The 144,179-nt window shown below is 42.1% G+C and overlaps 3 protein-coding genes and 2 pseudogenes across 4 annotated transcripts; 1 reads left to right on the forward strand and 4 right to left on the reverse strand.

Moving 5' to 3' along the window:
- Positions 1–10,235: 10,235 nt before the first annotated feature.
- SYTL1 (synaptotagmin like 1) lies at positions 10,236–75,170 on the reverse strand. Its single transcript, XM_075264435.1, has 15 exons — positions 75,102–75,170; positions 61,313–61,511; positions 47,248–47,396; positions 47,072–47,171; positions 32,305–32,350; positions 29,194–29,236; positions 28,775–28,863; positions 28,563–28,670; positions 23,937–24,103; positions 20,944–21,046; positions 18,542–18,703; positions 17,037–17,115; positions 16,630–16,729; positions 16,278–16,483; positions 10,236–10,674 (listed from the first exon to the last, which is right to left on the reverse strand). Exons 2-15 carry the CDS (start codon positions 61,429–61,431, stop codon positions 10,535–10,537), a joined length of 1,611 nt encoding a protein of 536 aa, XP_075120536.1. The 5' UTR covers positions 61,432–61,511; positions 75,102–75,170; the 3' UTR covers positions 10,236–10,534.
- On the reverse strand, positions 12,151–12,259 carry LOC142196358 (5S ribosomal RNA; annotated as a pseudogene).
- LOC142196430 (5S ribosomal RNA) lies at positions 14,497–14,605 on the forward strand (annotated as a pseudogene).
- Positions 75,171–102,789: 27,619 nt separating the features above from the next.
- On the reverse strand, positions 102,790–108,780 carry TMEM222 (transmembrane protein 222). Its single transcript, XM_075264417.1, has 6 exons — positions 108,642–108,780; positions 107,119–107,203; positions 105,721–105,752; positions 105,542–105,638; positions 105,263–105,390; positions 102,790–105,152 (listed from the first exon to the last, which is right to left on the reverse strand). Exons 1-6 carry the CDS (start codon positions 108,761–108,763, stop codon positions 105,065–105,067), a joined length of 552 nt encoding a protein of 183 aa, XP_075120518.1. The 5' UTR covers positions 108,764–108,780; the 3' UTR covers positions 102,790–105,064.
- A 10,348-nt stretch (positions 108,781–119,128) lies between these two features.
- Positions 119,129–137,076, reverse strand: WDTC1 (WD and tetratricopeptide repeats 1). Of its 2 annotated transcripts, none has more exons than XM_075264430.1 (16): positions 136,948–137,076; positions 134,824–134,943; positions 132,667–132,750; positions 132,535–132,581; positions 131,391–131,502; positions 130,932–131,119; positions 130,654–130,836; positions 130,465–130,556; positions 130,089–130,204; positions 126,149–126,224; positions 125,892–125,976; positions 124,022–124,195; positions 123,698–123,933; positions 121,124–121,286; positions 120,560–120,752; positions 119,129–120,243 (listed from the first exon to the last, which is right to left on the reverse strand). In XM_075264430.1, exons 2-16 carry the CDS (start codon positions 134,872–134,874, stop codon positions 120,034–120,036), a joined length of 2,010 nt encoding a protein of 669 aa, XP_075120531.1. In that variant the 5' UTR covers positions 134,875–134,943; positions 136,948–137,076; the 3' UTR covers positions 119,129–120,033. The 2 variants fall into 2 exon arrangements, with proteins under 2 accessions (XP_075120531.1, XP_075120530.1); XM_075264429.1 differs by having other exon boundaries at positions 119,130–120,243; positions 121,124–121,289.
- Positions 137,077–144,179: the final 7,103 nt, after the last annotated feature.

Raw genomic sequence — 144,179 nt, forward strand, 5'->3', positions numbered from 1 at the left:
CTGTCAGCCCTCCTTTTACCAGGCTTCCTTCCTCAGTAATGGCCATAAGGAAGCCTCACCTGTGTGCATCTGGGACTAAGGGAAAAAAAAACCTGTAGTAGACTAGAGGTGTGGACTGGAAGGCTCCCACTACCAGCCTGCCCTCCAGTCCAGAAAAACCAGCCCATGATATGGAAAACAAAAGAGCTCTAGCAAACTACGTTCTGCTAGAGCAGAAATTATCGCTCTGGGTTTCCTTTATCTCACCTGGCTGAGGAAACCAGGTGAGATATACACCCTGTCCACCACTTTACCATACACTTTACCACAATATATATCTACATTGTCAGCCTGAAGGGCCAATGGCGCACCACAGGAACTTGTTTTGGGGCAACCCAACATTTTCCTGCTAATAGCCTACACCACTGCTCCTTCACTGAAACCTTACATACGTGTCAACTATCCTGAGAATTTTCCCAGCATTGTAATCCCCCATAGTACTGTACAGGCATAAATAACTATTTGGCTGGTTCCCCACACAGTATAGTATGCTCCAAAGTGTCCCCCTGCACAATATAATGCTCTACAGTAGCCACACAAAGAATAATATGCTCCACAGTGCCCCACAAAGTATAATATGCTCCACAGTGAACCCCACACAGTATAGTATGCTCCACAGTGAACCCCACACAGTATAGTAGGCTCCAAAGTGTTCCCCTGCACAATATAATGCTCTACAGTAGCCACACAAAGTATAATATGCTCCACAGTGGCTCTTGCACAGTATAATATGTAAAACATTGGCAATTGCATAGTATAATTCTCCACAGTGGCCCCTACACAGTATAAAATGTTCCAAAGTGCCCCCCTCCACACACACACACACACACACAGTATAATGCTCCACGGTAGCCGCTCAAAGTATAATATGCTCCACAGTGACTCCAACACTAAATAATATGCTCCACAGTGGCCCCTGCACAGTATAATTCTCCACAGTGGCCCCCCACAGTATAATATGTTTCACAGTTGCCCACTCACAGTTTAATATGGTCCACAGTGACCCCTGCATAGTATAATGCTTCATTGTGGCTCCTTCACAGTATAATAGGCTCTATAGTGGCCCCCACAAGTATAATGCTCCACAGTGGACCCCTATGGGTTATATATTATTATATGGTTATACCCCCATATAATTCCCACACCTCCTACACTTGTCAGTGTCCCCTTCATCCCTTCTTGTCACTGTCAGACCCTCTTGATGCTTCTGTTATCCTTGACCTATTACTATCCCTTTGTCAGTGTGGCACCCGCTAATTACCCTAATCCCTTCCACCTGTCAGTGCCCGTGTAACTCCTCACCAGTCAGTGCCCTATCACCCCTCACCTGTCAATGTCAGCACTCCCATCACCCCCTCAGTTACCCTCTCCCTGCCACTGTCAGACACTGTCATCCTGCTGTTACCCCCATCAGTGTCAGTGCCAACCTTTCCTTCTCCTGTGCAACCAACTGTCACAACAGTGGCCCTGCCCCCTTACAACAAAAAACGGCTTCTTCAGAGTGGTGTCATTTTCATGGGGTCGCAATATTACAAAATCTAATTTGCCCGGTAAAACCATTTAAGCCTGTGGTTGGATTTGATGTCAATGTGTGAAAAAAACATGTAAACACTATTTTATTGAATAAATTTACATTTTACACGACTTCTAGCGTTGTTTTTACATTTGAGTAATATTTCACAGTGAGATGATTGAAGGTGTGTTTTATTACATATTTTATTTCCAGCAACATAACCCTTCCCCTCAATAACCCTTCCCCTCATATTTCAAGGTTGCACCTGTTTGACGCTTTCTTTTATTGTGATGTCTATAAACTTTTAACTGAGACAATCCAGTCTTTTATTCCAATAAAAAACAACGTTTTATGTTTCTGCTTCTCAATACATGTAGTCTGGTTTACTCAGGCCAGCAATACCACAAACAATATAGTATGTAATACTGATTCATGAACCTCAAACTGTTAATTCTTATTCGTCCTGTGGCACCACATATGGGTCTGTAGCCCCGTCTTCAATACCCTTTAGGACCGGCCCACCTAGGGACAATTAGAATAATTGATGGTATTCATTCAGACATAGTGATTTCTGAAAATAATTGTTTGTTTAAAAAAAAAGAAATTCTGTCAAGTTAATTAAAAATTTTTAAAACATCAAGGAAACAGGACAGGCTGTCCCGTCAGACAGAAAGAATCTGTTTTATTTCCCCAAAAAGAAAGGCTGCAGTACTCCAGGAATCCCGTCTTGAAATCCATTATGAGTTGGAGTTGAAATTTCCAGCTAGAAGATTTGAGCTTGGTTCCAGGTTTAAACTGTACAAATTAGATCCTGGGGAATGTGAAGCCCGGGAAGAGCCAGACAGAGTCGATCCAACTGTTAAAAAATTCTCTAGAAAATCCTTGTTTTCCAGCAGATGTATTTAAGATATATTCTTAAACCTCCAATGGATCGCAGAGCTGATATTTTTCTTAATAAAGCATGTGTATCCTTAGCAGCATTATCTAAAGTCACCATGACAGCCGTTCTTGTGTCCAGGGCTCTGAGATTATGGTTAAGCCAGTTGGGACGAGACATTCAAGATGGTGTTCCAAGGGAAGAACTAATGGAGCAACTTTACTCCCTTAGGCTAAGGCCCCACGCACTGCGCACAGAAATGGCGAATTTTTAACTTCTCATTATCAGTTGTGATTTCATTTCTGGAAACTAAATAAATGCAACACTGAAGGGTTAAAAATGCTCGCTTGCACCACTTGATAAATCCCATCAGTGGAGTAATGTCCAAAATGGGGTGACATGTCTGCGGACTCCACTTTATTGGCAATTCAGGGGCTTTGCAAAAGTGGCATGACGTCCAAAAACCAAACTGTGCTCCAAAAACCAAAATAGTGCTCCTTCCCTTCTAGGTCCAGCTGTGCCCAAACAGCCGATTATATCCACATATGGCATTAAGTACGTTATCCGGGGTACACCAGTGTCATACATGTGGGCATACACCGCTATTTAGGTACACAGAAGGGCGCAGATGTGAAGGAGCCATATGTGCTTTAGGTGTGCAGATTTAGATTCTACATTTGCAGAGACCCTAAAATTGCCTCTACAAAATGGGGTCACTTCTTGGTGAATTCCAATTTACTGGCACCTCCAGGGCTCTGCAAAAACAACATGGCGCCCAGAAAGTCCCTCTAAATCTGCACCCCAGAAGCTAAACAGTGCAGTGCTCCTTCCCTTCTGAGTCCTGCTGTGCACCCAAGCAGCAGTTTACACCCATATATATAATTTTGTGCCCCTCGGGATGGCCCACTTAATAGTTTTAGGAGTGCAGGTCTCTGACAACACAAAGTGGGTGCAACGTATTGGGCACCGAAATGGCATATTTCTTTAAAAATTTAAATTTTCATTTTGTACATTAATTTTTGGGAAGCATTTTAGGCTCAAAATGATAATACTCCTTGATTCATTCCTTGATAGGTGTAGTTTCTAAAATGGGGTCACTTTTGAGGGGTTTCCACTGTATTGATACTTTAGGGGCTCAGCAAATGCGACATGGCACCAGAAAACTATTCCAGCAACATCTGCTTTCCAAAAGCCAAATAGCGCTCTTTCCATTCTGAGCCCCACCATGTCCCCATACAGCAGATTATGGCCACATATGGGGTATTGCCGTGTTAAGAAGAAATTGTGTAACAAACTGTGTTTATTTTTAAATTCTTTAACTACTTAAAAAATTTAAAATATGGCGCTAAATGGACAATTTATTGTAATTTTTTGTTTTTATGTCCCAACTAGCTGTACCCGCGACCCCACCCACCCTTGCGCGGCCCGTTGTCCCCGATGCCCCTTTCCTTGCGGCCACCGTGGGCCTCTCCCACACCCTGGTGGTGGGGGGGGGGACCCCACAGCCCGCTTCTGTTTCCCCGGCTCCCTCCTAACTACCTAAGCGCGCCCTTGGCCCCCCCACCTCCCACCCATGCCCCCTCCCCCCTTTAGAGCCTACAGTCACCTTGCCAGCCCTGCGCCCACCACTACCCACCTGTGACACCAGTGATCCTCCCACCCACCCCCATTTAACCTGTGGAATCAGCCTCCCCCCTACTCACCCTCAGCTCTCTGCTCCCAACCCCCCTCCCCAATCAACACTTGAACCCCCCCACCTCCTCCCACCCAACACACCAACTGTTGAACCCCCCACCTACCCCAAGGAACGTGCCGTTGACAGAAGTCGCAGCACTCACCTTGTAGATGCTGGTGAGGTCTGCGTATGGTGACCGCAACATGAGCCGGCAGCAGCGGGGAGTTTGGCAAGACGTCTATGTTGTGGTCCGCACAGTACGCGGGTACGGGCAGCTCAGGGCTGGAGGCGTGTTCGCGTCGCTGCATGTTATGCCGGCATGGGGGGAGTGTGTGGCTGGCCGGCATGTTAGCGCTGGGAAGACCGTGCACAGATGGCTGTGTGGTGGAGGCGCCGCCATGTTGAGTGAAGTGTCCGTGCGTGCTGGCCACGCCCACATATCAGTGTCAACCTATGGAGCCGCTGACCTGTTTCCCTATCCTGCCCACACAACAGCCTCCACCAATAGGAGCTGCATGTAACAACCTGCGTTGACGTCATGGCAGGGACGACTTGGAGCGGAGACAGCTTTTGAGGGTCGCGGTGGCGTTTTGGGGTGAGTGACACTCTTTTAAGGTAGCCTATTACTCCTTCCTGGCCAATATGTAGGTGTGTGTGAAATTTCTAAGAAATCCAATCAGCCGATCGGGTGTGATTGAGTAACAAACATCCAAACTCACAAACTTCACATATATAATATTAATATGATGTTAATAAAATCTGTGAAACAGCTGTGAGGCCAAAATGCTCATTCTACCCCTAGATAAATTCTATGAGGGTTGTAGTTTTCAAAATGGGGTCACTTTTAGGGGGTTTCCACTGTATTGGTACTCTAGGGGCTTTGCAAATGCGACATGGGACCTGAAAAATATTCCAGCAAAATCTGCCTTTCAAAAGCCAAATAGTGCTCTTTCCATTCTGAGCCCCACCATGTACCATATGATTATGACCACATATGGGGTATTTCTGTGTTCAGGAGAAATTGTTTAATCAATTTTAGGGTGATTTTTCTCTTTTATCCTCTTGTGACAATGAAAAATTTGGTGCTAAATTGACAATTTATTGGAAAAAAAGTAATTTTTCATTTCCATGTCCCAATGTTAATAAAATCTGTGAAACAGCTGTAGGGTCAAAATGCTCAATATACCCTTTGATATGTTCTGTGGGGGGTGTAGTTTCCAAAATGGGGTCAGTTTTAGGGGGTTTCCACTGTATTGGTAGTCTAGGGGCCAGTGGCGTAACTAGGAATGGCGGGGCCCCGTGGCGAACTTTTGACATGGCCCCCCCCCCTCCCTCCTGACCGACACCGAAGACCTTGACCGATCGCCCCCCCCCCCACGCCGCATTCCTGCGCGCTCTATTATGTCCCTCAGTGGCCCCTGCACCCAGTATTATACCCCATTGTGGCCCCTGTACACGGGATTAGGTCCCATAATGAACACCCATGAACAATTATTATACTGTACTCTGGGGTATTTTCAGACCCCAGAGTATAATAATCGGAGACTGAGGCGAGATACAGACATAAAAAAAAAGTTACTTACCTGTCTCCGGCTCCGCTGCAGTCTTTGGTGGTGTTGGCCATCTTTAATAATGCACGGATGTCACATGACACAGCAATTGCAAGCAAGTCTGAATACAAACTGTGTAGAGTACTGATCCATCTACTGACATTGACCTCCCCCTCCTCCTAATACACAGATATCAGGACACTGACTTGCCCCTCCTCCTAATACACAGATATCAGGACACTGACCTCCCCCTCCTCCTAATACACAGATATCAGGACACTGACCTCCCCCTTCTCCTAATACACAGATATCAGGACACTGACCTCCCCCTCCTCCACACCACACATACATACACACTCACACACAGACACACACACACATTCTCCATTCTGCATCTCACATTAATCCCTCCCCTTCATTATCTAGCAGCACGTCTCTCCTTCTCTTCATCTCTTCCAGGACTGACTGCACGGGCTATAAAGACACGTCCACCTAGTCATGTGATGGCTGACGTCACACAAGGTCCTACAAGCTTTCCCCTGCTCTTATCGCAGTTACAACAGTTTGTCTGTGATAAGAGCGGGGGTAGCAGGGGTAGCTGTCACCGGGCCCCTAATGTCCCGGGCCCTGTGGCAGCTGCCTCTGCTGCTATGGTGGTAGTTATGCCACTGCTAGGGGGTCTGCAAATGAGACATGGCACCTAAAAATTATTCCAGCAAAATCTGCCATCCAAAAGCCATTTTCCATTCCAAGCCCCGCCAAGTTCCCATACAGCAGATTATAACCACATATGGGGTATTGCCATGTTCAGGAGAAATTGTTTAACAAACTGTGGGGGGCTTTAACTCCTTTAACCCCTTGTGAAAATGAAAACTATGATAAAGTGACATTTTTGTAATTTTTCATTTACACATCCTAATGTTAGTAAAATCTGTGAAACAGCTGTAGGGTTAAAATGCTCACTATACCCCTTGATGAATTCTGTGAGGGGTGTGGATTCTAAAATGGGGTCACTTGTGGGGGGTTTCCATTGTTTTGGTACTCTAAGGGCTCTGCAAATGAGACATGGCGCCTGAAAATTATTCCAGCAAAATATGCTGTTCAAACACCCAGTGTCGCTCCTTCCCTTCCATGCACTGCCGTGTGCCCAAAAATCAGTTTACACCCACATGTGGGGTATTTCTGTGTACGGGAGAAATTGCATAACAAAATGTGAGATGTATTTTCTACTTTAACCCTTTGTGAATGTGTGAAGTTTAGGTCTAAATGAATGTATTAGTGAAAAAAATGAAATGTATAAATTTCATTTTCATATTATTTTTATTCTTATGAAATGCTTAAAGGGTTAACAAACATCCCAAATACTGTTTTGAATAATTTGAGGGGTGCAGTTTTGAAAATGGGGTGATTTATGGGGGTTTCTATTATATAAGCTTTTATAATTCCTTTCAGAACTGAAGTGGTCCCTAAAAATTAGTTTGGGGAATTTTCTTGTAAATCTGGAAAATCGCTGTTACACTTGTAAGCCATGTAACATCCAAAATAAATTAAAAGACAATCAAAAGATGATGCCAATATAAAGCAAAGATATGGGAGATAATATTTATTCATGTATTTGGATGGTATGACTATCTGCCTTAAAAGAGGAGAATTTCACATTTTGAAAATTGCAATTTTTTCCAAATTTCTATCAAATTTCCTAGTCTTTTTTTATAAATAAATACAAAAATATTGATTATTGTTTACCACTAACATGAAGTATAATGTGTTACGAAAAAAACAATCTCAAAATCACTTGTGTAAGTTAAAGCGTCTCAAAGTTATTGCTATTTAAAGTGACACGTTAGTTTTGAAAAAAGAAGCCTGTTCCTTAACGCACTTCTGGGCCCGGTCCTTAACCGATTAAATACATTCAGTATTCCGTTCAGGGGTCCCCAAGTGGACTCCCCGAATGGAATACCAAATGCAGATGTGAACCAGGCCTAACACATTCTGACATTTTCCAGTTTTAGGGCTCGTTCACACGGGGGGCGGGGGGGCGGATTTTGACCATATTTTGACTCGGGGAGCCAAGTCAAAATATGGTCAAAACCTGCCTGCCACGATGTCGTGGTCGCGGCTTCCCCCACCCCGAAGTCGGCTTAAATGAATGGGCCGACACCGGAGGTTGCGGCTGCCAGGCAGAAGCGGGCCGTGGAATCCGGCTGAAGAAAGGTCTCCCTAGACCACCACTGTAAAGGGGCGGATTATGACGTGGATTCCGCTGTCAAAATACACCCCTTTGGCCCCGTGTGAACTAGCCCTTACTTCTTACAGGAGTAACACGGCAACAATTTCAGAAACATTAAAGAAAAAAATAAATTGCATGTAATAAATCTGGTGCACGGATTGCTAGACGGATTAGCCATGTCCATTTTCAAAAGTAAACTGGTGCAAAAATGCAAAGTGCTTCAAAATGTTTGTGCAAATAAGATGAAAAAGTTGTAAAACTACTGCCCACTTTAGTGTCCTACAAAGGCTTTATAAATTTATCCTACAGAGTACTAGAAAAATACAATGGAGTTGTCTCCCCCTGGTGTCCAGAGTAGCAATTCCACCTTGCACAGGTAAGGTACATACTGTAATAGCTAGTACTGCACTGTACCATACTAATACAGCCGACCAGTAAATACATTTCAGTAAAGCTTGTCTTTTACAAGTGAAATGCCTGTCCTGATTGGTTGGATCTTCTAATCAATCACAAGTGCCACAGATGGCTGTGTATGCCATGCTATATGAAATATAGTTTTACGATAGACTACTGTAAGGTGGAAATATATCTTAAAGGAGTTGTCCGGAATAAATTAATATTTTTATAATAAGCCCCCATGCCTCCCCAACTTTCTAAATAATATTTATTATGCATTCTTTTTAGTTTTACTGTAATACATATAGGTCATGTGACCTACATATATTACTTTTTTGACCTTCTGCTGATGTCCTGGGGTGTCGGTCTAAGATATAGCTGCACCCCCGGAAAGAAGCTTACACTCCAAGCCCAGAAAGGGCCACTGTGGAGCATTATACTGTACAGGGGCCTCTGTGGAGCATATTTTACTGTGCTGTGGCCACTTCTGAGCATTATATTGTGCAGGGGCCACTAGGGGAGCATTATAATGTGCGGAGGTCACTCTGAACCATATTTTATTATGCAGGGGCCACTGTAAAGCATTATACAGTTTATGTATATAGGAATGTATGTATGTGTGCATATATATATTCATTGCTTGCCTGAAGCTTTCTCTATGTGACTGTAATGATGGTATATAAAGGTGATTACAATATTACAGCCAATGGAGAAGGTTATTGAGTGAGAACTAGGAGTCTACAGATGGCTGCTAAGGGTGTAGTGGGCATGAGTGTAGCTAGGGAAACAGGGAGGGGTATGAGTAAGAAAGGGAGGGGGAGTGAGTGAGAGAGGGAGGTGGTGTGAGGCACAGGAAAACACAGAACAAGAAGATGTAGATGTTAACAAATGCAGAAGATGCCAGGAGCTCCCATAGAACCCCAGAAATCACCCAGAACAGTGCGAAATGTATTTGTGTGCACCTATTAACCAAATAATAGGACTAACAGACCTTTTTTGAAAAATTATTTTTTGCCCGGAAAACCCCTTTAAGGTTATTGTACCTTGAGGAAGCAATGTATATCAAGCAAATAATGCAAAATGACATACAGACACATATAATAAAAGTGCATTTCTTTTATTAAGTCGTGTTACAGATCTTTGCATAGCATTTAATACATATGTATTTCTGGGCAGTGTCTTATAAATTGGGGTAAGTTCGGGGTAAGATAATAAGGCAAATGATTTGTATTCATTTCAGTAATCTACCAGTTTATTGTACTTCAAAGAATCATGCCAGCAAAATCATTTTCTACCCCCCCCCCCCCCATGCATTTTGCACTCATAACCTTGGCCGTTCATCATTCGGTCTGTTTCTGAACAGATAAATTCCCCCATTCCTGTAGAAGGTCTGTGGGTGACAGTCCATAAAGGCAGTGAGATTCTGATTTTTAGGCTAAGGCCCCACAGGATGTAACGCAGCAAAAAAGCACTGCAGGAAAAAACGCGGCAGCAACACATCGTGGTTCTACCCGCAGCGCTTTAGACAGAAAGTTTGCATTGTTTTCCTCCATGGACTTTCTGTTTCAATTATGCCTATGGGAAAACCACTGGCATTTCCGTAGGTATAATTGACATGCTGCGATTTCCAAAACCGCGGCGGTTTTGGAAATTGCGGCGCGTCCGCTCCATGGTTTTTACCACAAAGTGGCCATGAGATTCACTAGAATCCCATGCATTTTGCCCTGACTGTAAAACGCCGCAATTTTTCCTGCGGCTTTTCCCGTGGGGCCCCGGCCTTAAACTCGTGCATTTTATCAGGTCAGAATAAGATCATAACTCAAGACAAGGATCCCATGAATTTTCCAAGTGCTTCTTTAATGCACTGAATTAGTATTAATCAGTGATTTAGTTTTAGCAAAATAGAAGAGATATTTGCTATCTATGACTGAAACTACATTTAGCTAGAAGTGATTGGTAAAGTTGCTCCCACTCGTTAATTTTAGTCTACAAATCCTGAGGTTCAGTTATTTGGAATTTTCTTTAGCTGAACCTCATGTTTCCCAAAGGACAGTCCATGTTGTAGGTGTCAGCCGCTCAGCTCTTCTTCCCAAATGTTCTTTCAGCCAATCCAGCCGTGCCTGGTAGTGGGGGAGGCGCAATAAGGATCAGGTGGGATAATGGCAAGCTAAGGAACTTTATTCTGGCAGTTACCTAATGTCTATGGCCAGCTTACAATTATCAGTTGAGGTAAAAGTAGGTCTTTTGCAAAATGCTATCCGCGGGGGGTTAGATTCTGTCTTAGTGGCAATGTCTCTTCTGTCCATTGTCCTGGATTTTTTATTACTGTCTCCCAAAATTCTTTCTCCTGTTCAGTAGAATCCATCCAGCTGACTGGAATATCATAACTGCTTCCTGTAATGGTGGACATAATATTTCAGATATCACTTATTAAAACAATGAAATAATGTTCCTATGTTTATATTGGTTTATGCATAGTTTCTCGATGTTTTTTTTTTTTTATTCTTGTATATTGTAAAAACTTTCTTTTTTCTTCTCAATAAAAGTCAAATTTAAAATAAATTAAAACAATGAAATAAGGGGAACCAAAAATTATATCACAAAGGGTACCCCTTACTTGATGGCTAAAACCTAACTTTTATTAAATAATTTGCTAAAATTCACTCTAAATATTCCCACTACACAAACACATACACACCCAGGACCCTATATTCCACCTGGTCCCTATAAGTGAAAATAACTTAGGAGGGGGTTGGTTCCTGTCAGTTCAAGGGTTTAGAATCCAGTTGGTGGTTTCACTGGATTATTTTAACTGTCAAGAAACTCCTTTCAATGTGACCCCTTCCTAATACCACACCATGTAAAACCAGACAAACAGCACTGTATGGCCAACAAAGGGTTAGTTGCTAAGGGTTAACTGCAATGGGGGCAACACCCATAGTGTCTCTTGTGGGTCAGTAACACAAGTGGCCTGTTTATATGCAGGACTAGACAAAAAACCCAATATTCATGCAGCCCAGCTAGTTCCTGGCCAGTCTAACAGTGCTACAGTTGTCTATCAATACATCATATTTCTCATTTATCTCTCTATCTCTCGACGCGTTTCGCCTCAAAAAGGTTCATCAGGAGAGCGATACTTAATAGCAGAGTGGAGTAGTACATAAAATAATAAAGAGCTGCGGTGAAAACCACAATTCCTGCAGCCCTGGTAGTGAGTCTGACGCCATGTGCTGTTTCAGCCGTCTTTATATAGATCCTATTCTGGTCCTAGTCCCCGCCCTCTCACTGCCCAACCCACAGCTCCGGCCCGTCAGATAATCCTGGTCGGTTACGTCATAGTGGGAGTAGCTCATGGGGCGTGACCGTAAAGAACACAATCGTCACATGACTCAAGGAGGACAACAAAGCCCATATGGCAGGTAAATAGATTGTAAAGAGGCAATCCTCACTGCAATCACAGTATGCAGCGATCATGACACGGCAAGTTCCGCCATAGAATCCTGATCTTGCTATCACACTTGAGATAGTTAATCTCATATTATAACCTGTGAGTCCGATCTCTTCCTATGGTGTATATATTATACTCAGATCGATTACAATGTACCTCATGACAAATCCACTGAGTGTCAGTTGTAGTGAGCTGTACCTTATTGTACATCTTTGCCTAACACATCCAATCGCCAAGAAATATGCTCACATTAATAAACTGTTGGGAGCCAAAATGGCCCACAGTCTGCATGTATTCCTCATAGTTGCTACAAAAATTATGTTGTTAGGCTTCATCATTATTATATACGTTTTATGTGTACTCTGTTGATTGTCATGCCCAGTATACATCATTGATAGTACCATATGTAATGAATTGGACTGACCCTACAGCACCTGGTATTCCCAGGCGGTCTCTCATCCAAGTACTAACCAGGCCCAACCCTGCTTAGCTTCCGAGATCGGGCATGTTCAGGGTGGTGTGGCCGTAGGCAGATATGACCAGCTTCATCTCTTGTATACACCATAGACTCCTATGTGGTAATTGTTGCTATATGGCAGGACTGCCGTTTCTTAATCCGGATAGCTAAGTGTCTTTAAATATTTCAGAGGAAGGGAAGGAAGGATATGGAATCATTCATACCCATTGGTTTAATACAATTGAACCTAAAGATCCATTGGGTTTCTTTTTGCAATAACACATTCTCCCAATCACCCCTCCTCGCTGTTTTTTTAACACACTCCATCCCTTGGAATTTTAGGCTGAAAACATCACCCCCATGTTTTTCACGTATGTGGTTCGCTACTGGCGTATCCGTACCTCTCAAAACATCGCCCACATGTTCTAAAATCCGTCGGCGAAATTGCCTTTTTGTCTTGCCGACATAATTCATTTTACATGGGCATGATATTACGTACACTACACCTTCTGTCCGACATGTGATAAATTCATTGGTCATATATTTTTTACCCGTGGAATGAGCCAGCACCTCACGGCCCTTTTGTATGTAGCCACAGGCTCTGCACGAGCCACACTTATGAGTGCCCATGGGTGGAACAGAATTTAACCAGGTAGTTCTCATTTCTGGTTCTAAATGGCTCTGCATGAGTCTATCGCCTATGTTGCGTCCCCGTCTATAGGTCACAGATGGTGTCGGGGAGATGACCCTTTTGATATCTGGGTCTTGCTGTAATATTCCCCAGTAAGTATCCAATATGTGGCGGACCTCGGGTGCATGCTGATCAAATGTACTGATGAGTCTTATCATTCCATCATTTTGTTTTTTAGGCTTAGGTGTCAGTAATACCTCTCTCGGGGTGTCTCTAGCCTGTTTTCTAGCCTGTTCTAAAAGAGATTTTGGATATCCCCTGCTGACAAATCGTGACGTTAACGACTCACATTGTCTGTCATATTCAGCCAATGAGGAACAGTTTCTCCGAATTCTGAGATACTGTCCCTTTGGGATACCTCTCTTTAGAGGTTGTGGATGGTTGCTGTCATACCGTAATAATGCATTGGTCGCTGTCTCTTTCCGATACAGCGTAGTTGTTAAATTCCCTGTATCCGAAATTGTGATTTCAATGTCCAGTAAGGCAATTGTTTTGGGATGGATTACTGAGGTAAATCTCAGATTCAGTTCATTTATGTTCAAAAAACTGACAAATTCCTCAAAAAGTTGAGTGGGTCCGGACCATATCAACATGACATCGTCTATGTAGCGTAACCACAAAACGATGTGTTGAGTCCATTTTTCACTATCTTCCCCAAACACCACCTCCTCCTCCCACGCCCCCAAATACAGATTCGCGAAAGTTGGTGCAGCGGGGCACCCCATCGCGGTGCCCTGCTTTTGATGGAACACACGACCATTAAATAGAAAAGCGTTATGGGTGAGGATGAAATGCAGGAGTTGGAGAATGAATGTGCTGTGTCGATCATACTGAGTCCCCCGGGTCCTAAGGAAGCGCCCCACAGCCTCACATCCCTTATCATGGGGGATGGAGCTGTAGAGCGCCTCCACATCCAAAGATGCCAGGGCCGCCCCAGATGGTAGTTGGTCATCTCCCCGACACCATCTGTGACCTATAGACGGGGACGCAACATAGGCGATAGACTCATGCAGAGCCATTTAGAACCAGAAATGAGAACTACCTGGTTAAATTCTGTTCCACCCATGGGCACTCATAAGTGTGGCTCGTGCAGAGCCTGTGGCTACATACAAAAGGGCCGTGAGGTGCTGGCTCATTCCACGGGTAAAAAATATATGACCAATGAATTTATCACATGTCGGACAGAAGGTGTAGTGTACGTAATATCATGCCCATGTAAAATGAATTATGTCGGCAAGACAAAAAGGCAATTTCGCCGACGGATTTTAGAACATGTGGGCGATGTTTTGAGAGGTACGGATACGCCAGTAGCGAACCACATACGTGAAAAACATGGGGGTGATGTTTTCAGCCTAAAATTCCAAGGGATGGAGTGTGTTAAAAAAACAGCGAGGAGGGGTGATTGGGAGAATGTGTTATTGCAAAAAGAAACCCAATGGATCTTTAGGTTCAATTGTATTAAACCAATGGGTATGAATGATTCCATATCCTTCCTTCCCTTCCTCTGAAATATTTAAAGACACTTAGCTATCCGGATTAAGAAACGGCAGTCCTGCCATATAGCAACAATTACCACATAGGAGTCTATGGTGTATACAAGAGATGAAGCTGGTCATATCTGCCTACGGCCACACCACCCTGAACATGCCCGATCTCGGAAGCTAAGCAGGGTTGGGCCTGGTTAGTACTTGGATGAGAGACCGCCTGGGAATACCAGGTGCTGTAGGGTCAGTCCAATTCATTACATATGGTACTATCAATGATGTATACTGGGCATGACAATCAACAGAGTACACATAAAACGTATATAATAATGATGAAGCCTAACAACATAATTTTTGTAGCAACTATGAGGAATACATGCAGACTGTGGGCCATTTTGGCTCCCAACAGTTTATTAATGTGAGCATATTTCTTGGCGATTGGATGTGTTAGGCAAAGATGTACAATAAGGTACAGCTCACTACAACTGACACTCAGTGGATTTGTCATGAGGTACATTGTAATCGATCTGAGTATAATATATACACCATAAGAAGAGATCGGACTCACAGGTTATAATATGAAATTAACTATCTCAAGTGTGATAGCAAGATCAGGATTCTATGGCGGAACTTGCCGTGTCATGATCGCTGCATACTGTGATTGCAGTGAGGATTGCCTCTTTACAATCAATTTACCTGCCATATGGGCTTTGTTGTCCTCCTTGAGTCATGTGACGATTGTGTTCTTTACGGTCACGCCCCATGAGCTACTCCCACTATGACGTAACCGACCAGGATTATCTGACGGGCCGGAGCTGTGGGTTGGGCAGTGAGAGGGCGGGGACTAGGACCAGAATAGGATCTATATAAAGACGGCTGAAACAGCACATGGCGTCAGACTCACTACCAGCACTGCAGCCCACCACCAGGGCTGCAGGAATTGTGGTTTTCACCGCAGCTCTTTATTATTTTATGTACTACTCCACTCTGCTATTAAGTATCGCTCTCCTGATGAACCTTTTTGTGGCGAAACGCGTCGAGAGATAGAGAGATAAATGAGAAATATGATGTATTGATAGACAACTGTAGCACTGTTAGACTGGCCAGGAACTAGCTGGGCTGCATGAATATTGGGTTTTTTGTCTAGTCCTGCATATAAACAGGCCACTTGTGTTACTGACCCACAAGAGACACTATGGGTGTTGCCCCCATTGCAGTTAACCCTTAGCAACTAACCCTTTGTTGGCCATACAGTGCTGTTTGTCTGGTTTTACATGGTGTGGTATTAGGAAGGGGTCACATTGAAAGGAGTTTCTTGACAGTTAAAATAATCCAGTGAAACCACCAACTGGATTCTAAACCCTTGAACTGACAGGAACCAACCCCCTCCTAAGTTATTTTCACTTATAGGGACCAGGTGGAATATAGGGTCCTGGGTGTGTATGTGTTTGTGTAGTGGGAATATTTAGAGTGAATTTTAGCAAATTATTTAATAAAAGTTAGGTTTTAGCCATCAAGTAAGGGGTACCCTTTGTGATAACAGTTGTATTTTGGTACCACCAACCCAGTGCATGAACCAAAAATTATAACATGTTAAATTCTCATTCACGCCATAGAAAAAGCCTATTAAAGTGATCCTTACACTTGTAGCAGTACAAGATCTGTGTCACCTTTAAGCTGATCTGTTTGACTTCTTAATTTGTTCCTTAGTTTATTAGTATTAAAAATTTGGATTAGATACATTAAGTAAAAGTGTTTTTAATAAAAATGTCCTTAAACCTATTATGTCTCAAGACCACTTATTAGAATTGAATGTGGCTCTAGAGATTAATAATTGTTGCTAGCCTCTTCTGTATACCATAGCACGGTTTTCCTACAGGTGGCCTAAGGTCTCTAAAAGATGAAATCTTGATTTACCTCGACCAGTGCTGAGACGAATACCTCCAAGAGGTCGAGTGGATATAGCTCCTTGATCCCAGACTGTGAATTCTACACATGCTTCAGTCAGGTCCTCCATATGAAAACCATCATATACCATGGTATGATTGTATACTGGCCGTAAACTTCGCTGAATTACTCGTGTGCGCTGAATACTTGATGGATTGTCGTCTGGGAGCACACAACTATATGAAGGTAACACAGGAGTAAGGATACAGCATATTAAAAAACTTAACAATGACACCGTATACAAATATGTTGTAAGCCTACCCCCTTCCACAATAAGCTATAAAGGGTGGAAATTAACATTGAATTTCTTTGGTTACTATACCATTTTACGAATGAACTAATATTTCCAGCTTTATGCGGAACAAGCTGCTGTGCCTCCTTCACCCAAATATGCAGTTCTCCAGTGGGTGGAAGTCCTAAACCTGCCATGAAAGGAAAACAAAAGGGTGGCAATGTAATTAGAAGGTTACGAATGTTCCCTTCTGAAGACCTATTTGATGGAACAGAGTATGATTAGGCAATATATTATGTAAATGTAATTCAGTGAAATCTCTGGACAAGAGAAGAAACCTTGTGCTTGCTGATCTGCTGCTCCAAGTATTGCCCCTAGAAGGGCAATTTATACAAACTGTTCATTCAGACCTTTACTAAGGAAACAATGATTCACTTATGAACAATGGAAACTGTAGCAGAGTCAATGAAAGAAGAAAATAAAAGCAGAAAGCTCACCATCAGAACCCTGAGGAATGAATTTTGCAGCCAAATTGAGCCTTCCTCGACTATACAAAAAGTCTGGTGATAAAGGTGTCTGTGAAATGTATAACAAGTTAGAGCTGGTCTGTCAGGCAGAAGACCCAAAACTGGAAAAATGACAATAAACAAACTATATATCACAAAGGAAATACATATATGCAGATTGTGCAGTTCTCCTGTCTATTACAATAATTACACATAAAAAGAACAAAAAACTTGAGACTCTTCAGTAGTTGATACCTTTTTCTAATGGCTAATTAATAATGATAACAAATTACAAACTTTCGAAGCTCTCGGCTTCTTCCTCAGGTATACTTAAAAACAATTTCTGAAGGATGCATATTTATGTACAGAGGGACACATAGGAATAGAATTTTAGGTGGGAGGGTGAAAGGTTATTGGTACATATAAGTGAACAATTCAGCAGTTCCCAAGCTCCTTATCAGTTCAAAGAGTGGTCTTTTTATGGCTGCTTCAGATCAGTGATTCCTGTAAGGGTCCATAAACCCATGTGACAGATTCAACCTCTCCTGGAGTGTATGAAAAAGAGTCATGAGCTTGTACTAATAAATCCTCCTGTCTTTCTTAGATTTGAAATTTCCTCTTAAAATCAAAATTTTCATGTCATTGGTGATATTATGATCTTCATTGCAGAAATGTTTTAACATGGGAAGGTCCATTCTTTGTTCTCTATTTGTGTGGTGGTGTGAGTTCATCTGCATTCTAAGTTTCTGACCAGTCTCTACAACATACAGATTTTCAGTAGAACACTTGGTGCATATTATTAAATACACTACATTAGGTGTGTTACACTCCATACACTCCAGGAGGAGTTGAATCTGTCACATGGGTTTATGGTCCCTTATAGGAATCACTGATCTGAGGCAGCCATAAAAAGACCACTCTTTGAACTGATAAGGATCTTGGGAACTGTTGAATTGTTTACTTCTATGTACCAATAACCTTCCACCCTCCCACCTAAAATTCTATTCCTATGTGTCCCTTTGTACATAAATATGCATCCTTCAGAAGTTGTTTTTAAATATACCTGAGAAAGAAGCCAAGAGCTTTGAAAGTTTGTAATCTGTCATCATTATTAGTTAGCCATTAAAAAAAGGTATCAACTACTGAAGACTCTCAAGTTTTTTGTTTCTTTTATATTTCATACACACTGGCTAACACGGTACAAAACCAAATGTTTTCCTTATAATATTTACACATTAATAAATGAAACTACAAATAAATACGAGATGGTCCTTGTAAGACTGATTCACACTACTATTGAGTCCATTTCTAGCAACCATTCAAGAGAGCACAATTTCTATAAACCGACAGTTTTTTTTTTAATAAGAAATCTGGTCACTTTATGAGAACTTTAACAAGACAATTATATACATATATCTCTATAGAAATGTATAAACTGCACGCTTGGAAGCATACACTGGATTTAGTGTTCTTCAGTGATGAAACTTTGCACTGACCCTTGGCTGAAGGTTATGCCATGCAGGTTGAGTTTGGCTCCAGTCCCAAGTTGCAAGTTCCAATTCTACTTCTCCCAAGAAAATGTTTCTTGCTAGTGACCCACGATGCCACACGGAAAGGTTTAGAAAACGACTTTGTATTTCTGATCTTTCAATCTTGTACTGTCAGGTATAAACAGAGTCATATGTAACATGGTCTGGAAAACTGGTGCGGAGACCAGCTGTGTGGTGTTATTATGAACATGTACAATATGAGTCTAAAGCTGAGTGTGGTACCTCAGCTGTGGAAAACATCTTGTGTGGTACCAGTCCCAAAGAAACCCAACCCGATGGGCTACAATGACTACTGACCTGTAGCACTGACATCCCACCTGATGAAGGTCCTAGAGAGACTGGTCCTGATACACCTATGCCCTCTAATGTGCTTCGCTCTGGACCCCCTCCAGTTTGCCTATAGGCCGTATATTGAGGTAGATGACGCCATCATTCACCTTCTTCACAGAGCTCTCTATCACCTGGAGAAACCAGGGAACACTATGAGAATAATGTTCTTTGATTTCTCCAGTGCGTTCAACACCATTCAGCCAGGGCTACTGAGGGAGAAGCTGAACCTTGGTGGTGTGGACCATCACCTGTCCAACTGGATCCCAGACTACCTGACAAACCGCCCTCAGTATGTTAGAGCCCGGGACTGTGTGTCTGACACTGTGATCTGTAGTACGGGGGCACCACAAGGTACAGTTCTTGCCCCATTTCTCTTCACACTGTACACTGCTGACTTTAGGCACAACTCCTCCAGCTGTTACTTACAGAAGTACTCCGATGACTCTGCTATAGTCGGCCTTATCACTGATGATGACGATAGGAAATACAGAGACCTAAATCAGGATTTTGTTGAATGGTGCCAGCTGAACCACCTCAGGATTAATGCTGGGAATACCAAGGAGATGGTGGTGGACTTTAGTAAACGGAGAAGTGCTCCGAGCCCGGTGGAGATCCAAGGGACATGCATTGAGATAGTCAGGACCTATAAGTACCTGGGTGTGCTCCTCAATAATAAACTGGACTGAGATGATCACCTGGAGGCGCTGCACAGAAAGGGTCACAGCAGACTCTACCTGCTCAGGAGGCTGAGAGCCTTTGGAGTCCAAGGGCCACTTCTTAGGGCCTTCTTCAACTCTGTGGTTGCTTCAGCCATCTTTTTCGGTGTGGCCTGCTGGGGGAGCAGTATATCAACCAGGGACAGAAATAGACTTGACAGGCTGATCAGGAGGGCCAGCTCTGTCCTGGGGAACCTCCTAGACCCAGTACAGGTGGTAGATGACAGAAGGATATTGTCCATGGTGAGCTCCATGCAGGAGAACAAATCCCACCCCCATGAGACCTTGATGGCACTTGGCAGCACTGTAAGTGACCGTCTGCTTGACCCCATATGTGAGAAGGGGCGCTATCACAAGTCCTTGCTTCCAACCGCGATCAGGCTACATAATCTACATCAGACCAAGTGAAGATCACTCCGCCCAGAGAGCTAAATGATCCTGAAGTCTTCCTTCTTTCTTCTTCTGTTCCTTAGCTGCTATGGACTCCTAGTATATCTTCTCTTCTCAGCATATGTGTGTCTACGTCTGTATTATATTACTGTGTATTATCCTGTACCTGTATTACTATGCTGCTGTAACATACTGAAATTTCCCCACCTTGGGACTATTAAAGGATTATCTTATCTTATTCCAGAAAGATTTTTTACAAAAAACTTAGCTTGAAGAAACTCACATCATGGTAGACCATTGTGCCATTTCTCTATTATTTTTCCTGGAAATGTATGACTATATTAGCAACTGGGTGTTACCGTACCCCATGTCAGTAGAACGTTTCCTTGCACACACTGTTTGCACCGTCCTATAGAGCTGACAGTGAGAGACCCCAATTGATAACACTGGGTTGTCAGCTCATTCAAACATTTCCAGGAGGAATAAGAGAAGCAGATGTGTCAGGAGACCTGACAGATCCTCTTCGAGCACAAATACACAATAAGCAACTATGTAGTTGAAATCTTCAAGGGGGTATTCTGGTAGTAAAAAGTTATTACCTATCGTTCTTATAAACATTCAGTAGTAAAGGGGGCAGTATACTGTAGAGTTAAATAAAGGGGGTGTTATACTGCATGGGGATCAATAAAGGAGGTCATTAAAAGGAGATAATATATGGTGGAAGCCAGTAAATGTGGTATTATACTGTATGTGGGCCACATTTTTTGATCTACAAATGGGTGGTGGTGCAACCTACACTTTTAATTAGAGGAGCCCCATCACAAAACTATTCTGAGCTTTTCAGTAATCTAACATTTCTATGTGAGTGCATTAGTTTTTTTTGTCAATGAGTGTATTATGTCTTGAACTAACCTTAAGAGTTTCATTGAAGAGGGGGTCCAAAGTCTTCTTTTTAACTTTTGTTTTCCTCTTGCCTTGCACAGATTTGTCAGGGAGCAAATAACATTTCACATACCTAAGGATATTTATTAAAGAAAGAAAATCCATATTTTTTACTAATTTCAGATTTATTTGACAAGGTGCATGGAAAACAATCTGCAAAAGTGAGCATCACTACAGGCAAGCAACATAATGCATTTGTTAGGCTGGGCCAGGGCCGATCCCTGTTCAGCGTCAGAGTGTCAGCCTGTTCCAGCACTGGGGTAGGCCAGAAGACTCCGCTTGAGTGTGCGGAGGTTCTGGTTTCCCCCTAGTGCCAGGACTGGCACTTCCAGGGTCAGGGGGGGTCAGCGGCGGGCCTGAGGCTATTTAGGCCTCATTTTGGTTTCGGCCCGTCGCTGGTTATTCGTTTCCCTGTGGTATCAGTTTCCCTAGTGACGAGCCTCTCTCCAGTTCCCTGTCTCCTGTCCTGCTTCCTCCTGCCTCTTTCCCTGTACCTGTATTTCCCTGGATGTGTATGACCCAGCTTGCCTTACAGACCTCCTCTCCGTGATCCTGATTTGGCATCTTCCTGACCTCCTGTGTATGACCTTTGGCTTCCATCTGACCTCCCTTTTGGATCCGGATTTGGCTACTCCGTTTACCTCCGATATATCACCCGGCTTCCTCGACTTCGCTTCTACCTCTGCCTACTGCTACCATGTGACCTCCAGCTATCGACTCGGCTTGCCTGACCACGAATCTGCTCCTTGGGTATCTAGTTGAATTCCCTGGATTACCCTCCTGTTCATTTCCAACTCCAGACCATCTTGCTTGCTGGGACTTAGTGTCTGGGTCTTTCTGGGTCCTCCTACTTGGGGTTCGCTGGGTGTGTGTCGCTCTCTGGGCAGTTGCGGATCCAGGCCTCGGACTTTTACCAAGTTCAACTCCACCATCAGGAGCTCTGGTGAAGAACTCCAGGACCTAATTCCGCTCTGGTTGGCGTAGCACACCCAGAACCATTTTTGCCCCAGTGCTTGAGGATTCTAGTTGCCCAGGGCTTACTGCGTTATTTGTTGCATCAGGTTCCTAACAGCATTCCAACAAGAATATATTTAGCCCAATAATCCTGTAAAAATCCATATTATATATAGTTTCAAGGTCGTTTGTCTTAAGAAACTCAATATCAAACCAGCCATAGTGCATCCCTGCACAATAGAAAAATAAATAAATAAATATTTATATCCAGGAAAATATGAATGTGTAATTACCACCCATATAAGCGGTTAATGTATATGTTAAAGTATTTGATTTGTTATTGTGTTAATAAATCGGCCTCTATAGGCCAAATTTAAATCCAATACAGGTGTCTTAGTCCTTATTGGGTACCTAGAGTGGGAGGAGGTTTTAGGGGTTAAAGGGGTCGGTCTGGTAAGTGACCTGAGAGGGGACAATAGCCTCATCCCCAAGTCAAGTGATCTGGCTTGTATTCATCCACTAACCCCTATAGAGGGATTTAGTTACTTACCTGTGGAATGGTTTTGGTATAGGTGACTGCTAGCCTGAGACCTCAACACATTACTACAGAGCACTAAGTGTCAGACAAGATAGTGGTCAGGTATGAGCCAACGTCAATACAAAAGTAATGGTACAGGAGAAACAGAGAACTCTTTGGGCAGGTCACTTGTGAACTAGAAACCTTAAAGCTAAGTTCAGACAGAGTTTTTTGGTTTGGAACCTGAGGCAGAGGCCGCCTCAGGTTCTGGAACAAAAGCCAGGTAGCCGCGACACTCCGTTCCGGATTAGGCCCAATGAATGGGACTAGTCCGGAGGAGGGCGTGTCTTCAGGCTGAATTGCGAGGTGAAACGGCCTGAAGAATGAGCACCTCGTTTCTTTTTACGGGAGCTGGCTTGATTTCAATGGGAGCCGCCTTTTTGTTTTTTTATGTAGATTCTGAGCCCCATATAGGGATCACAATGTACTTTTTTTTTCCCTATCAGTATGTCTTTGTAGAATGGGAGGAAACCCACGCAAACACGGGGAGAACATACAGACTCCTTGCAGATGTTGTTCCTGGCAGGATTCGAACCCAGGACTCCAGCTCTGCAAGGCTGCAGTGCTAACCACTGAGCCGCCATGCTGCCCCTAGGGAGCTGCCTTTTTGGTCAAGATTTAGAGGTGGATATGACCTCAAAATCCTGACCAAAAAACTCTGTCTGAACTTACCCTTAGGGTATGTTCACACAGTTTTTTGCAGACAGGTTTTGAAGCTAATTCTGCTTTAAAATGTCCCTTGTAAAAAAAACAAAAAAAAAACTTGGTGTGAACTTACCCAAACTTAGGTGCCATGCTGAAGGTGTGATAGAAATATATAGGGGATAGGCTTGGATTGAAAGGGTGAAGAGTACCTGGGGTACCAACTTGCCCTTTAAAAAAACAGAAAAGAGCGTTGCACGCTATAGACAGAGGTTGTGACAGAGGCTGTTCATGGATGCCCACTGGAAGCTTTTTTATGAGGGCACCCTGGATAGTACTTTATTATTACAGCTAATATGAGAACACTAAAGAGGCACAGTGACGATATTTAGGAAATCACTCTGGAACTGCTAAAGGGGATGCTCTACCTTTTATTATAGGACATGGCCAGTATTTGAAGCGTGTGCTTATATACTGTATTTAATGCTCCACTTTTAGAATTTCCCTCAAAGCCAATCTTTAAAGTTATGAACTACCATATGCTAAAATGAAAAATGTTACTAGCAGATATCTAGCTCATATAAGATGTCTTTCAGGCATTGCTCCCAGGGAAAAAAGTACGCATATTAACCCATTGTAAATAAATTGACAACATGTTGTCGCACATTGACAAGGTAATGATGCACTCATACATTTTTATAAAGGAATAACATAGGAACAGAACAAGATAATAACAGACAATAAGAAAAGAAATCCTTTCACTCTCTTTCTTTCTGTTCCTTCCACTTACGGATTAGAGGTATGACTGTGTGCTGGTGTTAAATCCCTGCATTGTATAACCAGGACTCTCAGCTCCTTTTTGGGTGAATCATATTGAATAGAAAATTGGATCCAGCCTTGAACTTCTATAGAACGAAATTCTCCAGCACTGAAGAGGCTCATCATACTGCCGGAAAGCTGGAAAAAAGAAACAAGGCTATGAACATCCAAAACTAAAGTATAGTAACAGAATTTACCAATACAAGCCTCAGAAGCAACTGAATCTTTTAGGTTTAACATAGTCAAATTATCTCTCTGGGTATATTCACACATGACAGAATCAAAGTAAAAATTGCCTCAAAACTGTGAAAAGTCCAATGTGTTCATACATGGGTGGAAGTATATATAGCTACGATATAAACAAGGCTGTCATTAGCCATAATACATGACACAAAGCTCAAACATCATGAAAGAGTCTAAATGACCAACCATATTATGTGACTATATAATGAATACAACCAACCCCTAATGATTGACACAAATGCATAGAAAGTACATGAAAAAGAGGACCTACCAGATACAAACACGTTTCGCCATGTTGGCTTCGTTGAGGTGCGTTTTCATCTGGTAGGTGCTCTTTTTCATGTATCTTCTATGCATTTGTGTCAATCATTAGGGGTTGGTTATATTCATTATATATTCACATAACGGTCATTTAGACTCTTTCATGATGTTTGAGCTTTGTGTCATGTATTATGGCTAATGACAGCCTTGTTTATATCATAGCTATATATACTTCCACCCATGTATGAGCTCATCATTACACACATTGGACTTTTCACATGTATTTTATTATAGGTAGCATTGGTTCCCCCTTTATATGTTATATGTTATATGTTTTTGTAAACCTTGTGACACCTTTGTGTTGCTTTAAATAAATATTTCAGCATTTTATTCAATGGTTTTGTCTTTTTGACACGGGTAATTCCTTTGTATTTTGAATTCACCTTCATTATGCCTTTTTTGCATGCATTTTTTTTACATATTGGGTATTGCCATATCTGAAAGGACCTGATCAATACAACTACTGTATAATGTTATAATACCTGCATGCTGAACATCATTAAAAAAAAAAAAAAGTTATACCAGAATTGTCTTTTTTGTCTTTCGGCCACCAAAAAAGCGTTCTAAAAAGTGATTAAAAAAAAAGGTGCTACACAAAATGGTATCGATAAAAATGTCAAGTCTTTACACAAAAAATAAGCCCTTGCATAATTTCATTTAAAAAAAATTAGTATGGGTCATGAAAAGTGGTGATTGAACAATTCATTGAACTTTTTTTTTCAATGAAGTATCTACTTCCAAAAGAATGCCATTACCAATTACCCCACAAAAATGCCCTCATACAGTTACATTAACAGAAGAACACAAAAAAATTGTTTGGTTATCACAGCCTAAAAGAAACTGGTCACTAAAAGATTAAGCATATCTGAGGACCTCCATGTGCCAGAAAGTTCTATCTACTGTATGTCAGCCATAAATTTGATCTACAATTTACACCAGTTTCTGGAATAATTTAGAAGGAATCTCTTAGGACGTGAGTGGTCTTGCTTTCTCCACTAATCTCCACCACAATCCTGGTCACTTCCGAGAAGTGATAAAGGTGTGGTAAATAGTCGCAAATTTTTATTTAAAAATGGTTCTCTGCAAAAAAAAAAAAAAATTATGATTTTTTTTTTTAAGCAAGCTAATGGCATAGACAAATGAGGAATTTATCCCAGTGTGTCCTCAATAGGCTGTTCAGCCAAGCAAATCGTAAAAATATGTGATTTACTACCTACTGTATATTTTAGAAGCATATCATAGATTCGATATAATATACAGGAATATTTATGGTTCAGAAGGCTTGTCTCACCCTGTTGTAACAGTTACAACCTGGGGGTAAAACATGTATAAACATATCCCCTCACTGCCTTGTTTAAAGGTCTCAGATGGGCCCTAGGGAAAAGTTCGGCCCTATCACAGACCTAGTTGGAAGAACATGAATGTAGATGGTGATGTGAATCCACACAAGACCTCCATAACAACACTGCACCTGTCAGAAACTATAATAGTAAATTGCAGAATAGCAACCTCAGGCATTGGACCTGTTACATTGTGTAATTCTTATCTCAGCAGATAAGCTATTAAAAAGAGATTTCAGATTTAACAGGCATCATGAGCTGTATACGAGGGTAGTCGGAAATGTTTCCGACCTAACAAAGAAATAAGACATTTTTTCTTCAAATTTATTTTTATTTTTCAACATTAATCTCCTTGTAATTGCATACATTTCTCCCAGCGATGCTCCCATCTCTTTAACCCGACCAAAAAAAGTTGGTATCTTTCTCTTCAAAATAGTTGTTCAAGAAAGTGATGGCTTCTTCTTTTGATGAAAATTTCTGTCCTCCGAGGACAACTTTTAGCCGAGGGAACAAAAAAAAGAGGCTTGGGGCTAGATCTGGTGAGTAAGGAGGGTGGTCAAGCAGTTCAAACCGCAGTTCATGGATTTTCGCCAAGGCAACTCCTGAGGTGTGGGCTTGCACATTGTCCTGGTGAAACAGAATTTTCTTCTTCTGCAAATGCAGCCGTTTTTTCCTCAGTTTCCGCTTTCAGCTTGTCAAGTAATGTCGCGTAGTATGCTCCTGTAATAGTTTTTCCTTTTTCAAGAAAATCTATGAAGATAACTCCATGACTATCCCAGAAAACAGTTGCCATCACTTTCCCAGCCGAACAAACTTTTTTTAGAGCCGATTCCTCTTTCGCAGTCCACTGTTTTGACTGTGTTTTATTTCTGGGATGTAATGGTGTATCCAAGTTTCATCCACAGTAATTAATCGCCGCCAAAACTCTGATTTATTGCGCCTAAACTGCGCCGACAGAGCTTTGCAAATGTTCATCCGAACACGTTTTTGGTCCAGAGTGAGCAATTGCAGCACCCAGCGTGTTGTCAGCTTTCTCATCCCTAAAATTTCAACCAATATTTGGCAAACGCGTTCTTTCGATATGCTCATAGCCTCTGCTTTCTCTCTAACCTTAATTTGATGATTCTCTAGCACCATTTGAGAACTTGAGCAAAGTTTTCGTTCGTGGTTGCAGTTTTTGGCCGTCCCGAACGTTCATCGTCAACCAAGCTGGTACAGCCATGTTTAAATTCAGCTGCCCAAAATTTGACAGTGGTACATGATGATGCAGAGTCCCCGTACAGAGAATCCAACTCGTCTTTAATTTGCAAAGGCGTATTGCCTTTCAAAAACAAATATCTGATGACAGCTCAATATTCCATCTTATCCGTTTTCACAAAATCACTCGCATCGACTCACTTCAATGACTGTCAAAGAAAAACCGCTGGTGCAAAATGGCTGAAATTTTTGTGAGTACATTCCAACGCATGCACAAACACATTCCCCAACTTTGGTTGACGAGTGTTGCCATTTACATGTGGAGGTCGGAAACTTTTCAGACTACCCTCGTACATAACTCCCACACAAGTCAAAGGGAGCGCTGGGCACATGCACACTTAAAGGGAGCCTTAGGCCGGGTTCAAACGGGGTTTTTTGAGCTGGATTTTGACATGGAATCTGCGTGAAAACTGGCTCTCATTGAAATCAATGGGAGATGGTCATTTCCTTTTTCCGCGAGCAGGAAAAAAAAGAGGCGACATGCGCTTTCTTCAGGCGGATTCCGTGGCTGATTCAGACACGGACGTCTGCCCCACAACACTCCCGACTAGGCCCATTCATTTTGGGCCTAATCTGGAGCGGAATGTCGCAAATGGATGCACTGTATGCACTACACTGGCATCCAGTCGCGGCTAGCCATTTTTTGGACCGGATTCTGAGGCGGCCACCATGTCAAAATCCGGTCCATAAAACTCCCATCTGAACCAGGCCTAACATTTCCCTGTGCATATTCACCACCATATTACAATGATAAACTACATACCTTTGTATCTGTGCCATGTTTCTAGAATCGAATAAAAAAAATCTTTGAAGTCTAATGCAAATAGTTGGTGCACTTGGGGGGAGGGGGGGGACCTTCAGCTACATGGAGCTCTGCTCTTGCCACTGAGATCCCTACCACCTCCTGCCTCGAACACCCCATGCAGTGGGAGTTGTTCAAAGGCATAAGGATCCAAAGTTGTTTTTTTCAAATTTACAAATGTGATATATAAAACAAAGGTATGCTATGTATCACTGTAAAGTGCTCTGTAACATAGTGATGGCAATTGAATGTGTTTGGGAGAGGTGACAGACTCCTTTTAACCCCTTCCCCCTCTGCAGCATACTATTACGTTGAGCTGAGCGTATAGTTATCTCTGAGCGTATAATTAATGAAAAAAGTCTTTGAGCATTCCCTGTGTCCTTAAAGGGTTGAATGGCCCGTATCACCTTTTTTTTAAGAATTAACAGCGCTTCTGATGTGGACAATGAACAGAAGACTAGACCTGACGCTGCTGGAATTGGGGACAGTTGGGAAGTGGAGCTGAGAGAGGAGAGTAATGTTTTTTCATCAGTTGCATTTTTAAAAACATAAGTCAGAAACCTGTTTGATTCATTGTTTAAATAATTGTAATTCTAAAAGTAACAATCACACAGTTGTAATGATATTTTCTTACAGATTTATTGCCCAAAGTTGGCACAGATGGACTGTAGTTAAGGTTTCGATGTCCACTTTCACCTACTGGTCTCTTACTGTCAGTCATATCATTTTTAGTATGGTTTTCCTGAAAAGACAACTATGTTAAGCAGTAGTACTTAAATATATTAGTACTGTATATAGAATATGCTTAGTATTTAAGAATAACTTTGATGTTTTTAGGCACATTACCTCCCCAGTTATAGCTTCAGATGATAAGCTTATCTCTTCCATTCCCAGGTCTCCAAGACTAGGTATGCGGCGACGCATCGGAACAACATCTTATAGTAAAGGAATTAATATAGTAAGACTAATACAGATTTGTTCTCATGAGTTATTGGTAATTAGTAACATTTATTTCTGCTGTTTATCAGCAGACATTGTGTATTACTGGTAAATTACAGCTTATTGTATTGTTTGTACAAGATATACAAGACAGACATAAGTGAACTTGAAAAAGTGCAAAGACGGGGAACCAAAATGATTAGGGGAATGGGTGGATTGGAGTACAACAATAGATTTTATATATATATATATATATATATATATATATATATATATATATATATATTAGATGATAGTTTCCATTTTTAAGTCACGCTATCACTTACCTGGTGTATCACTCTCATCTTCTCTGGAGGTTGAGTTTTCGTCCTTCAAATAAAACAAAATTAAATCCTGAAATTACGCCTATAAAGATCTTCTATATACACAACAAACTACTACAGAGGTTTAAAGAGGACCCGTTACCAAATCTCAGAAGCCCAATGACATAGCTCATCTGATAAACACTGCTACCCTGAGCGTTTTGGTGTTTTGATCAGCCAAATTCGTTCAGACATGCCAAATATATAAGCCTTGTTATTGTTTATACAAATTTAAGGGGTTGTCTGGGATAAACATAAATTCTACCTATAAACTAAACTCCCTCGCCCCACATAACTTCTAATTTACATCAATTTAAATTTTTTTTATAATTACCTACCGTATTTTCCGGACTATAAGGCGCACATAAAAACCTACGATTTCCTCAGAAATCGTAAGTGCGGCTTATAGTCCGGTGCGGCTTATATATGGATGGAAGCGGCGGCAAAGTCTGCGTGCCGCTTCTATACATACATAAAAGGCACCGTAAGGGTGCATTCACACTACAGAACGCCGGCGTGTAATCACAGCCGTACACGCCGGCGTTACAGCAGGGCTGCCGGACACTTCCTATTCATTTCTATGGGAGCCGGCATGCGAGCGCTCCCCATAGAAATGAATGGAAAAAAGCAGTCCATTCATTTCTATGGGGAGCGCTCGCATGCCGGCTCCCATAGAAATGAATGGGAAGTGTCCAGCAGCCCTGCTGTCACGCCGGCCTGAAACAGAACGTGAAACTTACCCAGCGGTGCAGGGCGGGCGGGCGGGCATTCAGGCCTCCTCTTCCTCCGATGTTCCGTCCTTCTCCTCCGTCGCTCGCTGATAATGGCCGGGGCGCATGCACAATATCATAATGCTTCTACTATGGCTACGCATGCGCCCAGGCCATTCTCAGTTCGCGAGCGGCGGAGGAGGAGGACGGAACATCGGAGGAAGAGGAGGCCTGAATGCCCGCCCACCCTGCACCGCTCGGTAAGTTTCACATTCTGTTTCAGGCTTTTATTTTAAAACGGGGGGGGGGGTAGTTTAATATGACTTTTACGGTTGGGCTCTATAAGCATTATTTTGCTGATAGAGCCCCTCCTTGCCTGCCGAGCGCTTCCAATAGAAGCGGCTGGCACGCAGGGGGTTAAGCGGCCGCTGGCAAAGTCTGCCTGCCGGCGCTTTCAATAACATATAATGCGCACCGGACTGCGGCTTATAGTCCGGTGCGCCTTATATATGAACCGAGACGGACTATAAGGCGCTCATGGGCAATGCGGCTTATAGTCCAGTTAGCCTTATAGTCCGTAAAATACGGTATATCCCTGGGGCAGTCATGTGACCGCCCCAGGGACACTTTTTGATAATCCAGTGATGTAATGTTTCACCGCTTCCAAAACAGAATGTCACCAGTAGTCTCTCCATCCCCCCCATCCCCATCAATACTTACGTGTCTTCCTGTGTCCAAAACGGGTCCCCCTCTCCTCCTCTCTTCCAGCGCCTGCGCAGTCTGGAGATGAGTTCAAGACATGCGCAGTAGCGATGGCATCTCTACTGTGCATGCCTCACAGTTCATTCCAGTCTCTGCACAGCGTCTCCAGGCTGCACACAGTATAGAGGAGAGGAGGAGGCGGCTCCCACATTGGAAGCTAGGTAAGTATGAAGCTCTGGGACCGGGGGGCTATCATTGGTCAGGATTGCCTAGCTTAGCGTAGTTTAGCTAGGAAGACAGGGAGGGAGGTGTAACACATGGAGAGAGGAGGGGGGAGCAGTGACAGGTACACAGGAAGTTACATAGTAGGAAGCTACACATGTAAAATGCAGAATATACCACAGACACCTAGAAATCACTCAAAACACCGCTAAACGTATATGGGTGCACTTTTAACCCATTAATAACACTAACAGACCTTTTTTAAAAAATATATTTATTTTATTTTTTTGCCTGGAAAACCCCTTTAATGAACCACAGTATACACGTAGCTAGTATATCCTAATTCGCATTAATACTAAAGGGACTTATAACTTTTGGATGGCTAAAGGGATTTGGATAAACAAAATTCCAAAATACTCAGGGTGATGTTGTCATTGGGCTTTCAGAAAAGGTGATAGGTTCTCTTTTTTATTTCTTTTATTTTAAATTCATTTTTTTTATTTTAATTCTAGGAACCAAAAAACAGTCCACAATTATTTCAATAGTTTGTGAAAACAAAGGCAGCAATATACAACCTACTATTCATTAGGAAAAATGTTCATTCTCTACAACTAGAAGTCCATTGGGCAAAGAGGAAAAATATAATGATTAGCTTTTAAGAAAGGTGGGAAAGGAGAGGAACTGGCCAAAATTGGAGAGAAGAGGAAAGAAGGGAAGAGGTGAGAGATGGATGTGGCAACAGCACTAAACCGCTGAATCCCACCCCATATACAGTCATCAGGTAACATCCATAATCTCTATTGTTCTTTACAACTCGTAGATGTTCACTATAGTGGGCTAGGTTGAATTCATATTGCATATGCAGATTCAGAGCTCAGTGTTTAGATAAAGAGGGAGAATTTCCACTTAGAGGCCATGTATATTCTATTTTTTTTTCACAAAGTGCTGCATACTTGTCTATGGTTTATATCTGATGTTGCAGCTCAGTTCTATCCATAATATGTCTTTGAACAAATCCTGAGGTACACAATTTATATAACTGAGAGAAGAAGGGAGGATAGCACAAAGATACAACATTTCTGGATGCCAGGCCATCTAAAGTAACCAATTTCAAACCCACTGACCAGGGCCAGCTCCAGAGCCAGTCTGTGGGTTTTTGGGGTACAGAGCCTCAGTGGACCTCTTTTGGAGAAAGAAGCAAAAGAAAAAAGCAACCAAAATTGAGTGGTTTTTGTTGTTGTTGCTGAGACAGACCTATGGCAGTGGTGTGTAATACAGTCCATTCCATACAAGTAAATAGAACCTGTCTCAGATTCCTGTTTATTTCCTGCCCCCCCCGGCTCACGGTGTAGGGCACCAGCATTCCGTTGAATGAGCCTAATTTATTGGCAGTCTCTGAATCAGCTGCTGACTTATTCCTATGCATCAGTATTGCACATACCTGACCATCATCAGAGGATTCTGGTTGTTGAGAGATGCTGGAAATCCTGAAAATTAGAGAATAACAAGTAATTGTTAAGAAATTAATGGATTAGTAAGAATATGTTAACAGAACGTTTGAGATGGTGCAGTATATTACCATAATGACGAGAGGTATATTGCATAGTAAAAATATAAAAACCTCCAGCATGCCAAAGAAGTTGAATAAAATTTAACTTTTACTGAATCAACATTTAAAAGTGGTACAGAATGGATCCAAAATGTAAAACAAAAAGGATTCGCTACGCGTTTCGGGACCACACTTTGTCCCTTACGCAAGATATGAGTAAGGGACTTCATCGACCACTTCACCACCTGGCTCACACACTTCCTATCGACAGACATCCCCACCATCATCATGGGAGATTTCAACACCCCCTTTAACACAGACCACCACCCCGCTTCCAGCCTCCTGTCCCTCACTGCCTCCTTTGGTCTCTCTCAATGGTCCTCCTCTGCCACTCACACAAAAGGGCATGTGCTAGACCTCATATTCACCCGCCTCTGCTCCATATGCAGCCTCTCTAACTCTCCGTCCACTCTCACTGACCACAACCTGCTGACATTCTCTGCCCTCTCCTCTCCAATAGACACCGCAACCTCTAAACCAACACCCCCCCACAGGAACCTTAATTGCCTTGACATCCACACGCTCTCAGATCCTCTCCTACCACTCGCTGACATATCCTCAATCCAGGACGCAGATGCCACTGCTGCCTTCTATAATACCACAATTATCTCAGCCCTTGACTCTGTGGCCCCCTTCACAAACACTAGAGCCTGACCGATCAATAGGCAACCCTGGCACACCGACCTGACTAAAAAACTGAGATGTGCCTAGCGGGTTGCAGAACGCCTCTGGAAGAAAAGCCACTCCCAGGAGGACAGCAGTTCTCGCATTTAAGAATACATTCACCCTTGCAAAGCAGGTCTACATCACCAAACTCATATCTTGCAATCCCAAACAGCTATTCACTACCTTGCCAGCGCCGCACCTCCCATGAGGCGACCTGAAACGAGCGCTTCAGGCGGCGCTATGTCAGGGCCCCAGGGAGGGCGGAATTTTTGCTTCCCTAAGCCAGTCCAGGACAAGCTTTCCTGGACTGGCACAGCACCGAACGGTGGTTTGGGGAGGCCACCAGAGCAGCGCTGCTCCAGCAGCCTCCCCTCACGCTCAGGCAGAGAGCAGGTCATCTCCGTGCCTGCTCTCTGCCTGCAAACGGTGCTAAGCCCATCCCCCTCTGCTCGGCCACGCCCCCTCCGCTCGGCCACGCCCCCTCCTCCGGGGGGGGGGGGCGGCTTTCTGTAGTTCGCCTCGAGCGGCGAAAGGGGAAGGTTCACCCCTGCTACCTTCAACTCCCTTCTCCGCCATACTGTGCCCCCTCCGACGTCACTTATCTCAGCTGACAATTTCGCCTCTTACTTCAAAACTAAAATTGATACCATCAGAGACAGTCTCACCCTACAGCTCCGTATGCTCCCGTACGCCTCAAAACTGCTTGGGCAACATGTCCACTCAGAACTCTCCTCCTATCTCTTGTCCAACCTGCTCTTTGACAGACTTCAGTCAGGCTTCAGACCCCGTCACTCCACTGAAACTGCCCTAACCAAAGTCACTAACGACCTTCTAACCGCCAAAGCCAAGCGTGATTACTCTGTCTTCCTTGACCTCTCCTCTGCCTTTGACACAGTCGACCACTCCCTTATGTTAGAAATTCTCTCATCCTTTGGTATCTCAGACCTGGCCCTTTCCTGGATCTCCTCGTACCTCACCAACCATACATTTAGTGTCTCCCACTCGCATACCACCTCCTCATCACGCCCCTCTCTGTAGGTGTCCCCCAAGGCTCCGTCCTAGGACCCCCTCTTGTTCTCCATCTACACCCTTGGCCTGGGCCAACTCAGAGAATCTCATGGTTTTCAATACCATTGCTATGCTAATGACACCCAAATATACATCTCTGGACTAGACATTACCTCTCTGTTGGCCAGAGCTCCAGAATATTTAGCGGCTATAGCCTCCTTCCTCTCCTCCCACTTTCTCAAACTCAATATGGAGAAAACGGAGTTCATCATCTTCGCTCCACCCCGTATGGTCCCTCCACCTGACCCATCTATTAACAGAGCCACACTTACCCCTGTCCCACGGGCCCGATGCCTTGGGATAACACTGGACCCAAACCTATCCTTCAAGTCACATGTTAACACCCTCAACACTTCCTGCCACCTCCAACTCAAGAACATCCATCAAATCCGCTCCTTCTTAACCCCAGAAACTGCTAAAATGCTGGTCCATGCCCTCATAATCTCCCGCTTAGATTACTGCAACACCCTCCTCCATGGACTCCCAGCAAACACCCTTGACCCCCCTCCAGTCCATCTTAAACTGTGCTGTTCACTTAATTCACCTCACCCCCCGTTCTTCACTGGCTGCTCCCCTCTGCTAGTCCCTCCACTGGCTACCCATAGCCTAGCAAATTGAGTTCAAGCTACTAACGTTAACATACAAAGTCATCCACAACCTGTCCCCTCCATATATCTCCGACCTAATCTCCCGCTACCTGCCCACACGTAACCTCAGATCCTCCAATGACCTCCTACTCCGCTCTGCTCTCATCCGCTCCTCACACAACCATCTCCAAGATTTCTCCCGTGCATCCCCAATACTGTGGAGCTCATTACCAAGACACATAAGACTAACCTGCACAATCACAGGCTTCAAGAAGGCCCTGAAGACTCACCTATTCAGGAAGGCCTACAACCTCCAATAACACTATCACCATGCCGCCATCTGAACAGTCTCCCCCCTCACCTTCTGTCTCTATCCCCCTTCCCTCATAGATAGTAAGCCCTCGCGGGCAGGCCCCTCTACCCCACTGTGCTTGTCAGTCATTGTTAGTATTATATCTACCTGTATAATTTGTGTACTGTATGTAACCACCAAATGTAAAGCACCATGGAATTAATGGTGGATATAAATAATCAATAATAATAATAATAATACTTCAAAACCTTATTCCACCACCGCCTAAATAAGATTATGGCGAAAGAATCTCCCACACCAATGGAAAGCATCAGCAGACAGTAAAGCAAGTTGTATGTTTCTCCCTAGAGTAGCTTAAGGGGGAATTCACACAGAGTAGAGTGGAGCGCGATCTGGCACGTATACGGCGTGTCAGAGTTTGCGCGCTCAAAAAGATCCCATTGATTTCAATAGGGGTTACGATCGTATACGCCTCAAAATTACGGGCGCAAAATTACACGGCGTATACGCTTGTAACTCCCATTGAAATGAATGGGATCTTTTTGAGCGCGCAAACTCTGACACGCCGTATATGTTCCAGATCGCACTCCACTTTACTCCGTGTGAATTCCCCCTAAAGATCCTGACAACCTGGTACTATTCGAGACAGCCCACTACTAACTGCAATACTTTAGACAGCCCACTCCACTGCGGTAGATGGGATAGATCTGTCGGAGGACTAGGATGAGGGGAAGTTGTATTTGAGGTCTGCTTCTTCTTCTGATGGGGCAGCAGGTAGAGCTGCTTTTCCAGCCGAAGATACAGATTTTTTGGTTAAAGTAGTCAGACCCACAATGGGTATGGAAAATGTTAAGGAGGTTAGGTCTGTTTTGCATGTTATATTCAAAGGACTGATGCTTAGAAAGAGTAGGACATTAAGGGTGCATTCACACTGAGTAAACGCTAGCTTATTCTGAACGTAAAACACGTTCAGAATAAGCGGCGTCTAAAGCAGCTCCATTCATTTCTATGGGAGCGGGGATACGAGCGCTCCCCATAGAAATGAATGGGCTGCTTCTTTCACTCCGTGCAGTCCCATTGAAGTGAATGGGGAGTGCCGGCGTGTACGCTCCGGCATGAGCAGAGCTTGCCGTATACGCCGGCACTCCCCATTCACTTCAATGGGACTGCACGGAGTGAAAGAAGCAGCCCATTCATTTCTATGGGGAGCGCTCGTATCCCCGCTCCCATAGAAATGAATGGAGCTTCTTTAGACGCCGCTTATTCTGAACGTGTTTTACGTTCAGAATAAGCTAGCGTTTACTCAGTGTGAATTCACCCTTACGGTTCATGTGTTTTGATTAAATCTTTCATTAATAGAGTGGAAAAACCCAGATAAAAGATTCTTCATCCTCTTCGTGCCTTAGGGTGTATTCACACTGAGTAAACGCTAGCTTATTCTGAACGTAAAACACGTTCAGAATAAGCGGCGTCTAAAGCAGCTCCATTCATTTCTATGGGAGCCGGCATACGAGCGCTCCCCATAGAAATGAATGGGCTGCTTGTTTCACTCCGAGCAGTCCCATTGAAGTGAATGGGGAGTGCTGGCGTATACGGCAAGCTCTGCTCATGCCGGAGCGTACACGCCGGCACTCCCCATTCACTTCAATGGGACTGCTCGGAGTGAAAGAAGCATCCCATTCATTTCTATGGGGAGCGCTCGTATGCCGGCTCCCATAGAGATGAATGGAGCTGCTTTAGACGCCGCTTATTCTGAACGTGTTTTACGTTCAGAATAAGCTAGCGTTTACTCAGTGTGAATGCACCCTTAGAGGCAGTGGTCTCCCAGGCTTATGACCATAAGGGGCCTGGGAGGCCGCTGCTGTTTTTTTTTTTTTTTAAATAAGCCTCCTCTTACCCTTCTGCCCTTCAGGGGGCCCCATGCGTCGCATATCACATTGTTGACAGAGACCCCAGAGTATTATGATCTGAATCCAGAGGAGATGACAAACATAAAAAACAGCGTTACTCACCTCTCCTTGGCCCCTTTAGGCTCCTCTTCAGGCTCCTTTAATGACGTCAAAGATGTCACGTGTGATGTCAGTCAGAAGCACAGAAGACAGCAGGGAGTCGCGCCAGAGCACAGCAGAGGTGAGTAACACTGGTTTTTAAGTTTTTCATCTCCTCGGGGATTCAGATCATAATACTCAGGGCTCTCTGTCAGCTATGTGATATGCGACGCATGAGGCCTCCCCTTGGCCTGCGATCATTATACTCTGGGGGCTGAAGAGACAGACCCCAGAGTATAATAATAGTTTGAAAGTGGTGAACCCAAAAAAATGTTGTAATATTTCTCCCAAAAACTGTAGGGGCCACTGTGAGATATTTTACTGTATGAAGGGGCCACCATGGGACATTAGACCTTGTGAAGGGGCTACTGTGGGACATTATACCTTGTGAAAGGGATAATATGGGACATTATACTATGTGGAGGGGCCACTGTGGGACATTATACCTTGTGACACCTTTTTTAGATGATCATGGGAGTTGACTGTAGGTAGCGTTAGGCCCAGCAGCTACCTGTGGTGCTATATCCATGAAGGTCTAGTTGGCCCAGTTGAAGCCCCATATCAAAGATAATACCCCTAAGGATCTGCTCCTAACTTCCATCCCATTCTATATGAAAACAACTGACTTTCTAGCAGATGCATCTGCTGATGCCGTCGGACTACTTGCCCAGATGGTGTCTTTTCTAATTCTGCTAGGAGGGTCCTTTGGTTAAAAGCTTGGAAGCGGGCAATAGGTTCTTTGGTTCTTGGCTGGATGAATTAACTGACAAGGCCTCACTTCCCGGTTCCTCATTCCCTCTAATGCCAGCTCCTTTTGAAGAAATCAGAGGTGCTTTTTTAGGAATAGACAGAGACCTCAGGAGAATAAAAAGGCCCCCTCAGCAAAAGTAACAAGGGCCTCATCTTTTCTCAGAAAGATAGGAGGGGTCAACAATGACATCAGGTTCCTGGGAGGGGAAAGGTTGTCCTCTTTTGTTCAGGCCTGGAAAGACATTACTTTCAGCAAGTGGGTTCTGGAAGGTTTAAGGGAAGGGTTCACCTCTCTTCCAGGGTACAGTTCCTCCCTACCAAGTTTCCAAAACACCCGACAAAAAGGAAAGCCTTTCAGGAAGAAGTAATTTACTTGATCCAAAAAATGGTGGTGGGTCCCAGTCCCAGTGAGAGAAATAGGGAGAGGGTTTTAGTCCCCTCATTTTTTATGGTCAGAAAGCCAAATAGGAAGTTCAGAATGATCATAAACATCATAGGCTCTGAACATATTCCTGAAATACAAAACGTTCGTGATGGTGACTATTTCCTCCACTGTAAAACCCCTTTTTCCAGATTGTTGGATGGTATCCCTAGACTTGGAGGATACCTATTATGTCCCAATTCATGCTTCCTCTCATAGATTTTTGAGGCCGGTAGTGTGGATAAAGAATTACCTTTTGGGGTATCCCAAACTCCTAGGATATTTACCAAGTTGTGGAACATAAACTGGGATAAGTCATCCCTTACGCCTTCCAAGTTAAACACCTTCCAGGATATACTGTTAGATTCCTCCAGGCAGAAGTCTTCCTTCCCAGGGACAATGTTTTAGGATTAAAATGCAAGGTATTGTATTTCCTTTGCAACAGTTGCACTTTCAGGGAAGCCATGTCATTTTTGGGTCTCATATTTTCCACAATTACCACAGTCAGTTGGGCCCAATTCCATTCCTGTCCTTTGAAACAAGAAATCCTTGGCCTGTAGAACAACTACCCAAGTAAATGTTAGAGCAGATCTCAGAAATGTGGGTCTTTTCAGACATATATATGGGTTCACAGATGGAGCCAACAAACAGGAGAAATTTTACTCCCTGAGCTTGCAGTAGGGCTGGATGCTTTTTGTCATTGATGGAATCAGGGCCTGAAGTTTACCTTCCCTCCACTTTGCCTGGTCCCCAGGATCCTAAAGAAGGTCAGCAAAGAGAGGATGTCAGTTATACTAACTGCCTCCTATTCACTCAGGAGGGTCTGATTTTCCATGCTCCTATCCTTGGTGGCTTCGTTAGAGGAAGGGTCTTCTTCATTTATGGACCCCTGTTTCATCCCTGTCTCCACAGTCTCCAATTCATGGCTTGGAATATGAAAGGTCAATTTTGTCTAGGATAGACCGGTCAAAGAGGGTAGTTTTCATATTATTTCATCTATTTGAGAGTGTGAGACTCATTCTGCAGTTTTTCAGGGAAAGAGCTGGAACCCCTGTCATCTCCTAGTGTTCCTCTTATCCTTGACGTCAAGCTAGTTTAGACAATACGTTAAGGCCCAGTACTCTTAGGGTATGTTCACAAAGCAGAAACCTTTTCCGCCGTGTGAACTCTCCGCGTGGCTAGCCGTGACGGGATGCTGAAGCAGTGCATATATCACAGACTATTATAATATACGGAGGTGACATCACTGTAATACATAATTAACATGGCCAGTCTATGGCAACACGTATTCTCATTAAGGGATCTCAAACCCATAAAAGTTATGCAAAGACAATCATACCCTAAAGAACCAACCTAACCCAAGAGGAGACAGATGCCACAAATCAATTAACAGGGAAGAAGTTCAAAAGGGGGGACAAGGCCAGAGAGAGTAGCTCTAATAAGGACACCAATGGTGTCCAGGTGCCAGCAAGCTAGATGTAAAATAATGCTGAAACATAGGTTAATGGAAAAATGGAAGGGAGTACAAAATTAGATATGACATGCAAAATCAAGCTGACCATGGGGCTGTAAGGTGTCCAACCAATAAATCCATTGGACCTCTTTACATAAAATAAAGTTATCCCAGTCCCCCCCTCGCAGTGGTGGTCTCACCAACTCAATGACCTGGAATTTGAGGCCTGAGATGTCACCTGTATGACACCATGAAATACCTAGCCACCGGAGTGTCACGTTCATTCAAAATATCACAAACGTAATCTCTAACTCTTCTCCTGAGCTGCCTACTTGTCTTCCCAACATAGCCTAAAGGGCATGGGCAACTCAGGAGGTAAACCACCCCCATCGTGACAAAGTTTGCAAAATCACAACATCAGTAACTAATTCCAGTAGAAGTGCTAGTAAAAGTTTTTGATGAATCAATGAAATCATAAGCTGTACACCTTCCACATCTGAATGTACCCGCCATCTTCCCTTTGCCAAGCGATGTCTCATTAGCCAATGCATGTTGTAAGAAACTGTGAACCAACCGATATTTTAAGTTCTTCCCCTCCTATAAGAAACCAGGGGTTTGGGGCCCACAGCCTCCCTTAAATCCAGATCTGCCTGAAGGACCCTCCAATGTTTTTTTAAATATAAAGAAACCCTCTTTATGATCACTGTCAAAGGTTTCTACCATTCTTAACAAGCTATTTTCAGCATGTTTCCATTTAGGCACCAAAAGTGTCCTCCTCTCAGTATCTCTGGCCCTGACAAATGCCCTTCTAATGGTTACCTCATGGAAACCCCTGTTACTGAACCATTTAGCTAGATCTTTGGAATGACAAACAAATTCGCCATATGAGGAACAGTTTCTTCTGATCCTCAAAAATTGGCCAACCGGAATTCCCCTCCTAAGTGGCTCAGGATGACAGTTATTCCAATTCAACAGATTATTGGTCACTGTCTTTTTACAAAATATAGTCGTAGTGACTAGAGATGAGCGAACACTAAAATGTTCGAGGTTCGAAATTCGATTCGAACAGCCGCTCACTGTTCGAGTGTTCGAATGGGTTTCGAACCCCATTATAGTCTATGGGGAACATAAACTCGTTAAGGGGGAAACCCAAATTCGTGTCTGGAGGGTCACCAAGTCCACTATGACACCCCAGGAAATGATACCAACACCCTGGAATGACACTGGGACAGCAGGGGAAGCATGTCTGGGGGCATAAAAGTCACTTTATTTCATGGAAATCCCTGTCAGTTTGCGATTTTCGCAAGCTAACTTTTCCCCATAGAAATGCATTGGCCAGTGCTGATTGGCCAGAGTACGGAACTCGACCAATCAGCGCTGGCTCTGCTGGAGGAGGCGGAGTCTAAGATAGCTCCACACCAGTCTCCATTCAGGTCCGACCTTAGACTCCGCCTCCTCCGGCAGAGCCAGCGCTGATTGGCCGAAGGCTGGCCAATGCATTCCTATGCGAATGCAGACTTAGCAGTGCTGAGTCAGTTTTGCTCAACTACACATCTGATGCACACTCGGCACTGCTACATCAGATGTAGCAATCTGATGTAGCAGAGCCGAGGGTGCACTAGAACCCCTGTGCAAACTCAGTTCACGCTAATAGAATGCATTGGCCAGCGCTGATTGGCCAATGCATTCTATTAGCCCGATGAAGTAGAGCTGAATGTGTGTGCTAAGCACACACATTCAGCACTGCTTCATCAAGCCAATACAATGCATTAGCCAGTGCTGATTGGCCAGAGTACGGAATTCGGCCAATCAGCGCTGGCCAATGCATTCTATTAGCCCGATGAAGTAGAGCTGAATGTGTGTGCTAAGCACACACATTCAGCACTGCTTCATCAAGCCAATACAATGCATTAGCCAGTGCTGATTGGCCAGAGTACGGAATTCGGCCAATCAGCGCTGGCTCTGCTGGAGGAGGCGGAGTCTAAGGTCGCTCCACACCAGTCTCCATTCAGGTCCGACCTTAGACTCCGCCTCCTCCGGCAGAGCCAGCGCTGATTGGCCGAAGGCTGGCCAATGCATTCCTATGCGAATGCAGACTTAGCAGTGCTGAGTCAGTTTTGCTCAACTACACATCTGATGCACACTCGGCACTGCTACATCAGATGTAGCAATCTGATGTAGCAGAGCCGAGGGTGCACTAGAACCCCTGTGCAAACTCAGTTCACGCTAATAGAATGCATTGGCCAGCGCTGATTGGCCAATGCATTCTATTAGCCCGATGAAGTAGAGCTGAATGTGTGTGCTAAGCACACACATTCAGCACTGCTTCATCAAGCCAATACAATGCATTAGCCAGTGCTGATTGGCCAGAGTACGGAATTCGGCCAATCAGCGCTGGCCAATGCATTCTATTAGCCCGATGAAGTAGAGCTGAATGTGTGTGCTAAGCACACACATTCAGCACTGCTTCATCAAGCCAATACAATGCATTAGCCAGTGCTGATTGGCCAGAGTACGGAATTCGGCCAATCAGCGCTGGCTCTGCTGGAGGAGGCGGAGTCTAAGGTCGCTCCACACCAGTCTCCATTCAGGTCCGACCTTAGACTCCGCCTCCTCCGGCAGAGCCAGCGCTGATTGGCCGAAGGCTGGCCAATGCATTCCTATGCGAATGCAGACTTAGCAGTGCTGAGTCAGTTTTGCTCAACTACACATCTGATGCACACTCGGCACTGCTACATCAGATGTAGCAATCTGATGTAGCAGAGCCGAGGGTGCACTAGAACCCCTGTGCAAACTCAGTTCACGCTAATAGAATGCATTGGCCAGCGCTGATTGGCCAATGCATTCTATTAGCCCGATGAAGTAGAGCTGAATGTGTGTGCTAAGCACACACATTCAGCACTGCTTCATCAAGCCAATACAATGCATTAGCCAGTGCTGATTGGCCAGAGTACGGAATTCGGCCAATCAGCGCTGGCCAATGCATTCTATTAGCCCGATGAAGTAGAGCTGAATGTGTGTGCTAAGCACACACATTCAGCACTGCTTCATCAAGCCAATACAATGCATTAGCCAGTGCTGATTGGCCAGAGTACGGAATTCGGCCAATCAGCGCTGGCTCTGCTGGAGGAGGCGGAGTCTAAGGTCGCTCCACACCAGTCTCCATTCAGGTCCGACCTTAGACTCCGCCTCCTCCGGCAGAGCCAGCGCTGATTGGCCGAAGGCTGGCCAATGCATTCCTATGCGAATGCAGACTTAGCAGTGCTGAGTCAGTTTTGCTCAACTACACATCTGATGCACACTCGGCACTGCTACATCAGATGTAGCAATCTGATGTAGCAGAGCCGAGGGTGCACTAGAACCCCTGTGCAAACTCAGTTCACGCTAATAGAATGCATTGGCCAGCGCTGATTGGCCAATGCATTCTATTAGCCCGATGAAGTAGAGCTGAATGTGTGTGCTAAGCACACACATTCAGCACTGCTTCATCAAGCCAATACAATGCATTAGCCAGTGCTGATTGGCCAGAGTACGGAATTCGGCCAATCAGCGCTGGCCAATGCATTCTATTAGCCCGATGAATTAGAGCTGAATGTGTGTGCTAAGCACACACATTCAGCTCTACTTCATCGGGCTAATAGAATGCATTGGCCAGCGCTGATTGGCCAGAGTACGGAACTCGACCAATCAGCGCTGGCTCTGCTGGAGGAGGCGGAGTCTAAGGTCGGACCTGAATGGAGACTGGTGTGGAGCGATCTTAGACTCCGCCTCCTCCAGCAGAGCCAGCGCTGATTGGCCGAATTCCGTACTCTGGCCAATCAGCACTGGCTAATGCATTGTATTGGCGTGATGAAGCAGTGCTGAATGTGTGTGCTTAGCACACACATTCAGCTCTACTTCATCGGGCTAATAGAATGCATTGGCCAGCGCTGATTGGCCAGAGTACGGAACTCGACCAATCAGCGCTGGCTCTGCTGGAGGAGGCGGAGTCTAAGATCGCTCCACACCAGTCTCCATTCAGGTCCGACCTTAGACTCCGCCTCCTCCAGCAGAGCCAGCGCTGATTGGCCGAATTCCGTACTCTGGCCAATCAGCACTGGCTAATGCATTGTATTGGCTTGATGAAGCAGTGCTGAATGTGTGTGCTTAGCACACACATTCAGCTCTACTTCATCGGGCTAATAGAATGCATTGGCCAATCAGCGCTGGCCAATGCATTCTATTAGCGTGAACTGAGTTTGCACAGGGGTTCTAGTGCACCCTCGGCTCTGCTACATCAGATTGCTACATCTGATGTAGCAGTGCCGAGTGTGCATCAGATGTGTAGTTGAGCAAAACTGACTCAGCACTGCTAAGTATGCATTCGCATAGGAATGCATTGGCCAGCCTTCGGCCAATCAGCGCTGGCTCTGCCGGAGGAGGCGGAGTCTAAGGTCGGACCTGAATGGAGACTGGTGTGGAGCGACCTTAGACTCCGCCTCCTCCAGCAGAGCCAGCGCTGATTGGCCGAATTCCGTACTCTGGCCAATCAGCACTGGCTAATGCATTGTATTGGCTTGATGAAGCAGTGCTGAATGTGTGTGCTTAGCACACACATTCAGCTCTACTTCATCGGGCTAATAGAATGCATTGGCCAATCAGCGCTGGCCAATGCATTCTATTAGCGTGAACTGAGTTTGCACAGGGGTTCTAGTGCACCCTCGGCTCTGCTACATCAGATTGCTACATCTGATGTAGCAGTGCCGAGTGTGCATCAGATGTGTAGTTGAGCAAAACTGACTCAGCACTGCTAAGTCTCTGCATTCGCATAGGAATGCATTGGCCAGCCTTCGGCCAATCAGCGCTGGCTCTGCCGGAGGAGGCGGAGTCTAAGGTCGGACCTGAATGGAGACTGGTGTGGAGCGATCTTAGACTCCGCCTCCTCCAGCAGAGCCAGCGCTGATTGGTCGAGTTCCGTACTCTGGCCAATCAGCGCTGGCCAATGCATTCTATTAGCCCGATGAAGTAGAGCTGAATGTGTGTGCTTAGCACACACATTCAGCTCTACTTCATCAGGCTAATAGAATACATTGGCCAATCAGCGCTGGCCAATGCATTCTATTAGCTTGATGAAGCAGAGTGTGCACAAGGGTTCAAGCGCACCCTCGGCTCTGATGTAGCAGAGCTGAGGGTGCACAAGGGTTCAAGTGCACCCTCGGCTCTCCTACATCAGAGCCGAGGGTGCGCTTGAACCCTTGTGCAGCCTCGGCTCTGCTACATCAGAGCCGAGGGTGCGCTTGAACCCTTGTGCACACTCTGCTTCATCAAGCTAATAGAATGCATTGGCCAGCACTGATTGGCCAGAGTACGGAATTCGGCCAATCAGCGCTGGCCAATGCATTCTATTAGCCCGATGAAGTAGAGCTGAATGTGTGTGCTAAGCACACACATTCAGCACTGCTTCATCAAGCCAATACAATGCATTGGCCAGAGTACGGAATTCGGCCAATCAGCGCTGGCTCTGCCGGAGGAGGCGGAGTCTAAGGTCGGACCTGAATGGAGACTGGTGTGGAGCGATCTTAGACTCCGCCTCCTCCAGCAGAGCCAGCGCTGATTGGTCGAGTTCCGTACTCTGGCCAATCAGCGCTGGCCAATGCATTCTATTAGCCCGATGAAGTAGAGCTGAATGTGTGTGCTTAGCACACACATTCAGCTCTACTTCATCAGGCTAATAGAATACATTGGCCAATCAGCGCTGGCCAATGCATTCTATTAGCTTGATGAAGCAGAGTGTGCACAAGGGTTCAAGCGCACCCTCGGCTCTGATGTAGCAGAGCTGAGGGTGCACAAGGGTTCAAGTGCACCCTCGGCTCTCCTACATCAGAGCCGAGGGTGCGCTTGAACCCTTGTGCAGCCTCGGCTCTGCTACATCAGAGCCGAGGGTGCGCTTGAACCCTTGTGCACACTCTGCTTCATCAAGCTAATAGAATGCATTGGCCAGCACTGATTGGCCAGAGTACGGAATTCGGCCAATCAGCGCTGGCCAATGCATCCCTATGGGAAAAAGTTTATCTCACAAAAATCACAATTACACACCCGATAGAGCCCCAAAAAGTTATTTTTAATAACATTCCCCCCTAAATAAAGGTTATCCCTAGCTATCCCTGCCTGTACAGCTATCCCTGTCTCATAGTCACAAAGTTCACATTCTCATATGACCCGGATTTGAAATCCACTATTCGTCTAAAATGGAGGTCACCTGATTTCGGCAGCCAATGACTTTTTCCAATTTTTTTCAATGCCCCCAGTGTCGTAGTTCCTGTCCCACCTCCCCTGCGCTGTTATTGGTGCAAAAAAGGCGCCAGGGAAGGTGGGAGGGGAATCGAATTTTGGCGCACTTTACCACGTGGTGTTCGATTCGATTCGAACATGGCGAACACCCTGATATCCGATCGAACATGTGTTCGATAGAACACTGTTCGCTCATCTCTAGTAGTGACCCTACCATCTTTAGTCCTAGATAGTCTCATATCCAAGAAGGTCAGTGAGCTTTCAATTAACTCTGATGTAAATATTAAACCAAGATTACTCACATTAAGCTCGGCAACAAAGACATCAAACTCTTCTTTTGAACCTCTCCACAAAATGAAGACGTCATCAATATATCTAATCCAGAGCTCAATGTTAGTTGACCAGAGCTGACTGTCCTCTGAGAAGACCACGGTTTCCTCCCACCAGCTGAGGTACAGGTTAACATAAGTGGGGGCCACAGGGCTCCCCATTGCTGTACCCCTCAGCTGATGCAGTGCACCGGCATCCTGTCTCGTCATCCCGCTCCTGCTTAGGCCTGAATGAATGGGCCTAATTGGGAGTGAGTCTTGCGCCGTGGACCCCACGGCTGTTCAGGGGAAGGGGTGGGAGACAGCCTGATAAGTACATAAAGAAGCATTTCTCTCTGATAAAATATATTACACAGTTTCTTAAAATTGATGGCACTATTCATTTATACAAAGTTTGTTGTAACAACATGCCTATTTAAGGAACAGAGCCACTCTTTTCCATATTGCAGCTCAGCCTTACTTCAGTGAATGTGATTGAAATACAATACCAAATATGATCCATGGCAAAGAAACACACTATGTTTGGAATAAATTAGCCATGTTTTTATAATCTCAAATAATCTAAAAAAATATATAATTTATTTTAACAACATAATTAATAAAGAAAAAAAGACAGTACTTATTGTGGCTGCAGTGATCTTATTTTGCAATGCAATACAGGTATACTGTAGTTACATAGGTACATAGATTTTACCTTATTACTGTTGTTTTAGATTCATCCTCTTCAGAGTCCTCACTGTCATAATCCCCATTGAGTTCTTTGTCATCCTGACCCCAACTTTGGTCCCATTCACCTGTGAAAACAGGATTTTTCATCTATTAATAGATAAGAACTCTTTTAATAAATATATAAGAAGATGTATGACTTACCTCTGGTTTTCTTTTTCCGTCTGATGGATGCTCTCACTATGTCAACTCCACCAATTTGACCCCAAGGACGTCTTTCCCTGATATCACTGAACCAGTCCCCAGACAGTCTTTTTAGCACACGAGGATCTGAAAGAGATGACCGTAGTTTCCTGTAGAAAGAGAGAAAGCGTTAACTTACCGCTTTATTGTACTGTGAGGCAGAGGTGTAGTTACTGTAAGTAAATAACTAATAAATGAAGCGGTGGAGGTTTCCAGTGCCTTGTGTATTCCAGGCCTAAGGGAATATGTTTAGAAAAACTAGATAAATTCTATATTGTTGACTAGTTATTTCTTCTGTAGTATACAGCTATTGCAGAGTAGTTTCTTCAGTATAGGTCACTAGCAGCATATCCTGTAATTGTTTGTCTTGCCAATGATATATAATGAGATGGCCTAACTTTTACTTGATGTCTGCTGTCACCCATGGCAGTGAAAATGACTATATCTTAGAAAAAGTAAGAGATTTCCTTATTACTTTCTCCAAAAGAAATGGCCAATACATCTAATTTACAGGGCATTACTCTAACTAGAATTCTAATGCAAGTTATGGCCAAATATAATGTTGTTCCACATTGTGGAAAGCACCTTATGCACCACCAGAGGATGCATCTTCTTATAAGGCAGACACACCATCCATACACCCACATAACATAGTTTAAATTGTACATCCAATTTTAAAACAACTTTTTATAAATGACGAATATATACGTTAATATAAGAAAATTTGCAAGATACTTTATCAAAGGGATCCTATCTTTCAAACCCTTTTTTTTCTAACACGTTGGAATAGCTTTAAAAAAGGCTATTTGTCTTCGTTGTCTTTTCCATACTGCCGTTCGCCTAAAATCCTGTTTTTTGTCAATATGTAAATTAGTTCTTTCGCAGCACTGGGATCAGCGGTCAAACAGCACTGGGGGTGGCCCCAATGCTACGAGAGAACTCTCCAGCGCCGCCTCCATCTTCGTCTGGATCGAGGCCTTCACCGCGTCTTCTTCCAGCGGTGTCTTCTAACTTCTAGGCCTAGGGCAAAGCCAACTGCGCATGCTCGCAGCCACAAGAAAAATGGCCGCTTACATAGTATTGTAAGCGGCCATTTTCTCGTGGCCGGCGGGCATGCGCAGTCGGCTTGCCCTTGGTTTCCTTTCAGGCTTAATGAGAGACTACAACCACCAAAATATCTTGTAAACCACATAGGGTTTAATAACACTGCTGTTATTAAAGGGGTTATCCAATTTTTATATTGATGGCCTCTACTTACTCCTCAAAAAAAAAAAATTATACTTAGGATAGGTCATCTGTATTAGATCTGCAAGGGTCCAACAACTGAGACCCCCGCAGATCATCTGTTGGAGGACACTGCAGTTCCCAGTAACGTTTACATGATGGGAACCTGCACTGTTCACTGGCAATGCTATTGATTGAAGACTATTGTACAGCACTGCCATACCAAAACCTGCCGCTACAAACTGCACGGCAAAGGAGCAGAATGGCTCCCAACATGTAAACAATAGCGGGAGCAGCAGATCTCTAGAGATGTCTGCTATAGTACCCTTGCACATCTAATAATGATATCCTATCCTAAGGATAGGCAAACAAAATTAGAAATTAGATAACCCCTTTAATAACCTTAAGTGGTTTACAAGATATAAATGTCCATTGCTTTCATGATAAAATATAAAAAAACAAAAAAAACTTTGCAAGTCTTCAGTAGGTGATACCTTTTTTTAATGGCTAACTCATAATGATGACAGAATATGACGTTTCGAAGCTTTCCTCTGAGCTTCTTCTTCAGATATAACTAAAAAACACTCTGTAGAGGCTGCATATTTATAACTGAACACAGGGCTAGAATTACAGGAGGGAGGGGGGGAAGAGGCTTATTACTATATACTTATAACAACAAACAATCAATTGCCAGATCCCCCAGTTCTTATCTTAATGGCTGTCTTAATGATGTGTATAAAAAGACATAAACCCACGTGAGATGTTCATCCCATTGTCCAACGTCTGGAATAGGGTCATGGCCTTGTACTCATAAATCAGTCGCTGTTTCCTTGATTTAAAGTTCCCTTTTAAGATCAAGATTTTCATGTCATTGATGATGCTGTGGTGTTCCTGGCAAAAATGATTTGGCACGGGAAGATCAGTTCTCTGTTGTTTGATTGTATGGCGATGTGAATTAATTCTCATTCTGAGTTTCTGACCAGTCTCTCCAACATACAGATTTTCAGTGGAACATTTGGTGCAAATGATCAAATACACCACATTAGGTGTGTTACAGGTGAACGTACCTGGGATTTTATATTCCCTGTTAGAGTTTGGTATCTCTATCTTGTCAGTGGTCAGTATGTGGGGGCAGGTTTTGCACCTCTTCTGTCCACATGGGAATGTTCCTTTGTTAGTTGGAGGTGACAGAGAGCTGCTAATAATCATATTCCTGAGGTTTGGTGGCTGTCTGTAGCATAGGAGAGGGGGGTCAGAAAATATGGATTTTAGACGGTTGTCTTTTTGCAGTAGTGGATGTAATTTGCGTGTGATTCCTCTCAGCGTCTCCAGGTGGGGGTTGTATGTGACAACCAGGGGTACCCGAGTGTTCTCCTGTTTGGTATTGTATTTTAATAACTCCGATCTTGGTATCCTGGTGGCTCTGGTGATTTGGTTATCAACTGTTCTTGGATGGTAACCCTGCCTCAGGAATGTGTTTTTGAGGCCCCCAAGGTGTTCGTCCCTATCTGCAGGGTTTGAACATATGCGATGGTATCTGATGGCCTGGCTGTATACAATGGAGTTCTTTATGTGTTTAGGATGAAAACTATCCCATCTTAGGTACGTAGGGCGGTCAATTGGTTTCCGATACAGCGATGTCTCAGTTTTGTTGTCCTGTATCTTGATGACTGCATCCAGGAAGTTTATTTCGGAGAAGGAGTGATTGAGCGTCAGGTTGATGGTGGGATGGAACTGGTTGAACTGTTCATGGAAGGTTTTCAGCTGTTCCTCAGACCCAGTCCAAATGATTAGGATATCATCAATGAAGCGATAGTAGGCCCGAGGCCTAATGGTGCAGGTGGAGAGGAAGTCACTCTCCAGCTTGGCCATGAAGAGATTAGCGTACTGTGGCGCCATTTTGCTCCCCATTGCGGTGCCGGTCCGTTGTAAATAGATGCAGTCACCAAAGGAGAAGTAATTGTGAGTGAGGATGAATTTTGTCAGTTTCACCACCGATTCAGCGTTCATACCTCGCTTTTCCATGAAAAACTGGCAGGCATTTATACCGTCCTGGTGTGGGATGTTGGAGTACAGGGATTCTACATCCATGGTGGCCAGGATGGTTCCATCTGGAAGGGGACCTATAGTGGATAGTTTGTTTAATAGGTCTGTAGTATCCTGTAGGTAGCTGGCTGTATCCTTTACTAGGGGTTTAAGAGTACCCTCCACCCATCCAGAGATCTGTTCAGTGAGAGTCTCAACACATGAGATGATCGGTCTCTGTCCTAAAAAGTCCCTGTCCTAGGGCTTGCTGGTATGAGGCTGCTTAGGCTTATTGCTCCATCAGATAGGCCGGAGATAACCTTTTTTAGTTTTTTGGAGTACTCCACTGTGGGGTCTGAATCCAACTTGGAGTAGTAGTGTGTGTCATTCAGCTGTCTGTGTGCCTCCTGTATGTAGTCTGATGTGTTCATCATGACTATAGCACCACCCTTGTCCGCTGGTTTAATGATGATGTCGTTATTATTTCTCAGAGATTTTATGGCCCTTCTTTCCTGGGCAGTGATGTTAGATGGCAGTGCTTTATTTGTATCCAGTATAGTGGATTTGACCATGTGTCTGAAACAGTCTATGTAATTATCCAAATCAAAATTTCGTCCAGTTGGAGGTGTCCAATCAGATGTCTCCTTTTTTGCTAAGATTGGAATCTCTGAAGGGGTAGGTTGAGTCTCCTCTGTGTCATCTGTGTCATGAAAATATTCTCTCAGGCGCAGTCTCCTGAAAAAATCCTCCATGTCGCTGCACAGTTCAATTTTATCCATGGTTTTAGAAGGACAAAATGAGAGTCCCCTGGAGAGTACCCCAAATTCTGCTTTGGTGGGTTCATAGGTGGAGAGATTGATAACACAGTTCTGTGTTTCCAAATCCACGTGTGAGTGGTCCCGGTTGTTGTTAGATATATATTTTGCTTTGTGTGTATTCTTGTAGAAACCTGCAGCAAGTCTCAGTCTGTGGAGTTTCTTTCGCTTATTGAGGATCAGAGATTTCTGCAGTTTATCATAGTATTGTAGTAATGTTATCCTGGAGCTCTCCTCGATATTGTTCCATTTTGTTTTAATCTCCATTTGGATTTTACTCTTGATGCTGTAGAAGTGATGTATGAGGTGATTCCGCAGTCTCTCTGAAGTTCTATAACACAAGTTTTGTGCATAGTGAGTATTGTATGTAGATGCGATGGGGTTTGTGAGCCTGAGTCCTTTAGGAATTAATTTCTCTTTTCTGCAATTAGATAGGAAAAAGATATCGCTGTCCAGCTGTGCCCGTTTCTTCAGAAGTGTTTTCAGGTCCTTAAATTTCCAGTAGATTCTGGTATCCTCCATTTGGTAAGAGAAATAGAGTGACGGATGTATACAAAGCTTCCTTGTCTGTTCCCATTTACACTAATATAAAGACAAGACGGATGCTTTCCTGTTCTGCAAGTACGACTTGTTCTTCCATCAGAAACGTAAAAATATGATGGAAGTAAGCTTTTTACATTAGAGTGAATAAAGATGGACAACGTAATAATACCAGGGGCTTGCTAGGGAAGCAGATCTATGGAGCTCTTGGCTGCTGGACCCTCACTACCCCTTTAATAATGGTAGTATGGCTACCCGGCTTAACGTTTGGCTTCCATCTCTCATCCACAAGGCCAGGTGGGTTTCGTCCCCTGTCGTCGGGGGGACAACACCAGAACGGCTGTGGATTTGATAGATGTGGTCAACCGTTCCTCTACCTCCACCTTCCTTCTCAGCCTTGATGCTGAGAAAGCCTTTGACCGCCTTGATTGGTCCTTCATGAGAGATACCCTAAGGCACTTTGGCTTCTCAGGGGCTTTCCTCACGGCTGTCAAAGCGTTATATTCCTCTCCCTCGGCGGTAGTCAAGCTCCCACACGCCTCCTCACCCTCTTTCTCTATCTGCAATGGCACTCGACAGAGTTGCCCTCTCTCTCCCCTCATTTTTGCCCTCTGTATCGAGCCGCTTGCGGCTAAAATTAGACTAGACCCTAATATTACTGGAGTTAAAGTGCAGGATCGGGTCTTCAAAATTTGTCTATTCATGGACAATGTCCTGTTATCGCTTACCAACCCTCATTATTATTATTATTATTATTTATACCACCCTTCCTTGCCTCCTCTCGACTCTGCAGGAGTATGGCACCCTGTCGGGCTATAAAATTAACTCTTCTAAGACTGAGGCTCTGCCCTTAAATATTCCAGATTCGACCCTCCACCTTCTCCAGCAAAATTATAATTTTCAATGGCGTGATCGCTCACTTAAATATTTAGGTATCCACCTCTCCTCCACCTACTCCACTCTGTATTTGGCTAACTTCCCCTGCCTCTTCGCTTCTAGACAAGTGGTGTCCCCTCCACATTTCCCTTATGGGCCGTATTACGTCTACCCAGCTACCTCCGATTCCCTTCCTTTTAGCCCGCATTAAAGATATTAGATGCTTGGAATACCTCACAGCTTCTCTAAAAAATACAGTTGAGAAGTTTTGAGCAGTTTGGGCCCCCTGGGACTCGTATTGTGCTACCCGTAGTCTCTGATTCCCTTCCTTCCTCCTTCCCTCCTTGTGTCTCCCTATCTTTGTCTCTTGTCGATTTTTCCTTTTTGCAGCTCTGTATTGCAACTTTGGTTTTGTTGCTCTAATATATGTTTTACCCGCTGTTTCTGGCTCTGGCAGTAATCTTTACCCTGGTTTGTTTGTTTACTGTTTATTTGAAAATTTCAATACAAATCACAGTTTAACAATAAATAAATAAATAAATAAAAATAATAATGGTAGTATAAAACCTTAAAGGGGCTCTATCAGCAAAATTATGATGATAGAGCCCCACATATGCGTGAATAGCCTTTAAAAAGGTTATTCAGGCACCGCTTAAGTTATATTAAACTACCCCCCCATCGTTTTAAAATAAAACTCTAAAAAAGAATATGTTAAACTTATCTATCGTGCACTGTGGGCGGGCATTCAGGGTCCGACGTCCTCTTCCAGCGATGTCTTCAGGTCCCGTCTTCCTCCGGCACTCGCAAACTGCCATTGATAAAAAATGGCGTGGGTGCATGCGCAGTAGCACGCTGCTACTACTACTACTACTGCTGCTACTGCACATGCACCCGCGCCATTTTTTATCAGTGGTAGTTTGCGAGCACCGGAGGAAGACGGGACCCGAAGACATCGCTGGAAGAGGACGTCGGACCCTGAATGCCCGCCCACAGTGCACGATAGATAAGTTTAACATATTATTTTTTAGGGTTTTATTTTAAAACGGGGGGGGGGGGGGTGTAGTTTAATATAACTTTAGTGGTGCCTGAATAGTCACGCATATGTGGGGCTCTATCAGCATAATTTTGCTGATAGAGCCCCTTTAAGTAGTTTGCAAGATATTAATATCTTGCTTTTATCCATCATAGAGTGGCAATAGAATGACGGATGCAGATGTCTGTTTACTCTAATGTAAAAAAACAAGACAGATGTTCTACAAGTAAGACTTGTTCTTCCATCAAAGAAGGTAAAGGATATGACCAACGAAAGCTTCCATCGTGATTTCTTTACATTAAAGTGAACGCAGACTAATAATGGTGTTCCATCTGCATTAGTCACTCTATTCCCATTGAAGTCCATTGCTGTCATCCTATGACAAATGAGAGCAAAGGGCATTAATAACAGTGGTATAAAAGTTCTCTTCTATGCTATTGTTTGTCGGTTGGTGACATAGAGAACATACCTTTTCTGTGTCAAAGGGCACATTTGCACCTGAGAAAGACTACAAACCCATAAGCAAATGAGGTGTTTGGTGCGCATTTATTTTCTAAAGAGCTTACCACCTACTGCCACCTCCTAATATAAATATTAATATGTCCCAATTAGAGATGAGCAAACATGTCAGCAATTCGAATTGTTTTCATTTTGGGTGGCTTGAATCCCAGATTTGTTGTGGGTTGAACAAGTTTGGAACAAAACATTGCTTAAATTGGCTTAAAACATAGTGTATAAGGGGGCGTTCACACTTTCTCTCTGTGTCATTCCGCCGGGTTTCCCCTGGCGAAACTGCACAGGGGATGGTTTCCTGGCGGTCAGTTGTAAAACCCATTCATTTGAATGAGTTTTAAAAGCAAACCACCGGTGTCTGTATGCAACCTCTCTGCGGGTAAACCGTTTTTTTTTTGGTCGGACACAAAGTCCTGCATGTCCGACTTTGTGTCCGGCCAAAAAAAATCGGTTTCTCTGCTATGAGGCTGCAGGCGGACACCGGCGGTTTGCTTTTAAAATCCATTCAAATCCATTTCATCCCCTATGCAGTTTTTCAAGGACTTAGGACGGAAACCCGGCAGAATGACACAGTGTACAGGGGCACAAGTGTGAATGCCCCCTAACACTGTCAGAGCTATGGTAATACATCTCTTTCCAGTCTTGTTACTGAGAAAATCACTCTTTAATCTGAATGCAAATGAGCTGTGACTGCCACAGTAACTGTTTTTGCCCATCAGGACTTGCCAATATTTATATTAGGAGGTGTAATGGATGGTGATTACTGGTGACAACTAGTAACCTGGCAGATGTGGCCACATCCCACAGCACCAAACAGTTATTTATATCCGGGATAGCAGTTGATTTTCTCGCTGCCATGATTGCGCTTTGGCACAAAAAAGGTCTTTTGACTATATCATTATTAGTCACTACAACAGCATATAAGTGGCTCAAGGCAAAGGCCCCTTCGTAACAGGCTGCACCCAAAAAGCGCTGCCGAAACACATTGCAATTTTTCCCGCAGTGCATTTCACAGAAATTCCACAGAGTTTTCCTCTGCGGACATTCTGTCTCTATTATACTTATAAGGAAAATGGAATGTGGATATTTCTCTTCAATGTGTCGATGGGATTAGTCAGAATCCCATCCACTTTGTAGGTACTGTAAAACGCTGCAGCATTTACGCTACATGAGGGATTTAAGTGGTGATAGACTCTCTTTGAAATATGATTAGTACTACAAATACACTTCAACCCACTCCAGCCCTTTCACACAGTACTTTGCAATATAACTTTTATTGAAAACTTGTCTTTCACCTTCCTTATGGTATCCAATGAGCGTTACTGCATATAAGCTGTTAAGTCAGTACGTGGGTTCTCCCTCCTCTCTCTTATGTAATGTACGAAACACCTGCACATTCCAGAAAGGAACTCCTTGTCCATACAAAGTCTCTCTGTGCTGTTAAGAGCTTATATAGTCATTTTTCTGTTTCTATTTCACAGCATGTTTTTTTCTTACATTAGCTATTCTGTCATTCTGACACTGCAACCAAACCTTCCCAGAATTTCATACCAGTCTTTTATACACTTAGCCCCATTCTATGCAGAATTGTTTTCTTTAAGAGATATTGGTGATGTATGAATTGCTCATTCTGTACTAATACACCATCTCTATAAATTGCAAGGCAGGATTTTGGGAAGGCTAGTGCAAAAGTTTAGATTTGTTTCTGAGCAATGGAGAATATTTTTTCCCACAAAACAAGTTATCTCCCAGCCATAGGACAACTGGTCAACGGTTGAAATAAATGGAGCGGTGCATGCACTGCCCAACTACCACTTCATTCAGAAAGGGCAGTCAGACCCCCCACTAAACTGCAAGTTATCCCCTATGGAATTTATAACCAAAACTGTCCTTATTGTAACGTTCCACCTTTACAATCATTATTTTGTTGCTCGAATGCAGAAAAAGAAATGAAGAAGATTATCTCAAATAGAAATCTGAACCAAAACCAGAAAATAGTGTGTATACAGCTACAAAAGCATATAAGCTGCAATGTTTAATGAAAAAAGTGAATCAAATCTCTGCAAAACATCATAAATAAAAACAATTAAAAAAAAAAATTAACCAGAATACCCCTCTCTCAATATGTGGCATATACTGCCCAAAATCCCTGTCACAAATGAGAAACTAATTGCTCAGAAATGGTGTGAGATAATCATAATTTAAAGTGCCAGTAGAGCAGTATCTAGTAAAAGGAGTCTATCACTGGTGAATGACTTTTTTAACTGAACACACATTGGAATAGCCTTAAGAAAGTCTATTCTTCTCTTACCTGTTATTCATTCCTGCTCGTCGCCATTTTTTAATCATATTCGTTTATCCAGATATGATAATGATGCCCAGGGAGCACAGGGGGCGTTCCTCCTAGCCAAAAGCATTTGCTCCGCTGGCCATCCTGATTCTATTCCTACATGAGAATCAGGATGACCAGCGGAGCATGCGCTGTTGACTCTTATCAATAAATGTTACGTTTTATTCTCGTCATTACTCTGTTTGGTGCTATTATTTATACTTCAGTAATAATTCCCTCTGTGACTATTATTACATTATGTCTGCTATAAAAGAGATGGTGTGTACTTTAAATAATGAAGGAACCTCACAATGATCACAGTGGTCCACACACAGTATAATATGCTTCACAGTGGCCCTAACATAGTAAAATATGCTCCACAGTGGCTCCACACAGGATAAAATGCTCCCAAAAGTCCCCCTAAATATTCATGAGGTTTGACACTCCGAATTGTAGTGCTATAAATTACACATTGGGGTCGCTTCAGACCCCAGAGCATAATAATGGGAGTCCCAGGGGAGGTGATGGAAAATAACAAACACTTATACTCTTCTGGGCATCCTTGCTCAATCCGGCCGTCTTCTACATCCTCTTTGGTCTTCTACTGCATGCGACTGAGGTCATACATCCCAGATGTCACTGCTGGGGCCTGTATTTGGGCCTCACCAATCACGTGAGGCACGATGGCGTCATTATGCCAGTGTCCCACGTTGACTGCTTGGGGCCCAGTCACAGGCCCCAGCAGTGAGGTCTGGGGCGCGTTACCTCAGTCACAAGCTGGAAGAGCCCTGAAGAAGATACTGGTAGATGAGTCCCAGAGGCGAGTATAAGTGTTTGATATATTTAATCACCTCCCCTGGGCCTCCAATTATTATTCACTGGGGTCTGAGGCGACACCAGTGTATAATAATGCCACCAAAAACATAATAAATACTAAGAGCAATTATATACGAAAAATATAGATACATATTAATGTAATAAAAGCACTATTACCAGACTTCCACTGCCTATAAAAAAGCAGTGGGGTCCAGTAGGCACGAGGCCCACCAGGGGATTCACTGTTACTCTGGAGGTCCAGTTCGACCCTGATGATTTTCCTTTGTCCATGGTGCACAACATAATCAAGAGGTTTTCTCTTCCGCTCCCTGTATGTGAGCAGAAGAGAAAAATTGATCTAAGGTTGCAACACAGTTGCTGTTTCATTGGCCACTTTATTTCTTGCATGTCAGTGCTAAGGGGAGCACTGTCAATGCTATAGGACTACTGTGGTTGTCACAATTCTGTAGGCACTGTGGCCCTCACTTCTATATAGATACTGTGACTTTCATTGTCCATTGTTTGACAAAGTGTCTGCTACAGCTCTTTTCTAAGAAAGGATCTTTTATGCTTTAGTGCAGGACCTGAGGAGACAGTTCATGATACAGGAATTCCTTCTATGTTGTTCTTTGAATCCTGTTGTCTTGTACTAGCTGCTCTCAGTGTATCAGTTTTACCCAATGTACTTCCATAAAGTTCAAGGATAAGGCTGCTCTCTGGTCTGCTGTGGGATGTCTGCCACGGACATCCATAGCGAACCTCCTGGCTTTCAGCAGCAATTCATGAGCAGCTGGCCCTGGCTTTCAACCTTTGCATTGCATAGATTGACTATAGGCAAACAAACAGCAATAATTAACATATTGCATGTTCAAACCCAAGGTGCAAGATCTTTAGTACTGACATGAGGCATGAGAGGCAAACAGGTGTTAAGACAGTCTTTGCCAGTGCAAACTACTGGCAGTACATGCTTTAAGAATGGTAATTAATAATCACATTTTTCAGTATTCTTACTTTCATACTTATCATGTCCTTGGGCACATGCAGTTTTATATACCGCTTGAAAGTGTCCCTTTATCTGCCCTGAGGCAAGAGATATCAGTGCCGTTACCGATAGCTCTTCACTGTCAACATGGTGTTTCTGACAGTCTAGCTGGGCTTTGAGGAACGCCCCTCCTGACAGCACTGTCCATAGCTTTGTACTGTCGGAGTGGGTGTTCCTTACCACCCATCGATGATGCTAACCTGTGAGGAATGCGCCTCCTGACTGTACTCGTCCATAGACTAGTACTTGGGGAGTGTTCCTCACATTTTATCATCATGGCTGAGCAGTAAGGAACGCCCTCTTCTGACTGTACAGAGTTATGGACAGTACTGTCAGGAGGGGCGTTTCTCACAGCCCAGCTAGACTATCAGGAACGCCCTTCTGACAGTGGGCAGAGATTGGTGCCGTTATAAAGGCACCGATATCTCCAGCCCCGGGGAACATAAAGGGGAAAGTCGACAGCCACTACACAGTGGATGGAGATGTCTGTTTCCAGGTTCATGCACTGTGTTGTTCCAGCATGTGGCTGCTTATATAAGCAGATTGATAGGGATGGTGGGTGGAGGACCCCCTCAATCTTATGGGTTATTAATATCTTTTTGTCTTTTGCCTTTTGCTAAGTGGAACCAGAAGTGGAAGCGCTTTCTAAAGATTGTATGTAGAATACATTCCCAAATATTATCCCCTCTGTCCATGCTGCCTCACAATATCTATTCCATTATATGTTGCACAATTTTCTATGCAGAAAAAAAGCTGCATTTAAAAAAATGTTTTAAAAAAATCACAGCATGTCTTATATATCTAAGGAAATGGTAACGTTTTTCATAGAAAAATAATAGGGGCAGAAAGTCTACAGAAGAAAACTGTGACTTTCTGTGAAAAGTGCTGTGTAACAAAAACATGTTTCCGCCACGTTTTTTTCAGCATTTTTTTTCTGCGCCTAGTTATGTGGAACTTTAGGGTCCATTCACATAGAGGAAAATGATGAGGAATTTTCTGTGGAATTTCAGCGCTGAAAAAAAGCCTCCCATTGACTTGAATGGGTTCCTTTTTCTGCTAGCAGAATAAAAAGCTAGCAGAACCCATTCAATTCAATGGGAGGCTTTTTTTTTTTCAGCGCTGAAATTCCACACAAAATTCCTCACCATTTTCCTCCATGTGAATGGACCCTTAGCCTGAAAGAGATATTCTGCCTAGCAACTCAGCATCTGACAAAACCTCCAAAATAGTTCCAATGCATCATTTGTGCATTACAGAAACAGCAAATGAAGAGTTATCTCAGGTTATTGCCTGCCTCACGCACATGGGCATATTATCTATGTACCCATACTGAGAATCCACATGTTTATGTGCAGCACCCATATGCAGACAGCTGTGCAATGGAGCACTGCAATATATGACCCCTTTTTTCCCTCCAACCCTACACAGAGTAGCGACCGATAATTTTTACTCACCTGTCCAAGGTGCAGTCCTGGCCACCCTCTGCTGCCACCTTCAGGGTGCGCTGTAGCTGCCGCGTAATGTAGCATCCCAACGTTCTTCAGCCTCATCATGTAAGTGTAGCGCCGCCTAGAGAAGGCAGCGGAGGGCAGCCAGGACAGGAGCGTGGACAGATGAGTGAAAATTATCAGAAGTTGTAATACAATAAGTAACAGACAAAATATCTGGCCATGTCACGTTTGACACGTGTATCATAGGTTCGCCATTGCAGGACTTCACTGTGTCAGGATGTGTAAGGAAAAGTCTCATTGACAAAGACGTGGTATTAACAAAATCTCATTGTAATAACAGGGGAACAGCACAATGCAGTCTTGTATATAAGGGTGCTCCAGAATTGATATTCATGAGGAATACAAGTATTTACAGAAACATTTACATATTTGTTTCTTCTTGGAGAATGTTTCCTTAGAATCATCGTTTCTTTGTTTTTGAGTATAAGACATAATGCCCAATATCCAAAGCAAAGTCAACAAGATTCTCTTAATCCATGGCCCCATGTGGTGAAAACAGTGCAGTTTGACCTTGGCAGAAATGCTGCAGAATAAAACAGAGTGTCTTAGAGTGACTGTAAAGTGGATTGGATTCTAGCAAATCTCATCCATGCCTTGCGAAAGAAATATGCGCTGCGGACACATTGCGATTTCCAAAAACATTGCAGTTTTGGAAATCGCAGCATGTTAATTATACCTACGGAAATGCTGTAGCTATAATTGTAAGAGGAAGTCCGCAGATAAAACCTTTGCAGACTTTCTGTGAAAAGCGCTGCGGGAAAAATCGCAATGTGTTTCGGCCGTGGTTTTTCACGCAGTGCTTTTTTGCTGTAGGACGCTACGTGGGGCCTTGATTGATTTGCACAGACTCTTAGGTAAGACTCAATGAAACAGTAGAATGAAAGTACTATGTGGAATAGTAAACTAGGCAACCACGATTGTGTCATGCTACATGCACTCCTCCATTATGTGTACCGTAAAGCTGCCTTTTTTGAACCACCCTATTTTTATGGAAGGGGCAAACATCACATTTGCTTGCTTGTACATGTAGTCTACAGTGTAGCATTCTAAACTACTTCCCAAGGAAACATGCATGTCCAGTGCACCACGTTCTCTATGCTCCAAAAATGGGTCCTACATAGAGGTCTCCTAGAAATGACCACCTTTTTAAAGAATGGGTGCAAGTGTTCAAATACCTCCATAGAAAGTTCTTATGAAGATAAAAGACACTTTTTTTTTTTTTCAAATTAAACCTGCACATATTGAAACATAATATGTCTTTTAGTGAAAATGTCCTTTATTCCACACTTCATAATCACTTACTGTACTCGCTGTTCATCCTTCTCCTTTAGCTGTGTATCTCGCTCCAGAACCTCAGATATCACCCTTTGCTCCTCTCCTGTCAAGAAACTGAGATCCAGAATGTCCACACTGTCATCCATCCTTTGCCCACATTGGTCACTCTAGCAGTAGGGGGTGAAGTCAATCACAGCTGAATGACCATCGGTTGTGTGCTGTATACCTGACATGTAAAAACGGTACATGAGACAGAACAATAAGCAATAAATAAAAAAACAGTGACTCAGTGTACTACACACTCTCTATAGGACAGTATACTAGCTGCAGCTGGTTGGCGGTGCATCTACAGGATGTATGTTTAATACAAATACCACAAGCCTTGAATAAGGAAGTGATGAACTATGGTCTGGCGAGAGAAAGGTTACAGAAAAATAATAGCAGGCACCACTAAAACCATTTTTGAACCAGATATTTTGCATAACAGTTGAATTATGAAGAATACATTTTTTCCTTATTTAAAGTAGAACACTCTCAAAAAATGTATTTTCTGGCCTGTGGCTTATGATGTAAATTGTAGTGCAGGTAATCGTCTATATGGAGGTTGTATTTGTAAGTTATCCACTCTTTTCTGATCCACAGCGGTGTCATGTGATCAGCAATAAGACCCTCCAACTGACAAAGCCTGTTATGTTTGGTCAGGAAGTCAGTTTCTCCATTCATTTCTATGAGAGCCTCAGTGTGAATCTAATTGGATTAAATGGAGAAACTGACTTCTAGTCCACATATAAGAAACTGTGTCAGTTGGTGAGGCTACATTCAGACGACCGAGCTGCAAAAGGGACGTAAAAACAGCCATTTTTCACAGCTGTCTCACATCCAAGGGGCACCCCTGTTCAAGAATTCCCTATACATTTCAGTGAAAGGACATATATGAAAATGGCCAAAAATAGAACATGGTCCAAGACAACGGAGCATCAAAATAACATTCATGCAAATAGCCCATATTCGCTGACGTTGAATTTAATACTGCCGTGTAATATTTCCTAGGAAAAAAGGAATATTTTTCAGCACACCATGTTCAGCTACATAATCCAAATCCACGAAACAGACAACGAGGTGCACAGAAAAAACTTCCAGGACTCACAGGTGTACAGTTCCACAAACAAAGTAAAAATTCAGTTCTGATTTGAGGTTGTGTTTTTGTGAAAAATAACTTTTAATTAAACATTAAAGACCAAAAAGGAAACAAACAAAAAGAGGAATCCCTCTAGGATTGCCTACCACCACTAATGCCTGCGGCCTGGTCCACCTTCAGATTCTAGTACACCACACTTTCGGACTTTTCAACTTGGCTTAGAGTCACAAATTTGTCTCCCAAATAATAATAATAATAATAATAATAATAATAAACCTGTAGCACTTACAAACTATCAAAAGAGACTAATTTTTCTTCAAAACCATTCTTTTTTTCTATCTAACCGTAACTACCAATTGTTTTTCCAGACATACAACTCACATTCACTTTGACATAACATTTTCTCCCTTTACTTTAGAAATTAGATAGATAGATAGATAGATAGGAGATAGATAGATAGATAGATAGATAGATAGATAGATAGGAGATAGATAGATAGATAGATAGATAGATCGATAGATAGATAGGAGATAGATAGATAGATAGATAGATAGATAGATAGATAGGAGATAGATAGATAGATAGATAGATAGATAGATAGATAGATAGATAGGAGATAGATAGATAGATAGATAGATAGATAGATAGGAGATAGATAGATAGATAGATAGATAGGAGATAGATAGATAGATAGATAGATAGATAGATAGATAGATAGGAGATAGATAGATAGATAGATAGATAGATAGATAGATAGGAGATAGATAGATAGATAGATAGATAGATAGATAGATAGGAGATAGATAGATAGATAGATAGATAGATAGGAGATAGATAGATAGATAGATAGATAGATAGGAGATAGATAGATAGATAGATAGATAGATAGGAGATAGATAGATAGATAGATAGATAGATAGATAGGAGATAGATAGATAGATAGATAGATAGGAGATAGATAGATAGATAGATAGATAGAAGATAGATAGATAGATAGATAGATAGATAGATAGATAGGAGATAGATAGATAGATAGATGATAGATAGATAGATAGATAGATAGATAGATAGATAGATAGGAGATAGATAGATAGATAGATAGATAGGAGATAGATAGATAGATAGATAGGAGATAGATAGATAGATAGATAGATAGGAGATAGATAGATAGATAGATAGATAGATAGATAGATAGGAGATAGATAGATAGATAGATAGATAGATAGGAGATAGATAGATAGATAGATAGATAGATAGGAGATAGATAGATAGATAGATAGATAGATAGATGATAGATAGATAGATAGATAGATAGATAGATAGATAGGAGATAGATAGATAGATAGATAGATAGATAGATAGATAGATAGATAGGAGATAGATAGATAGATAGATAGATAGATAGATAGGAGATAGATAGATAGATAGATAGATAGATAGATAGATAGATAGGAGATAGATAGATAGATAGATAGGAGATAGATAGATAGATAGATAGATAGATAGATAGATAGATAGATAGGAGATAGATAGATAGATAGATAGATAGATAGGAGATAGATAGATAGATAGATAGATAGATAGATAGGAGATAGATAGATAGATAGATAGATAGATAGATAGGAGATAGATAGATAGATAGATAGATAGATAGATAGAAAGATAGATAGATAGATAGGAGATAGATAGATAGATAGGAGATAGATAGATAGATAGATAGATAGGAGATAGATAGATAGATAGATAGATAGATAGATAGATAGATAGATAGGAGATAGATAGATAGATAGATAGATAGATAGATAGGAGATAGATAGATAGATAGATAGATAGATAGATAGATAGATAGATAGATTCCTAGGAGCCCTACACTACAGTATAATGCTTACACAGCAACAAGTATATTATTAGTATGAAACTAAGAGTGTTCTATACTTGTTTTAAGCCATTTTAAGGTGTGGTTTATGCCGAAATTCATTGACACAAAACAAATCTTGGTCCTGAACCACAACCTAAAATGAGACAAATCTTCACCCATCTCTATAGATTATCTTCTGCGGGTCGGTATGATCACAGTGGTAATAATCTCATTTTGTTTTTGTTTTTATGTCTCAATAACTTTACAAAAATCCAGTTTCAAAATTAACCCTTTCCATCAGACTTTTTTTTTTTTTTTTTTTTTTTGCCGGGAAAGAGTTAAAAGCTATGAGTCACTGTATTCTGCCACCTTTTATGTTTCTATGTATGATGCTGACAAGTTGTAGATATTACTTATACTATATAAGATAAGATAATTCTTTAATAGTCCCACAATGGGGAAGTTTCAGTGATACAGTTTCATAGATGGTACAGTAGTATATAACAAGAGAGAAACACATACAAACTCATGGCAGATAGAGAAATCCTAGGAATCAGAGCAACTAAAAAGGAAAGAAACACAGACACACTGCAGGATCATTTAGTTCTCTGTGCGGATTGATGTTAATAATACAGCCGAATGTGGTTGGAGGACACGAGGAGGGGGGTCACAGCATGTAGATATAACAAGCAGAATATTGGGAATTGTCTGATGTTTTGATGGTGAAATGGCACAAAAATGGTTGTTCATAATTTTTTTCTACCATTGTATGGAAAAATATTTGTTTATAGTTTGGGTATTTTCCCAAATTTATCCATAAAATATTTTGTAAAATCCATTGACTACTATTATAGGCTATTGCAGCCTGACAAACAAGCACAGCAATGACAGGCCTGGGAGCCTTCCCAGCTGTAATTGGTAATGAATCAGCACCCCTGGATATCACTTTTGGGAGCGGATAACATGGCAGCGCCCACATTATTGATCTTTAGATACCTTAGTTGCATTTAACCAAGCAATTTGAAAAATGAATGCCTATGATCAGAGAGGACTTTCATGGACTGTGAGTCTGTTGAAATAAAATGGAGTCAAGGTCTATTTTGGTCAATTCACCCCATTGTAATCTATGGGTACAAGAAAACTATGGACATCATACGGGTGTTATTGTTGATCTATTTTTCACTAATGAGAAAAACGAATCAACCACTGACAAAACAAGTCCATGAACAACAATATGTCCAAGCGTTGTCAGATTCTCCACTGATAGCAAACAAGCCTATTGTTAAGGTCAATGAACAAATATATATGTGAAAGGGAACGACAAGTGCATTATAGTGCAGAACTATGGTGGTACTCCTCCAGAATTCTTAATAGTCATTCAGATCTTTCACACTGCCAGAGTTACATGAAACTGTGTCTGTCTGCACTAAATGGCTTGTTCCTGGTACTAGAAAATTCCCACTTTAAACCTACCGCAGACCATGGTGAAATTCTATTGTACTCTAATATACCCAGTATAATCTTTGCTTCATGTTTACAGTTCAGACTACTGAACAATACTAGGTTATAATTCATATTGTTCTTCCCTGACACTTTCTAACAGATGAGGAAAGAAGCAGTGAATTGCTTATATGGCACACTCCCTTTTCCCCAACACTGCCAAAATCTGCTGCAGGCGTCATAAAACGTTAACACAAACACGGTGCTCACGCTGGACACTGTTTTATGAAAGCAATGGCGTAAATCCATTGCTAAAATCAGACAAGAGACAAAATAAAACAAGACAACTTCTATTAATTCGCTGTTACTACTAAAGGAAGTTACTACATACTACTTATTGCTATATATACTACAGGTGTTGTCTTAGTAAAACAGTAGCGGCATTCAGGGTGGCAAGTCTCATCCACATAACATTGGGTTTGCAGTAGCCTGGTGGAGGAGTGGGGTGAGGATAGAAGTAGGTTGTCATAGTTGAGTTCGTAGTGACGGTGGTCTCTACCTGGACCGTTGCAGTGAAGGAAGTAGTTTTTTTTCCTGGTGGCACACCCAGTGGTAGAGTCTTTGAAGGTAGTTGGGGTGCCCTTACTATTGTACTGTAGGTACAGTATTAAAGGGGACGTCCTAATTCAGTCCAATATTAAGAGACAAATGTTATTGTTTGTATAATTAAAAGTTCTACAAGTTGTGCATTTGTGTATCATCACACGACCATGGATTGAGTTTTTCCACTGGCAGTGAGCAGAATGAATGAAAGCAAGCAGAGATCTAGAAAACCATGAGGAATTGATACAGAAAGTATATTGAAAAATTGTCTAAGTTTTCATTATACAAACAATCTTTGTCTCTCAATATTGATCTGAAACTGGACAATCCCTTTAAGGATCCAGGAAACAGCGGGTAACAGAGCAAACAGCTCACAATTTTTACTGTAGTTTTGAATGGCCACAAACAATCTTCCACAAAAAGAAGGTTCAGGACATCACCAGAGCTATAAGACTCATCTCTCTCTCCAACTGCTTAGTGGTACTTAATGAGAATTGTAACTACTTAATTTTTGTAGCCTAACATAGCACTCCAGCTCACTAGCTCCTCTACCAAGCTAGGACAGAGAGAACTATGTAACTAACTTCTCCTCCCTACTAGAATGTTCCATCAATCTTGCTCCATTCATACTGGTTCCGTCCATCTTAAAGATACACCACATCAAAACAAGTAAATAACTTGAAACATGTAGTAACGGGTAAAATTCACATAACTGTTAACTATTTAGCGGTACTGGGACACAGCATACTTTTCTGGACATAGGATTACTTTAAGTGGAAATAAACTTGTGGAAGTGAGGGGGCGTTCACACTACTATCGGTGTCCGACGGCTAGTGTCCACTGCTAATGTCCGTGCAAAATCTTGTGCGGACATTAGCATCGGACACTAGCTGTGTCCGTGACATTTTGCATTGATATAAATGGACATCGGGTGCGTTCTTTTACTGTCCGTGGGTGTCCTTAACTGTCCGTTCCCAAAGATGTCCGACTTTTCAAGCGGACAGCAAAACCCAACATGTAGGTTTTTGCTGTCCGATTGAAAAGTCGGATATCTTTGGGAACAGACATATGACATTTATTGCTTATCCAAAAGAAAGATGACAAATGTAGGATTGCTGGGGATCCATTGTTGGGACCTCCCCTTCACTAGTTACCACATGACCTTTCTCCTCTGTTGCACTTTCCTATGGCAGTCTCCAGTTCTTGCACACTCCTCCCCCCCAACAACGTACCTGGTAGAGGTATTGGCCTTCTTGTGTCTGACAACTGCTCCTTCATCCCAATCTCACTGCAATCTGCTCTCACCCTCCCCTCCTTTGAAGTGTCCTCTATGCGTGTTTACGCACCCTCCAACCTTCAAGTGGCTTATACCACCATCTTCATAGACCACTTTACTTCCTGGCTCATGTACTTCCTTTCCACTGATACCCACAATGTCTTCAGGGATGATTTCAACATGTGCTGCTCGTTATAGTCACAGCTCAGTATCAGACATCTGCCTTGGTAATCAGCTGTGTACCTGTGTGCTCATCACATGACCATGGACCGTAAATCACATGACCATGGTCAGACTTTTATCTTCTAGAAGTAACAGAATGAATGACAGCAAGCCGAGATCTAGAAAACCGGGAGGAATTGATAAAGAAAGTATATTGGAAAATTGTATATCTTTTTATTGTACATTTGTATGTCAATATTGGTCTGAAAGTGGCCAACCCCTTTAACTGCCTTGACATCTACATACTCTGATTCTCTTCTATCACTCTCTGACATATCCTCACTCCAGGATACAGATGCTGCCAAAGCTTTCTAGAACACCACCATTACTTCTGCCCTCAACTCAATGGCCCCGTCACACACATCAGGGCTTGACTGATCAATAGACAACACAAGCACAGGGTCCTGACAAAAAAAAAAACCTGAGAGGTGCTTTATGGGTTGCAGAACACCTTTGGAAGAAAAGCCACTCCAAGGAAGACTACACCGTTTATAAAGAGGCAGTTCTCAACTTCAAGAATGCACTCACCTCTGAAAAAGTCATATCTTCCCTATTCCACAACTCCAAACAGTTATTCAATACCTTCAACTCCCTTCTCCATCATCCAGTGCCCCCTTTGACATCACTTATTTCAGCTGAAGACTTTGCTTCTTACTTAAAAAAACAAAACTGACACCATCTAAGAGAGCCTCAACTTATACTCCCCACAACCCCTCTACCCAACTCTACCATCACCAATGAAAAGCTCTCCACCCTAATTTCAAAATCCCTCATTAGCTATGCGCACAACCCAATCCAATTGCATCTTATCCCCTACCTTACTGAAGTCTTTACTCTTACTCTATCCCACCTCCTCCACCTATTTCTAACCAGAGGTACATTTATTTCTGCACTTAAACATGCTACTGTCACACCCATCCTTAAGAAAGCATCCATTGACCTGTCCTCTTCAGCCAACTATCGTCCTATGTCACTGCTCCAGTATGCCTCTTTGAACAATACAACCACTTTTAACTATCCTATCTCTCATGCAACTCATTCTTTGACAGACTACAGTCAAGCTTCTGGCTCCATCACTCCAGAGAAACTGCCCTAACCAAAGTCCCAAGTGACCTACTAACTGCCAAAGCCAAGTGACAATTCTCCTGCTTCTTGACCTCTCTTTTACCTTTGACACAATCGACCACTCCCTCTTATTACAAACTCTCTCATATTCCTTGGCATCACCAACTTGACTATCTCCTGGATCTCATCATACCTCACTGCACATTCAGCATCTTCCACCTATTTACCATGCCCTCTTTCTGTCGGTGTCCTCCAAGGCTCTGTCTTGGGACCCCTCCTGTTCTCCGTCTGCACTCTTGGCCTTGGCCAACTCATAGAATATTCACAGTTTTCAATAAGATTGCTACACCGACAAAACACTCAAATATCTTTCTGGACCAGACATTACCACTCTGTTGTCCTGAGTTCCAGAATGTGTGGTACCACACTTAACCCAGTTTCATAGGTCCATTTCCTTCTGATAAGCCTGGACTCTGACTTATCCTTCAAGCCACACATCTAAGCCATCAACATTTGCAACTCAAGAACATTCCTCAAATCTGATCTTTCCTCACCCCTGAAATTACAAAAATGCTAGTCCACGCCCTCATAATGTAACACCCTTCTCCACACCACAGCCATCCAGCAAATGCTCTTGCCCCCCTGTAGTCCACCCCAAACTCTGCTGCTAGCTTACCCCTTCCAGGCATTTTTTGATTTTCGTTTTTGACTCCCCACTTTCCAAGCATTCTAACTTTGATATTTTTGACTCAAAGAGGCAAATCAAAGCTTAATGTTTGCGAGAAGGTGCGGTCAAACAACACGACCACTGTGATTTACCTCAACAAACAAGGCAGCACCAGATCTCCAGCCCTACTGAAAGAGGCAAACCTAATCTTATCGTGGGCAGAGAAAAACCTGTCCCATTTATCCACTGTTCACATCAAGGGCTCCCTGAACATAGTAGCGGATCAGTTGACTCAGGGTATTCCTGTATCAGGAGAATGGTCTCTCAATCAAGATGTGTTCCAACAAATCGTCCAAAGATGGGGTCTCCCGGAGGTTGATCTTATGGCAACCCGACTCAACGCCAAGGTGGAGACTTTCTGCTCACTGTACCAGGAGGACAACCCCTTGGCAGTGGATGCCCTGTCCATCCCGTGGAGGTTCAGGCTGGTATACATCTTCCCTCCAATTTCCATCATACCAAAGGTATTGATGAAAATAAGACAGGATCAAGTCTTGGGAATTGCCATAATCCCGTTCTGGCCGAAAAGGACTTGGTTTGCCCATCTCATGTGAATGAGTCAAGGCATGTATTGGAGGCTTCCTCCCCTCCCAGACCTGGTGACCAAAGGAGAGCTGAGATGCCAGGATCTGAGGAGATTCAACCTGACAGCCTGGAGGTTGACCAGTCCCTATTAAAGAATAGAGGACTGTCTCAAGGCGTCCTGAAGACTCTTGCAAGTGCCAGATCTGAATCTACAAACCGGAACTAGCGTAGGATCAGTAACAACTTGAACATGAAGTGGACTCCTCTGATCCCCCAGTGAGAGTGATCCTGGACTTTCTTCAGGACGGCCTAGACAAAGGGCTTGCTGCTTCCACTCTGAAGGTACATGTAGCCGCTTTGTCCGCCTAACTGAGGAGGCGGTTGTCTCAGGATCCTTTAGTGAGCACCTTTATTAAAGGGGCAACTAGGCTGAGACCAGCAGTCTCTTCTTCCGTCCACCAATGGGACCTTACTACGGTCTTATCGACACTTTGTATTGCTCCTTTTGAGCCTCGGAAAGAGGCTAACCTGAAATTTCTGACTTATAAAGTCACATTTCTCCTCGCAATAATATCTGCGAAGAGAGTAAGTGAGCTCCAGTCACTCTCCTTGGAACCCCTGTACATTTCCTTCTTTGAGGATCGAGTGCAACTGAGATTTCTCCCGGGCTTCTGGCCCAAGGTTCCATCCAGCACAAATATGAACCAACTACCGTATTTTTCGGACTATAAGACGCAAATTTGGGGGGAAAAGAAGGGTGCGTCTTATAGGCCGAATGTGGCGCCTGGCACCCGCTGTAATAGAGAGGCGGAAGCCGGCAAGTGATAGACGCCATTACAGGTGCCGGGGCCTGAGACATCGCTGCCCTGCCCTGCATGAAGCCAGCAGCGGGAGGAGTGATGCTATTCTGCTCCTCCGTTCCCCCGCCGCTGGCTTCATGCAGGGCAGGGCAGCGATGTCTCAGGCCCCGGCGTCTATCCCTCCCCGGCATCCGCCTCTCTAGTACAGCGGATGCCGGGTCAGTATCAGCGGCCCCTTCTCCCCCGAACCTGTGCCTCCCCCGTACCTGTAAAGATGCAGGCCGGCTCCTGCGCGGCGATATCGCAGGAGCCGACCTGTTCGGGTGACAGCCGGGAGCCTAATGAGGCTCCCAGGCCTGTCACTGCTGTATTAGTATTGCGGCTGGTCTCTATGACCAGCCGTAATACTAATAGACAGAATGTCCCATAGACGGCAATACAGTTGTATTGCCGTCTATGGGACTTGCGATCAAGTGACCGCAGGTTCAAGCCCCGGGGGGGGGGGGAATAAAATAGTAAAAAAAAAAAAAGCTTTAAAAATATATAATAAAAATATGAAATAAATAAAAGTTCTAAATCACCTCCTGTCCCTAGAATATATATATAAAAGTAGAAAATCATATATCATAAACCACCGTTTTTTTTTTCAATAAAAGGTGATCTAAGCAATAGATATTCCCCAAAATGGTATAACTAAAAAGTACTTCTGGACCCGCAAAAAAAACCACCCTATGCATCCCCGTACAGCTGCAGGGTCACCTGTCAATGTGGCCTTGCAGCTGTTGCAAAACTACAACTCCCATATATTAAATATTTTACCAGTTTTTGCTTCAAAATTTTTTTTCCCTATTTTCCTCCTCTAAAACCTAGGTGCGTCTTATAGTCCGAAAAATACGGTAATTTGTTTGCCTGCCTTTTTTCCGTTTCCTTCCTCCTCAGAGGAAGAGAAATTTCACACCTTGGATCTAGTCAGGTGTCTCCAAATTTATTTACGGTGCACTCGCATTTTCAGAAGATCTGAAAATCTTTTGGTTAATTATATTGGCAGTCATAAGGGCCTTAAGGCCTCTAAAGCTTCCATAGTGTGCTAGGTGAGAGAATCCATAAAGTCTTCCTTTACAGCTCAAGGATTGTCACCTCCTGCCTTTAGTAGATAGTAATTTTAAAAAGCAGTGGTCGATTTAGCTATAATACATCTCATAATACATGTATATCCTACTAATTCCTCAATCACACAAAAATGGCTGAATGGATTTAAATGAAATTTTGGCACATAGTTTGTAACCTCAATTAAAATATAGGCTACTTTTTATCTCGGTAAATGACATGGCTTTACAACTGTTATGATTTTATGTTCACATACTATATTACACTGCTCTTATAGCAGCTTATCTCAGGTTCTGATAATGCCAGGCAGCATGCTGACACACTAAATGAGAAAACACCTTTAATCCAAATTGGCAGTTTGCTACTTTTAAACATGCCAGGGGAAAAAGAAAATCTAATTTGTTGCAAAATTCTAAAACAACTACAGCTATGATATGGCGTCCATTATATGACGTTCCAGCGAGCTGCTGAGATGCTGGAACAATCACGGGCACAGTGCAAAGAATGATTTCAGCGGCAGACCAACTTGACAGCTGCCGAAATGCCGGAGCAGGCGCATCATCAACGCCAAGAATACATTCATTATATGGCGTCCCAGCGAGCTTCTGAGATGCCGGAACAATCACAGGCACGGCGTGAGGAACAAGTTCAGAAGCATGACAGCTTAAGAGCTGCTGAAACGCCGGAGCAGACAAACCATCGACGGCAGCAATTTGCTAAATATAGGTGGTTCATCAAGGTCAACAACACCCAGATGAAGTCAAGGGCAGAGGCTAGTAAAATTATACAAAAAACAATACAATTTCTTAAATCCTGCAATCTGATGTAAAAAAATAGATAAATTTGTAAACCTTGGGTTTGCATCTCTTGAAACGCAACTTGTAACATAAATTGGTCATTTTAAGCTGCCTTGACAATTTACAAAAAGGGATAAGACTAAATTGTACTGTGGGGAGGACTATTAGCCTTGCCAATCATCACACCAGTTTTCTAGTGTAAACGATGACTGAATTCTGTGCCAGCTACTGCTGAAAGATGCACCTCATTTATTAAGCCAATTTCCACCAGTGCAAAGTTTCCACCAGGGTCCTCAAAGTCAGCAAGGAAGAGGCCGCTCTTCATAAATTCCCCCAATATCTGCTAGAATAATTCGATTATATGAAATATCAGAAAAGCGAGAAGTCACATGTCCATTGTTTCAAGAGTTAGTGAAAAAAAAACATTGCATGTACAATTTTCCTCTACTATTCATGTCTACGGAGCTGTGAATTAAAACAGACTACAGATAGACATCATCTGTGTGCTGTCTACATTTTATCCCTTCTTCACAAATTCTTTTCTAGGCAATACTGGAAAATAAAAAAGGCAGCCGAAAAAAAAAGGACACGGATTAAAAATGGAAATACACTGGGATGTTTAATGTCTATTTTTGAATAGTTCAATGCTGTAACTACAAATGAGCCCCTGCTGCTTTCTTTTTTTTTTTCTATAAATAGGCCACTGTAGCAGGTATCAGGCCCTATTTTGCTACCCATCCCTGGTAGGATACGTGATATGGGATGCACAGGGTCCCCTGGATGGCAGAAGGGGAAATGGAGGTGCCTGTGAGCAGGAGTGGTGATCAGTAAGTGAGGCCGTGGGCCCATGGCAAGAGTATATTTTGGGCAAAACCAAAAGATTCCTCTTCCTAGGGTCACCTGGCAGTTCCGTACAGACCCGAATACATCTGAACTGTCACTGCTATTAGGCTCAGGATAGGTGACAAACATAAAAAACAGTGCTACTCACCTCTCCTCCGCTCCAGTGTGACTCCTTGCTGTCTTCTGGCCTCTTTAGTGACATCACATGGGTCAGGCCAGAGTCAAAGTGCAGAATGACACCGTCGTGACCTACGTCTGTCATTGAAGAGGGCCAAAGACAGCATGGAGTCGCACTACAGGAGAGTAAAATTGTTTTTTTGTTTTTAACCTCCCCTCGGCCTCCGATCATTATATTCTGGGTGCCTCAAATTCCTCTTTACTTTCAAATATCTGGACAGGTTCCATCTACTTGTATGGCATGTGCTGTATTACAGTCCACCCCAGTAGGTCTGCCTCAGCAAAAAGCACCCAAGTTTGGCCCCTACAAATTTTAAGCCAGCCCTGAGTATGGGACATTATACTGTGTGTAGGGGCTACTATGGTACATTATACTGCGTGCAGGGAACACAATGGGACATTATACTGTGTAGAGGGGCCACTATGGAAACACTTTGAAACATTATATTGTGTGTAAGTGGGGAATTTTACCATGTGGGGGCCAGGAAAAGGAGCCCTATTATCGTGTGGGCGGTCCTAGTCAAAGGTTTGATATGGAGCCCAGTCTTACTCGTCTATAAGGATATATTGAGAACATTTTACATGTCACTCCCAATTGCATATTATTATTTTTACTACACTGGGTTCATCCTTTGGGTTTGTTAACTCTATTTCTACTGTCATTAATTGTTACTCTTCTAGTTTAAATATTGAATAAAGGAAGCAACTGTAAATAAAATGGGCCTGACCGCCAGGAAGAAGACTGCACTCGCTGAAGGCAGCAACACTAGCAATATGTTCACTCTTCAGGTGCGTAGGAAGCAGACCCCCCTGAGCTCCTTGTGCTTCATGACCACAGCGATGGAACTCCCTCCACCTAGCAGCATGTCACATAAACAGGAAAAGGGATCCCGTAGCCTGTCAGCACCACGCATACATGCCAGGTGTTGCCTTAGTTTGTCTTAGCTGGATACACAGGTGATTATTTTAAGTATAGGCCATAAAGAATATCCTTTTTTCTATGTCACTGGTAATCTTACATCATAAAGGCTTGTGACATCAGCAGAGATAAAAACTGGAAAAGAGGATTAGCAATCTGTAACCACATATGGAATTCTTGTCCTGTAAATATCCCCCCTAATACTCTGATCACACATCGGTTAACTTGGCCAACTAAATATCCGATAGGAATTCTCTTTCCTCAACAAATCACTCAGCCACTGCGAGTTTTCTTATTTAATTTCCTTGACTTTGCTTACCTGTGTGTGAGAGAACAGATCCTGTCCAGGTGTATAAGCAATTTGTGCGGAGCGTAGGTATGTGTGTGCATACAGTGTGCAGTGCACTGAGTCACTGCACAGCACTCCACCCACCAGACAGACACACCTCTTTCTAGGATATACATGGCACAAATCGTACATGCTATCCGCTTTGTAAACACTGTTAGAGTTCTCAGGAGTTACAGGCATCCCGTCACACTCAACGATTTCTGGTTTTCCTGGAAGTTTAAGAATGTGAAGGAATCATCCTGATTTACATTAATGAGTTTATTGTTATTATCTTTACAAGTATTATTATGGAAGGTTTTCAATATTTAATCGCATCCACATTTAGTGCTCTAAGTGTTTATAGGCCATTTACTTCAACTTTAGAGTTCAACATGAAATTCAGTCCAGAGGTTCCATTTATACCATGAGAGTCTCCGCTGTACCTTACTGATACAATTCATACAGATAAATCCATCCTCCATGTACAAGCATTACACCCATCTGACCTCTGAAAACCTTCACTATTATGTCTTTTTCTACTTCCCAAAGCTTTGTGTTGTCCTTTAATCCTTTAAGAGCACAGTAAAAAAAAAAAAAAAAAAAAAACACCGTACAGACACAGTTCCATTACTCAATACTGACATGTCACTTTAGGCGGTAAGGACTCTGGAATAGAGATGAGCGAGTACTGTTCGGATCAGCCGATCCGAACAGCATGCTCCATAGAAATGAATGGATGCACCTGGTACTTCCGCTTTGACGGCGGCCGGCCGCTTAACCCCCCACGTGCCGGCTACGTCCATTCATTTCTATGCGAGCATTCATTTTCTATGTTCGGCTGATCCGAACAGTACTCGCTCATCTCTACTCTGGAACACTTTCACTTACCCAAAAGATTTTCATGACACAATGGGGCAGCTTTATGAAGACTGGTTTTACTCAAGCTAGTCATTGTCCCAAAGGCAGTGGAGGGTGCGCCTCATATATGACGAGGTGCATACTCCAGAGCGATATTTATCTGGGGGAATATGTATTTCAGCTCGTATCAAGGCTGATGGTCCTGCACTCCCTTTACATGCTCCCTCTTTGGGGTGGGGGGGGTGTTGAATAAGTAAAAAAGTTTAATTTTTTTAGCAAAACACTGATTTGTGCAACAAATTGTGACTTTGAGGGGCAGAAAATTGGTATACAAAGCATAATAAACTTTCAAAATGTGAAATGTACTTCTTTTCAATTTAATTCCCAAATTAGTTAATGTTATCTACCATATCTCTGCTTTATGTTGGCATCGTGTTCTTATCTTCATTCTAAGGATAGGCCGTCGTTCTTAGATTGGTTGTCCAGGAATTGGAGCTGTGTGGCAGCCACTTCTCACTGGGAGTCTTACGCCTCGTATGACTGCTGAGACCAAATAGTGGCCTCATTGGCCACATGACGGTGATGTATGTGAGTGATGTCCCTCTCCAGAAACCTCTGAGGCCACTGATTTCACTCAGTGGTGACATGAGGTGCAGGAGACTGAGGAGTAATGAGGAGCCAACATGAGTCTGAATGGACATTGGCGGTGACAATGGGGTGCTGTGAAAGGGTGAGCATGCTTTTTGTTTTTTTCTAATTTTACACCTCTCCAGTCGACACAGAGATTGCTCCAATTAATGAACAACCCCTTTAATACCCTCCTCCATAGTCCAACACATTTCAATGTTCCCCCGCAGGATACTGGCCACCAAACAATATAATGACACCATCACCAATCCTTCATATAGTGAATGGACCACTGTAAGGGGGAGCCAGTGAAGGGGTCACTGTATGGGGGCCCAGTGAAGGAGCTCGTGGCAGGAAGCAAACAGGGAGCAAACAGGTAAGTACTGATGCTTACTTTTTATGTCAGGCAACTTGTAGGCCACAGACCAAATGTAGCCTGCAGTCTACAAGTTGAAGAGTAAGTATTCAAATCAAGACAGATGGATGATGCAAAAATCCATTGGGGAGGGGGGGTCCTTCCATCCATCCATCCTGCCTTTCTTCCTTCTCTCGGCTTTTGCAGCATAGCACCTCTCACCTCTTTGTATAGGAGGCTTCCTGTAGATAATCTTCTGCTTGTTCTTGGGTTTAGTCTTCTGTATTGATTATGTCGTACCTACTGTATACTATTTCTGATGTCCTGTTGTTCTGTTTATTATTAAAATCAATAAAAAAATGATGTATAAAAAAATAAAATAGATTGTTTTTGCATCATCTTCTGAGAGGAACAACATTTTTATTTTTATTTTTTTGTTATGCTGGTTGAGGGCTTATTTTTTTGCGGGATGAGTTGAGCTTTTTATTTCTACTGTTTGGGTACATATGACCTTTTGATCACTTTTTATACCATATTTTGAGTTGAGATTGCAAAAGATATTATTATTATTCATTTGTTTTCAGGCCAATGTGGAGATACCAATTATACGTTGTTTTTATAAAATTTTTTACATAATCATTTTACATGAGAGAAGCATTTTTTGGGGGATTTATTCACTCATTTTTTTAGTTTTTGTTTAGGCTCCGGATCGCACAAACCCACAGGCACATCGCATCACTAATAAACAGCTGGTTCCAAACAGACCTGGAGCCTGTGAACAGAGCTCAAAAAGTTCACCTTACCAAATGGTCTTAGTCAGAAAGCTGCTAATCCTGCTAATTAAAAACACAAGGGATGAATGAAAGGAGTGCTGGTTCCAAGACTAAACAAACAAAAAAATGAGCAGACAGAATGACAGAATTGCTATGCAAAAAACTCATCTAATGCTTCGTTCACACTTGCGCCCGGTGTCCGGTGTGTGCATTCCGCCAGGTTTCCGTCTTCAGCCCCAGCGAAACTGGACAGGGGACGGAAAGCCGGTGGTCAGCTTTAAAACCCATTCACTTGAATGGGCTTGTAAAGGTGACTGCCCATGTGTGTCTGCGGCTTGTCCGCGGGGAACCCAATTATTTTTAGCCAGACACAAAGTCCTGCTTTCCCGTGGACAGGTCGCAGGTGAACACGGATGGTCACCTTTACAAACCCATTCAAGTGAATGGGTTTTAAAGCTGACTGCTGGGTTTCCGTCCCCTGTCCAGTTTTGCCGGGGCTGAAGACAGAAATCCAGTGGAATGCACACCCCACACACTGGATGCAAGTGTGAACGCCCCCTAAGTGGTAATTCATTTCTTTCAGTGTGCTTGGGCAACAAAATGGAGAGTTAGGCTGAAGCCCCACATTGCGGAAAAGTTGCTTTCTTTTCTGCAGATTTTGCAGAATTTAGTGTGGAATCCGCCTCAGATTCAGCACTGAAAAAAAGTGTCCCATTGACTTCAATGGGTTCCTCTTTCCTGCTAATGGGTTTCAAAAGGAACAGATAGTGTAATGTTTATGTACAAATGGTTTATAGAGATGTTTGGTGTGGTTAATTTCTCCAAGTTTTTTTCTGTATAGAGGTTAGAGTTCCCATGAGTGGCATAACTAAAGGCTCATAGGCCCTAGTGCAAAAGCTCAACCTGGGCTGACAAATGTCAGCATCCCATCTCTACATATTTACATTTCCACTTGCTCCTGTATCTGGGCCCAGACCACTATGAAGGCTTGCTAACATATCTGTGCACACAAGCTTCCCATCATTACCATTTCCTGTCAGTGCCCCACACAGTAATCATGCAACTTTTTGTGTCTTAGCCTCCCCCATAGAATCCCTTTGTGTGGCTGATAACTGCTATTTTTGCTAGGAAAGGGTTAACTTTCTCCTTTCTGACGCTAGAAGGCTGTGCATCATAAATCTTCTCACTCTAGCTCACTGGATTTCAGTGGTCTTATACTTATGATGCAAAAGAAATTTATTCAGCCTTGGTGTGTCAAGAGTGACTTGTGAGGCCCTGTTGACCCCTATAAATCAGTTAGTAGAAAATCAATGGTAGGATCACATCCTAGACCAATCTTGGTTAAGTTATTATTGGTTGTGTATATAGTTTGTGTAAAGCAATAGGAATGGTTCTGTTACATGAGTACCTGTTCAAACGTCTGTGCCGTCCACTCGCATGCTGCAGGCAAGGAGGCATGTTCAGTTCTGATTCTTTGCTTAGGGTTTTTGTTGCTCTTTCTGAACATTGTCCTATTCCCTCACCTTGGTAATTCATTTTCCACCATAGCCATCTCCTTCAACTTGGTTTACCTCTGTCCCTCTAATAGTTAAATTCAGCCTTATCTGTTTATTTGACAGCCTATCTTCCCATCAAGTCTGGGGCGGGTTCTTCCTTCCTATTTATTGTTTGCTCATATTCACATCGGTGCTTGCTATTGCTTTGCACGTACTGGCTATTTTATCTTGATGTTTGTTACCTGTATTCATATTCCTGACCTCTGACTTACCTTTGACTACTCTCTTGGATTACGACTTTGTACTGCGTTGCTCGACTGTTACCGACCCTTTGGCTAACTGACCTCCCTTTTGTTGTTATTTGTCTTGTATGCATTCTATGTCATCACCTATATCTAGGAAGGGTTTTGCTGCTAAGTTGTCGTCTGTCTCCTAAGACACTTCAGGCAAGTAGGTAGGGACGGTGGGGAGGTTGCGCTTAGGGCTCTGTCAGTATTGTGTTGCATTTCCACTCCTCACCACTGGAGGCTGCTGTGTTTATTCTAGATCACCGATGTGTGCCAATGTTTAGTCATCTTGTTTTCTGTTTGGGCCTACTTATACCCATGAGGCAGTTCAGCCATTGCTCTGGTATTGGGACTTGTTCCAGTCTCCTTCTCCTCAGAACTGTCTTTCCCAGACTGTTTCTACTCTCCTCTGAATTATCACCTTGTGATCCACAATTGAAGCCACACCATGGACTACAACTTTACTAACTGCACCTGGCTTATTCCATCTGGCTATTGGATTCCACCCGTGTCGACCAGTATCCTAACAGGCTCACTGTCTTGTCATAGTCCTCCCCCCAGGATTTACCAGCAGCTACTGGGGAATTGCTCCTCTAGCAATCCCCTTACAGCCTCGTTGTAATGGAAACATAATTTTGTTGTATCTTGATTTTTCATTTGAAGCAATGAGAAAATGGAATAGATCATCTGAGGTTGAGAAGAAGCTGAGTGAGAAGGCATTCAATATGCTATATTATATCCATCTAAATTAAGAGTTGTTTATGAATAAAAAAAAATCCTCTTGTTTCTCCAGAAGAAATCTTTTCTTGGCTGCATGGGTTAAAATTAGGATAATGAGGTTACTGTAGCACAAGGGCTGTTATTATGGGCATTAGGACCTGAAGATTATAGGTCAGTTTATTAAACAGGAGCTTTCATCAGATTGGGCACAGGCAGTTCCATATACTGCTGGAAAGCCAACATTGTGCTGAATTCAGCGCACTATCGGCTTTCCCTATCTGTGCCCCGGGTAAAGCGCTATTGGTCCCAGTACGTAGCGTTTTACAGTCAGAAGGGCGTTTCTGACAGTCAGTCAGGTACGTCCTTCTCCACAGCAGCGTCTATCGCGCTGTACGGTGTGAGCGAGGAGGAACGCCCCCTCCCTCTGCTCACAATGCTTGTCTATAGACGAGTATTATCAGGAGGGAAGGGGGCGTTCCTCCGCGCTCACACTGTACAGTGCGATAGGCGCTGCTGTGGAGAAGGACATACCTGACTGTCAGGAACGCCCTTCTGACTGTAAAGCGCTATGGTACCGGGACCGATAGCGCTTTACCCGGGGCACAGATCGGGAAAGCCAATATTGCGCTGAATTCAGCGCACTGTCAGCTTTCCAGCAGTATATGGAACTGCTTGTGCCCAATCTAATGAAAGGTCCTCTTTAAAGATTGAATAAAGGAGTGTGATGCTCAATAATGGGAGTGAGAAAGTAGTAATGCTTAGCTGATGAACCTGAGAGGTGTTTTACACCCAGAAGCTTGTGAGTTTGTTTGGCTTGTTGAGTTTTGGGGTATGAAGGAGGGCTGGATATTTGGCAGGTATGGGGGAAAGGTTAAGCCTTTTTCTTCTCTGTCTGTACTTATGACAAAAGTCATAATATGGAACGCTAGGGGTGTTAAGGAAGGGCTAAATGTATTACTATATTTAATGCACTTGTCTTTCGGAACACCACTTACTGAAAGTACTGCTAGTTTGTTAAAGGGATGCTATCTTTTAAACACAATTTTTTTCCCCTAACATGTCAGAATAGCTTTAAGAAAGGCTACTCGTCTCCTACCTTTACTTTTCTTCTCCGCGCCGCCGTTCACCTGCAATCCTGGTTTTTCTCAGTCACAAGACAAATGTAAGCGGTCACAGTATTGTAAGCAGCCATTTTCTCGTGGCCGGCGGGCATGCACAGTCGGCTTGCCCTAGGCCCAAGAAGTAGGAAGATTCCGCCGGAAGAAGACGCGGTGAAGACCTCGTCGCAGAAGAAGATGGAGGCGGCGCTGGAGAGCTCTCTGGCAGCATTGGGGGACGCCCCCAGTGCTGTTTGAGCGCTTGGGCCAGCCTCCAGTGCTACGAGAGATCTCATTTGCATACCGAGAAAAACTGGGATCGCAGGTAAACGGCGGCGCGGAGCGCGTTGAAGAAAAGTAAGGTAGGAGACGAATAGCCTTTCTTAAGGCTATTCCGACATGTTAGGGAGAAAAAATTGTGTTTAAAAGATAGGATCCCTTTAAATACAAAAATGGGTTGGAAATAGTTTTTATTCCTTTTGTATTCTTATTATTATTTATGATAAGCTTGTTTGCTAGAGCTTTTTGTATATACAATATGAAAACAAAATTTTTGATATTTGGAGATATTGAAAATAAAGTGAGACAGTTTATAAACTGTAAAATCAAATTCGTAGCATACGCCATCTTCTGCCCTTGTGGGTTCTTTTATATAGGTAAAATGATCAGATGCCTATATGTGAGTATATGGGAGCATTTTAATCCGATAACTATGCCTCACCTAATTCAACAGATAAGACAGGGACACAGAGGAGATTTACAATGACTTTTGTGGGCATCGAGCATGACACTGTGCCTATTAATGGAGGACACAGACAAAAACTGTTGCAGAATGCGGCGAGGTGGATCCTAAAAACTAATTCCCTGTGACCACTTGGTCTAAATGATAGAAATGACATGAGTGTGTTCCCCTGAATTTATGTTCTATGTTTTCAGTCCATAACATGGCATGTGACAGATATAACAGTATGATGAATATAATAGATTAGAGATGAGCAAACACTAAAATGTTCGAGGTTCGAAATTCGATTCGAACAGCCGCTCACTGTTCGAGTGTTCGAATGGGTTTCGAACCCCATTATAGTCTATGGGGAACATAAACTCGTTAAGGGGGAAACCCAAATTCGTGTCTGGAGGGTCACCAAGTCCACTATGACACCCCAGGAAATGATACCAACACCCTGGAATGACACTGGGACAGCAGGGGAAGCATGTCTGGGGGCATAAAAGTCACTTTATTTCATGGAAATCCCTGTCAGTTTGCGATTTTCGCAAGCTAACTTTTCCCCATAGAAATGCATTGGCCAGTGCTGATTGGCCAGAGTACGGAACTCGACCAATCAGCGCTAGCTCTGCTGGAGGAGGCGGAGTCTAAGATCGCTCCACACCAGTCTCCATTCAGGTCCGACCTTAGACTCCGCCTCCTCCGGCAGAGCCAGCGCTGATTGGCCGAAGGCTGGCCAATGCATTCCTATGCGAATGCAGAGACTTAGCAGTGCTGAGTCAGTTTTGCTCAACTACACATCTGATGCACACTCGGCACTGCTACATCAGATGTAGCAATCTGATGTAGCAGAGCCGAGGGTGCACTAGAACCCCTGTGCAAACTCAGTTCACGCTAATAGAATGCATTGGCCAGCGCTGATTGGCCAATGCATTCTATTAGCCCGATGAAGTAGAGCTGAATGTGTGTGCTAAGCACACTCATTCAGCACTGCTTCATCACGCCAATACAATGCATTAGCCAGTGCTGATTGGCCAGAGTACGGAATTCGGCCAATCAGCGCTGGCTCTGCTGGAGGAGGCGGAGTCTAAGGTCGGACCTGAATGGAGACTGGTGTGGAGCGATCTTAGACTCCGCCTCCTCCAGCAGAGCCAGCGCTGATTGGTCGAGTTCCGTACTCTGGCCAATCAGCACTGGCTAATGCATTGTATTGGCGTGATGAAGCAGTGCTGAATGTGTGTGCTTAGCACACACATTCAGCTCTACTTCATCGGGCTAATAGAATGCATTGGCCAGCGCTGATTGGCCGAATTCCGTACTCTGGCCAATCAGCACTGGCTAATGCATTGTATTGGCGTGATGAAGCAGTGCTGAATGTGTGTGCTTAGCACACACATTCAGCTCTAATTCATCGGGCTAATAGAATGCATTGGCCAGCGCTGATTGGCCAGAGTACGGAATTCGGCCAATCAGCGCTGGCTCTGCTGGAGGAGGCGGAGTCTAAGGTCAGACCTGAATGGAGACTGGTGTGGAGCGATCTTAGACTCCGCCTCCTCCAGCAGAGCCAGCGCTGATTGGCCGAATTCCGTACTCTGGCCAATCAGCGCTGGCCAATGCATTCTATTAGCCCGATGAAGTAGAGCTGAATGTGTGTGCTAAGCACACACATTCAGCACTGCTTCATCACGCCAATACAATGCATTAGCCAGTGCTGATTGGCCAGAGTACGGAACTCGACCAATCAGCGCTGGCTCTGCTGGAGGAGGCGGAGTCTAAGATCGCTCCACACCAGTCTCCATTCAGGTCCGACCTTAGACTCCGCCTCCTCCAGCAGAGCCAGCGCTGATTGGCCGAATTCCGTACTCTGGCCAATCAGCGCTGGCCAATGCATTCTATTAGCCCGATGAAGTAGAGCTGAATGTGTGTGCTAAGCACACACATTCAGCACTGCTTCATCACGCCAATACAATGCATTAGCCAGTGCTGATTGGCCAGAGTACGGAACTCGACCAATCAGCGCTGGCTCTGCTGGAGGAGGCGGAGTCTAAGATCGCTCCACACCAGTCTCCATTCAGGTCCGACCTTAGACTCCGCCTCCTCCAGCAGAGCCAGCGCTGATTGGCCGAATTCCGTACTCTGGCCAATCAGCGCTGGCCAATGCATTCTATTAGCCCGATGAAGTAGAGCTGAATGTGTGTGCTAAGCACACACATTCAGCACTGCTTCATCACGCCAATACAATGCATTAGCCAGTGCTGATTGGCCAGAGTACGGAACTCGACCAATCAGCGCTGGCTCTGCTGGAGGAGGCGGAGTCTAAGATCGCTCCACACCAGTCTCCATTCAGGTCCGACCTTAGACTCCGCCTCCTCCAGCAGAGCCAGCGCTGATTGGCCGAATTCCGTACTCTGGCCAATCAGCACTGGCTAATGCATTGTATTGGCGTGATGAAGCAGTGCTGAATGTGTGTGCTTAGCACACACATTCAGCTCTACTTCATCGGGCTAATAGAATGCATTGGCCAATCAGCGCTGGCCAATGCATTCTATTAGCGTGAACTGAGTTTGCACAGGGGTTCTAGTGCACCCTCAGCTCTGCTACATCAGATTGCTACATCTGATGTAGCAGTGCCGAGTGTGCATCAGATGTGTAGTTGAGCAAAACTGACTCAGCACTGCTAAGTCTCTGCATTCGCATAGGAATGCATTGGCCAGCCTTCGGCCAATCAGCGCTGGCTCTGCCGGAGGAGGCGGAGTCTAAGGTCGGACCTGAATGGAGACTGGTGTGGAGCGATCTTAGACTCCGCCTCCTCCAGCAGAGCCAGCGCTGATTGGTCGAGTTCCGTACTCTGGCCAATCAGCGCTGGCCAATGCATTCTATTAGCCCGATGAAGTAGAGCTGAATGTGTGTGCTTAGCACACACATTCAGCTCTACTTCATCAGGCTAATAGAATACATTGGCCAATCAGCGCTGGCCAATGCATTCTATTAGCTTGATGAAGCAGAGTGAGGGTTCAAGTGCACCCTCGGCTCTCCTACATCAGAGCCGAGGGTGCGCTTGAACCCTTGTGCAGCCTCGGCTCTGCTACATCAGAGCCGAGGGTGCGCTTGAACCCTTGTGCACACTCTGCTTCATCAAGCTAATAGAATGCATTGGCCAGCACTGATTGGCCAGAGTACGGAATTCGGCCAATCAGAGCTGGCCAATGCATCCCTATGGGAAAAAGTTTCTCTCACAAAAATCACAATTACACACCCGATAGAGCCCCAAAAAGTTATTTTTAATAACATTCCCCCCTAAATAAAGGTTCTCCCTAGCTATCCCTGCCTGTACAGCTATCCCTGTCTCATAGTCACAAAGTTCACATTCTCATATGACCCGGATTTGAAATCCACTATTCGTCTAAAATGGAGGTCACCTGATTTCGGCAGCCAATGACTTTTTCCAATTTTTTTCAATGCCCCCGGTGTCGTAGTTCCTGTCCCACCTCCCCTGCGCTGTTATTGGTGCAAAAAAGGCGCCAGGGAAGGTGGGAGGGGAATCGAATTTTGGCGCACTTTACCACGCGGTGTTCGATTCGATTCGAACATGGCGAACACCCTGATATCCGATCGAACATGTGTTCGATAGAACACTGTTCGCTCATCTCTATAATAGATATCTCTATGGTCTGATCAGGAAAACATACATAAGATGGATATTATTCTACACAGATACATATGCTATTATGATATTCCTGTATTGTGGTGTTCTTGAGAATATTTAATAAGTAAGATGTTTTCTATAAATTATTTAGTTCGGACTGTATTTAAAGTATGGGTGACACTTCGCCCCCCCCCCCCCCCATTCTATATCAGTCCTCCTCCTAAATTATGTATTTTCTGCAATCATTTGACTTTTATACTATTAGATATATCTAGTTATACTCAATATATCTGCGCTTCCAAAACAAAAGTAACCATACCAGAGCACACCTGAATCTGAAGGCATCCTGTTTTGTCATAGAGACTGAAATAATGTGGGCGGATGTTCTGCGCAGCCGGCAGATCTGGCTAATCAGCATGCTGGAGGTGGGTCTTCAACCTGCGCATGTGTAGTTCAGATGTTTTTTTACTCCGGCCCTCCAAGTGGCTAGGTGGCCTGCACAGACACCCAGCGCCTCAAGGAAGCTATCAGTTCTCCTTCTGGTCATAGCAGGGTTTGGTGTTCTGGAGTGCATATTATTTGCCACTCTCCTAGTGCTAATCAAAGATTGACAGCCATAAAAGTTGGACCAGTGACACCAGTTTTTTTCTTTATATCGTATTTATATCAATTTTGGTCATACGTCAAAAAATTTATTTAATCTGGGAATCATGGAATTAACACAATGGAGTGTTTATCTTCAATCCATCCTTCTCCTTTGCCCAGGAACATGATCTAATAGTATTGTTGGAGTGTAAATTTTGTAGTATAGAACGTACACACGGATTATTGGGTGTTTGTGTTACACCATGTTCTATGGTACCCTAATTTATCATGAAAGGAACAAATCTTTTGTAATTTATTTGGAAACTGTATTTAAGCTTTTTGGTATACCTATCCCTAAAATAAATAAATAAATATATATATATATATATATATATATATATACACTCACCGGCCACTTTATTAGGTACACCATGCTAGTAACGGGTTGGACCCCCTTTTGCCTTCAGAACTGCCTCAATTCTTCGTGGCATAGATTCAACAAGGTGCTGGAAGCATTCCTCAGAGATTTTGGTCCATATTGACATGATGGCATCACACAGTTGCCGCAGATTTGTCGGCTGCACATCCATGATGCGAATCTCCCGTTCCACCACATCCCAAAGATGCTCTATTGGATTGAGATCTGGTGACTGTGGAGGCCATTGGAGTACAGTGAACTCATTGTCATGTTCAAGAAACCAGTCTGAGATGATTCCAGCTTTATGACATGGCATTGCATTATCCTGCTGAAAGTAGCCATCAGATGTTGGGTACATTGTGGTCATAAAGGGATGGACATGGTCAGCAACAATACTCAGGTAGGCTTTGGTGTTGCAACGATGCTCAATTGGTACCAAGGGGCCCAAAGAGTGCCAAGAAAATATTCCCCACATCATGACACCACCACCACCAGCCTGAACCGTTGATACAAGGCAGGATGGATCCATGCTTTCATGTTGTTGACGCCAAATTCTGACCCTACCATCCGAATGTCGCAGCAGAAATCGAGACTCATCAGACCAGGCAACGTTTTTCCAATCTTCAATTGTCCAATTTCAATGAGCTTGTGCAAATTGTAGCCTCAGTTTCCTGTTCTTAGCTGAAAGGAGTGGCACCCGGTGTGGTCTTCTGCTGCTGTAGCCCATCTGCCTCAAAGTTCGAGGTACTGTGCGTTCAGAGATGCTCTTCTGGCTACCTTGGTTGTAACGGGTGGCTATTTGAGTCACTGTTGCCTTTCTATCAGCTCGAACCAGTCTGGCCATTCTCCTCTGACCTCTGGCATCAACAACGCATTTACGCCCACAGAACTGCCGCTCACTGGATGTTTTTTCTTTTTCGGACCATTCTCTGTAAACCCTAGAGATGGTTGTGCGTGAAAATCCCAGTAGATCAGCAGTTTCTGAAATACTCAGACCAGCCCTTCTGGCACCAACAACCATGCCACGTTCAAAGGCACTCAAATCACCTTTCTTCCCCATACTGATGCTCGGTTTGAACTGCAGGAGATTGTCTTGACCATGTCTACATGCCTAAATGCACTGAGTTGCCGCCATGTGATTGGCTGATTAGAAATTAAGTGTTAACGAGCAGTTGGACAGGTGTACCTAATAAAGTGGCCGGTGAGTGTATATATATATATATATATATATATATATATATATATATATATTAGATTAGATATTTATCAAATAATAAAAATTACAAAAAAAAAAGTTTTCTAGCTCACTCTAAGTGCTTTATTCACATCAATGCTGTTCACTACTTCTCTATTACATGCTTCCTGCTGCAAGAAAGGAAAGGATATATATATATATATATATATATATATATATATATATATATACAGAATATAAGTCATATAATGGTTAGAAATGTACATATTACTCCTCATGTACACATCAGCTTCTCTTAAAGTCATTTAGGTACATTTTTTATTTTGCCTCGATTTGTCAAGATACCAGAATCTGCCTTCTCATCCCTGATGTACAGACATCTTATATGACACTATGATGAAGAGACCATCAGTTATGTATTTCCAGTCCTGTATTTTTTTTTTTTTTTTGTGCATTACACCTTGTTCATATTAACCCTTTTAGCTGCAGAACACTGAACTCATTACTCAAAGGGAATTGGGGTGTCATCCTTGGTGTGTACACGATGGGGATCTTGCCACTAACCCCATCATACCACTTGCCTGACACTACGGTCATCTGACAAGGAACTATGATTGTTCATGGTTATTTGGTTTCAAGGATGGAAGGTTAGACTCCCCCCAACAACATCACTCAGGGAGGAGACTAGGAGAGTTAAATGTCCCCACTGAAGGAAAAAGGCCTCTATGTTCCTGGCCAGCATGTAGAACACATGCCCTTTTAGGGTTCTGATCCTGGAAGCCATGTGAGCAGAATGAGGTTCCCTTACTAACTTAGGAATGCGCCCTGAGGCCTAGGAATCAGACTTTAGTGAGACTCATTTTGGTATTGCTTCCTTTCTATCTTTTATTCACATTTTATGTATTATGCTTTTATCTGTATTTGCTTGTCATCCACTGATATGTATTTCTGTATATGTTCGTGGTTAGTACCAACCCACTCGGGTTAATAAATATATAAAATTTATAAAGCTTGTTTCGTATTTTCCTATAAACTCAGGCACACTCACGGGGGGTGGGGGGGGGGTGTGAGTGGAAAGAAAGAAACAAAGAAGAGTGATCGCCAGGAGTGCCAAACGGCATGGTTAGGTGGTATGCTTCACGGACATATAATACTGTATTCAGTGTAATAATTTGTTGCAAAAATTATTCGGCTCACCATATAAAAGTCCTTTTTCTTCAGATATAGTCCTGGAAGCACGGCACACGGGAGGACCCAACCCGTTTGGATACGAATAAGAGGACAATAAAAATATAGCCAGCTGATCCAGATGTATAAAGAGTCCGCGGTAAATAAAATATAACTTTTATTTAAATAAAATAAAAAACGTTACATAGTAACTCTGGTGTCATATCTCTGTACAAAAAAGCTACGCGTTTCGGGACGCTAGTCCCTTCCTCTCGGCTCAAACATGTAACACCAAACTGATCTTTTAAACCATTACATCGAGATGACTCCACCTCCCGCCCATTCTATTAACCCTTTCATTGTAAACACACAAAAAACATTAGCATCAACAATGCATATATTACAACTGCGTATATATAACTCAATGTGTGTACAATAAATATCTGTTACAGGGCGATACATAACCATTAACAATAATACACATACCAATATAATTACCACGGACCATATATATATATAAAACCTTCAATATGAATGTGAGCCTATCTACGTACTAGCCCTACTGCTCGTACATCAATCTCAAATGCTAGACTGCAAAACTAATCCTGCAAACCAAAAAAGAAAAAAATTAGAGATAATCCTACTCACCCTCCCCGAAGAAATATACTGTAGAATCTGTATATAATCCTCGCACTCCCTTGTTATTTCTCTACAGTGCGACCGACTTCCTAATATGCCTGGCAACCATGGTATCCTATTTCTCTCCCTCCGGTCACATGACCTCCCCGATCAAGTGACTAAAAGACGTCACATGATCGGAGGATAATGCACGGCCGAGGTAATGCCAAGCTCATCAGGAAAAATACACTCATTCCACCACTGAAAAAAGAGAGAGATATATATATAAGTGAAAATCTCTATCTCATAATCCACAAGTTCCCATCTACTTATGAGGAATGCAATAAATATAAGCTAGATCAGACCTTAAATTGAGACCAGACGGCCATCTAGTCTTCAATTTCCTAATCCAAAAGGCTTCTCGAAGGAGAACCTTTTTCCTCCAATCTCCTCCACGAAGAGGTTTTTTTACTTGTTCTATTGCACAGAACCTCAAACTGGATACATTACCCTGATGTTGAAAGAAAAAATGTTGAGATACAGCTGAAGTGTTGTCATGTTCTTTACTACTCCCCGCAATGTGCTCAGCAATCCTCACCTTCACCGCCCTAATCATACACCCAACATATTTTAACTTGCATTCAATGCATTCTATTACGTAAACCACGTGATCCGTGTTACAATTTAGAAAAGATAAAATGGAAAATTCATGAATGTTATCCGAACTAAAAAATGTAGTAGTCTTATTAACATACCGGCAGGCTGCACACCGTGGTAACAACGAAAGAGACAATACAGACGTGCGGGACGCAAACATACAACAAAGAAATCGTTATTTTACACGGGCCAACAGGTCTGTGAATCAGAACCAGGGGAGTTAAGATCTTCTGATAGTGCGGTTTTGAATTTTTCATCCTCACCTTTGTTGCCGGAGGAATTATCTGTATTGGCTAAAGGGCTTAAATTTGTCCCCTCTCAGGATTTTGACGTCTTTTCTACAATACTAGATGTCAATCGATTCATAAGGACTCTAACTGTCAAAAGACATTTTTACAGTGAGGACATGAGTAATAATCCACAGTCCAATACTATTGTAGATGTACAGGGTGATTTTGTGGATGATAATACATATGATTTATTGGATAATGTGTCTCTTTCGTTTAAAGAACAGGTGTCTCTAATACATTTAAAAGATCTTGAGAATGAGAGTGTTCCTTTCAATGACCACTCTCTTCACAGGATAGGTGTCAATTATACCAATCCTGGTTTCTATCCCCTGAAGTCTCGGGCTTCGGTCTATGGCCTGTTTCAGCAGGCCGTGGAGGCGGACCTCGAGACTTTGGGGGATAAAGTTTATTATGGTAGTCATTTTGATAATCTTTCCAAGCAAGAACAGCAGGTACTAAAAAGTTTAAAAAATCGGAAAGATATTGTGATCAAACAATCAGATAAAGATGGGAAGGTGGTAGTTATGAATAGTTCTGATTATTTGAGAGGATGTTTGGATATATTGGAGGATGACACCACTTACAAGCGACTTGATTGTGATCCAACTCATCAGGTATATAAAAAATTGGAATCTCTTGTGGGCAAAGGGGTTTCCTTGGGAATATTTTCTTCAGAGCAAGCAAAACATTTGATACCTAGTCATCCTATCATGGCCATTTTTCATGGCCTCCCGAAAACACATAAGGGGCGTATACCACCACCATTACGCCCCATTGTGGCTGGTATTGGGAGTGTCAATGAAGCCTTGTGTGCATGGCTAGATGATTTGCTTAAACCTTTGGTTTGGCGGACACCCAGTTTTTTACGTGATTCAAAAGCAGTTCTGCAGGTTTTTGATAATTTTGAATGGAAACCGAATTATGTATGGATCACGGCTGATGTCGAGCAGCTTTATTCGAGCATACCACACGATGTTGCTGTCGTAGCTTTAGAATATCATTTATCTAAATACAGTAAATTTTCTTTACAGTTATGTGAATATATTTTGGAGGTTACATTATTTTTACTCCAACACAATTTTTTTGGTTTTGATGGGAAATATTATTTACAGGTTAAGGGGGCTCCTATGGGGGCCCCCTTTTCTCCATCTATAGCAAATTTATTTTTAGCGTGGTGGGAGGATGATTTTGTTTTTTCATTGAGAAATCCCTGCTTCAGCAACGTCGTGTGGTATGGTCGATATATAGATGATTTATTGTTTGTATGGGAGGGTGATACCAACTTAATTCCCGACTTTATGAGTTATTTAAATCATAATAGTTTGAATTTAAAATTCACCTATGCACAAAATGCTACTAAGATTTCCTTTTTAGATATTGAGCTTTATTCGGACATTGAACGAGGTATAGTCATAACTAGCATCTATCGTAAACCCACATCAGGGAATAATGTGTTATTAGCCAGCAGTCTACATCCAAAGCACACTCTAAAGTCAGTTCCACTTGGAGAATTATTACGCACGCGTCGAGCTCGTTCTGATGATGCTGATTATCAAAATCAAAAAATAATAGGGGCCACACGGTGGCTCAGTGGTTAGCACTGCAGCCTTGCAGCGCTGGAGTCCTGGTGTTCAAATCCCGCCAAGGGCATAAAACCATCTGCAAGGAGTTTGTATGTTCTCCCCGTGTTTGCATGGATTTCCATCCCATATTCCAAAAAAGACATAATGATAGGGAAAAATGTACATTGTGAGCTCTATGTGGGGCTCACAATCTACATTTAAAAAAAAAAAAAAAAAATCAAAAAATAACTCTTGGTAGACTGCGTGACCGTGGTTACCCTAATTGGAGCCTTGAAAGAGCTGGGAAAATAGTGGATAATAAAACTCGGACATCTCTGTTGAGAAATAATAGGGGCAGAAACCCTATAAAGTCGGATCGTAAGTTGGTTTTTTCAACTCCTTATTCGAGACAATTTAATCAGATAAAAACAACTATACTTAAAAATATGCCGATACTCTTGCAGGATCCAATAACGCGCATAATATTGAAAGAGGGGATTCAAATAGTAGCCAAGAGAGGTTCTTCTTTGGGTAGTCAACTGTCCCCCAGTTTATACTCTAGTAGAGATAAAAGTAAGTCCACATGGCTTAATTATAAAGGCTTTTTCAAGTGCGGTTTACCACGGTGTGCAGCCTGCCGGTATGTTAATAAGACTACTACATTTTTTAGTTCGGATAACATTCATGAATTTTCCATTTTATCTTTTCTAAATTGTAACACGGATCACGTGGTTTACGTAATAGAATGCATTGAATGCAAGTTAAAATATGTTGGGTGTACGATTAGGGCGGTGAAGGTGAGGATTGCTGAGCACATTGCGGGGAGTAGTAAAGAACATGACAACACTTCAGCTGTATCTCAACATTTTTTCTTTCAACATCAGGGTAATGTATCCAGTTTGAGGTTCTGTGCAATAGAACAAGTAAAAAAACCTCTTCGTGGAGGAGATTGGAGGAAAAAGGTTCTCCTTCGAGAAGCCTTTTGGATTAGGAAATTGAAGACTAGATGGCCGTCTGGTCTCAATTTAAGGTCTGATCTAGCTTATATTTATTGCATTCCTCATAAGTAGATGGGAACTTGTGGATTATGAGATAGAGATTTTCACTTATATATATATCTCTCTCTTTTTTCAGTGGTGGAATGAGTGTATTTTTCCTGATGAGCTTGGCATTACCTCGGCCGTGCATTATCCTCCGATCATGTGACGTCTTTTAGTCACTTGATCGGGGAGGTCATGTGACCGGAGGGAGAGAAATAGGATTTCCAGAAAAAATCCAAAAGTAATCCAGCAACCAGTTTTGCATTAGATTAAAACATTATGTTTTATTAGTCCATTTAAAAAAAGGGAGTAATTCCTTTGCTTTGACAGAAAACCAGCGACAATAATTATGAAAAAAGACACAGCACTTACATGAAAAAACGTGTTCGGATTACATAGGACAATAGACACACGATGCTTAACCGCCTACGCGTTTCAGGGTCCAAGCCCCTTCCTCATGGCGAAGTGGAGACTGAGTGTGAGAAGGAGATGATTTATACCTTCCCTAACTGAGTGTTAATTAGCTGTAATTGGACACAGGCGTATTCTGGCCCAAACCCACACTCAGTCCATACCTAAACATGAATGCATGTACATACATTTAACCCACACACAAGACATACAAATATAAACCATACACAAATATAAATTATAAAATACAAAAAATGTGTTGAAATTAAAAACATGTTCTATTGATCTCATATACCAGTCTCATTTATTTGTCCTAAACAGTTATTTCCGTTATGTATCCCTCAATTTAATTACGCTCACTAAATTCTATTCTCGGAGTTTTATTTTTCCCGTAATCTACTAGTGTACGAATTATCTGGTCTTTAAACTTTATACCCTACTTGTTACGAAGTTAGTACGCATATTTTCTACTCACATTCTCCATTCCTTCACTCCTAATGCATTAGTACGTACTGCGTGAATCACATGTTATCCGGTCACATGATTCTTGTTACCACAGTAACTACTTATGTCATGTGATATCACATATGAGAACTTATATCAAGTAATATCATTTTGTGCGTACTATGGATAGAAGGAATATTTCTACTGGACCGGAGTGGCTAAACCTATGTTTCCTACTGGTAAGTATTACCTTTCACTCAACTAAAAGGCTATCGTAAAGTTTTACTGAGATGATTTTGTTCGGAGAACATTAGTATACATGTCAATCTGTATATTACTAACTGATGTTACTCATTAACCAAATGAATATCCAAGTTTAGAAACAAATATTTGCCCTATTTCGGACTATATCTAGCTCCACTCCGTGCTACTTGATATTTTTGTTATAGATACTTCGTACTTAGTTTACCCTTGTATGCTTTTTAATAGAGCCGAGACCAAGGTCAATAAAAATACGACAAATCCGTTCTGTAATTTAAACCCATCGGGAATCTTGTTCCTAATTCTAGAATCCAATAAAATTCTCTCTTTCTTAACTTTCTCTGCCAGTCACCTCCTCTGGGAGGTTTCTCCACTTGCTCTATTGCCCAGAATTGAAATGTTTGCAAAGATCCCTGATGTTCTTGGGAAAAATGTTTCGATGCACCTGATACATTAGTCAAAGTAGCTTTAGAGATGTCAGATATATGCTCGGCTATTCTGATCTTAATCTTTCTAGTTGTGCATCCTACATAATATTTGTCACATGTGCTACACCAGATTATATATACCACATGGTCCGATTTGCAGTTCAAAAAACTTGGTATTACATATTTTTTATGGGAATTTTTGTTAAAGAAAACATTGATTTTTCTTGCATATTTACATGTTTGGCACCTCACTCCTCCACATTTACAGAAACCTTTACAATCCAGCCATGTTTCCCTGGTATTAGTCGATAATTTTGGAAGATTACTGGGTGAAAGAATATCCGACAAAGATTTACCTTTTCTAGATATAAATCTGCATCCTTTATGTAGGACTTCTGTAAGTATTTCATCTTGTTGGAGTATAGGCAAATATTTGCGCACTATATTTGTTATCTGTTTGAAGTTGTTATTATAATTAGTGCAAAAATATGTGCCTTCAAATTTCTCCCTATTATTTTGTCTGCTATCTTGTAACAAAGATGTTCTATCCTTATTGTTGATGTTATTCTTGGCTCTACTTAGGGACCACATTGGATATCCTCTTTTCTTGAGTCTATTTATTGTAGTGCTTGCTTCCTCCTGAAACTTGCTGTCACTTGAACATGAACGTTTCACCCTAACCATCTCTCCCATAGGAATTGCCTTTTTTGTATGGAAGGGATGGTTACTGGCAGCATGCAAAACAGTGTTACCATCATTAGGTTTTCTATAAAGACTAGTCTCAACTCCTCCTTTTTCCGAATCTCCCACAAGGCTTATGTCCAAATAATTCACAACTTTCGGATGTATATTATGTGTGAATTTGAGATTCAAATGATTGTTATTAATATACTGTATAAACGCTGGTACGGCCGCCACATCCCCCGACCAAACCAATAGGAGGTCATCTATGTAGCGGCCGTACCAGCCCACGTCAGACAAAAACGGATTTGAATCAGTATAGATGTACACCTCCTCCCACCAGGCCATATAGATGTTGGCCAATGATGGGGAAAAGCGGGCCCCCATCGGGGCTCCGCAAGTTTGCAAAAAGAAGCTATCATCAAAACAGAAATAGTTGTGTGTTAGCAAATATTGCGTTACACTAATAATATACTCACACAACTCCTCTGTATAGTCAGAATACTTGTAGAGATGATGAGATAGAGCTGTGATAGCCAGATCATGTGGTATGCTGGAATATAAACTACACACGTCACATGTTACCCAAGTATAGTTATCTCGCCACTCAAAATTTTCAAACTGTTTAAGAACACTTTTAGAATCTCTTAAAAATCCTGGTACTCTGGTTGCCAATGGTTGGAGAAGCTCGTCCAGCCATGAACAGATATTTTCATTAAGGGAGTTAACCCCTGATATGATTGGACGAAGGGGTGGAGGTATGATTCCTTTATGGACCTTCGGCACCCCATAAAACACAGGTATAATAGGATTTTCTGGTATTAAATATTTACTATGTTTTTCCATTATTATACCTGTGTTAACTCCTTCCTCCACCAGTTTTATAAGTTTGATTTTAAATGTTTTAGTTGGATCCGCATGTAGTGCCCTATATGTTGTGGTATCATGCAATATTTTCAAAACCTCTACAACATAATCTTCCCTATTTAGAACCACCACTTTTCCACCTTTGTCCGCCATTCGAATTATAATGGCTTTATTATTAGCTAGTTGTTTTAAAGCTACACGTTCCCTAGGAGGAAGGTTATCCTTAAACCGTACCTGTGTTTGTTCCTCGTGTAAAAGTTTCAGATCCCTTTCAACTAAATGTTGAAAGGAGTCCAAACTTGGCACTCTAGATTTAATGGGGTAAAAATACGGATTTTTAGCCGCTATGTCTGTAGTATGCACTTGCCGTATATGTTCTCTATCTTCAAGTAGTTGTAGACTAATTAAACCCATTTGTTCATTGAACATCATATCACCATATTCATTTTCTCTCTTGAGAATTTTGGATGTTTCATTCAAAATACCATCATCCTTTTCATCTCTATCAAAAAAATGACGTTTAATGGTTAAAGATCGCACGAATTTATTAACGTCCAATAAAGTATCTGTAAGATTAAATGTCTGAGCTGGTACAAAATTGAGTCCTTTGTCCAGGAGTTTTGTCATATCCTTAGTGAGAGTATAAGAAGACAGGTTAAGTACAGATGTATCTTCACTTTCCGTATTAATTTCGGGATCTCCTAATATTTGTTGTACTTCCTTATTTTTTATTAGTATTCTTTCGTTCTGCGAGTGTAATATCTCGGTTTTTTTGTTGTTGTTTTTATGCTTTCTTCCTGCTCTGTGTTTCCTTTTCTTGTTGCATAATTTTTGTCGTTTTTTGGAGGATATTGTATATTCTTGTCGTCCAGAAAATCCGATCCTGAGGAACTGAATGACACTCTCCTAGAAGTGGAGGAATTATTAGTAGAATTTCCCGAATTGTTGAATCTTCTACGTTTTTTTAAAATAGATTTAGGGGTAGATGTAGTGTTTTTCCAGTTATAGACTTGGTTAGACTCATAGTCAGCCTTGTCTCGGTTGAATTTCCTCTGTTTTGTATTGGTGATATTTTCTTCCATTTGTTGTATTTTGCTTTTTAACTTGGCATAATTTTCTGTATACTCTGTGGTATTTTCATATTTGGTCAAATCCATTTTAATTTTCTTGAGTTCCTCTTTGTAGTTACCCAATTTAACTTCTTCTTCTTCCACAATGAGTGCCATTAAATCTAGCGAACATTTGGATAAAATTTGCTCCCACTTCGTGCAAAAATTTTCATTGAAGATCGTGGTGGGAAACTTTTTAATGCGTAGTCCTCTAGGGATCATAGATTTATCTATATACTTTTTCAAGGTATTAAAGTCCCACCACGTTCTGACCTCAGCTGCCCAGAGAAATAGGATACCATGGCTGCCAGGCATATCAGGAAGTCGGTCGCACTGTAGAGAAATAACAAGGGAGTGCAAGGATTATATACAGATTCTACAGTATATTTCTTCGGGGAGGGTGAGTAGGATTATCTCTAATTTTTTTCTTTTTTGGTTTGCAGGATTAGTTTTGCAGTCTAGCATTTGAGATTGATGTACGAGCAGTAGGGCTAGTACGTAGATAGGCTCACATTCATATTGAAGGTTTTATATATATATGGTCCGTGGTAATTATATTGGTATGTGTATTATTGTTAATGGTTATGTATCGCCCTGTAACAGATATTTATTGTACACACATTGAGTTATATATACGCAGTTGTAATATATGCATTGTTGATGCTAATGTTTTTTGTGTGTTTACAATGAAAGGGTTAATAGAATGGGCGGGAGGTGGAGTCATCTCGATGTAATGGTTTAAAAGATCAGTTTGGTGTTACATGTTTGAGCCGAGAGGAAGGGACTAGCGTCCCGAAACGCGTAGCTTTTTTGTACAGAGATATGACACCAGAGTTACTATGTAACGTTTTTTATTTTATTTAAATAAAAGTTATATTTTATTTACCGCGGACTCTTTATACATCTGGATCAGCTGGCTATATTTTTATTGTCCTCTTATTCGTAATAATTTGTTACTGTGTTGGAAGTTTTAATTTTCCATTTTTCTTCTTTAGATCTTGTATCCAGAACGGCAAGAACCACTAAGTAACAGATATGGCTGCACAGGTCTTCTGTCCATTTATTCTATGAATACTATATTATGTGAATATTTTATGGAAATGAAACAAACAAAAGTAGACTTCTTTGGTTTTCATCTGCTGGAAATGGGTTCAAGGGGTACTTAAAGCTTTGCTCCGCTAAGTGCTATTTACAAGTGTAGCAAGAAGTTTTAAAACACTCTTGACTGGACAGGAAGAAAATACTTGTATAACACCGGCATTGCCTGGAGCTAAATAAAAGTGAACTTGTCTTATGTGCATGCACAGACATAGCTTTGTCTTTCAGGACAGAATGCATGAAAATTACACATACTTGAAAAGAAAAAAAACGTATTAACCCCATTAAAAAAACAGTATACAGCATCTGTTTTCATGTAGTAAATTCAGTAATCCGATGTGTCCCTCTCTGTTCTATATTAGTGCTAAGCACTTTTATTAACTTTGATTTAACTATAAAATTACTTTATAACATTTTAGTAAAATAGCGATAACAACACAATACGGCAACACCACAGGGCACCAGAATAAATGAAAAATGCAACAAACAAGATCAATATAGAAAGTTACTTTTCTTTTAGCATACTCTACTCTCTATAACTAAACTTGGACCCAAATACGATGCAAAATAAAACCGTAAAACAATGAAATACTATAGGCTAGTTTATTGTACTAAATGTAAAAACTGGAAAGCTTTCAGTACAAATTACAGTATGCTAGATTATCACGCTGCACAGCACTTTAGCGCTTTTTTTTTTTTTTTTTCCATTTCTACATGGAGAACAGCACTGTGTGAATGTTGACACAAGTAACTATAGTCTACGTTAATTTAGTTTTACATCTCCAGTATAAATGTTATAGGGTTGACCACTTGACACATGAGCTCTCCATGTACTGCAAGGTCTGCATTATTTTCTAGCTTGGGCTCCTCTGCCATTATCCTTAGTGAAACCTTCAAAGCCCTCAAAAGGAAATAAGTGCACAATAACACTCAGAATCATTTTGTAGGGCAACTAATTAATTTTAACTATTTATCTATATCTTCCGTCCAAAGGAATACACAGAGCTAAATGCAATATTGTAAACTGCAATGGTCACTCACCAGACTCAGGCTTTATTCAGTTGACACGTAGTCCATGCCACAGGTTTTTCCCAACACAAACTTGACAAGCTATTTTTTAAAGAACCTGCTTTCCGCATAGGGCATTGTTATTAGACCATGTTATTTATTGCTAAATTTTAATAATGATAAATAATGATTGATAAGTGTTGCAGAACATGGTTTATGGTGCAAAATATATAAAAGGACTGTCACAACTAGATCATGTTATTTATTGCAAAATTTTAATCATCACAAATAATGAGTGAAAATGGATTACAGGTTTATTTACAGACATTTTGATCAGAATAACCATATATTATAGTGATAATCAATGTACCATTATAGTCATGGAGTACACAGACTCTTATGTTTAGTTTTTAGACAGATTTCTGTAGGAATAGAAAACAATTTTAACATTCCTGTGAGGTTTTAAATACAAAATGCAGATAACGCAACATCTCCAGATAATGTCTATAGTATATGAACATATCTCCGATAGAGCTGCATAATCTAGAGGACTATGTACATGGAGTAAGGTAGTGACTGGAATTTCACCAAACTGTTTTCCAAGAGGTTTAATAATATTGTTTATCATGAATACTAAAAGGGTATGAAAGAGCAGGTCAACTTTGCAGTCACTTTCCTAAGAGTCTGGATATGGAGACGAGTCTACACCTGGAGAAGATTCATCGCAACTATTTGGAAAAATTAATTTCACTTACTGGAATTTAGTTGGTCTTACCGGACGTAATTCAGATTAAGATTGGAGTCCCATTCAAGAAAAACAGTGCATGTGCGAGCTGTATTTCCTGGACTGAACTCTGCTGCTTAGACTGAATTCACTGCATGTTGGAGACTTATGATGGAGTCGAGTTCCCACACCACCAGATTTCTACTGTACCGACCTTTTTTTTTTTTTTTTTTTTGGGGGGGGGGGGGGGCATTAGAATTGGTTGTGTGAATTAAGTCAAAGAAACTTCTACAAGTATTCTGCTGGTTGTGAATGATCTTTAAAGTGTCTGGTGCTCCAGAAAAAAAAAAAAAAAATTTTACCTTTGCTTCAGTGGTGACCTCTTCACTGGCTGTAGAGGTCACATGACATGAACAAGACATCACTGTTGTTAACAGCACCTAGGTAAAATTATTAATAATTTTTAGGCTAGGCACGTAGAGAAGCGCGGCAAGAAAAAAAAACAACACTGTGTAAAAAAAACATGTCTGAACACCTTAAGGCGCTACGTAATGAGCCACAGCCAAATAGCATTGCCATTTTTTCATGCAGCACTTTTCACCGAAGGTCCACAGAGTTTTCCGCCGTGGATTGTCTGCTTCAATAATAACTATTCAGAACACGCCAGCATTTCCGTAGATATAAATGACATGCTACTATTTACAAAAACTAGGCAGTCTACTACAAATATTTTTCTGCAATGTGTGGATGGGATTAGCCAGTCACATCCACTTTGCAGGTACTGTAAAAGTCCACAGCAAAATCTATTAAAAATTATAAGTATTATACAATCATTAATATTGCATAATTAATTAGACATATAGTTTGTTACATATTTATTTTGAGAGGAATTCATTCACCGGCTTTTTAGTGAATTAGAGGATCTTTACTGCTTCTGACCATGAATGTCAGCCATTTATGAAGGAGTCAGAGCAGGAGTTGAGAGTCTGACTGTGGTGAACTAGAAGAGTCCAAAAGAATTCCATGAGTTGTATGAAATCTTGTAAAGGAAAACTATCACTCAATAGTTAGAAATCAGTCAGAACTACAAAATAAAAGGTTCAGAAACTGTTACATGCAGATGACTAAAATGGACACATTATCTACTAGATCAAATCATCAGTGCACCAATTTCCTTCTTAAACCTGAGGCCCCATGTTGCGAAAACGCATCATTTTAGTCGTGGTGTAAATGCTGCAGAAAAAAACCCCGATGCATTTTACAGTACTTGCAAAGTGGCTAATCCACACATTGCAGAAAAAACAAAATCAGCAGCGGAATAGCAGTATGTCAATTATATCTAGGGAATGCTGGAGTTTTCCATATAGGTATAATAGGGCGGAAAGTCCACAGAGGAAAACTCTGCAGACCTTCTGTGAAAAACGCTGTGGAAAAAAACGCAATGTCTTTCCACCTCAATCCTTTCCACAGTATTTTTTGGCTGCAGATCACTATGCCTTAGCCTTAATCACATATGCTGGTTTATAACGAAAAAAAACCCAATTGTTTATTGTTGTCTAGTGTCAATATCTTTGTATAAGGCTATTTTAATGTAAATTAAAAAATGTGCAAAGACACTGTGGATGTAAGAATAATCCATGGGAAAAGTCTGCAGTTGATACGCGCTGCCTTCTGTGGCAGACTGGTGTGCGGATCAGCTCAGAAAATTACCTCCATTTAATTTCACATTAGAAAATATTCTGCGCAATAATTATTCTGTACAAATTTAATCCAGAACATGTGGATGAGACATAAAGTATATCATTAGCATGTACTGCAGGGAAAATTGTTGTAAATTCCATAGTACACGAACATGGACTGTTTGATGATGCAAGTTGAGAGTTCTATGGCAATTCTCTATTATGTATGCTCTCATACTCCATCTTGTCTTAACGTTGTAGTGTTTGTTATCTGTCTCACAGGCAGTGCAAGCTGTTTTTTTTCGCTAAGATTATACTAGGTTGTATCTGAATAACACTAACCACAGTTACCACTACAGTGCTCAGTAACTAACCAGGTTTCAGCAGCTGCATCATCTAGGTAAAAAGACCCACAAAGGAGCTGTACGCATAAGTTGGTGGATATTGTTTAATCAGGGATATCTGCAAAAACATGATTTTTCCCATTCTGAGCATTAGGTGAAAAAAAAAACAAACACCTGAAACAAAAACCTTTAATGGTTTAGATTAACAGGTATCAGGCTTCCTTGCATATTATGCTAATACAAGTCATGGAGTGCACTATCCTAAACACTAGGGGGGCATTCACACGGAGTAACGCGACGCTGATTCTGCCACGATAACTCACGGCAGAAACAGCACTGATAAAAAGACTTCAATTGACTTCAATGGGTTCCATTTAACGTGTGTAACACATTGGAATCAATGGGTTAAAAAGCCTCCCATTGATTCAATGCGTTACGCGTGTTAAACGGAACCCATTGAAGTCAATTGGTGTCTTTTTTATCAGCGCTGATTCTGCCACAAGTTACTGTGGCAGAATCAGCACCGCATTACTCTGTGTGAATGCCCCCTTAAAGATCTCAGGTGCCAGACTGGCCAGGTGGAATAAACACTGGACATGCAGACATTTGAAGTGACCACATCCTCCCCCCTTTGGCAAATGCTACAGCTCTACATACTGGCAATACAAATATGTACAGATTCACTGGCTGCAGCTTCATTAATTTATTAAAGTATAGCTCCCATTTCAATGACTATTTTTTTGCTACTTTTTTTTTTTTTAATGTAGATTGTGAGCCCCATATAGGGATCACAATGCACATTTTTTTTTTCCAATCAGTATGTCTTTGTAGAATGGGAAGAAAACCACGCAAACACAAGGAGAACATACAAACTCCTTGCAGATATTGTTCCTGGCAAGATTCGAACCCAGGACTCCAGTGCTGCAAGGCTGCAGTGCTAACCACAGAGCCACCATGTTGCCCCCTATATTTTTGCTACTTTGTTAGTGGGGAGGGGTTTGAACATTTTTATAATATATTTTATTAATCTATCAAACTTTCCTTTACTAGAAAATCGGCTGTAAAGTTCCAATGAGCAATGACCTAACTAAGGCTAGGTTCACACTTGCGCCTGATCTCTGCTCAGGAATTCCTGCAAGCAGGGCTTTTCTCTCTACATTTTTCTGCCAGAATCCCGGCTGACCCTATTATAGTCTATTGTGTCCGCAAGTAACAGTTTTTTTTTTTTGTTTTTTTTAGCAGATTGGGTTTCCATTCGTGAGGCCCCAAGAGATTACACTTTAAGTGTATTACAAACACTGGAAGAAGTTTGCTCCCCCATGGGGCAACACGGTGGCTCAGTGGTTAGCACTACAGTCTTGCAGCACTGGAGGCCTGGGTTCGAATCCCACCAGGAACATCTGCACAGAGTTTGGTTCGACCTGTTGGCTAGAATGAAAGATATTCGTAGTCTTGAATATCTGACTGTGACTTTAAATAACACTGTCGAAGCCTTCCAGTTTATATATTGCAAAAATATTTGACACCCACTTCCCCCACAATAACAAAATAAATCAAAGAAACTGAACCTTACACTTTAGGCTGGGAAAAATACCCAGTAACATAAGTATAACTCCTCAAATGCCTGAGCTTCTTAGCTAAAATGGCACTACATGTTCATATAATGAAAAAAGTTGATGACTAAGGCTGGGGCTCCACATAGTGTAAACGCTGCGATTTTGCCACCGCATTTCTGGTTAATCCCATCCACAAATTGCAGAAAACCATCTGCAGCCAAAATGCTGCTTTTGTTTTTGTAAACCGCATCATGTCAATTATACCTATGGAAACGCTGGCATATTCTGTATAGGTATAATAGGGGGCAGAAAGTCCGTGGTGTGTGATTTTTGGAAATTGTGACAAAAGCAACGTGTGAGCAGTGTATTATATATGCAGCACTGTGTGATTCTCTGTAGCAGGATAATTAAATTATCTAAATATGGTTCATATGGTTGGTATTTTCTTGTCTTCCACACGATTAAACGCCACCAAGAGCTTTCCAGTCACATAAAATAAGTGAAGCATACTGCATGTTTTATGCAACACATGTGCTCTGAATAAGACCATAACAACCACGCACAATTAATATTTGTGATTGGATCATTAATAATGATTATTGCCATGGCTACTGCTGGCTTAATTCAAGTGTATCATGAATTACCTGAAACACAGCGTCTTTCCCTCCATCCTAAAAACAAGCAACAAATAAAATGTACAATGGAACCCAATATATTAATCTTAGAAGACTGAATGCTGGTAAACTAGAGTGAATCAAACACTTTTACTTTTATTCATGTATGGAAATAGACATACACACACGCACAACACAGGTAAACCACAGGTGTCTGCAAAAAAAACCAAAAAATATATATATAAGTATATGGCATGGAATTCTATTCCATGTGTTATTTACAGTTGTACTGTATATACAGTACTGTGCTTATGATGAGCTCTTGACACCAACAATTTGGCTAATTTACATAAGAGTCTGGGTCCTATATGATAGTAAAAGCACCTGCCTGTCTGAATGACACTGACAGCAAGGTTGAGACAATCTTTCCTGTCATTTTCCAGTTGGTTCAAGGAAATAAGATTAAAGAGCCATGCATGCCTCAAGGAAAGAAAGTGTAGGCAGGGAAACTCCACAAAAGGAAGACACTGTCGTCTGTTTCATCTCACGCTTTAATCCAGGCAGGACGCAGGGTCCGGATGGCAGACAACGATTTTGGAGTCCTCACAGGAAATTTTACCGCAGATGTATGGTAAGAATGACTGTGACAATTGCCCCTACCATTAACAGGAATGGAACCCAAGTCTTCAAAAAGCCTCCAACGCTAGAAGTACATATATACTGGTCATTTATACTGGACAAAACCATTACAAATATACATATACATTGACTTATTATTGAGATGAGCAGAAGAATTGAAAGAGATATACTCACCTGACATATCTGCTGTAGATCAGGCTGTAAATACAGAGTTTCACCATATTCCAAGATGTGTTATTGTATTTCATTAGGTTCATCGCCATAGCCACATGGGAATGACAATTATCACAGCATAGGTTATGCTACAATTGCAGAAACAGACATTAGTAAGTACAAATTCACATTTAGATAGAACGCCTGAAAGTTTACGAACTGTAGTATTTAAGGAATAAATATACTACCCACAGCTATGCATTAAATGCTATGGTTAAGAAACGGGAATATATGACTTACCATTCTGTGTTTATATTCCTCTGACGCTTCATGGACGGCTGTATCCCACGGGTTAGGCCCACTCGCATATACAAGATTAGGGTCTAACTGCCAATATCTAAAGAAAAAGTCATCAGGAGATGTCACAATTGCCACTGTGTCCATTTCTTTACATGCAAAGTTCTAAGACAGGTACTTACTTTACCGGCTTCCCAAAAGCCATGCAATCCTCCTGCAGACAAAAGAGGATTACAAGTTGTAACCAAGTACACAAAGAATTTTAGCAACATAACGTTTGTACTGAGCAACAAAAAAGGTGTGCCATGTATAGTGAAGGGAAATGTAGAAGCTTTCCTGTGTCACAATCAGTGGGGTCAACTTACAGCATAACTCCACCTAAAGTCAATACAGCGCCTCCCTGTCCTGGACCCACAGTTTGATCAGTAGGCGAAATGATGTTCTTTGTTAGACAGTAAGACATGAACACTGGCATGCGGCCAAAAGAAAAATAATATAGGTACACATCTCTATTTCTGTTCTATTTTTTGCTCCCATAATTTTACACTCAACCAGGAAACTGACAGCCTGCACTTATGGAGTAACAGGTAAGTTCATGACAAATCTGTTTGCCAAGAAATGTAAATATGTCTCAGAAACACAGGACTATTGGAATTAAATACAACATGCGCAACACTTGAGATAGGAGGAAGGATACTGCAGATGATTCTGCAAGCTGGCTACTGCTACACTGGGTCTCAGGGGATATGGTAGAATTCTCAATGCAACAAACACTAACCATGCCACTGGCATCCATATGCACGGACATCTAGGTGCTGGCTCCAACTTGATGAGGCCAAGTGCCAGCGCTGACCTGATGATACAAACACTCCCATAGGTCCAGTGGCAATATCAGCATCTTCACTTCAGCACATATGTGTGACAAATACTACCTAATTTATAGTAAGTCTCCCGAGGACTAAGCTTTTACCATTAGTTTACTGGATAAATTGAAAACGGACACAGAAAAATAGCAACAGAAAGGCATTCATTTTACAGAGTTGATTGTGTTACAAAAAGCTTCTTCCCTTTTCTGCAGGAAAGTATATCACAGTTTAGTGTAAATTTTGTAACCGATAAGAAAAATGGACGGCAATGGAAGCGCATCAGGGTATATGGGCAATAAGATCAGTACAAAAGGAAGCTGAAGGGTCTGACTTTACTTTCTGCTCACCATCTAATGCAACTGCAGAATAGGAAAAGTGCTGGGCTGTAAAATTTTAGAATATTGTAAATCTAGAATCCAATTTTTTAGATTAGAATAATCCACTATGGCACTATTATTGAAATTTCAGGACCACTGGGTGCAGGATTAAAGGGGTATCTCAGGCAGTCCAGCATTCGGATATCTCTGGCAGTCCCAGTGAACTGAATATAGTGGGTGCACGCCTATTCAACCACCACATCATTCTGACTAGGAAGACAAACATCCCTGTGCTTGTTACCAGTCTAGGTCCAAGAAGTTGAACCTCCATGATAATATGTAACTTACAAACACACTCAAAATATGTTGGAACACGTGCAAAATAAATTTTACTTACAGAAACATAATAGGGACCAGCGAAGTCTCGTATCACACCTGATGATGTACAGATTCCCATATGACCAATAAATGGGAAAAGCCATCTGAAAAACATACATAAATATCAGTGACACACAATTCACCAAGTGGGCGGTAACACTGTGGTCTCTCTACTGGGATAGGGTCTGTGTGCTGTGTGTCATACAATGATACTACCACTTGGCTATATGTATGGCATGACAAAATGGATTTGGAAAAGACCTGGTGACAGATCCTCTTTCATAATAGTTTGTGCACAAGAAGAACATAACTGAACCAGAGAGAGTGCAGGGAAGGGCGACCAAGACAATTAAAGAAATGGGTGGGTTGAAGTATAATGACAGATTAAGAAAATTGGAGCTATTGAAGAGACAACACAACTTTCTAATGATCTTTTTACTCCTATGCTTGTGACTAAGACAAGGGAACATTCTTTACGTAGAATCCAATAGTGTAAAAATCCAGCTCCACCAGGCGACACGATGAAAATTTCTTAAAAAATAACTTTTATTGTAGCATTCCAATAAAAAGTGTTACAAAGTAACATCCAGTGGACGGTCAGAGATATCACATGAAAAAAGGCTACGCGTTTCCGGACATGACGTGTCCCTTCTTCCTGGCCAGGAAGAAGGGACACGTCATGTCCGGAAACGCGTAGCCTTTTTTCATGTGATATCTCTGACCGTCCACTGGATGTTACTTTGTAACACTTTTTATTGGAATGCTACAATAAAAGTTATTTTTTAAGAAATTTTCATCGTGTCGCCTGGTGGAGCTGGATTTTTACACTATTGGATTCTACTTTATCACTGGTTAAAGTCCTGCCAGTTTCCGAGTCTCCCAGGAGCACATCATCTTTAAAATTTGTTTCACATCTTATGGGTGAGCTGAATCTTTTACGAGTTTTGTGAACATTCTTTACGCCTTGACGAAAGAACATATCTCCAGTATCATAGACAGGGATTCTTTACTGTAAGAGCTGTGAGACTATGGAACTCACTGCCACAGGAAGAAGTGACTGATGGTGCATTCAATGTGCAAGCTCAAGGAGATCTTTACAGGTAAAGTTGATCCAGGGTTTTATACTGATGCCAGAATTGGAGTCGGGTAGGAATTTTTACCCTGACATAGGGCAATCCTCATCGGCCTCATGTTTGTTTTTGTCTTCCTCTGAACACCATTGTCAGGAGCAAGGGGCCATACCAGGCACCAAGATTAGGTGCACTGGTTTCCTCTGTACCATCCCCCTACTATATTATATGGTGTCATGGCTTCACTGTGCCCCTATAAATTACACAGATATGTACAGACTATGACCACCAGCACCCACCCACATCCCGCTAAAAGGAATAGTAACTGCCAGGGCTCTATTAACTATACATCGGAGCATCATCGTAATGCCCTCACATCGCGTCATGTAATGCGTGCGAATCATACACATGCATGGGATACATGCACAGCTCCTAGCTCTCCAGCTATACCGTATACTATGCCCTTCCTTACGTCAGGACTGGAATTGGGGTCCACACAACACAATGTGGAAAACGACTTCGATCAGGGTCTGGCTTCATCTTTTCCTCGGCCACTTCCGCCATCACGGGCAGCAGCACATCCACTTCCGCCATCACAGCCAGTCATTTGCTGTGGCTTCATCTGCCAGTCGTGACGTCACATCCGTCGCGCTTACTAGTCCTCTGTGACCACTCTTTTGGTCCTGCTTATTTTAAGCAGTGTCTTTTTTGTATCGTTCTGTTTTGTTAGTCCTAATTCTTGCCCTCGGTATTATCTTTATATAATGTTACTATAACTACATAGCTAACAGCTTGTACACCAATTATTCCCTTATGTAGTATTTAGTAAGTACAGTGCGCCACTTGGTGGACAATTCAAGTATGACCAGTCTTATCGCGGGGATCCAGTTGTTGTTATTGTAGGGCCCGATAACAATAAAGATTTCTGGATTGAATAGTATCCTCACAATGTGTATGTTCACACGGGCAGTATTTGTGTAGTAACACCAGGAGTGAGATGTACATACGGACAGTATATAATGATAGGCCTTTGTCCTGAACTGCCTTGCGTTTTCCGGCCACTCCCTATTTTGCCACATAAATATTGATAGAATGGCCATCGCTAAGGCAACATGGCGAGTTTGTCGGGGCTGCCATCGTGCGACTAAAGATTGCCGTGTTGTCGTGCGACTCTTCTCATGATAGTGAGGTTGTGATCGGAGTGACCGACAGAAAAAACTCTACTGACGTCTGACTTCTCTGTAACATGAGTGAGAGAGAGACTATTGGGGGCACAATAGGGGGGCATTACTGTTGTTATTATTAGGGCACTGGAGGAGCATTATTATTATTAGGGGTACTGGCTAATTAGATCATGCTGGGGTAGCATTATTACTATTGGGGATACTGTTCCTAATTAGGACATACTGGAGTAACATCATTACTCTTGGGGACACTATTACTAATTAGGTCATACTGGAATAACATTAATTACTATTGGGGACACTATTACTAATTAGATCATGTTGGGGCAGCAGTATTACTATTAGGACACTATTACTAATTAGATCATGCTGGTGTAGCATTATTACTATTGGGGACACTATTACCAATTAAGTCATAATGTAATAGCATTATTACTATTAGGACACTATTACTAATTAGATCATGTTGGGGTGGCATTGTTACTATTAGGACACTATTACTAATTAGATCATGCTGGGGTAGCAATATTACTATTGTGGATACTGTTACTAATTAGATCATGCTGGGGTAGCATTATTACTATTGGGGACACTAATACCAATTAAGTCATATTGGAATATCATTATTACTATTAGGACACTATTACTAATTAGATCATGTTGGTGTAGCATTATTACTATTGGCGACACTATTACTAATTAGCTTATGCTGGGGTAGCATTATTACTCTTTAGTGCAGCTGTTGTAGTAGGGGCTCAATTATGAATGGGGGCAAGCTCGGGGGTGAGGCATACTTGGGAGCACTATTACTATTAGGACACTTAAGGACATTATTACTGGTGGAGTATTCTGGATATTACTAATGGGGCACTATTATTAATGGTGGTACACTGGGGGGCTGTTAATAGTGGGACACACAGGACCAGCATTATTACTAACCAGGCAGGCTGTGGGAGCTGTGGGGCATTACTACTGTCACGGAAGGTCAGTTACTTCTAAAGGTACAGTGTGACACTGATTTCTGTAGGGGTTTGCTTCCTGTGTGGTTCTGGTATTTTTGGTGGAACACAACACTATTTCTGTGGGGCAGTATTTGGGGCACTGGCCATCACAGTATGAAGGTTAGCAGCAGGATCACACAGTTAGAGCACCAGGATGAAGCAGGATTCATGTGGTTTGACTTGAATTGACCAGATAAGGAAAGAGAATGACTCCCATCAGATAAGAGGTCACCTGTAAATCACTAGATGTCAGGCTAGGTTTTCATTGCAGAATTGTGAAAGAAATTTGAGGCACTCTTCAACCTCACACTAAAAGTGGCAAAAATATATAATAAAACTCAATATTTTATTGGATTCCTTTTAAAAAAACATATATATAACCACAAACACAGAAGGTTACTCCTTTAAGATTTGTATCACTAGCTCACATACTCAATTGGTCTGGGAAACCCGGAGTAAACACTTCATTCCAGAGTGACCTAGATCTAGTCACCTGGAATGCAGATACAGCAACACTAGATTGCAAGCCTAAAACTGTTTGAGCATTAGTTATAAACTGGATTGAGCCACAATTTAGCTCACTAGCATTCCAGCTGAGATGTAAGTGTGGTGGGGAGGGTCCTCGCTACCATATCAGGTTACAGAGCCAGTGGAAATACACTCCCCCACTCTTTCAGTCTATTAACTCACTAATCCAGTCACACTAAAGGGTTACTTAGGGAAAATACCAAGATCCTAATGATATCAGAGGATATAGTATCCACAATGTCCCTAGATTATTGATATTGATGCTCAAAGGGTCACAGCAGCTATAAAGCTCTCAGCTAACTGCTATGTCCTGCTCAACATTACATATGGTCGGGGGTCAGATACATTGAGACACATTGTTGCTTCAGCGTCCCTCCTCTCTACAATAGAGCTAGTCAGTTGACCTATTCTGACATACAGCCTTAGCTAGATATACTGCAGCTCAGCTCGGTCAGTGCTTCTATTGTTACTGATCTAGCCCTATAAATTCCTCTCTTCCACCTCAGAATTATATCCAAAGTAGCCTCTGCCTGCGACTTCGTCTGCAGGTTGTTGGCGTCGGTAATCCACCTATAATTCAGCAAATTGCTGCCGTCGGTGGTTTGCCTGCTCCAGAGTTTCGGCAGCTGTTAAGATGGTTTGCCGCTGAACTCATTCCTCGCGCTGTGCCCATGATTGTTCCGGCATCTCAGCAGCTCGCTGAGATGCCATATAATGAGCATGTTGTTGGCGTTGATAATCCACCTGCTCCCGTGTTTTGGCAGCTGTCAAGCTGGTTTGGCTCTGAACTCATTCCTCGCGCTGCGCCTGTGATTGTTCCGGCATCTCAGCAGCTCACTGGGTCGCCATATAATGAGAGTTTTGTTGATGCCGATGATCCCCGTCAGCTCCGCTTGAGGAGAACTCTGTTGACCTCTGTCTATGTTCATAGCTATCGTTTTAAAATTTTGCAACAAATTAATTTCTTTTTTCCCCGGCCTGTTTAAAAGTAGCAAACTGCCAACTTGGATTAAAGGTGCTTTCCCATCCAGTGTGTCAACATGTTGCCTGGAGCTGATCAGATAATATGCAAATGCATGTACAGAATCCATGAGGGTTAGCTGAGTGTTTATATAGAGCGATAACAGACCTGGCTTTATCAGAACCTGAGATAAGCTGCTGTAAGAGGAATGTAATATAGTATGTGAAATAAATTCATAACAGTCGTGAAACCATGTCATTTACCGGGATAAAAAGTAGCCTGTGTTTTAATCAAGGTTAAAATCTATGTATGTGGCAAATTTCATTAAAATGCGTTCAGCCGTTTTTCCGTGATTGACTCACAAACATCCAAACTTTCACATTTATAATATTAAGTAGGAGGATAGGATAGGATTCCAGCCCTTTTGATCTTGCAGTGGTAATCTTAAAGGGGCTCTATCAGTAAAATTATGCTGTATGAGCCCCACATATGTGTGAATAGCCTTTAAAAAGCCTATTCAGGCACCGCTAATCTTATTTTACCCCCCCCCCCCGCTTTAAAATAAAACCCTAAAAACATATATGTAAATTATACTTATTGTACACAGTGGGCGGTGATGCACGATCCGATGTCATCTTCTGGCACACCTTCCTCTTCTTTCAGGGATGCCCTCCGGTCCTGGCTCTTCCCCGGCTTCATTGCCGTCTTCTTCCGGCGGTTCAAATCCGATTGGTTCAAATCCGGTGCATGCGCACTGCCATTGAGATAAATGTCGCCGGAGCATGCACAGTAGCTCCAGAGGGAGCGCAAGTGCGCACGCGCCGGATTTGAACCAATTGGCTTTGAACCGCCAGAAGAAGACGATGATGAAGCTGGGAAAGAGCCAGGACCAGAGGGCGTCGCCGAAAGAAGAGGAAGGCGTGCCAGAAGGTGACGTCGCATCGTGCATGGTGATGCACGATGCGACGTCACCTTCTGGCACGATAAGTATAATTTACATATATGTTTTTAGGGTTAATTTTAAAACGGGAGGGAGGTGTGTGTTTAAAATAACATTAGTGGTACCTGAATATCCTTTTTAAAGGCTATTCACGCATATGTGGGGCTCATACTGCATAATAAAGCCCCTTTAAGCAGGTCTACGGCTTTCCTCACCAATTAGCCCCAGACACCGATTAGACCCCAGAATGGGTTTTCTTTCACCATGTTTTCCATTCAGCCCAAATCACCAGGAATGCTGCCTGTTTCTGCAGAGTTTCCATGCAGACATCTTAGGTTCTGTGCTACTCAGTGGGCTGTCTTAAGCATTGTTTTTAACCTTCTTCCTGCAGCAGCCATTTTTCATTATTGCAATTTTTTTTTGCTCCACACCTTCCAAAGCCAATATATAAGGGCTAATTTTTTTTGTGAAATACATTGGACTTTGCAATGGCACTATTTAATATTTCCTACAATGTTTTTGAAGGTGGAAAAAAATGAGAATGGGGTAGAATTAGAGAAAAACTGCATTTGTGCCATTTTTACAGGGTTAATCTATCAATGTTCATTGTCCAGTAAAAACAACATGGCTGGATACAAACACAGTGATATCAAATTTATGCATTTTTGTTATGGTTTAATATGTTTACAAAAATCTGAAATATACAAAAAAAAAATTCCTATTCTGACACATTTTACCTTTTTGTGTTTTGTTTTTTTTTGGCTGTGGTACAAGATTTAGTTATTAGTATTTCTTCTTACAATGTTGGTGAATATCTTTGGTGTGGGGGGGGGGGGGATGAAAAAAATTTGATTTTTTTTTTTTTTTTTACAGCCAAAGTGTTCAATATTTTTTATAGTTTTTTCAGATGTAGGGATGCCTAATGTATTTATTTTTGGGGGTTTTGTATATGCATTCTTCGGAAAGGGGAAGAGGTTTGCAATTTTATATTTTTAAAATATTTTTATTATTAGTAATAGTATTGCAGTCTAGGAGAAAATCACTATGTAAATATGGAGGCCTTTAACAGGTCTGAGAGTCAGAAGTGGTTTACAATTCTATAGTCAGAGGCGTGTAATGGGTGTTGGTAAAGTAAATAGACCCAATACAATACATTATGAGGTTAAAGGGAGTCTGTCAGTAGGAAACTCAGTATCAAACTAATGGCAGTACCTGTTATGGCAGCTTATGCACTTTCCAAAAATATCCTTGTTATTCTGCACTGCAGTTCAATTTTCATGAAAATCAAGATTTTATATCTATATCTATGCCTACTCTGGAACTCATTACCAAGAAATATAAGACTGACCCCCACAATCATAAGTTTCAAGAAGGCCCTGAAGAGGAGCCACACGGTGGCTCAGTGGTTAGCACTGCAACCTTGCAGCGCTGGGGTCCTGGTGTTCAAATCCCACCAAGGGCAAAAAACTATCTGCAAGGAGTTTGTATGTTCTCCCCGTGTTTGCATGGATTTCCATCCCATATTCCAAAGAAATACTGATAGGGGAAAAAAAAGTACATTGTGAACCCTGTGTGGGGCTCACAATCTATATAAAAAAAATTAAAAAAAAAAAAAAGGCCCTGAAGACTCACCTATTCAGGAAGGCCAATAACACTGTCACCACACCACCGTCTGAACAGTCTCTCCCCTCACCTTCTGTCTCTATCCCTCTTCCCACATAGATTGTAAGCCCTTGAGGGCAGGGCCCTCTGTGCCAGTCGGTCATTGTTAGGGCTCGTTCACATCTGCGTTCTTCTTTCCTTATTGCAGGTTTCCGTTTCCTGCATAAAACAGATGCAGGAGACGGAAACCTGCAGGAGTCTTTCTCACCCATTCATTTGAATGGGTGAGAAAGCTGTCCGGCAGTGAGCGTTTTGCGCTCTCCGCCGCGAAACCGGGTTTTATAATCCGGACACAGAGTCGGACATGCACTACTCTGTGTCCGGATAAAAAAATCCGGTTTCGCGGCGGAGAGCCTAAAACGCTCACCGCCGCGCACGGCCGGACCCGATCTATGGTTTCCGTCTTCTGCCATGCAGAAGACGGAAACCATAGTACGGACACATTGAACGCAGGTGTGAACCCAGCGTAAGTGTTATATTTGTTTTGTATATTTTGTGTATTGTATGTAAACCCACAAATGTAAAGCACCATGGAATTAATGGTGCTATATTTATAATTTATAAATAATAATAAAATAGCTGAAAAGAGCTTTTGGGGGTATGTCATCTCCTGATGGGGCTCTCTGCTTTAGGTAATTGCCTCTAACTGCAGACACAGTGTGACAAAGGTTAGGGGTGGTTTTCTAGAGCAGAGAGCAAAGCAGAAGACACACCCTAGTTATTTTGAGCTAATTTGCGTAGAATGAAGCTGATATGTAGAATACAAAGGTTTTTTGTAAAGTGTACAAACCACCCTACAAGCTACTGTCATTTGATAATGAGGTTCCTGTTGACATACTCCTTTAAAGGTGTTAATCAACTTCTAAAAATAAACTGCAAATACATACCCAGCAGTGCTAAATTCTCATGGTTCCTTAGTACACCATTTGTTTGGCTTTATTTTACTTTCTGCTCCTTTTATCACTATTATTTGCAGTGAATCTTCTGTATACTACTCCATTCTCTACTATCCCTGTGTGCAAATTCCTTTCCTATTACAGTTTCTGTCTTGACTCACTTCTTCAGTCCAGGAAGCTACTCCCCTCCGCATCATCTAACAAGGTAATAAATCCCTCCCACAGAGGGCTGTATGAGTGACTACAAGCAGCAAGATGGTCACGTTCTGCTGTGATGATTCGTTTGTCAGAGAGCTTGCAAAAAAAACATCACAACTGTGGTCAATGATCTGAAAATAAATCAAACAGTTCTGACTTTAAACTAGATATAAGTTAGGAAGTGGTTTGTGTTAATGCATCCTGCTATTGGCCCGTATTTTTTAAAAACTGTATAACTCCAAGTTAAATCACAGTAACAATACTGGTTCTCAGTCATAAGTAAGGATGGGAGAAACACTGAAGATTTGTATTGTCTGGTGACAAAGCGATCCTCTGCTTCAGCCCCAACTTGTACTTCTAAGGGAGCTTTAAAAAATAATAAAAAAAAAACATTTAAATTCACCTTCCCTCACCTCTTTTGGGCCTCCTTGCCATGTCCCAAGATCTGTGTCTTGCACTCTGGTGCTCTTTTGTGACGTCCCACACCCGGAGAAGAAAGGCACAAATCATTAGTGGCCGCGAGGAAGTCCAAAAAAGGCGAGAAAATGTGAGCATAATTTTTTTTCTATTTTACACCTCCTTTGGGCTACGCCTATTGTAACCTGGGGTCTAAAGAGACCCCAGAGTATAATAATGTACCACAGATCATGTTGTGGCGCCCATTTTAGTTAATCCCACATTGATCCAAAATTGTTCGGTTTTGTTAAAAGGAAAACAATTTGCAATATTCAGGTTGAATCTTGTTTGTTGTAAACCAATTCAACCAACACCAGGGTCGGACTGGCCCGCCGGAGCACCGGGGGATCCCCCGGTGGGCCCCCGGGCCCGGACTATACTACTAATCATTTTAGCATAGGCAGGGGCCCGATCGGGCCCCTAACCACCCCATTGATGATCGGGCCCCTGCCTATGCTAAAATGATTTCAATCGGGCCCCTGCCCATGTCAGAGGAGGATTAGGGGAGGCGCTTAGGGCCCCTCCCCTAATCCTAAGAACCAGCGCAAGGAGAGCTACCGCTCTCCTTGCGCTTGTTCAGCCATCTACATATCAGCGTAGGCGGCGTCATCACGCCGCCTACGCTGATACACAGACGTCTGACAGAAGAGGATGCGGCAGCAGCAGCAGCGCGCGGTCGGACGGTAAGTATAATAACTTTTTTTTTGTTTTATAATAGGCCGCTGCCTGCTGGAGTATCTACCAGCAGGCAGCGGCCTATTTACCAACCCGGACCTGCTCACTGCCGCCCCCGCTTCCCCTTGTACTTTAGGCCGCGGCGGGCGGTAGTGAATAGGCCCGGGCCAGGCCGCGATCCCACTGCCGCTAATATTATACTCAGGGGTCTTTTCAGACCCCCGAGTATAATAATCGGAGCCCCAGGGGAGGTGAGGGAACATAATAAACAGTGTTACTCACCTCTCTGGGATCCGGTGTTACTCCTAGCTGGCTTCGGGGCTATATGGTAATGCCCAGACGTCACGTGGTCTGGGATATTACCATATAGGCCCAAAGCCTGTTCTAGCAGTAACATATAGGCCTGAAGCCTGTGGTAGTAGTAATAACCTGTTACTGCGAGCACAGGCTTTGGGCCTGTATGGTAACAGGCTGTTACTGCTACCACAGGCTTTGGGCCTATATGTTACTGCTAGCTCAGGCTTTGGGCCTATATGGTAATATCCCAGACCACGTGACGTCTGACACATTACCATATAGGCCCAAAGCCTGCTAGGAGTAAAATCAGATCCCGGCGAGGTGAGTAACAGTGTTTATTATGTTCTCTCACCTCCCCTGGGGCTCCGATTATTATACTCAGAGTCTGAAAAGACCCCCGAGTATAATAATAGTTCATGGGTGTGCAACTGTGGGGCATAATAGAGCTTGAAAGGTCCACTGTGGCCCCTGTAACCTCTATTATGCCCCACAGCAGCCCCCCTGCAACCTCTATTATGCCCCACAGTCTATTGTGCCACTGTGGGGCATAATATAGGCTGCAGGGGCTGCTGTGATATATATATATATATATATATATATATATATATGGTCTGGATGTGTGGAGAAGTGAGGAGTCAAAGATGTCTGTGTTTCAAACTTTACAGAGTCAAGTCACAGCTGGAAGAAGTGGTCATGGCGGTCCAAAGGGAAGAGATGGGAAATGTGGGAAGACGTCTCCTGTGAGTATTACTGCACAAAATATTACTGCATTGTATTTATTGTAATGTTGTGATTTATTGTAATGGTACTGCTAGCACCCCCAATCCCCCCGCTGTCTGAGGTGGACAATCGAAAGATGCCCCCAAATCTTTCAATTACTACAACTCCCAGCAGCTCCAGATGCCCTGGAACTGTTGAGAGTTGTAGTCCACCCACCCCATAGATAATGTCCCACTCTATTGTTATGCTGGTGCCCTTTTCTAGAGCTCCAGCATAACAATATCCAAGTTTCAGAAACGCTGAGGACTTAGGGTATGTTCACACATCAGTATGCCATCCGTCCGTTTGAATTCAGTTTGACACTTCAAAATGGACTGATACACATACTGATCTCTACTCTGGTTACAATTGCTACTTTTAATCCCCTTATCTGTCCTCTAGGGGACGGAGAGCGTTTGCTATCAGCATAAAAAGGTGTCCGTATACAATCAGTATGTGCCTCAGTCCGTTTTGAAGTGTCAAACTGAATTCAAACGGACGGATGGCATACTGATGTGTGAACATACCCTTATCTGCCTGAAAATGGCTGACACCTGGCGGACCTCATTATGTTAATGAGGTCTGCCACTGTCTGTGTGTAACCGCCATTTTAATAGTCCACCTCTCCGTCATTCTGGTCCCATTGTGGACCTGTATGACGGAGAGCTTGCCGCTGTTGTGAACCTAGCATAAGGCTATCTCTACACTATAACTTCTGTCATACAACCAAAGATGTCGCCCTGTGATTCTTTCACTCATGTTAGTGAATGGAGTCACATTGCAACCTGAGGGACCCAATGCGGCTCCATTCACTAATGTGAAAAAGTCCCAAAGGGACACTGTGATCTTTGGTTGCATGAAGGAAGTAGTAGTGTAGCCATAGCTGTTTTGCACACTGTATTGTGCGTGAAAATGCACTTTAAACGTGTATAATGGCAAAAACTGGACGGGCGATATTACATATGGCAGTAGGGTGGGCCCCTGGAAATAATCCCACTGGTGGGCCCTAGTCACCCCAGTCCGACCCTGACCAACACTAATCATAAGAATGAAAAGTGCATGGGTATGTTCACACAAAGTTTTTCATAGGTGGCTTTTGAGGCGGAATCAAAAACCGCTTCCCATTTGAATGGCAGTCAAGAGCACATTTTTTTTTTCATCTAGCCAATTTTTCAACTAGAGGAAAAACCACTCCATTTTTTCTGCCTCCCATTCATTTTAATGGTCTTTGGAAAGCAGAATGCACCTAAAGATAAAGGAAAAAGAAGAATCAGTACCTATTTGGAAAATCATCTTCTACTGAAATAAATGGTAGAGTTGGGAGGCGTTTTTTGAAGCAGAACTGCCTGCTCCATGTGTACTTACCCTATGAGGCTCTGAGTATGTAAGTGGTAAAATAATTTAGAGTACATTTCACTTCTGCTCAGAAATAAAGAACTTTTTTTTATTTGTAGATGTACATCAAATACAAATTGAGCAGAGTCATTCACAAATGAAAGACAGCTTTCCCCTTTAGAAAAATCCAAAGTCGGGGAGAGATGGAGCTGGCAGCAGAAAACTCTTTCTCAAGTTGTGAGAAGGCAAAATCAGAGCAGCCTTTATACTGAACCTATAAGCCCACTAGCTCAGTCTAGACAACAATCTAGACCATCAAGAGGTTTTCACATTAGTTAAAACTAGGAAAGATCTACAGGCTATGAATCTAGATATTAAAATCTAGAAACATAGACTAAAAAAAAAATCAAAAAAGGCCTGCCACACCACTTAGTGTAACCTCAGCCATTTTGAGAGACAGGTTTAATGGTCATCTCCTTGGCAAATATTCTAAACACCACTTGATAATCCAAGCCATAGCAATTTCTGCAATTCTGTGGTTAGCTGCCTCAAGCATTCATAGCAACTCTCAAAATGACGCAAGTTCGGTCCAACTTGTAAATCTTAAAAGAAGATGTTGGATATCCAGAAAAATAGTGCACACTGGCATTATTACCTCTTTTTAGTGTCCTTTCCATTAGTGAAAATATAACAGGGTGGGCTTGTGCAGTGATCAGTATCCATTTTTTTTTTTAGGAAGCTGGGGGAAGGGGTGACACAATGCCTGGTTGTCAGTCAAGAAATTATATACACTGGTGGTGTGCGTGTGGAAGGATTGTTACTGTGTTTCCACCTTTTCTATCTTTGTCATGAGGTACATTGGTCTGTACAGAATATTTTCAAAGCAAGATGAGTGGCCATTAAAATATGGTCAGGGTTGTCTTTATAAAGGTGTGTACACCCAATATCCCACACACATCCCTCCTGTCAAGGTTAGCTGGTCCGGCACTGCACTTGTCCCTCTGTAGAATCCTCATCATCTGAACCTCCGCCACCAGATCCTGGCCCTCCTCCGCTCAGTCCTGTAATTCTGTAACCCATGTTGAGAAGCATTACTTCCAGGGGATCAGCATTCATTCTTCTTTGGTTAGCTTGACAAGCACTCTCCATATCCTGTACTACACGTCTGTCTAGACCTTCACTCTGTGAACAAATAGAGAGTTCATTTGGTATAATAATAACAAGAAAGAGAAAAGTCACAAGGCTTGCTTAACTGTATCACTAAATAATCTATGAGAAAACGATCATCTCTGCAAAGAGAACCTCACCCAGTCCAGAGATGGACAGATTTACTAAAGGTATGAAACAACAAAACCATAAATGTTCAGCTCTCACTTCCTGTCTGTGACAAAACACTGAACAATTAAAAAGCCTGCTGTCTGGTTGCTTCTTTGAAGACGAAAACTTAAAAGTATAGCAAAAAATACTCTGTCCCAAATATAATAAATTGCTCTCAAACCTCAGAACGGGGGCTCCATAGTCTCACAACAGGATCAATTCCGCTTGTGGCTAAGAAGCAGTAGCTTGGATGTGGCTGAAGACAGTTAACAATGGACTCATCTCCTTGCAGTACTCTGACAAGAGCACAAGTCTCCTTCTCCCAGATAAAGAACGAGCCATCATCGGAACCACTTACTATGTACTGTGCATTGCTACAAAAAAAGAAAGAAAGAATAAAACTAGGACTATAAATTGTCTGAACTAGACAAATAAGTACATGAATAGAGAAGAATTACAGTCCACTCTGAGCTTACAGAATGAGACTGGATCTCAGCAGTATTGGCGGCAGTGTATAATGCAGTCTATGGCGCTTCGATCCAGTCTCATTCTGTATGCTCAGAGTGGAGTTCTTACATCAGGAGGATCGTCACCATCCAAGAGGGACTGGGGCAGCTTTCGGGATCAGTAAAATCTGATAAGCACAATAAGAAGTTGGACCAGGTAAGCAGAGAATCTTGTAAGTGATTTTAACTTCTGCTGAGCCCATCGCTCTATACATTGGTAAAAAGAACATGTGCCTTACCTTCCCATAAAGCTGGCTTCTTTAATGTCTGTAGTGGTGTTACAGTGACCACAATATCTATGTTTATAATCCAAGCTTCTTTCTCTAAGCAGCAGCTCATCTTCTGAGAGAGAATCCTTTCTGCCCCCAGATCGTAGACGAACAGAGCCTCCTTTTTTATCATCTTCTGTCAGGGAGATACAGATAGGAATTATTTGGCTCCAGCTAAACTTTATGAATACTTTCTTTCTCAAGCACAGTAAGGTTGGCCATACTTGAGGTTCCAGACAACTGGTGGATGTTTGGTCTGTGCCATCTGCACTTCAACAATATAAGTGAAACAAATCAGCAATCACTGATCATCCTCTGCCTTGATATGGAACTTTCTCTAGATTGCAATTCTTAGGGGTGCACATCGGTTGCAAGGCACAAATACTGCCTATGACTGCACAGAACAGGGAGCAAAAATACCCAACTTGTTAAATAGAGCTTCTCCCGCACATCTGCATTGGCTGTTGCTTTGCAAAGTCTTTAATGTCTTGAAATATGAATGACTTGGAAATGTCTGGGAAACTAGAGCTGTGCATTAAAGTCACCATGAAAATGTAGTCAAGTCTTGATGATTTAACCAAATCCAAAACGTTAGAAAAAAAAATAATTCTTGGAGTTGCTGTAGTCTGACACACATAACTTTTTAAAAAAATATATTTCTGTGTACTCACTCAGGCTAATACCAATTGCCCCATTTCAGGGGAAAAAAATGGGCTCTTGATTTTTTTTTTTTTTTACATTACTGTGTTCCCTGTATGGGAAAAATATTTTTAAATATTTGTAGACTGGGCATTTTTGGACAGAGGGATGTATAATTTGTGGTTTGTTTTTGTGTATTTTTGAAATCAAGGGAACAGTGGAATGATTTGAATTTTTTTTTTTTTAATTTTAACTAATTTTATTAGCACCCATTTAGGGAGCTTGAACCAGCATTTTTTTCTTTGCAAGTTAACAATACAACTCGTAGATTAGCCTCAGTACAACTACAACTTCAATACAACTCATAGACTAGCCTCAATAACTATATTGCTATGACAGGCCTGGTAGCCTTTTTGTTTTTTAAAAAAACCCAGCTCCTAATATCTTGTCATTCGGAAGCTGTCCTGCACCAGAAAAGGATCGGGTCTGGGGGATACATTGAGGGGACACACAAAAAGCAATGCGCATGCGATCAGAGTGAACTCTGATCACGGGCATTAGCTCCAGGTCTACAATATGCAATACAGCGAAGACTCAGTGGCTATGGTGGTCACTGCTTCAGAGTGAAGGTGCAGCCATGTCCTCCTGGCTCCTATGGCAGATTTTAAAAAGAAAAAAAAAATAGGTCTCTTCTTCCAGGAATAGAAAACCTCTCTGGAGCATGAGGAAAGATTTCGCATTTAACCTGCAGGTTTCCTGTACCTAGATCCTCTTTCTCTCTCTCTAGAATTTGGTGAATGGAAAATTTGGTTTGTGGCAAAAGATTCCGTATAAGCAAAAGATTCCGTATTCATCATCTACATCTTTACCCTTTTTTATTCTTAGAAACAGTCATCTAGTCTAGAGGGTTGTCCTCCATGTATGCCTGCATGCATAGCTAGTTGTCAGTTAATGACAGAACTGCTCCTATGACTATATGGCTGTTTCTAATCATAGGAAGAACAACTATATAAATGGCAGGTTATACTGAATCTTCTGTCACAAAACTATACAGCTTGGCCACTCCTTCTCTAAACAGCCTGCATTGTTATGGTGACTGGTTTGCTTTAAAGATGACCTAACACCAAGTAGGAAATGCTAAATACTACACATCATGTGATTCTTGCTGTTCTCCTGATCCATGTGGTGTTTTTCTTTTTAAAATCCATCCACCTATGCAAAAGATAAGGCCCCTGGAAGATCATATGTAAACTAGCTCTGGTTCTCCAAGTAGGCGATAACCTTATGTTTATTTATGAGACAATTGAAGTTTCCCACCCACTTGGAGAATCAGAGGTAGTTTATATATAATCTTTCAGGGTCCATATCTTTTAAATGGGTGGATAGATTTTTAAAATAAAAACAAAGAACAAAAAATATTGTTCAGGGGAACGGCTAGAATCAAATGATGTATGGTGTTTAGCATTTTCTACAGATCCCCTCTAAATGTAGAGCAGCTAGAACTTGTGTCTCCCTTCACTACCTTTCTGTTTCCAGGGTAAGAGATCTGTTCGGATGCAGTCTCACATACACAAATAGTGAAGATACAGCCATGTCCGCTTTGTGTATTTACTGTAGTACTCTAAGAATTCTGTTCCTGGTACATAAAGCAGTTTCTGAACAGAGACCAGGATTTCTTACATCTATTAATCACTATTTATGAGTCAGCTAGGGTCTAGAGGGACAAATCAATGTAGTAAGCAGCAATACCAAATGGTCTTTGTGCTATGATCTTTCCTACTAAGAATAGAAAAAGGTTTGACACATCAATACCTTAGAGTAATATGACATACAAACAGTCACAACTACTGAGCACAATGCCAACACGGTTAGAGAAATGAGATTTCAATATAGTGGGGGACTTACGGTTCTCATTTTTGGAGAATAAGGCAACTCTTATATCCCTATCCAGAGCATCACATGCACTGCTTTGGGCTTGTTCTGGAAACTTTGCCTTAAATTCCTCCAAACAATCCAGCGCTTCAGAAACATAGCGTAGCTCAAACAGGCAGCGTGCCAGACGAAAGTGTGCTTTCAGATGGGCTGGATTCAGTGCCAGTGCTTGCAGACAGTCTCTCAATGCATCATAGTGATCCCCATCCCTAGCATTATAACAGAAATTCAAGATTAAACATCAAATAAATCTCTGCGCCACTATACCCATCCAATGCCAGAAGCTATTCTTCTCACCACTTCCGCTTCATGTAGGCTGCAGCCCGATTTCCAAACAACATTGCACTTTGAGGCGCCCTCTGCATGGCCTGGCTATAAAGTTCAATTGCCTGGCTCCACTTTTGCCGTGCAAAAGCATCATTAGCTTTTTGCTTTACTTTTTCCAGATGTGGTGGAAGCTCATTTGCTGACCTAGAAAAAGGTCAGTAAAGCATTTCTGAATTAATACCTTGGATGGGAAACTTACAAGTGCAAAATCTTCTTCATAGCTAGGAAAACCTGTAATATACAAAGTCATCACATATCTAAAAGCAAATGTTTAAGTAACAAGTGTTGTCTCATGGCATAGAGGGAAAAATGCTGTTTATTGCAGTGGAAGTGTTTTAAGTGTTTTTCTTCCATTTACATGCAAAAAAATTTCTGATCAAATATGTTTTCTTTAAATAAAAATTCATTATCGTACAGATTTCAGTGAGAACGCTAAGGCCAGCTATTGGCTGCAGCTCTCACAAGGATGTATAACATTGCTCCAGGAACACAAACATAGACTAGTGAGGTCCGCTGCAATGTTGGTGGTGGGAGGTTTAACAGGTGAGTAATGAATGACCACTCAGTTGCCTGCTTTCTCTGATATTGCCACACACTGAATCACAGCACAAGCAGCCTTGCAGTGGGCAGAAAAACTATGAGAGTTCACCCTCTGGTTTCCCAAGACAGTACAGAGAGGCATCAGGGAACAATAAACAAGAGAAAGCATATCTCCAATTGAGAAACAACTTTCTCAAGGTAGTCTGTTAGCAGTAAATTGGTTAGAAACCAATAGGGGTGACCCAGTATGGGCGATTCTACAATTTCCTAATTGTAAAAATTAAAATTGCTGTTTTATTTACATGTAAATTAGGGGAAAGGACATTAGGGGTGTGCCTTAGCTTGCCTAGGCTTTACACCTCAGCTCTGTATATCAAGACAAGGCACTTTTCCCTCCATCTGCATATGACTAAAATGCTGATTTATATGAAAATGTAGCTCCAAAGCTGAATAACAGTGGAAACTGTAGACTCACCTCTACAAGGCACTGTGCCAAGGCTTAGGCACTGCAGATGGACTCACTTAAAGCAATCTTTCAACATTAAAAAATATACCCACATGTAGATATAAATTAGTGTTTGGACACACGGCAGCGCTCCAAAGGGAGGTAGCGCCACTAGATGTTTGAAAAGCAGATTTTGCTGGAATCATGTCTTATTTGAAGAGTCCCTAAAGTATAAGTACAGTGGAAACCTCTCAAAAGTGACATTTTGGAAACTGCACCCTTTAAGAAATGTATCAAGGGGTATGGTAAACATTTTGACCCTCTGTCATTTAACTAATTTTTCTTAACAATGGGACATGAAAATTTTCTTTTTTTTTTAATTTTTTTATTTACAATAAACTGTCCATTTAGCCCCAAACATTTCTTTTTCACACAGTGTAAAGGGAGAAAAATTTCTCCTGAACACAGCAATACCCCATATGTGGTCGTTAGGAGGGGGTTGGTCGAGGTCTTCGGCATTTGAGTCGGTCGGGGGGGGGGGCATGTCAAAAGTTCGCCACGGGGCTCCGCCATTCCTAGTTACGTCATTCCTAGCGTTTGAGTCTCCATATGAAATTCTGTCCTTTATTCCGCTTAAAATCAGTAGAAAGAAAAGTCCAGCAAAGAGGACTTTTCTCTCTGCCATTTCCGGCAGAAGCCAGGAGGAAACCACTTTTTTTAGCAGATAGGACCCAAAGGACAGAAACCAAAATGCCTGTGTGAAGCCAGCTATAGGGTGATAATAACACATACCCTTTGAAGAAATTCAGTAACAACTAATAAACAAACTGAACATTAAAAATTTGCTATTCTCACCCCGCCATGTTCTTGGCATCACTCATACGAATCCCATTACTGTACAGATGAAGTCCATTAGTTGAGGTCTTGCCATTTTGGACTTCTGTAGTGGCAAAACATAATTTAGTGATGAGACAAAGTAGTATGAAATTATAGTATACTACTGTAGGAAATACTATACTAATGTAACTGAATCATGGCTAGAATCAATCTTTCTGCAAATCCAAATAACAAAATCTAAGCATTTCTCATGAGAGGTTTTCAGATATGCTCACCTCCAGATGTATGGTGAGATTTAGGTAGCAGGAATGTACATGGTCTTTGCTTGAAAGTTAAGTCAAATAGGTATACCTGCAATAAACAAATAAGTGCATCACGTCAAAATCAGTCCGTTTATTCTACTCCAGAAGTACATGAGCATACTTGCATTCTTTGCATTAATATTATTGTTGTACTTTAGCCAAAAGTCACTGAGGTCACTGTATAATAGTCCATTTGACTGCTCAGTGGCTTAGTTTAATGTGGTGGTTACCTTGCTAGAGTGGAGCAGTATATATTATTGGTTATAAATTGATATAAGCATAATTGCTGCCTCCCTGCCTCGAGTCATGGCACCCCTGGACCTTGACACATATTGCTAAACAATTAAATGTAATGAATCCAGTGCAGAAAAATATATGGCTAAGCTCAGTAATTGGAATACAGACAAAAAGTAAGCAGAATTTACCATAAATCAGAACAGTAGGCTGGATATCAACAAATACACTATATAACTGGAAACAGGACTCACTGGTGTGCCATACTGGAAGAAAATACATAACGGAATTGGCCATCCAAGAGACCACAAAAAAAAAAATGTATACCATTTAATTCTAAAGAAAACCCAGACTTCACAACCAGTATGTGGCTAAAACAAAATCCATATACAGAATACGGTAATTGAAACCATAAGCAGTAAAAATGATCATACTATTGTCCATTAGATATATCAAAACCACAGGGTTCACATGGTAAGACCAATAATAATTGCTGCTAATTGACTGCCATATAATACAGTAAATTATTCAATGAATTCATATACCTATCACATGATTGTCCTGAATTTCCTAGCTTTACGATAATTGCTGTTTCATAAACATAAATAAAAGAATAATGTCCAGGGTAAAACTTAAATACGACTAAATCCAGTAAATGCATGGAATATATTCTAAAATGTAATAGAAAATACTATCCAGTAGAACGGATGATCCCATTAAAAATAATTAAGTCCTATTAAGGCTACATTTACATTTGTGTCACAGTCTCCGTTAGAGACTCTGTCACAACGTCTGCCTTTTTCGGCTGCTGCTTTCAGTTTTAAACGACAGACACCCAACAGACCCCATTATAGTCAATGGAGTTCATTAGTCTCTGTATGTAACTGCAATTGTAGTGATCAGCTTGTCTGTTGTCCTGATCCTCTGAAACGCAAGTGTGAAGTTGAAACGCTACGGAATATGATGTCGCTATATAAGTAAACAAAATAACTAAATGAATGAGTTAGCTACATCCAGCAAAAATGTTCAGCAAAAGAATAAACTTAGCAAAATGTATGGACATATTCCTAATATGGTGCAATATTGCACAGTTACTATAAAACAGATTCAGGACTTTTCTCTTCACATTTTTAAAGCAGAATGGGGAATGGAATCCCCGAGCGCATATGTGAACCTAGCCTTAGAGGTTTTTGAAGGAATTGTGTACAACCTAATGTCTTAAAGGACCTAACTTTGTGCACAGGGACACAGTCATGCTGGTACAGATAAATGCATTTCCCCAAACTGTTGGCACAAAGCTGGAAGAATACAATTTCAGTGGAAATAAAGAGCCTCCCTCAGAACCTAAAAAAATCTATATTATGCATCCTCCATCAAATTTTACAGTACACATAATACATTTTGATAGGTATTGTTCTCCAACCATTTTCCAAACCTGGAATTAAATGCCAGATAGTGAAAAGCAATTCACTGCTCCAGAGAACAAGTTTTCCTCTGCTCCAGTCTAGTGACAATATACTTTACACTACCCCAGCTGCCACCTGGCATTAAAGGGGTTGTCCAAGCAAAAATGGACAACCCTTTTAACATTTAAAATGCATACTCACCTGTCCCCAATGCTCCGGAGTCTTCCTGTGCATCTCTGTTCTTCTGCTCCGGCAGCGTCTCCTCTGGAGGTCCGCTGAAGCATTCCATTGGTCCTGACAGATTTATTATCATGTATGCCAGTTTTCTGGCATAAATTATGACTGGAGTGTATGTCAGCAACAAGCTGGTGTAGGTTTCAGGCTAGATGCATAGACACTCGGATGATGCACCATATTCATGGAAGGCCTGCGCTTCAACATAAATTAGGCACAAATTAGGTTCTGGGGATGAGCTCTTTTACATAGTACTGCTCATTCTGTCTACAGAGAGTACATGGCAGTGTGCTTGATTTGCACTTTTTGAAATGGAATAAAACACAAAGTTCAATAATAAGGAGAGTGGACTAGATTTACTATCATGGTAACGACTAGACACTGGCAGAAATGTTGCGCATCTAGCTAAAACTTTTTTCACTTGCTAGACATGTGGACATGGCTTTCAAGAAAAGGTGGCATGGCTTAAAGAGGACCCTTCATGTCCTCAGGCACATGCGGTTTTATATATTGCTAGAAAGCCGACAGTGTGCTGAATTCAGTGCACTGTTGGCTTTTCCCATTACGTGCCCCCGGGCAAGAGCTATCAGTGCCATTACCAGAAGGGCGTTCCTGACAGTCCAGCTTGGAACGCCCCTCCTGACAGTACAATAAAAAAGATAAATAGGTTAGGGTCACTTGAATCAAACAGTCTTTATTCCTAGTGAGCAGATCCATTGCCACAATATTGCTGCTTTTATCAATATGGAAATGAGCTCCTTAGTGCAATAAGGCTGTTGCCACAATGAGGGTGTTGGTGCAGTCACTGCTCAAAAGAGTTAATTTGAAGGCACAGCTTCAGAAGGGGAAAACACTGATTTAGGTGACCCTAACCTATCTGTGTGGTTCATATTCTAGGTTCTGGTGACAAACTCCAATTAAAGGAAGACTACCACTACTCAAGTCGCAGTAAAAGCGATTTTGGTGGCAGTAAACTCCCTTCAAAGACATGTCTTTCACTAGTTAAAAACTGCATTTAAAAATTTGCAGAAACTCTGCACACTACTGTCACATTTGAAACATCCTTGAGGATATACTTTCCAGAAAAGCTTCATTCTTTAGCAGATTTTGATGTTGCTTTTTGAATCAAAAATGAGTCAGGAATATAAAGGAAACCTGTATACTTCTCCTTTCTGTTAAATCCACTTCTGACTTTGGCTCAAATAAAATGCAGCAAAATGGTGAACAAAAAAATGCAGCTTTTCCAAAACATGTGGCCTCAGCCTAAAGGGGTTTCCAATCTCCAACATTTTTTATATTGATGATCACTCCACAGGATAACCCCTAAGTATATGCACAGTGAGGGTCCAACATCCAAACCCGACAACGATCAGCTGGTCTAGCTGCACGCACCCAGGTACCAGAAGCTACTGCTGTGGACAGAGGTGGTAGCAGCTCTTATATTCAAGTAGTAGGCTGCAAGCTGCAGTACCCTAATGCCACAGCTACAGAGTGGAAGGGGCTACATAGTTTCTATTACTTGAATAGGAGCAGAACTGCTACTGGCCCAATTCACTGCAGTCGTTTTAGGTGCCTGGAGGCAGCGAGATCAGCTGATCACTATGGGTTCTCTTTGTTAGGCCTCTAGCAATCAGAAACTGATGAACTATACTGTGGCTAGGTCATCAGTGTAAAAATGCTGCTGTGGCCTGGAAAACTCTTTTAGGCTAAAGCCCCACATAGCGGGCTGCAGTCAAAAATCCCTCCGGGAAAAACAGCAGCGGAAATGGATCATGGTTTTTCCCATAGTGCTTTTCACAAGAAAACTCTGCAGTACTTCTGCTTCAATTATACCTATATGGAAACCGCCAGCATTTCCGTAGATATAACATGCTGCAATTTCCAAAAACGTATCGTAGCATTTCCGCTGTGGGTATTTTTCTGTAATGTGTGGATGGGATTCGTGTTTTTTGCCACAGGGCTTCCATCATGGCCAAACTGCGGCATTTACATGACATGGGCACCAGCCTTAAGAGAAAAGTTCTAATCAATAAACTTACCTGCTCCCCTCCCATGTTGACAAGCAGCTCAGTGCCATCAGGACTGAATGTTACATATGTAGCCACCAAGACACGCAATCGATTATTATAATCTGGCAGTTTTACTGGGAGGTGGCCTGTTGAAAATAAATACAGTTAACAATTTAGTGACTGACCAAAGACAGCACCAAACAGGAAGTATGATAATAAGAAAATAAAAATTGCTGTCCGTCTCAAAAATGGCTCCCAATGCTGGCACTAGATGCTTGTTTTTGTGGTAATAAACAATGTTTGAAAATACGTCATGAAAAAATACATGGAGATGTTGAGTCCTCCAGCCTAATAGGAATTATCACAGAGACATAGTACACAGAGAGGAAGGCAAACAGCATTTCACCTGCCACATAATACTGTGCAGCTCCCTCTGGAATGGGTTTCTGTCTTGAGCAAAAGGTGTGAAGTCCAGATTGTGTCTGCTGGAGATTTTTTCTATAATGAAAAATATGTAACAAGTTATAAGTAATTTTCCAAATCTTTCTAAAAATAATACTCTCTGAACTGGCACTCCCCACCAGCAACCACTCACCTGTGACTGTGGATCATGCGAATATCATACAGTCTCACAAAAGGCCCACTGGCTCCTACTGCCAAACAATTGTTATCCTGGGGGCTGATGCTTACACATTTTGCCTCTACCAGCTGGCCACAGTATTCGGTTAAATCAATCAAAACATCGGAGTGTGTGCTACTTTCTCTTAAGTCATACTGCCTAAACAAAAAAGGAAAGACACATCAATTCGCAATTACATCAAAAATAGATATGTCTTCTTAAGAAAATTTCTGTCCTCCACAAAGTTTTCTCACCGAATCAAGCCATCCTCTGCTGCACTCCAGAAGGTGTTTGGCCACATAGGGGCAGTGGCAACGCGCTTCACTCGATTAGTATGTTCAGAAAAAACATGGAGTGTTTCTTTTGAGTTAATATCATGGACGTGAACCTTGGCATCTGCTGCTCCAGTAATCAAGATGCGATCTCCAGTGTGTGGAAGGAACTGACAGGAGAGGGATAAAAAAAAAAAAAAAAAATACAGAAAAAATATATATAAATATATATACCTGTATATTGTAGTGTATAAAGTTTTCTGTGTATTTTGTAGCTTAGAAACTTGTGAAATCTCACATTTTATTACAGGTCTATGCTGGAAACAAGTTCTATCAGATGTTGTATTATAGGTTATGTTAAACATTTTTATGTGATATGCTAAGTGACTATCTTATATACATACACACTAGACAATGAAACATTCATTGCAGGTTGCTTACCTTAACAGAAAAGATGTTGGCAGTGTGACCTGTGTGCATAGACAAAAGTTTCTTGTGACGAAAAGGATCCCACAGCATCATGTGCTGATCATCTGAGCCAGAGGCCAGCAAGCTAGAAATCAATACAAATAACCATTACACAAATGAAGAGATCAATATCCAACATTACTTAGGAATCATAAATGGCATACAGGACTGAGTCCATCCAAAAAAACGGTTTTCCTACAGAGAGGCTGCAGGTGGACACCAGCGGTTTGCTTTTAAAGAGGACCTTTTACATCCTCAGGCACATGCGGTGTAATACACCGCTAGAAAACCGACAGTGCGCTAAATTCAGCGCACTATTGGCTTTCCCGTTCTGTGCCCCCGCGGAAGAGCTATCGGTGCTGGGACCGTAGTTGTTCAGTGTCAGAAGGGCGTTTCTGACAGTCTGTGAGGAACGCCCCTCTTCACAGTAGTGTCTATTGCACTGTACTGTGAGAGGGGGGGCGCTCCTTACCGCTGAGCAATGACGCTGAGCAGTAAGGAACTGGGCGGTAAGGAACACTGCCCTCTCACAGTACAGCGCAATAGATGCTACTGTGAGGAAGGGTGCTCCTGACAGACTGTCAGAAACACCCTTCTGACAATGAAGAGCTATGGTTGGCTTTCTAGTATTACACCGCATGTGCCCTGAGTACGTGAAAGGTCCTCTTTAAAACCCATTCAAATGAATGAATGGGTTTTAAAACTGACCACCGGAAAGCCATCCCCTGTCCAGTTTCCAGGCTTAGGACGGAAACCCGAAGGAATGACAAAGGGTGGACACGGGAGCAAGTGTGAACACCCCCTCACTTACCTTAGCTGCAGTTTGGGGTTTGTTGGTCCCCTGGCAGCCTCTGGGTTGCATTGTTTGTATTACCTACTTTTGTTACTTGTTTTTGTTCGTTCTTGCTCTTCATATTGTTTGAAAAGTAATAAACTTTTAAATTGAAAAAACAAAACAAAACATTTTCCGTAATCACTTTGACATGTCACATGGGTATGAAAAAATATGTGCAAGTATAAAATAATAAAAAAATGACAAAGCATTACAGTAAAGTAAAAAACTGTCAAATGCTTCTGACAAATAAAGAAAACATACAAGCATAAAATTCATACTTACTCTCCCTTTTCATTCCATTCAAGACAATTGACACAACCAGAGTGCCCCTATGAAGCAGAATAAGAAGAGTTAAAATGCTTCTGCTTGCATAATTTGTCATAGCACCCCAAAGGGCATATTTCTTACATATACCTGAAGCTCTGCTTCTAGTCCCAAGCGACGAATTAATGGATCTGTTACATGATGAAGTCTCTGAAAGCTTCTAGCTTGTCTTTCCTACAAGAAAATGTAACCATTTAGGCTGTTGCAGAAACAACATATGGTTTAATCTAAAGAAAAACTAAAACAAGATAATAATTATAACATAAGTTTCATATGACACTAAGACTGCAACTCTATACTTTCCCTGCACCTGATGCTGTAATCTTCATCTCCCTGTATAGGCATATAGTATGTTGTTCAGGAGAAGGGGAGGATAGTTGTATGGTTTAAATATATATCTGTATGGCAAAGACTCATGTATACCATAACATTGGGATGTTGGCATACTTTCTATTGGGTGGCAGAGAGAATCATCTCCCATCAACACTAATCCTCTGAAGAACCATGTGCTGCAACATCAGGAAACACGTTGTGGCGTTCTGAATTATGGACTATTGGATCATTATTCAGTGATTACGGATTTCATCTACTGGCAATCTGTGTATATTTAAAGAGGACCTTTCACCACTTGGGGCACATGCGGTTTTATACACCGCTAGAAAGCTGACAGTGCGCTGAATTCGGCTTTCTCGTTCTGTGCCTCCCGTGAAGAGCTATCGGTGCCGATACTGTAGCTCTTCACTGTCAGAAGGGCGTTTCTGACAGTCAGGAACGCCCTTCCTCACAGCAGCATCTATAGCGCTGCACTGTGAGAGCGGTGAGGAACGCCTCCTTCCACACCTGATAGTATTTGTCAATAAAGGAGTACTGGGGTGGCGTTCCTCACCGCTCAGCGTCATCGATGGGAGGTAAGCAACGCCCCCTCTCACAGTACAGCACAATATACGCTGCTGTGAGGAAGGGTGTTCCTAACTGACTGTCAGAAATGCCCTTCTGACAGTGAAGAGCTACAGTACCGAAACAGATAGCTCTTCACCGGGGGCACAGAGCGCGAACGCCTATGTCTGCTTTCTAGTATTACTAGTGTATTACTGCATGTGCCCCAGGAGGTGAAAGGTCCTCTTTAACTATGTGCCATACTTACAAAGTATCAAAAACAAAACAATCAAAACTGTTTTGAGTTTAAATCCTTACGCTGGGTTCACACCAGCGTTTGTACTAAGTTCAAGGAGTCCATTCCCTTCTCTGCATTTTTTGCCCTTTTCGGAAACCGAGCAGAAACCACACGGACCCTATTATAGTCTATGGGGCCACAGGTTTCCTAAGGTAACTGCTTCTTTTATGCAGATTAGGTTTCCTTTCTGGAGGTCCCCAAGGGGAGTGATAATCACAACTTGACAGGTGACGGTTAGTACTAAATAGGTGCCTAGATGATGATAATCTCACTGATACTGTAGCTGATAACAATGTTGTATAGAGTAAATACCTTCTTCCCCCCTACTGTTTTGATGCTGTTCACACTGCCCTAAAGCGTCCACTCAATAGCAAAGTTAACCTGACACCTAAACATATAACTAGTGTCCCTGTCCATTTGATAAATATGCCATTCTATAGGGTTCACACTAGATATGCTGTAAATAATTAATCTCTCTACGCGTTTCGATTACATATTCTCATCAGGAGAGGATAAGGAAAAATAATAAAGAAGATGTTGCGGTAAAAACCGCATTTCCCGGTTCCCCGATGGTGGGAGCCAGTACTCAGTGTCACCTCTGTAATTCAGTTTTGGAGCCCCATTTTTATGTTAGCAGCCATGTTATTCATATGCAAACAAAGGGTAATAGTGGTTTGGGTATGTCATAGCTTGCCTGGACTTTGGTCTCAGCTCTAGATTCCCAGAAAAAGGGCTTTTCCCCTCATTTGCATATAAATACAATTTTGATTTACATGAAATTGGGGCTTCAAAGCTGAATAACAGAGACATATTTGGAAACTGTAAATCACCTCTACAAAGTAATGGGATTAGGTATACAACCAATTCACTGCTGACAAGACTCCCGTGTAGGGAGTGTAGACACTTAGAAAGTTCCCAAAAAAGTCTGCTCAACTTCTTCTGAAAACAGGAAAATGCCTTGTAGTGCAGTTTCTGACCACAGTGCAGACATTATATGTGACCCAATGAGGATCTTAATCAGGGATTACCTTAGACAATAAATAAATTACATTTCTGGACCATACACAACATACCCTGATCTGCCTGTGGATCAGATCCTGAGCAATGTTGGCTCTATCCATCATGGTGTTCAAATACAGAGCTCACGATACCAAAGAATGCAATTGTACCACTGCCATTATCATTACATAAGCCTGCAAAATAATAAAATATTTTAATTAAAAAATGATACTAAGGTTTAATGTGACATTAGCATTAACATACAGTCTCTGGGCTACTAAACTGTGGTCTCCCCTTCATAAACTTTTCTTTAATATTAAAGGAGTTTGACATTGTCAGGGTTGTCATACATATTAGACTTCAATAGAAGTAACCAGATTTGACCATTTCAGCCAAAGACCATAAAATAGTAAAAAAAAAAAAAAAAAATGAAACAAGTTTGAAATCGGTAGTTAGCCAAAAATAAAATCATATGGCACGATCGGCCTATGTCATCTGCGCCTTTCTTGCTTCATGTCTGACTGCAGCAAATAATAAAATATAGGAACCACAGAAATAGGCACAATCCCACTAAACTGTAAATAGCAGTGTAAGTAATAATCTTATTGAGCACTTTCTTCCCGATGTATCATCCGCAGTTCCATTCCTCTGGCGTACCACGTGATTGCATGCTAATTCTAACTCAAACAGCCTCAGCAAGCCTATGAGATTTTCAGTGTGAACCTACAAGATATAGAGAGACTGATATCTGGTCCACAGCAAAGAAGCAATATCATTCAGTCAGTGAAAGTCAGAGTGTGGTCACATGGGGGGAATAGAAGCAAAGATAAAACTTTGGGAAGAAATCACTTGGTAAGATTACCTACACTGTTATTAATCCTATGCCCCTTACATATGGGGAAACAGATATTTTTTCCAGAATGCCACTTTAACCACTGACGCTAAAAGAGGTTTTCCTGCAACTGTAACTAGATTTAAAATTGTAGACAAATAAAAGTTAAACATTTCTGAAAATATAAATAAATAAAAGTTTTAAAGAATTTTAGGCTAAGGCCCCACGTAGTGTGCCGCAGCAGAAAACCACAGCAGCATGTTTTGGTTTTTTTTTTCCCCACAGCGCTTTTCACAGAAAGACTTTCTGCTTCCATTATATAAACTGACGGCATTTCCGTAGATATAACTGACATGCTGCGATTTCCAAAACTGCAACACTTTTGTAAATCGTAGCACGTCCACTGCATGTGTTTTTCTGCAATGAGTGGATGGGATTCGCTAGTCACTGTAAAATATAGGGCTCAAGCCTTAAGGATTTTCCCTAATCATATCAATGGTAACAATCCGTCAGTCTTTAATACTTGCCGATGGATACAATAATGAATGCAGGAACTTTCTCAACTCTAAAACCCAGTGTTGATTTTCTTGAGGCCGGGTTATCTTCTTGTACATGCGCGGAAAACCTGTCTGCAATAAGAAACTCATGGCTGGCTTACAGAGTTGACAAAGTTGCTGTATCCATCAGAAAACAATGAAGAAAACAGACTGTCACCACTAAGACGTCTGCAGATCTTAATAGTTAATCTAACGGTTATATCTATGAGAAAACCCCGTTAACTGCGAGTGAATAAAGCTGAAGGTCTCTGGTAAAATCCTAATAATGTAACATTTGGGGATTTTACACACATGTAACAGTTTATTTGCAATTTCCTGCTGCTCTTCCATTAGCTACAACATTGCCACAGCCAACTCTAGGCAAGTGACCTCCATCTCCAAGACCCAGCAGACACATGCAGAGTGCTTCCACTTCTACAAGGATATTAGGAAGACAATATCCTCAGTGTAAGTTCAATGTAGAGCTACATGCGATGAGCAGACATGTGTGGCCCCTGTCAGTTTTCAGTCACGTAACTTTTCCTAAGGAGCTTCCTCATGCAGCAGGCAGCCTGCTATAGGGAGATGCATGACAGCCATCTAGCCACATACACGCACACAGAAGTTTATGCAGCGTTACAGGTATGTGCAGCAATGACTACATGCACACACCGCAGCCTATAGCCCAGCGTCTGTGTATTACACACACTACCTAATAACTAGCAAACAAAATAAATGGCAACGCGTTCAATGTATACGTATAGTTCCCTAGTCACGTATCTGCATTCAGCAGCGAATAGGCCCCCAACAGCCCAGTCACCCGTGTTTACCTCTCCGGGTGTCTCTCCGAAGAAGCACCCTCCCGCTACGTAATCACCGTATTGGAAGCATTAGGTCCAAAAACTACGTCACGTAAAATGCGCAAATAGACGTTCCGGAATACGCCTAGGCTTACTAACTTAATACTACGGCTCCCTGGCAACGTGAGAAGGAAAAGGAAAGCCCAGGTAAGCCAGTAGCAGGCTTGGTTTTTAGAGTGACAACTTGTGGAACCAATAGGAGACGTTGACCAGATCAGCTGTTAGGTTAGGTTGGTCCGTAGAATCAGCACTTGCGCAGTAACGCCCCGCGCAAAGCGCCTTGGAAGTTGTAGTTTCTAGAATTGACCTTTACGTAGTGCGGTGCATGAGGGGATTGTCAGCAGAGCTTGTTCTGTGTATCCTTCTCATATATCGTATATGGAACACGCTATGTCATCTCAAGAACTTCTTTATAGAGAGCTCCGCTTCTGCCCATCATATGTACCACATAAGCAGACTTACAATATGTGTGCAGGTATTTTGCTCTACTCACAACAGGTTCATCAGCCTCCATCTTGTACCCCAATGTAGGCATTTCTTCTGGTGTGGCCTCTGCAGGTGCAATTTAGTATTACATGGCAGCCATTGAAGTAATGAATAGATGGCTCAGCTCTGCCAGAGAGGGCGCCTTTTTACAGAGCAGCTCTCTAGTCCGGCGCATATTGGGGTTCTGAAACACAGGGCAGGGGAGTCAGGGCCAGAAAATGTTACCAACTCTGGCTTCAAAATAAAATAATCAATTATTACATATCACATTATACAGTGATTTGATATTGTAGAATTAATTACATGCATGGTTTGTTGCACATTTACTTTCATAGGAGTTCAGTCACTATTTTTTTGTGAATTAGAAGATCTTTACTCTGTTTCTGGCTGACAGCCATTTATGAAGAAGCAGCGTCTGATTAAGGAAATGTGTAGAAAAAAGTCGTCAGTGGTTTGGCCTACTGATTCCAAACTTAGGGGGAAGGGGGTGCACCCCACTGTAATATTAAGGAATATGCACGGGTTACCTTCATGAGACAAACCTTGTAACTATTTAGTATTTCATTCCTCATTCAACAAACATATTCCTCATTCAGACAGAATACTACACTGTCTATCAATAAGTATTTGGACACCCATGCAAATGAAGATATCTGTGGTGCCACGCCTTCTGACGTTAAATATCGTGTAGGAAACAGCATTGGCATGAGGAACAAGTTCAGCAGCAGGACAGCTAAAAAGCTTCCGAAACGCCGGAGCAGGCAAACCATCAACGGCAGCAATTTGCTGAATATAGGTGGATCATCGACAGAAACAAGACGCAGACGAAGTCGCGGGCAGAGGCTAGTACTATAATATAGCATGTTCTAAAACAATATGCATTTGGCTGAGGCCCCACCTTGCAGAAACGCAGCTTTTTTTTGTTGCAGTCTTTTGAACCAAAGCCACGAATGTCTACAAAAATAATGGGACGGTTATAGGAAGTTCTTATTATTCTACCTTCTACTCAATCCACTCCTGGCTTTGGCTCAAAAAAGTACAACAAAAAAAGCTGTGTTTCTGTAACGTGGGGCTTTAGGCTAAAGCCCCATATTGCGGAAAGGCAGCTTTTTTTTTTGTTGCAGATTTGATTGCGTTTTTTGAGCCAAAGTCAGGAGTGGATTGAGCAGAGGGTAGAAGTATAAGAGCTTCCTATACATTTCCCATTACTTTTGTAGCCATTCCTGGCTTTGGCTGAAAAAAACGCAGCAAAATCTGCAACTAAAAAAGCTGCGTTTCCGCAACGTAGCTTTTTTTGTTTCAGTTTTTAAGAACTTTTTATATAGTTCCCATTGCTTTTGTAGCCATTCTTGGCTTTGGGTCAAAAAAAACACAACAAAATCTGCAACAAAAAACTGCGTTTCCGCAATGTAGGGCCTCAGGCTTTTAAGGAGTATTCTACTCTTAGTGCCTAAGACACATTAATGTGAAGTAGCAGAGTCTGCAAACTAGTAAGCAGTCTTGCAGAAAATGAATCAGCTGTTTGTATAAAGCATAGATGAACCAGGTCTTTCAGAAGAAGAGTTGCTCTCCAAACAGACCAAAAAAAAGTAATGTTCCAAGCAGAGTGTTCACCTTCTATGAGCACTAATAGGACATCCTGACACAGAGTAGCAGAGACCTAAGTGAGGTATATTTTACAGATTAGCATAATATTTTTTATGGCAACTTTTAAAGGAGTTGAAAAATATTAAGTAAACCGTATTTTTCGGACTATAAGACGCACTGGACTATAAGACTAGGTTTTAGAGGAGGAAAATAGGGAAAAAAAATTTTGAAGCAAAAACTGGTAAAATATTTAATATATGGGAGTTGTAGTTTTGCAACAGCTGCAAGGCCACATTGACAGGTGACCCTGCAGCTGTACGGGGATGCATAGAGCGTTTTTTTTGCGGGGCCAGCTGTACTTTTTAGTTATACCATTTTGGGGGATATCTATTGCTTAGATCACCTTGTATTGAAAAAAAAAGAGGAGGTGATTTAGAACTTTTATTTATTTCATATTTTTAAAGCTTTTTTTTTTTTTTACTATTTTATTCCCCCCCCCGGGGCTTGAACCTGCGGTCACTTGATCGCAAGTCCCATAGACAGCAATACAACTGTATTGCCGTCTATGGGACATTCTGTGTATTAGTATTACGGCTGGTCATAGACCCAGCCGCAATACTAATATATAGCAGTGACAGGCCCGGGAGCCTCATTAGGCTCCCGGCTGTCACCCGAACAGGTCGGCTCCTGCGATATCGCCGCGCAGGAGCCGGCCTGCAACTTTACAGGTACGGGGCTGGTGGGGACTGGCCCCGGGGGAGAAGGGGCCGCTGATACTGACCCGGCATCCGCTGTAATAGAGAGGCGGATGCCGGGGAGGGATAGACGCCGGGGCCTGAGACATCGCTACGATCCTCTCCCCTGCATGAAGCCAGCAGCGGGGGGACGGAGGAGCCCCTGCCGCTGCTGGCTTCATGCGGGGCAGAGGAGCGCAGCGATGTCGCAGGCCCCGGCACCTGTAATGGCGTCTATCACTTACCGGCTTCCGCCTCTCTATTACAGCGGATGCCAGGCACCACCTTCAGACTATAAGACGCACCCTTCTTTTCCCCAAAAATTTTGGGGAAAAAAAGTGCGTCTTATAGTCCGAAAAATACGGTAAGTGGAAAATCCAAACAAACTGACAGACAAAACGTGAGATGGGGAAACCCCTATAAGGCTGTATTCACACAGAGTAACGCCAGGCGTTTTTTGTGTGTTTTTTGCACATAGCGCCGCGTATACGCCGCGTTAACGCCGCGCTATTTAGCGGTGGCGTTGCCCGGCGTTAACGCGGCGTTAACGCGGCGCTATGTGCAAAAAACACACAAAAAACGCCTGGCGTTACTCTGTGTGAATACAGCCTAAGGGTGAATTCACACTGAGTAAACGCTAGCTTATTCTGAACGTAAAACACGTTCAGAATAAGCGGCGTCTAAAGCAGCTCCATTCATTTCTATGGGAGCGGGGATACGAGCGCTCCCCATAGAAATGAATGGGCTGCTTCTTTCACTCCGTGCAGTCCCATTGAAGTGAATGGGGAGTGCCGGCGTGTACGCTCCGGCATGAGCAGAGCTTGCCGAACAATACATGTGATTTGTCAGCACTCAACCCTGATGCACTGAGTTTCGGGATAATACACTGCATTCCAAATTTATAATGTAAATTCTGTTTTTCAGATTCTCCTAAATGGTCGATGCAAATGACTGTGAGTACAATGTTCAAATCTACCGTTAGATTATAGATCAAATTTTATTGGACAAACCTCTCAATGATAAAAAAATTTTTTCACGAATTAAAAAATCTAAATTCGCTGTTCCAAATTATTACCGTATTTTTCGGACTATAAGACGCACTGGACTATAAGACGCAAAGAGGTTTTAGAGGAGGAAAATAGGGAAAAAAAATTTTGAAGCAAAAAATGGTAAAATATTTAATATATGGGAGTTGTAGTTTTGCAACAGCTGCAAGGCCACATTGACAGGTGACCCTGCAGCTGTACAGGGATGCATAGAGTGTTTTTTTTTGTGGGGCCAGCTGTACTTTTTAGTTATACCATTTTGGGGGATATCTATTTGCTTAGATCACCTTGTATTGAAAAAAAACCCGGTGGTTTATGAGATATATATATATATATATATATATATATATATATATATATATATATATAATTTTTTTTTTCTACGGACAGGAGGTGATTTAGAACTTTTATTTATATTTTTAAAGCTTTTTTTTTTTTTTTACTATTTTATTCCTCCCCGGGGGCTTGAACCTGCGGTCACTTGATTGCAAGTCCCATAGACGGCAATACAACTGTATTGCCGTCTATGGGACATTCTGTCTATTAGTATTACGGCTGGTCATAGAGACCAGCCGCAATACTAATACAGCAGTGACAGGCCTCGGAGCCTCATTAGGCTCCCGGCTGTCTCCCGAACAGGTCGGCTCCTGCGATATCGCCGCGCAGGAGCCGGCCTGCAACTCTACAGGTACGGGGCCGGTGGGGACCGGCCCCGGGGGAGAAGGGGCCACCGATACTGACCCGGCATCCGCTGTACTAGAGAGGCGGATGCCGGGGAGGGATAGACGCTGGCACAGGTGCCGGGCCTGAGACATCGCTGCGCTCCTCTGCCCTGCATGAAGCCAGCGGCGGGGGGACGGAGGAGCGGAATAGCATCACTCCTCCTGCTGCTGGCTTCATGCAGGGCAGAGGAGCGCAGCGATGTCTCAGGCCCCGGCGTCTATCCCTTTCCGGCTTCCGCCTCTCTAGTACAGCGGGTGCCAGGCGCCACATTCGGACTATAAGACGCACCCTTCTTTTCCTCCCAAATTTTTAGGGAAAAAAGTGCGTCTTATAGTCCGAAAAATACGGTATATACGCCACAAAGTTTCTAAACATTTTATAGGTTGTAAAAAACTGTAAAATATCATTTGTTGATTTTGGAGCATTGACTCTAGGTTCACACTTGTGCTGGGTTTTCGTTCTTCAAGTCTGCTTGGGGACCCAAAAAATGGAAACCCAATTTGCTTACAAAGTGTTTACCCACAGAAACTCACGGACCTAATAGACCAGTGGTTCTTAACCTTGTTTGAGGTACCGAACCCATCAGTTTCATATGCACATTCACCCTTCTTTAGTGATAAATCAAATATGATTTTTTTCCAAATTCAAGACATAGGTATATGTTGTTTTTCTGGTACACAAAATGAAAGGTGCATATGGCCTAGGGTTCATTCGAACCCTGGTTAACAACCACTGTAATAGACTATATTGAGGTCTTCCCAGTTTCCTCCCGAAAAATGTGGAGAAAAAAAGTCCTGCTTGCACAACTTTTCTCTCTGCATTTTCTGGCGGATTTGGGGGCGGAATCCCTCAACAGAATCCAAGCGCTGGTGTGAATCCAGACTGAGGTCACATTTTTTTTTTATTAAATCAAAAGCTATTTCAATCAAAAACATCTTAACAGGCCAAGTTACATGTTAACATAGGACTCCTTCTTTGATATCACCTTCACAATTCTGGCATCCATTAAAATTGTTGGGTTTTGGATAGGTTCTGTTCTTTGCAGGATGTCAGAATATTTTCCCAACACTGCTGTTTCTATGTGAACTGTCCCACCTGTATAGATCTTTTGTTTGAGGATACTCGTATATTATTTACTGTATGAGATGGTGCATTACCATACATGAAGATGATTTTGCTGTGGAAAGCACGGTTTTGCTCTGGAAAGTGCTACAAGATTCAACAATATATTACTTGTAGTACTATTGCAGTCATATATCGGGCCACATGTCCGTGTGGCTTAATTATATGTAGGTATGACTACGAGAACTTGCATATCCGAGCATGTCAGCAGGATACGTGCTTCAGCATCAGCCTTGCAGTTAGAACCATTGCAGACTATTCCTAGACATTTTAGGGAATTCCACGATTGTAATCCTCATGGCTTTAAGGTCTGTGGTATTGACCGTATACTTCTGGGCTCTTGGGGTGGTGACATTAAGAGGGCACTCTTATAGAGAGAGACTAGTTGGATCATCAACTTAAATCCTTCTCCACATGGATTAAATGAAGAGGTTACCTTTGGTTCTTTTCTATGAATTGTGACATAGTTAGACTGTATAATCACGGCAGTTTATGTGGTGTCCTTGAGTTTGTTTTTTGTTTTTTATGTTATTTATGTTGTCTTTTTTTCTTTTGGATTACATAGATATAGATTTCTGATGAGGTTGACAATATGACATCAAGTTTTCCGTCCGGGTAGGGGTTGACCATCGCATAGATTTGTCCTGACCTGAAAGACTATTCCTCTGGCAACTTTGTGGATCCGTGTATATTCACAAATGTGGGCTTGAATCATCGTTTTGATTTGTGTTTTCACATTTTATTTTATTTTTTTCACATATCACTAATAAATGTTCTTTACTGTCTTAATTGAGACAGTATTTTGTCACTTTTTTTGTGTACAGGTATATAATTATTTAAATGAATTTGTTTTTTATTGTATGTATGTACATTGGTGCATATGTACCTTAACACTTTTGTGGTGTATTATTGCTATAATTAGTATTATTTTGTTTTTTGATTCAAAAATTTTTTTTTATTCAATCCATTTTTCTGATTCAATCTATTTGTGGAACTTTTCTATATGTGGAATTAATTTCCCCTTTTTTTTCTAAAGGATGAGAAGGATTTGGTGTAATTTATATTTATTTATTATTGGTGATAAAATTATATTGTATTAGGATGTATGCCATTAGGGGAAATAAGATTTTCCTGATCTATGTTTATTATTATGCTTACTAGCGACATAAACTTGCCTCTATATGAATTATTTTATTGATGCGCTTTTATATTTACATTTATATTTATAGTATTATTATCTGTGCAACTGGAGCTTCTTGTCTGGTGGCTATATGATTAAAAACAGTCTCTTTGTGATTCTTGCAGTAAGCGTGCAGTGCTGTATACGAATACTCACCTTTTCTGGATGAGATGCGCACTCCAGCGATACTTTGACCTCATGGTCATGTGACTCAGCCGTGTCATGACGATCATGTGACCGGTACGTCACCACTGGAGGATCCTACACCTCACAGTTTGTTGGACTCCAGAGGCACCAGCAGCTTCAAATACCTGTTTGCTGCTT

Source organism: Leptodactylus fuscus, chromosome 2 (assembly GCF_031893055.1).
Source record: "Leptodactylus fuscus isolate aLepFus1 chromosome 2, aLepFus1.hap2, whole genome shotgun sequence".
NCBI classification, from domain to species: Eukaryota; Metazoa; Chordata; class Amphibia; order Anura; family Leptodactylidae; genus Leptodactylus; species Leptodactylus fuscus.

Excerpts from the sequence above, each read along its gene's own strand:
- WDTC1 (XM_075264429.1), bottom strand. The coding sequence starts at position 134,874 with ATGATGGATAGAGCCAACATTGCTCAGGATCTGATCCACAGGCAGATC. Across the intron at positions 130,205-130,464 it reads TGCACAGTATTATGTGGCAG|GCCACCTCCCAGTAAAACTG; the intron begins GTGAAATGCTGT and ends TATTTTCAACAG. Across the intron at positions 120,753-121,123 it reads GAAGCCAGCTTTATGGGAAG|CAATGCACAGTACATAGTAA; the intron begins GTAAGGCACATG and ends CTTTTTTTGTAG.
- SYTL1 (XM_075264435.1), bottom strand. The coding sequence starts at position 61,431 with ATGGATGACAGTGTGGACATTCTGGATCTCAGTTTCTTGACAGGAGAG. Across the intron at positions 29,237-32,304 it reads AATCCTCTGATGATGGTCAG|GACGAAAACTCAACCTCCAG; the intron begins GTATGTGCAATA and ends TTTTATTTGAAG. Across the intron at positions 16,730-17,036 it reads CATTCCTCAGGGTTCTGATG|GTTTAGGACTTCCACCCACT; the intron begins GTGAGCTTTCTG and ends CTTTCATGGCAG.
- TMEM222 (XM_075264417.1), bottom strand. The coding sequence starts at position 108,763 with ATGGCGGAAGTGGATGTGCTGCTGCCCGTGATGGCGGAAGTGGCCGAG. Across the intron at positions 105,753-107,118 it reads CTGGTCCCTATTATGTTTCT|GAGGATTGCATGGCTTTTGG; the intron begins GTAAGTAAAATT and ends TTTTGTCTGCAG. Across the intron at positions 105,153-105,262 it reads ATCTACAGCAGATATGTCAG|CGTTGGAGGCTTTTTGAAGA; the intron begins GTGAGTATATCT and ends ATGTACTTCTAG.